This window comes from Gastrolobium bilobum, unplaced genomic scaffold (assembly GCF_033153095.1).
Source record: "Gastrolobium bilobum isolate Gb01-03AN ecotype WA unplaced genomic scaffold, APGP_CSIRO_Gbil_v1 utg2833, whole genome shotgun sequence".
Lineage (NCBI taxonomy): Eukaryota > Viridiplantae > Streptophyta > Magnoliopsida > Fabales > Fabaceae > Gastrolobium > Gastrolobium bilobum.
The window spans coordinates 165,958-286,828 of NW_026899149.1; the positions used below are offsets into that span (position 1 = coordinate 165,958).

General features: G+C 35.0%; 9 protein-coding genes across 12 annotated transcripts in view; 5 read left to right on the top strand and 4 right to left on the bottom strand.

Moving 5' to 3' along the window:
• Nucleotides 1–6,439: 6,439 nt before the first annotated feature.
• Nucleotides 6,440–6,964, bottom strand: LOC133287699 (uncharacterized). The gene has a single exon (XM_061485361.1). The coding sequence runs from the start codon at nt 6,848–6,850 to the stop codon at nt 6,440–6,442; it is 411 nt and encodes a 136-aa protein (XP_061341345.1). The 5' UTR covers nt 6,851–6,964.
• A 9,851-nt stretch (nt 6,965–16,815) lies between these two features.
• On the top strand, nt 16,816–21,136 carry LOC133287733 (elongation factor Tu, mitochondrial). Its single transcript, XM_061485400.1, has 12 exons — nt 16,816–17,060; nt 17,208–17,283; nt 17,443–17,535; nt 17,669–17,743; nt 18,625–18,729; nt 18,841–18,931; nt 19,070–19,275; nt 19,679–19,762; nt 19,990–20,055; nt 20,140–20,202; nt 20,355–20,595; nt 20,771–21,136. Exons 1-12 carry the CDS (start codon nt 16,879–16,881, stop codon nt 20,839–20,841), a joined length of 1,353 nt encoding a protein of 450 aa, XP_061341384.1. The 5' UTR covers nt 16,816–16,878; the 3' UTR covers nt 20,842–21,136.
• A 613-nt stretch (nt 21,137–21,749) lies between these two features.
• Nucleotides 21,750–27,336, bottom strand: LOC133287721 (uncharacterized). Of its 2 annotated transcripts, none has more exons than XM_061485385.1 (5): nt 27,151–27,336; nt 26,065–26,245; nt 25,008–25,422; nt 24,096–24,176; nt 21,750–22,502 (listed from the first exon to the last, which is right to left on the bottom strand). In XM_061485385.1, exons 1-5 carry the CDS (start codon nt 27,247–27,249, stop codon nt 22,007–22,009), a joined length of 1,272 nt encoding a protein of 423 aa, XP_061341369.1. In that variant the 5' UTR covers nt 27,250–27,336; the 3' UTR covers nt 21,750–22,006. The 2 variants fall into 2 exon arrangements, with proteins under 2 accessions (XP_061341369.1, XP_061341368.1); XM_061485384.1 differs by having other exon boundaries at nt 21,750–22,505.
• A 4,219-nt stretch (nt 27,337–31,555) lies between these two features.
• On the top strand, nt 31,556–39,688 carry LOC133287681 (BTB/POZ and MATH domain-containing protein 2-like). 2 transcript variants are annotated; one of them, XM_061485338.1, is made up of 4 exons: nt 31,556–32,207; nt 36,427–36,775; nt 38,229–38,505; nt 39,241–39,688. In XM_061485338.1, exons 1-4 carry the CDS (start codon nt 31,780–31,782, stop codon nt 39,417–39,419), a joined length of 1,233 nt encoding a protein of 410 aa, XP_061341322.1. In that variant the 5' UTR covers nt 31,556–31,779; the 3' UTR covers nt 39,420–39,688. The 2 variants fall into 2 exon arrangements, with proteins under 2 accessions (XP_061341322.1, XP_061341323.1); XM_061485339.1 differs by lacking the exon at nt 38,229–38,505 and having other exon boundaries at nt 36,427–36,745; nt 39,267–39,688.
• Nucleotides 39,689–41,283: 1,595 nt separating this feature from the next.
• On the top strand, nt 41,284–44,189 carry LOC133287683 (sm-like protein LSM2). Its single transcript, XM_061485340.1, has 3 exons — nt 41,284–41,399; nt 41,477–41,635; nt 43,787–44,189. The coding sequence occupies exons 1-3, from the start codon at nt 41,397–41,399 to the stop codon at nt 43,904–43,906; spliced, it is 282 nt and encodes a 93-aa protein (XP_061341324.1). The 5' UTR covers nt 41,284–41,396; the 3' UTR covers nt 43,907–44,189.
• Nucleotides 44,190–46,641: 2,452 nt separating this feature from the next.
• Nucleotides 46,642–86,464, top strand: LOC133287732 (mediator of RNA polymerase II transcription subunit 33A-like). The gene is made up of 12 exons (XM_061485399.1): nt 46,642–46,976; nt 47,461–47,571; nt 53,983–54,330; nt 54,447–54,766; nt 70,570–70,661; nt 70,960–71,320; nt 72,239–72,449; nt 73,849–73,963; nt 74,121–74,282; nt 74,538–75,204; nt 82,671–82,877; nt 85,233–86,464. The coding sequence occupies exons 1-12, from the start codon at nt 46,675–46,677 to the stop codon at nt 86,357–86,359; spliced, it is 4,023 nt and encodes a 1,340-aa protein (XP_061341383.1). The 5' UTR covers nt 46,642–46,674; the 3' UTR covers nt 86,360–86,464.
• A 799-nt stretch (nt 86,465–87,263) lies between these two features.
• LOC133287717 (isoamylase 2, chloroplastic) lies at nt 87,264–90,236 on the bottom strand. The gene has a single exon (XM_061485380.1). The coding sequence runs from the start codon at nt 90,035–90,037 to the stop codon at nt 87,473–87,475; it is 2,565 nt and encodes an 854-aa protein (XP_061341364.1). The 5' UTR covers nt 90,038–90,236; the 3' UTR covers nt 87,264–87,472.
• A 1,159-nt stretch (nt 90,237–91,395) lies between these two features.
• On the bottom strand, nt 91,396–101,777 carry LOC133287700 (CSC1-like protein At4g02900). The gene is made up of 11 exons (XM_061485362.1): nt 101,464–101,777; nt 101,173–101,328; nt 100,722–100,857; nt 98,937–99,038; nt 98,077–98,196; nt 97,842–97,922; nt 96,804–97,144; nt 94,837–95,082; nt 94,420–94,744; nt 91,794–92,027; nt 91,396–91,614 (listed from the first exon to the last, which is right to left on the bottom strand). Exons 1-11 carry the CDS (start codon nt 101,775–101,777, stop codon nt 91,396–91,398), a joined length of 2,274 nt encoding a protein of 757 aa, XP_061341346.1.
• A 7,563-nt stretch (nt 101,778–109,340) lies between these two features.
• LOC133287690 (protein HUA2-LIKE 2-like) overlaps nt 109,341–120,871 on the top strand; it is a 15,868-nt gene continuing 4,337 nt past the window's right edge. For both annotated transcript variants that reach the window (XM_061485347.1, XM_061485348.1), the window contains exons 1-4: nt 109,341–109,803; nt 110,352–110,428; nt 116,190–118,262; nt 119,277–119,727. In XM_061485347.1, coding sequence (XP_061341331.1) covers nt 109,687–109,803; nt 110,352–110,428; nt 116,190–118,262; nt 119,277–119,727 — 2,718 coding nt within the window. In that variant the 5' untranslated portion in view covers nt 109,341–109,686. The remainder of the gene's footprint in view (nt 109,804–110,351; nt 110,429–116,189; nt 118,263–119,276; nt 119,728–120,871) is intronic.

Genomic DNA, 120,871 nt, shown 5'->3' on the forward strand with positions numbered 1-120,871 from the left:
TTCCATTCCCTGTGGTTGTAGTTGTAGGGGTTGAGTAATCAAAGTTGATGGGGATTGCTCCTCCTTCTTCTGTATTAACCTTGATACGTTGAGGAAGGTGAGTGAGAGGTGGAAATGATGGAGAATTTGAACTAGTGATGGCAGGCCTAGGTTCTTGGATGTAATAGTGTTGCTTGATGCGATGAATGGCTCGAAAAGCAGGATTGCTTGCAAGTGTTTGACGAATTTTCCTGCATATAGAGAACCTTGAGGTGTTGTTTTTTTCCATAGAAAGTGGAGGGTATGGTACACAAACGAGTTTAAACTGAGAAGATTATTGGTTAAGTGCGACTTGCAAGAGCTGCCAGAGGCTTGTTTTATAGTACAATTTATCCGAGTGGGAAAAGGATAGTTGTAAAAAGACTTGGATAATTAAAAAAGAAATAGAAACATCTTTTGAATTGTGATCTTTGTAGAAGCCATCTGGGTAAGATTCCTATCAGCGACTAATGATAGAGTTTTTTTTTTTTTTTTTTCCAAATTTTCTTCGGTATGTGATGGCAAAGGATCAATTCTTTCTTGTCCCCTACTACTCTTGAAACTAATAAGTCACGTTTTGGCTTTTGTATCTCGTCATCTTGTTGCCACATTATGCTGATTAAAGGATATAATATATATATATATATATATTTATATATATATATATTTATATATATAGGCTTTAAAGTTTCTAAAGTGAACGTAGATAAGGTATTTACATTCGCTCCCAAAACGACATCGTTTTGGGTTGAAAAATTAAAAATTTATAATGAAAAAGACTATTATAACCCTGAAATAAATTATAATTACAAAAATATCTTGATTTTTGCCTCAAAACAACGTCGTTTTGGGCTCATTGTAGATAAGTTATCTACATTGACTGTAGAAAAAGCGAACACATATATATATATATGGCTTTAATATTTCTACGGTGAATGTAGATAAGTTATCTATATTCGCTCCCAAAACGACGTCGTTTTGCTTTGAAAATTAAAAAATTATAACAATCCTGAAATAAATTATAATTACAAAATACCTTGATTTCCGCCTCAAAACGACGTCATTTTGGGCTCAATATATATATATATATATATATATATATATATATATATATATATATATATATATATATAGGGTCAGTATCATTTTACATCAGTGTAAGTTACACTCTCGATCTCGTTATCTGATAGTCGTTAGATCAAAAAAGATCAATGGTGTCACATGCTTACAAATCAGAGTCGTTGACCTTTTTTGATCTAACGGCTATCGGATGAGGTGTCAAAAGATCCTACCTCACACACACACACACACACACACACATATATATATATATATATATATATATATATATATTTAGGATCATGATCATTTTACACCAGTGTAAGTTACACTCTTAATCTAAGGGCTCAAATTTTTTAGTAATGTGAGACTTGCATACAAGTGGATCAATGGTCAAGATTAAGTGTAAGATTTCTAACTCTTACACCGGTGTAAAAATATCTTGCCCCACATATATATATAGGATATTGTGACACCCAAGTTATGTTACACTCATGTGACACCCAGTCAATCTCACCGTTAGCTCGCTTATGTTGATCCAACGGCTATATTTATTTTCATCTTTGTATGGTCATGATTTCTCAAATTTAATATTTTATATTTATTTCTACCTTTGTATGGTTATGATTTCCCATATTTAATGCTTTCACTTTAAATTTGGGAAATCATGACCATACAAAGATGGAAATAAATATAACCGTTGGATCAACATAAGCTATCTAACGGTGAGATTGACTGGGTGTCACATGTGTGTAACATAACTTGGGTGTCACAATATCCTGTCTCATATATATATATATATATATATATATATATGAGATATGTTATTCTTGCCCCACATCCCGTTTTGCCTACCTTTGCCTACTCCTCTCAACATCGTTGGATTACAATCTCATCTAACTATTCATACTCAAAAGATAAATAAAACCTTTTTACTCTTTTCTCTTCCTGACTCACTCCACCCTTTCTCTCTCTTAGACTCCACCCTATTCTCTCCTCCCTAGGACGAAGACGACGTATCTTCGAAGTGCAGTAAACAAACCGGATTCAAAGATATACTTTGTGTTCATAAGCATGGAAAAAAATTAATAAATTGAAATTGGTTCAGCGATTTTTTTTTTTTGGGAGTAGGCAAATAGGTACAACGATTTTATTTTTTTTGGATCTTATCAGGATTGCAAGGGCATATAGATTCTTCGAAGTGCAGTAAACAAACTGGATTCAAAGATATACTTTGTGTTCATAAGCGTGGAAAGAAATTGAAATTGGGAATATATGTAATCAACCAAAAAAAATCGAAAAACCTCATAAGGATCGTTAGATTAGTTCCGCGAAGAAACCTGATAAGTTCCAAAAAACAAAAAAAAACTACACTGCGGTGCGTTCATTTGGCGGAAGACATCAGCGATACAGGTGGTGAAAAAAAATAGAAAGAAAGGGTGTGATAGGAATTGAGTAGAAAGAAAGAAGGAACAAAGTTTATTTTATTTCGCAAATATGGATCGTTGGATTATAGGTAGGATTCTTTGACACTAGTGTCAAATTTAAAGTTTGACACCTCATTTGAAAGCCATTGGATAAAAAAATTAATGGTGTTACATGCTTACAAATCAGAGTCGTTAATCTTTTTTGATCCAATGGCTCTCAGATGAGGTATCAAACTTTAAATTTGACACCAGTGTCAAAGGATCCTACCTCATATATATATATATATATATATATATATATATATATAGAATAAATATTCTTTTTGGTCTTCAGCAAATTTCACGATACCCGTTTTAGTCCCTAGCAAATAAAAAGGATCATCGTGGTCCTTAAGAAATTTAAAATAGACTTATTTTAGTCCTTTTAGGGACTAATATGGTTCTTTATTAAATTTGCAAGGGACCACGATTTTAACTAAATGGGTCCAATTTTGAATTTCTTAGGGACACGATGAGCCTTTTTATTTGCTAGGGACTAAAGCGAGTATCGTGAAATTTGTTGAGGACCAAAAAAGGTATTTACTCATATATATATATAGGAATAAGAAGAATAATGTTGTAGGAAAATTTTATGGTTATGTTATAGAGATAGGAAATGTGGGGCTCACATGTGTTTTCAAAAATAAAAAATCAAAACAAGTGTGAGTCCCACAATCTTTATCTCTATAACATAACCTAACAACTTTCCTACAACATTATACTTCTATTTCTATATATATATATATATATATATATATATATATATATATATATATATATATAGATGGTATCGGATTCAATGAAGACTTGGAGAAATAAACAAAGCTCAGTTGCAACGCAAGAATCAGATTTATGCAAGTTTCCCACTTACCTAACGTGGTTCCGCTGGTTATGCGAAGGTAATAATAACGGCCTTTTGGTGGAAAACAACTCATAGGGTTGAAACTAAGCCCAAAATGTTAGTGTCCCGCACAACAACAAAAAAAACAATAGAAAGAACACATAATTCAATATTCCTGGATTTTTTTTTTTTGGGCTCTTAAATTGTTGTGCCTAAAAACCAACCCGAATCCGAATTTGTCTATATAAAAAATGTGAGAGGCCACGAAAAGGCGGATTTTTTTTGTAATTTTAACTCAAAAGCTAGTTTATAATTTATAGTTTTCATCAGTGTCACGTTTAAAGTACGTTAGAGTTTAGACTTTGCGTTTGCGTGCATGTCTAGGCTAATTTAAAAAGTGGATGCCTTCACTTCATCAAATGAGAGGCAGTTATGCTGGAAGACATTTAGTGCGTAAAATTCATATAAGCTATCGTCTAATCATATGATGGTATATTATTTTAAAAAAGACCAAATCACGTTTTCAAAAAAAAAAAAAAAAATGTCCACTGAATATCAGTTTGTCCATAATGATAATGAAGATTTGATAACCCACTATAACATACCACCCCGAAATTGATATGTAGGCAATTCAGATGCATACCTAAAAGTTAACGCTATATTTTACAGGAACAAAAGTATAAACACTTTTTCTGAGGAATATATACTAACCCGTAATAATAATGAGTTTAAAGACTACAATCCAATGCTAAGCATAGCAGCAAATTAGGACCAATTTTTTTTATAATGGGGACAAAAATAAAATATCAAAATTATAAGTATTATTAAAAATAATAGGATGAGTTAATTATTATAAATATTTTTTAGGAAAGGATTAATTATTAACATTAATAATTTATCATTATTAGATTAATATTATTTTATACATATAATAATAAAAAAATTAAAATTTAAGAAGAAATGACCGTCCATGCTTGGTACTCCCTTCGTCTGCCACGAAGGACAGCTGATTGACGAGTGACGACCTTTTAACTTAGGGCATGCTTCCTTGGGTTGAAAAAAAAGAGAGGTAGTATTTTGTTTTTATTTCATTAATTTTTATTTTTATTCTTTTTCGTTTATGTATTTTTTTTTATATATCTTAAATTTTATTTTATTTTATTTTTTATTTGAAATTGTTAATATTTTTTTAATTTCTAGTATTATTACTTTTTCATGTGAATTCATTTGAAATTCATAAGTTACCGATCAAAAGTAATTTGGGATGAATATAGGAAAAAAAGTATCTAATATTACTTTAGATAATTTTATTTGATAATCGAAACAATGTCATTTTGTGATTGAAAAATTAAAAAATTAGTATCTAATGTTATTTTAGATAATTTTATCTAATGTTAACCGAAACGATGTCATTTTGTGGTTGAAAAGTTAAAAAATTAGAATGATAAAGACTATTATAATCCTGAAATAAATTAAAATTACAAATATATTATGATTTTCGTCTTATAATGACATCATTTCGAGAAACATTAAATAAAATAGTCTAAAATAACTTTAGAAAGAATGAACACATAGATATATATCAGGAAAATGTTTCTGCAGTTATTACAGATAAGTTATCTGCATTTACTCCCAAAACGATGTCGTTTTGGTATTGAAATATTAAAAAATTATAATTATAAGACTATTATAACTCTGAAATAAATTAAAATTATAAAAATACCTTGATTTCTGTCTCAAAATAATGTCATTCTGAATTCAATACAGATAACTTATCTGCATTTATTCCAGAAAAAATGAATCCATATATATTATCGATGTTGATTAATTTTGATCTTATTTCTAAAAAAAAAAAAGCTGAACGAAACATCTGCATGTACCGGGAGCTTTGAATTATAATGTGATTGTGTGAAACTTAATAGACAACTTTAGAGGGTGTTTGGTTTAGGGATTTTGAAGAGTTTGATAGGCAAGTGATATGTGGGTTTCTAAGATCATCATGTTTGGGAGGGAGGGGTTTCTGAAGTTGGCTATGTAAATGTGATTGCTGGGAAGTTGTGTTTTGATGTCTATCTCATACAATAGCTAGCTATCCTTTTCCCATGTGATATATGGTATTGTTTATTAGCTATCAAAATCACTTTATGTATAATCAGTAAAATTACTACTTTATCGTCTATCAAGAAGGGTCCCACACGTGATTCGCAATTTTGTAGGAAATAGGGTTATTTACGTAATTGTGACTTTTTTTCCTATCTATATTTTATCTATACCCAAACATAGACTTTCTAAAAGTTAACAAATTTTCCGGTCTAAATTATTTCCAACCAAACAATTTTTTTTACATTTTTCCTACCTAACATAGTCCTTCAACCATTTGCCTATCTATAATATTTTCCTATTATTTATAAAATTTCTCCCTCCTTTACAGGGTTGTAAAGTCTGAACATCTCAGTTTCGGTGATTGTCCAAACTCCAAAGTTATGTTGTTTAAGGAAAAATATAGCGCATAGTCGTGACTCTTGAAAGGGGCGCGTCTTACCAAATTAGTCCGCCTACTGTTTTGTTTTGTTTTTTATGTTTCTTTCTTTTGAAGGGGTTGTTGTTGAGTGAAGTAACTCTTATTTTTTCCTTTCAGTAAAAGTAAGATTCATTTTTAAAATTTTACATCAAATGTTAAAAACTTTGTTGATTAAATCAATTGAGATCTTCGATTCCATGCAAACACCAAAAGCAAATGTGTAATAACAGTCTGGTAAATTCAAATGAAAGAAAGAAATCGGGCGAATTAAGCGGAAATATAAATCAATGTTAAAACCTCAACATTTATATCCTACAAATATGGAATAATCATAATCTTTTACACCCAAAATATTTAAATTATTCGCCGTAACTAAATATTTCAAATCATGCTTCAAATTAAAAAAATAAAATAAAAAATAAATAGAAGAAATGATCTGCTTCCATGCCGCAGGAGGGCCTTATTTTCATGCACTCCACTCAACAACAAAGATTAGACTCACAACACGTAACCAACACCAAATTACCAACATTACTACCCTCTATTGAAGGAACTATTCTTTCCAATTCTTGATGTAGTTCTCAACTTCTTTTTAGCAAGCTGAATAAAATCTGAAAACTGGTCTCTTTGGTTTGCCTTATTTTTTGTACCATTAGCTCCATCTAGTACAGGTGCAGGTGCACGTACAGAGTTACTCTGCTTGCGATTAATGTTGGACACGGTTCTGATTTTAGACTTAGCACTTCGAATGTAATCGGTGAAAGTATCATCATCATCAAGTGGGGTCTCATATTGTTGCTCTGAGTACACCCCATGAACATGTTGTCCCCTCAAAATGCTTGGGGTCTCTGCCTTGGGTTTGCCCATAAATTCTTCACCTCTGAATGAAGCACCTTTGATCCCATAGCCACGTACCTTTGAATTTGATGAGCTTCTATTCCCCATGGATGCAGGCAGGGGTTTGGTTTGGATAATTGGATAATTGGATAGCAGTGCCTTTTGTGAGATGGTAGAGTTTGATGTAGGGTATATGGTTCTCAAAATGGTTTAAGCTCAGAAGATTATGGGTTATGTGTAACTCTCAAGAGGTGCATAAGGTTGTTTTATAGCGTTTGTCTAGGGTGTAAATGTAAAGACAGAGAACTTAAAAAAGAAAGAAGAAAAGAAATAACAATTGTATTTGCACAAGTTACCTTCTTAATTAAGATTCCTAACATAGTATAGTCAAGAGTGTTTTGCGTAAATTGTCCAAAGTTGTGATGGTATTAGACTCGAAACTAACAAGTACAATATTATCATGTTATTGCTTTTGTATATGGAATTGTTGTAGCCAAATTTGACGGCTTAGTCCTTAAGGAAAAAAAAAAATACAGACATGATGGGTTTTCAAAGGAGCAGCTAGATTAGATAGCATCCGATTCCAAAATAGCTTCTAGAATTAGATGTCAAAGAATGTTATATTTGTGAGTGATCAATGACCAATAATTTTCATGAGTGATTTCGTGGATTTTTTTTTTTTTTTTTTTTTTTTTTTGAAGTAGTCAGCATTTCTCAAAAATTAAATCTGTCAGGGATGAAAATAAGGATTCCTGCCAGCTTATGGAATATGCTGTGGCTCTAATATGATCCTACGATTGGGATGGGTCAAGGAAGCTTAATGATAACAGAGATTTGATAACCCACTATAACATACCACCCCTATAATCAATGACATGTAGCCAATTCAGATACATAGCTAAAAGTTAACACTATATTTTACAAGAACAAAAATACAAACACTTTTTTCTGAGGAATATATACTAATTAATCCGTAATAATAATGAGTTTAAAGACTATAATCCAATGCTAACGACAGCAGGACAAATGGGACAGGCTCTTGGAGTTAGGGTATGAGCGTGAGAAATTAAGGATATGTTTGATTGTGTGCTCATTTTTTTTATTTTAAAATTATTTTGTAAAATAATTAATGAAATATGTATTTTTCAAAAAAAATTAATTTTGAAAATTAAAAGTCAAAACACAAAATAAAATTAACTCAGATATGTTTTCTAAATTTAATTTTAAAAACAAAAAAAAAATTATAATTTTTTTTTTCAGAAAATTAAATAATGAAAACAGATTTCAGTAAAGTGCTTTCGCTAGTTGAATAATTCTAACTTCTGATAAAGAAATTCAAAAGGTCAAGTGATAGTCTGGATTCTGGAGAGCGATAGTCCACAAAAGGTACAAAACGTCTTATAGGAAAAACGGCATTTTACAACAGTACATATGCCAACTCCTGATAACAACGACCATATAACTTAGCGTATGCTTCCGCTTACTTATTTTGGGTTGAAAAAATAGAAAAGATAGTTCTTTTTATTTCTTTCTTTTTATGTATTTTTCTTTCTTGTTATTTTATTTTATTTTATTTTATTTATATATTTTTTCATATTTTTTATTTAGGTTGATCGGCTACCGATCTTAATTAATTTAGAAAAAATATATTATTGATGCTGATGTGATCTTATTTCTAAACAAATAAAGCTGAACGAAACATCTCCATAGACCGGGAGCTTTGAATTGTACTGTGATTCTGTGAAACTTAATAGACAACTTTAAAGGCTTTGAACATCTCAGTTTGGGTGATTGTACAAAGTGATATTGTTAAAGGAAAAATATAGCGCACAGTCGTGACTCTTGAAAGGGGCATGTATACCAAATCAGTCTGCATGCTGCTTTATTTAGAGTTTAGGATTTAGGATTTATTTTGGAGGGGTTGTTAGTGAGTGAAATAACTCTTATTTTTCTCTTTTAATAAAAATAAGATTCAGTTTTAAAATTTTACATCAAATGTTAAAAACTTTATTGATTAAATCAATTGACATCTTCGATTCCATACAAACACCAAAAGCATATGAGTAATAACAGTTTGGTAAATTCAAATGAAAGAAAGAAATAGGGCGAATTAAGCGGAAATATACAGGGTTTTATATTTCTCATATCACATAAGATGAGTCTTCTTATGCGATAGAGACAAAAAAACATGTGGAGCATATATGTTAGAAAAAGTCATGTGCGGAACCCATATCAGCTTGAAAATCATAGAGTGTGTAGGAAAATTTCTCTTGAAAAATATAAAACTCAAATATAAATCAATGTTAAAACCTCGATATACTTACAAATATGAAATAATCATAATCTTTTACACCCAAAATATTCAAATTATTCCCCTTAACTAAATATTTCAAATCATGCTTCAAATTAAAAAATAAATAAAAAAATAAATGGAAGAAATTATCTGCTTCCATGCCCCATGAGGGCCTTATTTTCATGCACTCCACCCAACAACAAAGATTAGACTCAACACGTTCCCAACACCAAATCACCAACATTATTACTACCCTCTGTTAAAGGAACTATTCTCCCCAATTCTTGATGTAGTTCTCATCTTCTTCTTAGCAAGCTGAATAAAATCTGAAAACTGGTCTCTTTGGTTTTCCTTATTGTTTGTACCATTAGCTCCATCTAGTACAGGTGCAGGTACAGAGTTACTCTGCTTGCGAGACACGGTTCTGATTTTAGACTTAGCATTTCGAATGTAATCGGTGAAAGCATCATCATTATCAAGTGGGGTCTCATATTGTTGCTCTGAGTACACCCCATGAACATGTTGTCCCCTCAAAGTGCTTGGGGTCTCTGCCTTGGTTTTGCCCATAAATTCTTCACCTCTGAATGAAGCACCTTTGATCCCATGGCCATGTACCTTTGAATTTGATGAGTTTCTATTCCCCATGGATATATGCAGGCAGGGGTTTGGTTTGGATAACAGTGCTTTTTTTGTGAGATGGTAGTTTTTGATGGAGGATATATGGTTCTTAAAAAGGTTTAAGTTCAGAAGATTATGGGTTAAGTGTAACTAGCAAGAAGTGCATAAGCTTGTTTTATAGTGTTTGTCTACGGTGTAAATGTAAAGACAAATAAAGTACTTAAAAAAGAGAGAGAAATATAGACACGTTTTGAATTGTGATCCTTGTGGGAACCAATTGTATTTGCATAAGTTACCTGCTTAAAATTCCTAAGACCATATAAGAAAATGTCACTGTTTATCAACTTTTTTACTTAAATGTCACGCGAATAGTATTATTTCTCAATCTGCCACGAGGGCAAGTTCGCTACCTGGTGTAACGAACTCAGTTTGCTGACGTGTCACGTTTCTAGTGGACATCGGGTTCGCTACACGGGGAAGCGAACTTGTTTTTAACTAAGTTCGCTACCCATGTAGGCGAACTTCATTTTTAAAAAAAAAAAAAAAAATTTGATACTTGTTATCCACTAAAAATGTGATACGTCAGCAAATCGAGTTTGCTACACCGGGTAGCGAACTTGCCCCGTGACAAATTGAAAAATAACACTATTCGCGTGACATTTAGGTAAAAAAATTGATGAAGAGTGATATTTTGATCGGTGTTCCCGTCTAGTGAGAGTGCTATGTCTAAATTGTCCAAGGATGTGATGGTATTAGACTCGAAACTAACAAGTACTACAATATTATTAATTACGTTGTTGCCTTTGTATGTGGAACTGTTGTAGCCAAATTTGACGGCTTAAAGGAAAAAAATACAGACATGATGGGTTTTCAAAGGAGCAGCTAGATGGCATCCGATTCCAAAATAACTTCTAGAAATTTTAGAGTAATAAACAAAGCCCAGTTGGAACTTGCAAGACACGTTGGAAGCATGGTTCCACTATGAGGTAATATTATTGTCTTTCTGGTGGAAATCAACTCGCATAACAAAAAAATAAAAAGAATCCATATTGTAGGGTATTGCTAGAAATTTAATTTTGCTCGTAGATTGTTGCATGTGCTTGAATACCATTATACCAACGACCAACCCGAATCTTAATTCCTATATATATATATATATATATATATATATATATATGTAAGTATCTATTATCCATAATGTAATATAAAAAAGTTGTTTCACTAAAATTGTCACATTACAATTTGAATTACAATTTCATTTTGTTTCCTTTTTTTGACTTTTCATATTTTCTATTTTTTCTAATTTTTTTAACTTTTCCATTGTTATTTCTCTAAAATTTTTAAACAAATAGCACTAAAAAAAATGTCGTTTTGAGTCATAGAAGTTATTTCTTATCTCCAGTGATATCTTATGTGAGCATTTGCAAATATATTTTGATGAGTGATCTTAATTTTATAAAACCGATTTCGGTTAAAAGTAAATTTGAAGTTAAGTAATTACCTTTGAAAACTTTCATCTCAAAAGTGAATTAATAATATAATTTAATATAAAATTCTTAACTCAATGCAAAAAAATTACATTTTTCCACTTTGATTCAAACATATTTTTAGGAGCAAGTTTGATTTTACTTAAAAGTAACCAAACATTTTTTTTTCTGCCAAAATCATGTTTGTCAAACATGAGTGTGGGTTCCTCCTAGTTGTACAAAATCGGATTGTTCAAGAAAAAAAATAAAGTGCCTAGTCTAGGAGCAAATATGTAATGCTCCGGACCAATGCACCGCCACAAAGAGAGAGGAGAGAAGGGGATCAGAGAATTAATTTTCCTAGTCTAGAGTCTTGAAAGGGGCATGCAAACCAAATTAGTTTAGGAATTGCTCTGTTTTTTGTTATTATTATTAGGAGAAAATATTTGTCATTTTAAAGTACAAAGAATTGTTCCATTTTAAGTAAGAGAAAGATATAATCTAGTATTTTTTATTTAAAATTTAAATTTAAAAAAATCACCTATTTTCTCTTTCATAATTTTCATTGTTTGTGTCTTTCTCTCACTTAAAATAAAATAACTCTTTGTACTAAAAAAAATAAAAATATAACTCTTATCCTTTAAAATGACAAACCCTAAACCCTTATTGTTATTATTATTATTATTAATTTTGGGTTTGTGAGTGAAGTAACTTTTTTTTAATAAAAATAAGAATCGCTTTTAAATGTTTACGTCAAATGTTAAAAACTTTTTTGATTAAATCAATTGACAACTTTGATTGAACACAAACACCAATTACATGTATAATTACAGTTTTCATAAATTATATATTATATTTCTTTAACACTCTTTCACGTAAGAACTTGAGGGGTATCGATATTTTTTTGCTCTACCTTGTGTTGTCTAGACCCCTTTTTTTTGTTTTACTTCGTAAAAGTGCGAGATGTTAGAATCAAATTCACGACTCCTTGATTACATAAGCTCTCATCTTGTCTAAAAATTAAGCTATTAAGTGAAAATTCTTCAAAGCGGGAATATAAATCAATGTTTAAAACCTTAACGTATAAATCATACAAATATGAAATAACCCCAATCTTTTACACCCATGAAATACAAAACTAAGCATTTCATACATGTCATGCTTCAAATAAATAAAATAAAATAGCAAAGAATAGTATAGGAAAGTATCCGCTAGCTAGTATGCCATAGTAAGGCCTTATTTTCATGCACTCCAATCAACAACGAAGATTAGACTCACAACAATTTACCAAGTCCCCAACATTACTACCCTCTATTGAAGGAACTATTCTCTTCAATTCTTGATGTAGTTCTCAACTTCTTCTTGGCAAGCTGAATAAAATCTGAAAACTGGTCCCTTTGGTTTTCCTTATTGTTTGTACCATTAGCCCCATCCGGTGCTGGTGCTGGTGCAGGTACAGGGTTGCTCTGCTCCCCACCAATGTTGGACGCAGTTCTGATTTTATACTTAGCATGTCGAATGTAATTGGTGAAAGTGTCATCATTGTCAAGTGGGGTCTTACATTGTTGCTCTGAATATACCCCAATATCATGCTGTCCCCTCAAAGTGCCTTGGGTCTGTGCCTTTGTTTTGCCTATGTATTCTTCACCTCTGAATGCAGCACCTTTGGTACCATGCCCTTCTTCTATTGAGAAACCCACCACTTGTCCCTTTGTTGAGGGTTTCCCTTGCCTTGGAACATATTGTGGTTCTGTTGAAGCAACCTTTGCTGTATGGCCATGTACCTTTGAATTTGATGAGTTTCTATTCCCCATGGATGCAGCAGGCAGGGGTTTGGTTTGAACTTTGAATAGCAGTGCTTTTTGTTAGATGGTTGTGTTTGATGGAGGGTGTATGGTTTCTCAAACAGGTTTAAGCTCATAAGATTATGGGTTAAGTGTAACTTGCAAGAGGTGCATTAGCTTGTTTTATAGTGTTTATTTGGGGTGTCAATGTAAAGACAAATAAAGTACTTAAAAAGAAAAATAAATAAATAAAGACATGTACAACTATTAATTTGGTGGCCAAACCTTAATTAAGGGGAAATCACGCAGACTCGAGGGCTTTCAAAGGATCTAGATATGGAATAGGATTCCAAAAAGACTAGTGAAGTTAGAGAAATAAACAAAGCTCGGGTGAAACTTCAAGAATCACATGATGTAAACCTCCCACGTAGGCAGGAATGGCAAGGTAATATTAATGTCTCTCTGGTGGAAAACAACTCAGTTTTAGAACTTTTAATTTACACCGACCAGAATGCAAATGACGGTAGCATAAAAAAGAAAGAAAAAAGAAAAAGAAAGAACTTTTAATTTGCACCGATCCATATTGTAACGTATTGCTAGAATTTTATTTTTGCTTGTAGATCGTTGTGCGTAAATACCAACCCGAATTGGAAAGAATCATTTCTAACTCAAAATTTTAAGGCGTGAATATTGTACAAGTCTAAATTTTTTTTGATTTTATCTTATATTTATTTTTATTTTATTTTTTTTGGTAAACATCTTATATTTATTTAATTTCACATGAAAGTGGAGATGGTTACGATTAAACTTGTGACTTCGTGATCACTGAAGCTCTGATACGTACCATGTAAAAAATTATTTCAACCCAAAATATTAAAGTGTTGGATGATGACTTTTTAATAGTTGATATTATTCTCTAACACGAATCTTAATTATTAATTGTAGATCGTTTGTCTCGAGTGCTTCTTAAGTGATTTTATCAAAATTATAGTTAATTTTTTTCCTTGTTTTGTCAATATAGACATGGCAATTCCAGTTGAGTTTATTTTGCATAATTTTACCTTTAGAATAAGTAAGTGACTCAGTCAAATTATAAATACAGCAAAGATTCAAAAGTAAGGATTGTCATCTAGAATAAGCTGTAGCTCTAATATGCTCCTAATATTGGGTTGGTCAAGGCAACTTAGATAATATAATTTCAAATTGTCATGTGCCGTCAAAGAAAAAAGAAAGAAAATAGAAAAGTCGCGAGTCATTACATAATGGAGCAGTGAGTCAAAAGTGACAGTTTTTCCCCCCTTGGTTCTCACGCCATAAGATTCCCGTTTTACCACCTACACTCTTCCAAGTTCCACCGCTTAAAAATGTTGATTACCATCTTTTAGAAAAGAAAATATATATTCCAACCTCGTAGACAATTCTGCAAGTTTTTTTAAAGTCAAATTTAAAAGACTGGAGTTCTAGACTGCGCTTAAAAACGAAAATTATCGAAGTGGGTATATTTTTTTTTTCAAAAGAAGAAAATTTTCTTACATTTTAATTCATATCTATTTAGGTATTTTCTATCGAATCCTTGAATTTTTCCAATACTAATGTTGGTACATCGAATATATCAAAAAAAAGCGCTCAAAATCTTAAAAACCATTGGAACAGTAAAAATTTTCGAAATGCGACGCGTCATAATTCATTATACTGTGTAGCAAATTAAGATTGCTGACATGACACGTTTCAATTGGAGGAATAATTCGTTACATAATGTAGCAAAATACGTGGTCAAAATGTCAGAGTACACCGTCAGCAACAGAACACATGTCAATAGAGTAAATAACTTCAAATATCGACCAGTATCATATTATTTATTTTATTTAAAATAAATAATAATATTATTTTAATAATTTTAAATAATAAAATAATATTATTTTAGTTATTTTTTAATAATTAAAAGTTAAATAAGCTAACATGTCTAGGTTAAGACTTTTATTTTTTAAATATAGATTAGACCAGACTTGTAATTTAGAGTTACACAAAGCTGATAGGCCAGGCCAGGCCTAAATGTTTTACACAAGCTTAATTTATTTAAATCAAAATCTAAGTTAGCCTAACTTATTTACACCGTTTGATGCGGCTATGTAATTTACATCTGTTCATAATGGTATTGGAGCCCTGAATTTGTGAACCCATCTTTGAGTATCTCAAAAATATCATCTTATCATTATTTTATCATAAAATATGTTATGGCATTATTTTTTAAACAACATTTTAAGATTCATATTTTCTTATATGTTAAGGAATTCTAAAAAAAATACCATATTACTTTTATTTGAAATTATAAAATAACTAATAAAAATAATAAATTGAATAATAAAAGTACGTAAATTTGATAAATTAATATTTATACTGACAGCTCATTTATGCAAGGGAGTTGAGTAGATAAGAAAGAACCTCAATTCAATTCTCGCCAATACTATCTTGGAAAGGGCATGAAACCTTAATTCTTGACCTGCACCACATTTGAAATTAGTCTCGTCAAAGATTGTGAGATACACAAAAGAGCTTACTCGCCTCAAATAGATAATTAAAGTTGGTATAAAAAAAATATTATTTAATATATAATTTTATAAGTAACTTTTATTACTTGATTTGTTAGGTTGATATGTGGTGTTTTCTTTTGAAAGATTTAATATAACCTTAGTTAGTAGTGTGTCTATTAGATTCACCCATTATCAAAGATAACAATACCTATATTATGCTAATCAACTAGGTTCAATATTAATATATGCCAAAAGATTTATAAAAATATGAGACAACATAGTAAATAAATATTTTGGGTAGTATATAATATTTGTAAGGTTAATTAGTGGATTCATGATGCATCTTCAATGGATGAAGAAGAAGAAGAAGTATTTATAGGTGAAAAATATTCACAAGAGCTATAATTGTTTTGTCCAATGAACCTCACTATATACGTGAGCAAATACACCCACTGTACATGATATGTACATGATATGAGATACGCTGGTGGAAGAGAGTGAGATTCTTTATTATGAGGTTCTAACAATATCACTTTACGAATGGAAAAAAATGACCCCTTAAATATGTCTTATGGTTGACCCATTGGACCGAGTTAGAGTGACCGATCCAGAACAGGTTTCACTTAGGGGCCGTTTGGTACGTGGCTTTTGGCAGGATTCTCAGAAAACTGATTTTTTCTAAATTCTAAATTTTCGGATATTATCGTAAACTGAATGTAAAAATCATATTTTTGAAAATCTAGATTCTCGGACAAAAAAAAAATTTCTCTTCTACCGAACGCAAGATTAGAGTCATTTTAGTTTCAACAACTGTAGGCTCAAAGTACTCAAACTTAATGAATCTTCTAGTAACAAATTTATATTTTCAATAAGGGGATTTTAATTTAACTAATTCATAAGCATTTTAAGAAAGACATATCTTTGCATTTCTTATTGCATCAAGGGTTACGTCGAACCAGAATTATTTCCATTAAGCCAAAATAAATTTTTCATAATTTAATTTATCTTTCTTTCCAAATAATCATATTTATCTTTTGTAAGTAAAACAACTTTTTAAATGTTTATAATAATTTACACAAAGAACTTAAAGTAACCATTTTTAAATGAATATATAATGGGATTACATTTTCACTATTCCTTATATATAACCAGACTTCCGGCCCTTAATCTTTTTTTTTTTTTTAAATTTTGTTAATTTAAATAAAATTGATGATAACTCGAACTTAAATTATTTGTCTTTATAAAATTCTTTTTCGTCCTCCGAAATAAACTGGTGGTTGCAAAATTTGGGCCGGACGAATGTTACGGGTTGGTGTCGGAAGCCCATTCTAAAACCCCGAACCTTTAGTGAGTCACTCACCTGTGTCGCGTCGTGTGCTAAAACCCTCGCCTCTGCAACTTCAACTCCAACCTGCTAAAGCCTAGGGCTTCGTTCTTCTCTTCAATGGCTACCATTGCTCTCAGAAATTCTTCTTCTACTTCCAAGCGTCTCTTCCCCTACTCCTCTCAAATCTACTCTTCCTTCTCTCGTCCCTCCAATTCCCCTCTCTCTAATCCCGCTTTTCCAAATGACACTACCTCTTCTTCCAATCCATGGTGGAGATCCATGGCCACTTTCACTAGAACGTGAGTCTTTCTCCTTCAATCACTTCGAAGCCTTATTTACTCTATATTGTTTCAAGAGAATCAAATTTTGGAAGTTATTTTGAACTTTGAAGATAAGTTCTCGGATTTGTTACATTTTCCCTTTCCTCTTATTGTTTTTGCTGACAGAAAACCTCACGTTAATGTCGGAACTATTGGACATGTTGATCACGGGAAGACTACGCTCACTGCAGCAATTACCAAGGTTTCAGCTTCTTCATCTCTCTCTACATTTCAATATTTGTTCAATCCATGTTACTCCAGTAACTATAATATGGCCTGTGGTGTGGATGAAGCAAAAAGAGGATTTAGTATTTTTACTCAATTAGCTTATGAAGTTGTCTATATTATGAGGTTTGATCAGGTGCTAGCAGATGAAGGGAAAGCTAAGGCTATTGCCTTTGATGAAATTGACAAGGCTCCTGAAGAGAAGAAGAGAGGAATCACAATTGCAACGGTTGGGACTTACGATGCTTATTCATTCAGGCAGGCCTTTTTGGCCATGCAATGAATTAACATTATTTTCTATCTCACTACTTCGAGAGTTCCTTTCCTTTAGATTTAAACTTGCTCAATTCTTCAATTTTCAGGCACATGTTGAGTATGAGACCACGAAAAGACACTATGCACATGTAGACTGCCCTGGACATGCAGATTATGTTAAAGTAAGCTCAAAAATTTGGTCTATTCTCTCCAAGAAAGAAATTTGTTATCATAAGTACTAATTACCTAGCTACAGCTGGGTGGCTAAATTGTGAAAGAGAAGATTGAACTCTTATACCTAGGATTGTTAATATAATAAAATTAAGTAATTTGAACAGATAATTCTCTTTTTTGAACGTATATTACTTATTGTTAAATGTGGAATTTAACATATTTTGGTGCTATTAGAGCTTGATCTTCTATTCAAATTTCAAAATGGGATGGAAAATTTAAGGTTGGAAGAGGATTTGTTTCGAACCAAAACATTTTATATTAAAAAAAAGAAAAAATCTTGCAAAAATTTGTCATGGCTTAGGTTGTAAAGTGTCAATTCAACCCAAAACCTTAAGCAATTAATTGAAGAGCACATTAATGGGTTTATATTTCTCTAATATGTCCTCTTACATAAGAGCCTATTGAGCTTGAAGGGTGGACAATACACGTGCCCATCTACCTGAGCTTAGAAACTCTACAATATTAATTATTTATTAATGAAACGAGTGGCGATGAAGATTGAACTAGTGATCCTTTGATCACAGAAAGGCTTTGATACTATGTAAAGAACCAATTCGACCCAAAAATTTAAGCTATTAGTTGAAGGCCATATTAATGTTTTTATATTTCTCTAACATAGGTGCATCTCAGATTACTGCAATCTTATGAACATTAGTGGCTTTAGCATTCCAGCATGCCTTAATGCACCTACCGTGTTCATCTGATGGTTTTCTTTAGCGTAAATCACAAAATAATTCTTATTCAGTCATTACACTATTGCATAAGTTATGTTTCTTCAATTTTGTCCTTGTTAAATTGTGCACATATTTAAAAATTGTATGTTTTGCAGAATATGATAACAGGAGCTGCCCAAATGGATGGTGGTATACTTGTTGTATCTGCACCTGATGGACCTATGCCTCAAACCAAGGAGCACATTCTCCTTGCTCGTCAAGTAGGTATTTTATGAAAGTGGTTAGTAAATAGACAAAGCATACTTTTAAGGCTACAGTTTCCTCCTTGTTTCTATATTAACGTACACATTATCTTTCAATGCATTGTATAGGTTGGTGTGCCATCTCTTGTGTGCTTTTTAAATAAAGTTGATGCTGTTGATGATCCAGAGTTGTTAGAGCTTGTTGAAATGGAGCTCCGTGGTAGGGTGTTTCACTAAGACTTTCCCTTCCCTCCCTAGTCCCTACTCATATAAAGAATACACCCGCATAACTTTCTCTAGTTCTCCTCGTGTTTGTTTAAACTGTAAAATATATTCATGTTAATTACGTATTTGGCAGAGCTTCTGAGCTTCTACAAGTTCCCCGGGGATGATATTCCCATCATTAGAGGTTCAGCATTGTCTGCTTTACAGGGTACAAATGAAGAGATTGGAAAAAAGGCCATTCTAAAATTAATGGATGCTGTAGATGAATACATTCCCGACCCTGTTCGCCAGCTTGACAAGCCTTTCCTAATGCCCATTGAAGATGTGTTCTCAATTCAGGTAAAAGGACACGGACTTCTTTTCTGTTAGCTTTTCATATTTGAAGAATGCCAATGCATTGAAGTAAAGAGAGCTTGGTTACAATATTCTTAAGATATTTGTTTGTTAGTATTGTGGTATTTCTAATCATGTATTATAGTGCCCTACTGTTGGCAGTGACACGGCACACTGTGGTGTTTATCTAATTTTCAACTGGATATGATTCTTTGAAAGACAAAGTGTTGCCTCATTTTTTTTCTTTTTTTTTAATGATAGAATATCGATATTTCTATTCTTCAATGCTGTTAAGTGCTCACAAAATCGGCATTGATTTCCTCTTGTATATTGGAAAGGAACATCGTAATTATAACAATGATTTCCAGAATGTCACTTCAGATGCTTAATATGTTTAATTTTGTTGAAGGGTCGAGGAACAGTAGCCACTGGCCGTGTTGAACAAGGGATCGTGAAAGTGGGTGATGAAGTTGAGGTCTTGGGTCTAATGCAGGTGTGTTCGTTGAATCATTTCCTGGATTTAAGGCTGCCCTCTTATTGTCGTCATTCCTTTTTACTAATCTGCCATTTGCTGCTTTCTTTTGCTTCTATTTTTTTTGTTTGAGATTAGTGATGATTAATAGTTCTAAGATGGGCGCTCATTTTTTGTTGTATATCAGAGGTTTTGGTAAATTCCTTGTATCACAATGGTGGTTCCTAAAACTGAGTTTTCCTTTGTAGGGTGGTCCTTTGAAAACAACAGTAACTGGAGTTGAGATGTTCAAGAAGATTTTGGATCAAGGGCAAGTGAGTGACTGCTAGATTCATCTACAAGGGCTATTTACATAGCATACATATATTAAGCTAATATGGATTTTTACATTTTCTTAGGCAGGTGATAATGTTGGTCTTCTTCTCCGTGGACTGAAACGTGAAGACATTCAACGTGGTCAGGTTAGTTGCAATGATCAAGATCTTTCTTTTGGTTAGACCTTAGACCTTGTAGCAACATGCAAGAGAACTGTATATTATCTGTATTTTTTTCAGTAGAATCTGTATAGTTTTGAATTCAAAATACTTTCCTAATGCTGCCTTATATTGAAAAGGTTATTGCCAAGCCTGGTTCTGTTAAAACATACAAGAAATTTGAGGCAGAGATATATGTACTCACAAAGGATGAGGGTGGGCGACACACTGCTTTCTTCTCTAACTATAGACCTCAGTTTTACTTGAGGACTGCTGATATCACTGGAAAAGTAGAGTTACCTGAAAATGTTAAAATGGTTATGCCTGGAGACAACGTCACTGCTGTGTTTGAATTGATTTCAGCTGTTCCACTTGAAGCAGGTCAGTATGACTTGATTTAATGAAAAAAGACTCTCATTTCAGCATGTTACTCAACCACAATACATACATTTTCCATTTGCTGCAATATTATCCTTACCATATGCTGAATATTAATTGTACATTTTATGCTGTAAGTGTGGAAACTTTGCCTTACTGCTTGCTGTTGATTTTACAGGACAGAGATTTGCCTTGAGAGAAGGAGGCAGAACAGTTGGTGCAGGTGTGGTGTCAAAAGTGCTGAGCTAATGTGCGCGATATGTGATTCATCTTTTAGTCTACACATTTGCAAAAGGGGATGGAAGTCCCGAAACCAGACTATTATATTGAAAATCAAACCATATGGCAATCAATTCATATTTAGCGGTTGTGTTGGATGAAATTGATTAAATTGAGTAAATTTTAGAGAAGCTCATCTTCATTGTTCAATTTTGTAGTGCATAATTTGTCAACATACTATTGACCGCGATCCTGTTTTATTAAAAATAATTTGTGAATCATCTTTACATGTGTTTGAAGTCCAGCCCGTTGATGTTGGGTTTTGCAAATGTTTGATTACATCTAGTGCTTTCAGATATAAAGAGACAAATTTGTAAGCTGTGTTTATAATTTATTACTTGATGTACTGGACCTGATGAGGTACTGCATTGCCCCCTAGCATGAAAATAAATTAAAACTGAATTCTTGGGATATATATATTTGAAGGATTGTGGTTGTAAATGTAATTAAGGAGTTAAAATCAACTATAATTGAGGAATAAACATCACCAGTTTTCCTCATTAAGCTGCGAGATTAATTAAGTTAAATAAATCGGAATGACTTGAGATGGCCTCTTCATAATCAATGCTCGTAGTTTTGCTTATTATACAATTAAGTGCATATTTCTCACATAGGGTGAGCTGGACAATTTCCATTAACCTTCATAGCTCCCTGCTTTCGACTGGATAGTGGAGATCCGTTCGCAATGAAAAATGTGAGGAATGTGAGATTGTTATACACCATTTTATAAACCTAGGGTGCTAAATATTCGCTCATGATTTGTAGGCCCATTTTATAGGATCTTTGTTCATTCCTTGGTGGACTGCACAAGTGTGGTGAGAACTTAAAAGTTTTTAGGTGAGTATAAGGGCAATTTTGACATTCTATTTTTTTGGCGTAACTACTAATTTCTACAGTATATTAACTTTAACAGTCAAGTAACAAAGAAAGTCAGCTGATTGATTCCATTGCAAAGTTCTATAGTACAAACTACAATCCCAAGCTGGGTTAATAGAAACTAGGACATTGACTACAGGAGCTGATTGTTGACCAACTTCTTGCCTTGAAGATCTCATAGTGGAACCAGATATAATTGAACATTACCAGTTAGGTATGGCATTTACAGTTCTTCAAACTTCATCTTTGGAGATGTTACTCAAGCAAGCCTTAGCACTGCCACCACTAGCAATGCTGCAGCTCTAAAGTAAATATCTCCTATGTTCTTATCCAGTTTCTGAATAATTTCCTCTTCTTTCAAACCCAACTTTTCTGCATTCTTGCTGATATTGACAACTGTGGCCCTTAGCTTATTTACTGCCCAAGAAAGCCAAACCAATCCAAATCCGAACCCAGTGTTGAACAAGTTAGAGGCACAAAGGGGAACCCTTCCACAAGCTAGCTTACAGAATACAGATAGCAGGACAGCAAGGCCAGTCCCAGCAATGCCAGCAGAAAATTGTGTCAGGAGCTCAGGAAGCTCAGTGCCAGATTTCTTCAATGTAAGAATTGCTGTTTTCCGACGTTGCTTCTTGTCAACCATCAAGGACAGAAGGCTCTCACATGCATGTACATAGTTCTTCTTGTAGAGATCCCTTTCCCTGCCTAGTTTCTTGTTCTTTTTTGGTGATGGCTTGAGTTTGACTTTCTCAGGACTGCTAAGCAAAGAGAAAAGCATTACTTTTATAATATTTCTTGAGCATGAAATCACTAGTCATTATAGATTCAGTAGATGAGACCATCCACAACTGGGTAGATACATTCAACTAAATGAAAGTAATAAAGCAGCCCAACAATTCAACATGATACCTCTATATCATCATGTCATAAAAATTTATCCATACTCATGTACACTGTCAGTATTAAAAGAAAGATTTAATGTTTCTCTTACAAGTTGGAATAATATTACCTCCTATAGACATAAGGGAGGGGTGGGCCCTATAAGGAGAAGAGAGTGAGAAAAAAAGGAGCCCATCCACTCCTCTGTATCTGTAGGAGATAACTTTATCTCCAACTCGTAGGAGAAACATTAAACCCTTAAAAGAAACTCTTCTTTCTCATCGGCGAGTATTCAAGAGATCAGTTCAGATGGACTACATCATAATCTCAAGTGTGGATGAACCGATGAAATAAATTGCAAAAAAGTGATTTTAATCCCTCATTAGATGAAAAGCCCCTTCAAAAAAGCTCCATTTGTTTTACAACTTTGAATAAAAAGTAGCTTCCTAGAGAAACATTTATAATTAAGATCAGTTACCCAGAAAATAATTCTAATTAAAAACATTTCCTTAGAAAATAATATATCATAGTATTTGTGTTCGATTTGTTCTTGGAAATGAATTCTCATTCTTCACAAATCTGTTTCCGTTAAAATGTAATATAAAATCATTCACGTGTCTTCACTTAACAGGCTTTGGGGAGAGTTGGTTCATGATATGGTATTAGAGCTTCTAAAAACCAAGTAATCTAGAGTTGATCTTTGTTGCCTCGACTCTTCAAATAAAAAGTTGAATTTTAATACAAAGTAGGTGGGAATGTGCATGCTTCAAGCCTAAAGGGATCTTGCATGAAGGGGCATAGATGTTCGCAATGAAGCAGCTTAATAATGTCTCAAAGGTTTCAAGAAGCGCCTAAAATAAGATTTACTACTGCAACCTGTTAGGACCTCAATTAATACGAATGAAAGGTATACATGAGAAAGAAATTCCATTGGACCCAAGGTAGTTGGAGGAGAGAGAATTTGTTATGAGGAGGCAGCAGTATGTGTAAGTTTTAGGTAGTGGGCTGTGAGGTAGGCATTCTGTTTTGTATTGTTGAGAATTATAGCTGAGGCTTGGGGCTGGAGAATAGTTTCTCTCAGCAAGGGGCAATAGTTCTGGGGAGGCCAGACCTTCTGGTTCTCTTTGTCTTAATGTAATTACCTATTTTCAGCAATGATAATCCCACTGAGTTGTTCTTTTCACTTATTCTCTATCACACACAACCCACATTCTCCTAGATGTTTTTGGAGGGGGGTTGCAGTAAAAAAAAAATACTTAGTCTTGAACCTTTTGTGGCATATACATGAGTTTGTTTTCTTAAATTAACTTTTAAAATTCAAACTATAGAAACAGGCAAATGCTCAGCAATTTAAATGCTAAATAAGAGTGAAGGCAGAAGATAAAAATATTTAATTTTTCCTGACCAATATCAGAGCATATCCCAGTCAGAAAACAGATCAACAGTCAGGGTTAGTATATTCTGCTTACCTCCTTAAAGGAGCAGTTAAGGTAGATTGAATATTCAATATGGAGGATTGACTTCTGCCCTCTGCTTCATTGATATTCACCCTGTCCATACAGAATCTCAGCAAAAATCAGTTCCTTGATACAAAACTAACAATAATAGACTGTCAAATCTGGAGATTAGAAAGTGATAGTTGATATTTATTACTGAAGAACATAATGATAATATCAAAATTTTATTGAAATTTCAATTGAAGCAAGGAATCAACATGAATACCCAAGTTAATCAATTGATTTAAACTGATTTATGTTAATTACCGTACATGCATTCATATTTTTATGGTCTTTGACCAGGTTATCCCCACATGCATTGCTGTGAGACTAATCTATTGGGTATTGTTCCAGCTGGCTACTAAGGTCCTCCCAACAATTGTATTCTCCAGGATTTGAACTTTAACCCTCCCAATAATTAGTATAAAGTATACATGCATTTATATTACCTCTGTTTCCTCAGTGCTACAGATTTAACCTAAGTTTCTTTACTCTACATCAGTGATCCATTCTCGATTATGCATGAATGTGGATACAATATTTAAACTGGTTGTTATGAATATAATACATTGCAGTCAACAATTTCAAGGCTTTATCATGCAAAGACTCTGGTATCTATACAACCTCTAAAAGGATAATATTTTGTGAATATAATAGAGAAGAGGCATATCATTTGCAAACATATTTTGGCAAATCTTTTAATTTGATGTTGAAAATCTAAATAACGCATAACGGTTAATGCTAATCCAAAGATCAACATAGTTTACAAAGAAAATTGTTCCGTTCTAATATGAAAAATTAAATTATCAAATAGTCCTTTCGATGCCAGGATAGTCAGAATTTCATTTAATTGGTTGAAGTTTAAACAGGTCAACATATTTATACCTACTGAAGTGTGGAACAAGCATAGAGTGCTTTTCACCCTTATGTGTGTTTTTTGATAAGTATGACTCAGCAACCACAAAAAGAAGATCTTTCAGCTCAATCTCAGTACCCATATATGTGATTTGACCATCTGGATGAACTGTAATCTTTGAAGTAAGGCCTGAAACTTGAACAAAATCCAGCAAAGGCTTCTGGATGTAGAATTTGCTATTCGGGTATATAAGAGATGACACTGGTTGTTGAGTTTCATCAATGCCTGACAACTGCAAATTCATCAAGTCCGATAACAAGGATAAATTTGCTCCATCTATCCCTCTTTCAGCAGTACCGGACATTAAGAACTTTGAAATTTTATCATGCTTAGAACACTGTTCAACAATGCCAAAGCTGAAAAGTACTGCATTTGAGCAGGTTGCTGCAACCAAAGAAAAATAATGTTACTCAAAAGTCAGAAACTCAGGATAAGATACATAACATAAAAACACACAGGATTTAGCAGCATAATTCATCTTAAGCATTCGTCGCAACAGTAAATACATCCAAAATAAAAGTTATCAACCATATTTTTTGTCATTTGCTCCCCAGTCTTTTACATTAATGAAGCAAATTAGTAATACATTAACACCTAAGAGAACAAGCCAGTCTTCACTAACTACTCTAATCTATTGGTTATCAGATTTGACATCTTGCCACTAAATTAACATATGGAAGAAAGATGCACAATCAATAAACAGAGACAGACACAATCCATCCCCAATGGTACCATACCACATTCAATGAAATTTTGGAAGTCAACAAGAAACAGGAAGCAATCAGAGAATGTTAAAATATGAAATGTATTCCTATTTCTTTAATTAGAAGATACTATTCAACAAGAACTTAAGTGTGGTAGCTAGCCAAACGTGCAATATTTCCACATGACTAGTCAGCGGGTATAGTGAGTACTGTTACTTGAACTTTTCACATGTTCTACACCTTTACTAATGCATGGAAACAATCAAACAATAATCTAACATTATAGAAAAAGTTAACCATAGAATGGTTGGATTAAACATGCCTTGGACATCACTAAGCATGGGCCTTTGAGCTGAAAAGTCAACATTGACAAACTGATTGTACCCGAACCATTCACTTTGGGATTTCCTTGACTCATCACATGGATTTGGCTTAAGACAAGGAGACTGATATCTGATCATATCCGGTTTTGCTACAGTAGAAGGCAAGAATGTTTGATAGCCCTGTCTTGAAAAAATGTCAAAAAAGGAATCAGCAATAAAAAATTATGCATACACAATTGTCCAGTCTACTCAGTCAAACTGCATAAGTAACCAATTAACCATACAGACAATATAAGTAGCAGAACCATGTAAACTATATCGAGTTCGGAATTTTAATAAAGCATTATAATGATTTATGACTTCATGGCAGATGCAAACCTTTTGACACTATCAAAACCAAGGCTATATTTGGATGGAGGAAGAGTTCTGAAGGAAAATTTTTTGTTCTAGGTAAACATTCCCTTATTTGAGAATTCATTAAAATAGGGGAATGAAACGAGAGATTATCTTGTAACCTTCAAATCATCCCTTATTCATTTTTATTTTTCTCTAAAATTTTAAATGAAAAATTAGCCTTTCTCTCCCTTCCCTTCCAAGCTACTCCCACGTAAGGTGTAGTGTTTTAGAGAAAAAGGGGAGGATAAATTTTTCATTTTTGAATTGAGAGAATTATAAAGTATTTATAAAATTGACAAAGAGATAATTGAAAGGTTACATAATAATCTCTCGTTCCATTCCTTCAATTTAAGAAGAAGAAAAAAATCTTAAATTAGAGAATATTTAATTAAAATTAAAAATTTATACTCTTTTTCCTTTTCCTTCATGACCCTCCTTTCCAGCACTCATAATCTAGCAATCTCAAAACTATATCATTCGGGGAAATTAACGAAGGATGTTTTAGTAAAATTTATATAAGAAAGAAACCATAAAAAATAATTTTCCATAATAACATTAATTAATATTAATATTAATAATGTTCAAACATAATATAATATCCCTATATGACAATCCAATAACAAGCAATTAAAACCAGCAAAATGTCAAAACATGCAGAGATTTTGATATGATAAAGGAGATGTTGTTACCTTCATATTGGTGGTGGGCAAGCCCAGTTCTTGGTGTAAAAGAAGCCCTGGACCTGGAGGGTAACCATGAGAAGCCATCAAACACAGTCTCTGCAGCATGTTTCAAACAAGTTAGTTGGAGGTTCTGTAACCAACAGTTGCCTCCTTTCCTGCCTCGGTCACACCCCAATCCTCTTATCCCTCCCTCAGTTCACACCTTATATACCAAAGTCCAAAGATTTTCCAAAGTTTAGGTTTTATATGTCCTATTTGTTCTGTTCAAAAAAAAATAAAAAATTAAAATAAAATACAAGATCTACACTTGTTTAACCTAATAGGAGAGCTAAAAAATTTTTTGTGATTGAACAAAATTAAATGATTTTAAAAAATTTAAATAATAATAATAACAAATATATAATTAAATAAAATTATTCACACTCTATAAATCTCACTACATAATTAATAATGTAATATAACATAAACATAAAAAATACTCAAATTAATTGGATAGATTACAAAAAAAGAAAAAGAAATTGATCTTATCATGTTTAAATTTATTTTGTATATAATTTTCAATTTATAATTTTATTTTTCTTATCATGTTTATTTATTATATATTCCTATTTGGATAGATATTAAATTTATTTGAGATTGGTTGAAAACAAATTCTAGTATTATAATATTTAAATTTTTTACCTATTTTTAAAATCTTAATTTAATTATTCTTAATTTATTTATTTATTTATTATATATTGATATCTAAATTTATATTAAATATGTTTAAAATTAACTAAAAACAAAATTAACTTTATTATGTTTAAATCTATCTTTTATATATTTATTAAATTAATTTAAATATTACCTTTCACAAAATTAAAGACAACATAACCAGTAGAGCCCGCAAAACGGGCTCGGCTCGGCAGGCCAACTTGCCCAATCTGCTAAATCGGACGGGGCGGGCCGAGTTTTTCAACCCATGTCAAAAGTGGGGCGGGGCAGACTCATTTTATGGCGGATTGATGGTGGGCATAGACGGACCGAGACGAGTCAATGTAAAATAGGCTCGGACTGGTGGGCCAACCCGCCAAACGGGACGGGGCGGGCTAGCTCGTTTTTTGACGGGTTGATGGCGGTAAGGTGGGGCGAGGCGGGATGGGCCACCCATTTTGCCACCTCTAATAACCAGCAACATTTAACATGATAGGTGGTGTCGAACATGACAAATCAACAATAATATTAATAGGGGAATGGTTTATGCTTCAAAGCAACAACAACAAAAAATTGTCTGTCTTTAAGAAAAATGACACATTTATGATTTCTCTCTCACCTTTTTTCTCTCCGCGATAGATAAATTTTTTTTTGCCTTTGAAATAGAAATCATTTCCTCGTTACAATTGATTCAATAAATGAGTGAAGTCCATAAAAAAAATCAAGTTAAGATGCATTTATTGATTATGTGTGTAGGAATGACTAATTTTCTCCTTGAAAAGAGAAAATCATTTCCCATTATATTAGTTTTGAAAAGTGAAAATGGGTGATCTCAATTCAGGTTTTAAACTGCACTACTTATTTGAATTCAGGATCCCATCCTTTTTCTCACATTTTCTTTTTCATTGCTTTCCAATTTTCAATTCATCTTTCTTTCCTCTTTGAACTCATTTGAGGACTATTCTTTTCTTTTCCTTCTTCAATTGCTTAACTTCTAGTGGACTTACCTCAATTTGAGTCACATATTACCCCATACACAATTTGTGCAAAAGTCAGCGTACCTGCCACGTGGCATGCATGCAAGATGTACATGAGAATCCATGACTTATATTCACATGAAAATGATACGCGTTGTGCAAAACGCAATACGTTACCAACATACTTTGATTTTTGTATAATTTCACACGTGAGATGATGGAGATCTTAAAAAAGAAAAAGAAAAAAAACACATACACTTCTCGGGAATGAATATTCTACATTTTCTGTTATTTACCGTAACATATATGATATATGAAGAAAAATGGAACCCTACATAAATGCGTGCACATTATTTTTATTCTCTAGGCACTTTCTTGGAGAGAGGCTCGATGAAATGGACATGTTTGCGAAGATACAGACTACCTCCACTCTGACAGAGAGACCCTATGAAACTTCACTGTTCCTTGGGATTGACTTTGGGCTTTTCCTGCGCAGCTTAGGTGGAAGGTTAAAGTTTTACATGATCTGGTCATTCAAAATTTTTGTGTCTATTTTTTTTTCATTAATAATAATTGAACCCTACTTATTTTAGGGGAAAATGTTTATCCTATTTTGAAGGACACTAGAGTATTACATATGGATTGCACGAAAAAAAAAAAAAGAAATCGGTTTGTTTGTCTCGTAAATGTTAACGCAAATCGTAAAAGTACATTGCTGTATTTTAGCTTGTCCTACAGTCATCAAAAAATTACAAAATTTGACTCGACTTTGTTTAGTATTTCTCAAAGATGGATTTTTATTTATTACAATAAGAATAAATAATTATTTTTTTGCAAGGAGTTGTGTCATTAGTATTTGGATTTTGACAAATTTTGTATTTACATAAATTAAAACCAGATTTAGGAATTTAATTATAAAGAGAAAAAAGGGTGAAATTTTAATTTAATTATAAAAATGTGTTGGTAGGTAGGGCGAGCTGGCCCTCCGGACCGAGCCAAATTTGTCACCTTTAACTGTCAGCATTTTATATTAGCATGTAATAAGTTTTTATATTTATCAACACAAAAAAGGTTCTTATAGTTGTATCTAGATTACTATCTATTTATGTTTTATATAGTTGCCTCTAAATTGATTCTCTAAGATGTGTGTATTTGTGACATATATATTAGATGAAGAGTTGACAAATATTCTAGTTAGTATGTTTAATATTCTAACAAATACTTCATAGTTGAAGTTGAATGTGGTAATATCAAAAGACTATTCATTAGCTTAATTGCATAAGTATAACTAATTATTCACAAAATTAACATATATATAGGCATATATTTAATGCATGGTATTTAATCTCAATAATACTTCAACTCTACCTCAATAATTTGGTGAAGAATATGAAAAGTCAACTACTCACTAGTTTGGAAATAGCTAGTCATAAATAACATTAAAATAATGATATACTGAAAAATATTGAATAGTCATTCCTTTTAATTGAATAATTTATTCAAATAATATAAAAACTATAAATGCACAAATAATTAATTAAATATACTATATTAATAAGGGAGGGGTTATATTGACAAATTTTTCTTCTTCCAAACTACAGTAAGTCTGACTAGTCAGACTTCAATCAAGAGTGTCTGACTAGTCAGACTTAGTGTAGTTTGTAAGAAAAAAAGTTTGTCAATATAACCTTTCCCTACTAATAATATATTGTTTTCAAAAATAATATAAACAATTCACACAATAAAGTATAAAATAATGAACATGGAATATCAACAAACATGATGTAGAAAACTATAAACGCACAAATAATGAGTAAGATTAAGCAAAATAACAGTTTGAAAAGATGAAGAAGATAAACAGACATATATAGAAGAGATATGTGCATAAAAGTTGATTATCAATGAAAAATTTGCGGTAATACATATCCTATATATATATATATATATATGAAATAAGGAGGTTTTTTGAACTTAACAATAATATTACTAATAGACTCAACATTTTTGATGCCAAAAGTATTCGTATTATTAATAGACTTATCAATTTTCGGTACAGAAAATAGTGGCATTATGAATGGACATAACAATTACCCATGCATGTGGTAGAGAGATATTATTACGGATGTTTGCCACTAATTAATACTGAACTCTTTTTCCACTTATATGGATTTTAAATTTCGAATTGAAAAAGTTACTAAGGGAGGAAATTTTTAAAGACATTTCAAATGTGAACACAAAGTGGATATTGAAGAAGAGAATGACACGTCAACAAAGTTTTTAAAGAGTGATTTTCCTCTTTATATATAGATAGATTTATGTCATTTTAAATGATAGTAAGACACAACGTAATATTTTTTATTTAAAATTTAAACTTAAAAAAAATCACTCATTTTTTTTCCATAATTTTCAATTTTCATTACTTGCGTCTTTATCTAATTTAAAATGATATAACTTTATATCTTTTAAAATCACAAACATTAAATCCCTTATTTAATGCAGAAAGAAATAAACAAAAATTGTACACTTCACGTAAAACTTCAACTCTCCACTCCCCGTACGTGTTTTACATTAACTTATTTATCTTTCACAGGACACGTGAGCGAGTGGGTCAAGAATGGTAGAAAAAAATCTATTAACTTATCTATAAAGCCATTTTATTGTTCAAGTGGCTTTACACGTGTTTTACATTTCTTATTTATGGTAAAATTTATTATTTTATCTAGAAAACTGAATCTGTCATTTCATATCTTAGTTTTCTGCTTCATTCTTTCTCCTTCTCTCTCTGAATCGAAACCCTAGAAATTCATCTTCCAGATTCTGACAAGTTTCCCTAACGGAACCCTAGATTTTCTAGTCAAACTCTCAATTATCCAAATCAGATAGTCCAATCCCCCCACCTCAATCCCAATTCCTTCTTCGTTTCGCAAATCCCTCGATCGGTCGTTTCAGTTACGGTGGCTCGCGGATGGGTAAGATTCTCCGAGAAACCGCGAAGCCATCTTCGAATTCGTCATGCCCGTCTCCGTCTTCCGTGCCGGCGACGACCTCGTCGACGTCGGTGACCGAGACCGTGAAAGGTTCGCACCATTTCAAGATCACGGGGTATTCGCTGTCGAAAGGGATTGGGATTGGGAAATACGTGGCGTCCGACATGTTTTCTGTGGGTGGGTACGATTGGGCCATCTATTTTTACCCTGATGGAAAGAGCGTCGAGGACAATGCTACCTACGTGTCCCTCTTCATCGCGCTTGCCAGTGATGGCACTGATGTTAGGGCTCTTTTTGAGTTGACCCTTTTGGATCAGAGCGGGAAGGAGAGGCATAAGGTGCATAGCCATTTCGAGAGGACTCTCGAAAGTGGGCCTTACACTTTAAAATACCGTGGTAGTATGTGGTAAGTTGATTTTTATTTTATTTTTTAATTTGAAAATTTAACTTTGATTTTCATTTCGTCCTGCCCCTTCTCTTTTTTTATTGATTTTATGCGTTTCATAGAATATTGTCTGAAAAAAATTATATTTTTAGCTTGTGGGGTACACGGCCATGTTTTGATCCTGGTATGTTAATTTGCGTGTAATGCGTGTGACTGGAAGCTGCTAATATTTAGAGTTGAATTTTAGTTTTTAGAGTTTTACAAGGTTTGGGGTGCTACAGTTTATATTTCCATTTGAATACCTACTACCCTGCATATAGTGTATTGCGCGATCATTTTCTTTTGATATATAAGGCAAGTCTTATAGGGTGCCTTGTGTTTGTACTGTCTGTCTGATGGAGTAGGTTTCATGGAATGATTCAATGGGTGAAATCTTTTGTTCCTTGTTCCCACTAATGTGGTCGTGTGTTTGGGATGCTGTGGAAAAAGGATGAAGGGATTAATAATTTGAGAGAGATGGGGTGGGGGAAGGGTTCATGTCATTTAATTATTATTTTTTGAGATATACTCTGGTCTTATTTTATTTTTTTGAAAGTTATTAATGCTGGAGCAGTAACCAATTGGCTAAACAGAAAGAAGAACGAAACAAGGATTGTGAGAAAATACTATTCTCTTTTCTTAATTTTCTTAACCAAAAAACAACTAAAAAACAATAGGGTTCTCCAAGTCTTAAATAGGCAAAAGCAAAATAACAAAAAAAAGTAAATAATTATAATCATGCGCAATCAAAGGAGATAACGCACACTCAAACATAATCTAAAATAACAAAAGGATGTTATCAAAAAAAAAAAAAAAAAAAAAAATAACAAAAGGAAATAACTAGTAATTATTAAAATTCCCTAAATAAAGAAATAAATTATGGAAATGTCCAATCCAAGCGAGTCAGCTCGGGTGCATCATTCTCTCTCACTTGAAAAAGATTCGCCCTCGAATCTGCTTCGTCTTCATTGATATGAACTTCTTCATGTGGTAACCCAGGTGGCAATTCTTCTGGTACAATATCACCAAATTCCCTAATTAAGATTAGGACTTGTGAATGTAATTCTTTCTTGATACGCTCGTCTCCATTCGTATTGAACTGCTTGGAAACTAGAAATATTGTGAGTTCTTCTAAGGGAGTAACTGGACAAAACCCATAAACTATTCCAAAAAGGAAATAACTAGTAATTATTAAAATTCCCTAAATAAAGAAATAAATTATGGAAATGCCCAATCCAAGCGAGTCAGCTCGGGTGCATCATTAATGATGCCGAAAGCGCATAGAAAAGTGGGTAAACAGAAAGTTAGGATTTCACAAAAGAGTAACCTTCCGGTTCTCAATTTCTAATTCTCAAATTACAAAATTGAACTCATAAAATAAGGGTCATAAGCACCCTTTTATAGACTAATTACAAATTGATTCAAAATTCAAAATTCAAAATTCTAAAATCCTAAAAATAAGGAAAATTCCTAAATTAAACATAACGACAATTAACCTCTAAAAATAAATAAATAATTACAATTAAATCATTCAAAATACTTCCCAAATCTTATATTTCAAATCATGCCAAATGTATTGCTTTCCTTTTCTTGTCAAACAAATCACAATCATATCTGATGCTTCATTTAGACTTGGGTTTGATTGTAATTTGTTATATTTCAAATTACTGCTTCTTTTAACAATTTGGCCATATTTATTGGGCCACAATTCTGGTTGACTCTGGGCTTCCTGAATTAATAGTTGGGCCATGTTCAATGGGCCAACTGTAAGTGCATCATTCTCTCCCACTTGGAAAAGATTCATCCTCGAATCTTGTTTATCTCCACTGATCTGAATTTCTTTAGACAAAAATTCAAATGATAAATCTTTTTCTATGAGATCTTCATAATCTGATTCACCATCAGATTTATTATAGACAAGATTATCATCATAAATTGAATCTTCATCATAAATTGAATCTTCATCATAAGATGGATAATCATCATAAATGGGATAACTATCAATAATAGGATAATCATCATAAATTAGATTATCATCATAGGTCGGCTCATCATCATAGATCGGATCATCAACACAAACTGGATTATGATCATAGACATCAAAGTCAGGAATGCTGACTTGCATCTCGATATCTTCAAAAGTGGACTGATTTCCAGGTCGTACTTCCCAATTTTGTCCCTGGTTTAGAATCCTCAAGGGATTGACGTCCTCTTCTTCGTCATCAGATGCGTCATCTAATTCCATTCCTTCTTCGGATTGAATGCCCAACTTTGTCCACGCAAGTCGCCGCTCCAAATATTGACTTTCCATGCTCTGCACCTCCATAAGAGTTTGCTTCAAAATTTGAATTTTCATGCATACCCGCACGAGTCGTCGTTCCAAATCTTGAATTCTCTTTCTCTGTGGCCGCACACATAGTTGCTTCAAAAATTGGATTTTCTTGTCCAACGCTTGCTCAAGTTGTTCCTTCAAATCCTGGATCCGCCTTTCGAGCTCTTCATTTTCTATGTCTCGTGGGTCAATCTGACGCAGTTGTCTATATTCTTCAGGAACAAATCCACGTTCCCTACCCTCGTGACTCCGCCGTCGTCGACCTCCACGATTCTGTTCAGTCATTGGTTGAAGGCAACCTAGTGCTCTGATACCAAATGATGCCGAAAGCGCATAGAAAAGTGGTTAGGATTTCACAAAAGAGTAACCCTCCGGTTCTCAATTTCTAATTATCAAATTACAAAATTCAACTCCTAAAATAAGGGTCATAAGCACCCTTTTATAGACTAATTACAAATTGATTCAAAATTCAAATTTCTAAAATCCTAAAAATAAGGAAAATTCCTAAATTAAACATAACGACAACTAACCTCTAAAAATAAATAAATAATTACAATTAAATCATTCAAAATACTTCCCAAATCTTATATCTCAAATCATGCTAAATGTGTTGCTTTCCTTTTCTTGTCAAACAAATCACAATCATATCTGATGCTTCTTTTAGACTTGGGTTTGATTGTAATTTTTTATATTTCAAATTATTGCTTCTTTTAACAATTTGGCCATGTTTATTGGGCCACAATTCTGGTTGACTCTGGGCTTCCTGAATCAATTGTTGGGCCATGTGTAATGGGCCAACTGTAAGTGCATCATTATTTCTAATAACTGATTTTCCACCGAAATCAATATAAGAGATTTCTTCTACCTCTGGATTCTCATCGTCTTGCTCCCAATCATACTTATCGTAGATAGGGAACTCGTCATAAATTGGAGCATGAGCATCCATAACAGGATTCTCACCTTCTTGCTCTTCATCATATTCATCATAGATCGGGACCTTCAAAGACCTTTTCGACGGTGTGTGACCCGTCGATAAACTCATCTGTATGAGTGGTGCCCTCGAATTTTGGGATCTCAATCTTCACCCCAATATTAGCAAAAAAGGATTGATTTCGAGGTTGACTTCGTCGTCGTCCCTCCTCATTCCAATTCCAGAATGAGTTTTTGCTCCTTTCCTCCTCATGAGATGATCTTTCAGATTCCCTTCCTTCATCTGACTCGTCCAACTGTGTTTGGGCAAATAGTTGTTCGAGCTCCTGAATTCGCCTACCATTTTCTGCCAATGTAGCAGCCATTGCTACAATTATGGTGTGTCGCACGTCAATGTGTGGTTGTTTGCCGTCGACGTCAAGGGTGTTAACATGCCCTCTATCGCCGCCGTCGCCTCGACCCCGTCGTCCACGACCTTGACCTCGACCGCCATTGTTCTGTTTAGCCATTTATGTGACAACCAGAGCTCTGATACCAAATAATGCTGGAGCAGTAACCAATTGGCTAAACAGAAAGAAGAACGAAACAAGGATTGTGAGAAAATACTATTCTCTTTTCTTAATTTTCTTTAACCAAAAAATAACTAAATAACAATAGGGTTCTCCAAGTCTTAAATAGGCAAAAACAAAATAACAAAAAAAGTAAATAACTATAATCATGCGCAATCAAAGCAGATAACGCACAATCAACGCACACTCAAACATAATCTAAAATAACAAAAGGAAATAACTAGTAATTATTAAAATTTCCTAAATAAAGAAATAAATTATGAAAATGTCCAATCCAAGCGAGTCAGCTCGGGTGCATCAGTTATTGTCTCCCTTGTACAACTTCTGAACATATTGGTAAATGCTAATTGTTTAATACCGAGTGTTTCAGGGGTTACAAGCGGTTTTTTAAGAGAACAGCTCTAGAGACGTCGGACTACCTAAAAGATGATTGCCTCTCAGTGAATTGTAGTGTTGGTGTTGTGAGGTCACGCACTGAAGGCCCTAAAATCTATTCCATAGCAATACCGTCTTCTAACATTGGTCAACAATTTGGGCAACTGCTGGAAAGTGGTAAAGGAAGTGATGTGAATTTTGAAGTGACAGGAGAAAGTTTTGCTGTGCATAAATTGGTACTAGCAGCTCGTTCCCCTGTTTTCAGAGCCCAGCTTTTTGGTCCTATGAAAGATCAGAATACCCAGTGTATAAAAGTTGAGGACATGGAGGCTCCAGTTTTTAAGGTTTGTTTAAATGCTCTTTGTGCTTCCTATTTTTTTTTTGGCTTGTAATTTTGTTGCCGAATATGGTTTTGGTTAATATTTTTTCTCTATATCGTAACCACATTGTGCTTCATGATTTTGTGCCTTTTTTCCTTGGATTTTCCTTAATATTTCTGTTTGTCAGACATATGTCTTAATACCCACTCCTGAGCTCTGGTTCATGCATTAGTTGGGTGTATTGTTCTGAAATGGGTTTTTAGAAAAGTGTTTTAATGATTATTTCAATTTACATCTCTTTTGTAGCTTCTCTCTAATGAGAAGGGGACACACATTTCATTGTAATATACATTCCATTCAGATGAACGGGTAATAGTTTGTTTTGAAAATTGAAAATTCCTCAGCATCCCTGCCCGGTTGGTAGTATCTTACTATCTTTGGCTGTTGGATGATCACTCAATTGATGGCATTCCGCTGAGAGCACATGAACCTTTGTGAAAGATAAAAAAAAAAAAAAAACTGAAACAAGTTTTCATATAAATTAACCATTATTATGAGCTTTTTTGTGGTTCCTTAGTTTCTAGGTTCCCCACTTGTAAGTTGTACCAGCTCGCTCTGACTATATAATTGGCAAATCCCGGTGCTCAAGGCTTCTCGACTTGCTAGGGTAGAGGTGAAGGTCGATTGTACGCAGCCTTATCCTTATATTTTTGCAAAAGGGTTCTTTCCCGGACTCGAACCCAGCCTTTTTGCAAAAATGTTAGTGTAAGACTGCGTATAATCGACCTTCATTCCTATCCTTGCAAGTCGGGAAGCCTTGTGCATTGGGGTTTACCCAACTATATAATCAGAACCAGCTGGTACTACGTAGTCTGACTATATAGATCCTAAAGCTATAATTCAATCCTGCTGAATATGAAACATGAATTCAGGTACTAAAAGAAAACTCATAATGTAGCAGTTTGCATTTTGGATTGGGAGATTCACATGGCTGTTTGGCCATGGGAAGAAGTTATTTGATGCTTTTGAAGAATATATGCTTTTGCTTGAAGTTTGATTCTTTCAGATCTATAAGAACTGGACTTGTTCAAATTTTCTACGTGCTGCATGATATCAATTTGATTTTGATCTCCGAGGTTAATGAACATGATTTGATGCTTCACATAAAATAAAAAATTATTTATTTAATATCTTAAATATGCAGAGACAATTGAGTTGAAATAACAATAGAAGGTGAAATATTTTTTTTTATTGATTTTTTTTGTTTTGGATATAGTTGTAATGAAAAGGAAATGTCGTGGTTATGTTTTTGTATATACAATATGGGAACACACGCTGACTCCATGTGGTTTTTCCATACAATTAGAACATGCAAGGCTTTTGTCTAATGAGAATGTGGCAGTATTTATCTTGATAAACTATGCTGGCAATATGCATGCAGAATACTTGTCATCTGTGCCTTTTCTCTATTGTGCAGGCATTGCTTCATTTTATATACTGGGACTCGCTACCTGACATGCAAGAGCTTACTGGGTTGAACTCAAAATGGGCAACAACCTTGATGGCTCAGCATCTTCTAGCAGCAGCTGATCGGTATGGGTTAGAGAGGCTTAGGCTGATGTGTGAAGCAAGTCTCTGTGAAGATGTTGCAATAAATACTGTGGCTACAACTTTAGCCTTGGCAGAGCAGCACCATTGTTTCCAGCTGAAAGCAGTCTGTCTCAAGTTTATTGCAACCTCTGAAAATCTCAGAGGTTTGTTTTTCTTCTCTAAACTTCTACTTTGTTGCTCACAATAAAAGGAGTGCACTATAAGGGGGTAATTGTCCCCAGAAGGTCTGAAAGTCGAAGTAAACTATGATCAAGAGTTAAATTTGTTACTGAATGTTGACAGTGATGCTTGTCATTTTTCAATTTGCCACTTTTATGCCTTCCACTTTGAACTTGAATGAGAAAATGCTAAGCTGTGAAAGAATCATATGGTGATGCTTTAATGTGATCTTTTTCTTTTTACTACTAATTTATATATGCAAATGCAGTTCAGTTATTGTCCCAAGTTGATGTCGAAGTCTTGTATGACCAGTTAATTTGTACTAGTAAACCTTACGAATCCTTTTTCTTTTTCCCTCTTAGGGAGAGTTGTGAATATTTAAATTTTGCTTTTGTGCTTCCCTATTCCTCTTCTAAAAAATTATTATTATAAAAAAAGAAGACAAAGGAGTGCATAGATTGTGGAACGATTAGTACATGTCTTCCAGGATTTTAGTTTTACTTAGGGGCGAATATTTGGTATTCATATTTTGAACACATTTTTTTTGGTTGACACATCTCATATGATAGTTATGGATGGCTGTTACCAAATATTCAGTTCTGGTAAATTTATCTGGACCAATTTGAAACAAGGTTGTTCATAACATTTTTATTCTTAATCCACTTCATCCAGAAATACTATTACTACTGAAGTATTTTTTCATCTTTTTGGTTCTTCAGCTGTGATGCAAACTGATGGATTTGAGTACTTGAAGGAAAGTTGCCCATCTGTTCTGACTGAACTATTGGAGTACGTGGCTAGATTTACAGAGCATTCGGACTTCATGTACAAGCATAGGAATGAAGTCATACTCGACGGAAGCGACATAAATGGGAGGCGGGTGAAGCAAAGGCTTTAGTGTGAACACTGAAGAGCTTTACGTACAGCCCTCTTCCAATCTCCTTTTTAAAAGATAGCGGGAGCCATTGTTGTTAAAGAGGGAGATGATAATCTTTTAATAGGGTTAGAAGCAATTTTTCATTTTCTTAGCTTATTCATGTGTAAGAGATGTAAATGTAATTTGTGTTGGTGTTATTACTGTGCTGTTTGATGTAGGTTTCTGTAATATCTTGTATTTCTTTTACTGGAAAAACATTTGTCTGAAAGTATTGATCACTGCTCCGTTTGTTGTATTATTCTTTTTTGCATTTGATAATCTGAATGTTTCTTCAATCCAGCAACGTAACTCATCTTAAAACATTTGAGACGCATCTCCTGATTGAACCACCTCTATTTCATACCATTATCTCTCTATGCCAATATTTGTTTAAGTAGTGTGAGGGTGGTTATACTTATTATTATTTTAAATTTATTATTTTTATTATTTGTTTAGTTATTATTAGATTAATTTAAAATTAAGTCCAATAATAACTAAATAAATAGTAAAAGTCATAATCCATTTGTGGTTGGACTTGTTTTGGATTCCTTACCAAGATCATGCCGTCGGTTGGGACGGGAACAAGTTTTATTTCTGATATTTCTTTTAGATTAAAAGTCTATTATGTTATTTGAGAGCTGTTTAAATTATATATTTTTTTCATTTTTTGTTGTTGCAAAATTACACCTTTTATGGAGAGATAAACGTATTGTCTTTTTTTGTTTGTTTGTGATTTTTAGGGGGCGTTTGGTATAAGAGAAATTTTTTTTTATCTGGGAATCACGATTTCCAGGAATATGATGAGAAAATGAGTTTTCTGGGAATGTTATCGAAAAGTTGTTTGGTAGACTAACATATTCCTGGGAATATTGGGTTAATTTGCTTGATACTATATTTAGTTGTATTAAATTTTCCCTTTCCATAGAAATCCTAGAATACCACCTTTTGAATGGTATTCCTGGATGGTTTTTTCAAAAAAATTTACACACAAAATAAAATCCCGGGAAAATCAGATTCCCGGGAAAATTTTAAAAAACTTGTACCAAACGTAGATAAATATGATTACCACTTTCAATTTCCCAGGAATCCTAACAAAATCCTTCTACCAAACGCCCCGTTAGTGTCATCGGTAATTTGTTTCGAATACTTTGTTATTGATTTTGACATTTTGGAGTATCAAATAAAATTTTGAATTTTCTTTTATTAACTTTGAGATTTTATCTTAAATACTATATTATTTTTTAAAATCTTAAAGTCAGTAGTAAAAGTTTAAAATTAATTATAGCTAGGATTATAGAAAGATAAAAACTGATTATAAAATGCTCGTTCATATTCCGATGTTTAAATACACCGAGAGATTATACTTATTATTTTTTTTTTTAATACCTCTTATTATCAAATTTTATCCGTTGATTTTCGTCAATCTAACGGTTATAATGTATTGGGTCACACACTTATTAATTAATTATTAAATTCTAATACATTATAATCATTAGATTGACGGAAATCAACTGTTAAGATTTGGTAGTAAGAGAAACTAAGAAAAAAAGATAATAAGTATAATATTTTCCTTAAATATAATATATAAATTTTGTTTTTAAAAATACAAAAAGTAGAACATAATTTAAACTTATCTAATTTAAACTTTTCTTAGAATTAATTATAACTCGGCTTAACCTTAATTACTATGCATGGTGCGGCAGGTGCGGCGCACGTGCGATAGCGCTGTGGCCGTGCGATTGCGCTTGGGAGGGAACAATTTGACGCGGGGGCAATTTCGTCCGAATGGTAAATTTTAATATTAATAATTTTTCTATTTATATTTTGGTTCAATAGAGCGCGAGCGAGCAAGGTTAAATTCTTGTACCCCTTTTTTTTCCCACGACCACACTCCTTTTGCTCTCGCCCTGCGTAGTGCAGTGTAGTGTAGTTTCATCTTTTCTTCTTCGCCATCTCAAAATGGTAAATATTCTTTTCTTTTTTTGTTTTGGTTTATTTCTCTGATTTTCGTTTCAGTGATGGTTTTGGTTTTGGTGTAGTTGTTCTTCTCTTACTTCAAGGATTTGGTGGGGAGAGAAGTAACGGTGGAGCTCAAGAACGATTTGGCCATCAGAGGAACATTGCACTCTGTTGATCAGTACCTCAACATCAAGCTCGAGAACACTCGCGTTGTCGACCAAGACAAGTACCCACACATGGTATCTCTCTCTCTCTCTCTCTCTCTAGGGTTTATTCTTTTATTATTTCTATTACACGTTCGGTTTGAAACTCAGTAGTTGCTTTATCATATGAATATTTGGGCGACGGATGTAGGGTTTATGGTGTTTTAAAATTTAATTTGCGATTAATACGTAGATATTGGTATTTGGGTCATTTTGTCAAAATTGTCTACTTGGTAAAAATAAGGATATTCTGACTAGCTTTTTTGCTCAATCGGAATCGGCTATAGTGTTTAAGACTCGGGTGTGATACCAAACTACCTTTCCCCCTTCCTCTATGCGGGTGCTCACACACCTCTAATGTGACCTAATACAAAAAAATTAAATAAGGATTTTTTTTTTTTTTATTCTTAAATTTAATCCGTGTTTCAGTGTTGCTTATTGTTTGATTAGGTATTTAAGCACTTGAGTGCCCATCTAGATTAAATAATAGGATTGTTCTGTTACCAGAATTCAAATTTTTATTGGGGTGCCTGAGTGCGGTTAATTTTGGAAGATGGATTTAGCTGTAGATCATGATTTTATTGAGCATTTGATTTGGAAATTGAGACAAATGACTTCATCTAAAGGTATGTAGTATTTGGTTAAAGAAAAGATACAATGGAGGGAAAGGGGATTTTTTTTTTTTTTTTTTTTTCTGTCAGAAATCTAAGGGGATTTTTAAATGATTCTTTGGCAAGAAGATGAGAATAAGTGGAACTATGTAGATATGTGCTCACAGTACCATGCAGATTGAAAATTCTGTTGTATAGTTTTTTTGCCTTGACCTGGCCATAGTGCTATATTCTTATTACCATTCCTCAACTTCTAACGCTTTATCCTAGTAATGGCTTTTAGGGAACATGTCCTTCATATGTGGCATATGCTCCACATTAGGTTTCTGTTTGTGTGTAATCGAAAGAGGAAGGAGTTGCCCGTTTCTCCTTTTAACTCATCATAGTTACTATCCTTGCACTGAGCAAAAGTGAAAATAATTAAAATAAAAAGAGAAAAATTATGCTTTCAATGTTTTGATTATAGTGGTTTTCTAGATTTTATTTGTGTAATCTGTATTTTAGAAATTAATCATAGCCCAAAGGATCTTGGAATTTGTCTATTGGGTTCTTAATAGAAACATTAAATGAGATTATATATTGTCAAGACTTTGTTGATTTTTTTTTTTTTTTTTTTTTTTGAGTTTTCTTTTTTTGGGCCAACATCAGGTTTCTCATTTTCATGGTTGGTCTGTCTTTTTGTCACTCTTCTTCTACTTGGCAATTCATGTGTTTATATGAAACGGATGTATATTGAAGGTGTGTGTGGGTATGTTTGCCTCCGGTAAACTGCTTTCATTACTTTAAGTTTATTCTAAATGTTAAGGCTCAAAGGACTTATTCATGGAGGTGATGATTTTTTTACTTGATCTACATTTAAACAGAGTAGGCAATCAACAAATTGGCACAATTCTAGCAATAGTAGGAGACATTTGGGAATTTGACTGGGGCTACTGATGCTCATCCTTCCTTTTAATGTCAAGTTAATTATTCATGAATATTGAAAGATTAAAATGGTTTTAACTTATATCTCGTAGACTGTTGGAAATTGGGAAGTATGTTGGGATATGAATAATAGCTTTGCATTTGAAGGGGATGCCTCATTATTTTAACTTCTATGGGCCTGAATTTCAGGTTAGTTTGGTATGCCATTAAGAAAAGATGTGAATATGTGAGTTTGTTGTGTTATATTCTTACACCGTAGAAGATAGGATATATACTAAGGTATGCTGCTATAATAGACTAGATAAATGAGGGATACTCACTTTAAGGATATCATTGCAAACGGATTACAGAATTTAGCTTTGGATACGAGGGAATTAAATAGTTAGAATTAATGGATGTTTATACAAGTTTCTCAAATCATCACACATCACCTGTTGCATGCAAAAAAAAGTAACCTCTGTTCTTTTGCCGTTAAATTTGTTATATAGCTTATATTCGGCTCCCTTAATTTGGTATATGACCCAACTAGTTTTAATGTTGATTGTATTTTGATTCTTCACGTTGTAGCCGGTTTTACTTTAATCTATCTATTCTGGTCACAACTTAATTGTGATTGACGGTTTACGAATAACATGTTACTATTTCGTGTCAGCTTTCTGTAAGGAACTGCTTTATTAGAGGGTCGGTGGTGAGATACGTGCAATTGCCTCCAGAAGGGGTGGACGTTGAACTATTGCATGATGCCACAAGGAGAGAAGCTCGGGGTGGTTAATTTGGTTATATGGCAATTCGGGAGGCTGGAATGTCATAGATGTTATCAGTTCCTACTAAAGAAAGAAACTTTTTACAAATGTCGAGGCTATGTAACTGCATTGCTTTTTCCTTTTATTTCTCGTCCAAGCATTGTCTAATTTTACTGTGAGAAAGTGATACTAGTGTATCTGCATTGCTTTATTCTGCCCTCTATGCCTCTGTTCAAAGAAATATCACAATAAATGGAAAGCAAGTATAATGCATAAATATATATACAAAGCCTAGTACGTCAGATGTCGGAGGTGATTATTGACATATTGTCTTTAAAAAATAACCATATTTTTTCAAATGGATGGCATTGTAAGAAACTTTTTTATTTTAAGAAAAAATTACTCTTATGTTATATGTGATAAATTTCTTTCTTACACACTCTTCGATAACTGTGTCATTTTTTTCTTTTTATTTTTGAAGTGGTGGAGCTCACAAGTTTGTCTCTATGACATGAGATTACTTATTTCTTTTAACATGAGATTAATAAAATATTTTATTTAATAATTGACTTGTGCAGAGAAGCCTCTTGACACGTCTTAAGTGAATGTTGGGTTTTTTAATTTGAACCCAGCAAAACAGACTTATTATAATATTTCAACTTTTTACTCATCTTTAAGTATCCTGCTCTAGAGCTTGATTTCGTGCCCTTGTATAATTTGGTTACACTTGTTTGCAAGTTAACTAGCGGAGACTGTCAAAATTCTTTTTTATGTTCTGCAACTTGGGGCTTGTGGGGCGAAGCTTGGTTATTTAGCTTCCCCCATTGAATCGTGCTGCATGAAGAGTAGTTCATTCTTTTTGTTCCCTTTTAGTCTGAATTAATTGTAATTAATACTCATTATCACCTGATACTTAATTGATCATCTCGGGATAATTGATGAGAGTGAAGTTGCATGAGAATACGAACTATAACTTTACATTGTAATTATGTTTTCATCTAATTATATAATTTTAATATTTTTGTTTTAATTTATATTTTAAAATTATAGGCGAATTTAAAAAAATTGTAAAATTCATGAAATACGCAGTAGTAATTATATAACAGCGATTACAGGGTGTCCAATTCAATACAATATAAGGGAAAAAGAAAAAGGATATTATTAACAGTTACTTAACATGATCATGTTATGTGAGAGGATTTTAATTTTAATCATATAAAAATGAATTAATAATAATAATTTTATAATTACATATCTTAATATTTTTCTTCTTCTCTCTTTCCTTGTATTGTGTAGTGAGTAATGCGTTTGTGAAATTTTATGGTTTGTTTTGCTGACTTGTTCACTTAGCGATAGATGCGGCCGTTATTTGCAGTCAGACAGGTAAGAGGTGGAGCGCGTTTCGAAGAATTCTGATGCAAAAACTTAGGAAAAAGAAGTCTCCATTAGACTGAGGAGTTCTCTCTTTTTTTTTTTCTTTTTTTTTTTGGGGATAACAAGTAGAGTGGACTTTACATGTTCAAAGCATGCAATAGCGTGGCAGAATAATACCCGCTGTTGCGCCCGTAAATCTGCATATTAGTTGATAAGGTGCCTTGTCAATTTGACGATTAGGACACACTAATAATGGTCCAGACTGGAATCAATTAAGATTATTTGCTAAAAAAAAGATTCTTATTATTCTTAAATATGTGTTTGATATGTAATAATTTGTAACAAATTTCTTTCTAACATTACACGGATAATAATTCAAAAATATATGATCAGATCAAATACGATATGGGCTGATCAATATGTATCAAACTTAATCACATACGGTTGAGATGTGGATTATTGTTCTTGGTCTTAGGTCTCGAATCGGAGTTGGATCTTACTATGTCTCCGTCCTTTGTTGTAGTGCGATGAATCCGAATGGGGTACTTGCGAAAACACTTCGATGCTTAAGTCAGTATCAGATGCAGAAGTTTGTATGTTATTAGTGTAAAAGATGAATGTACCTGGGTGTTGTACCCTCTGCTTATATAGTGGTTATGATGCCGCCTTTAGTAATGCGGCATGACCTCTGAGTGGCCAGGCTTAGGCTGCAGGTCAGTGCTAGAATTGGAGTAGCCTTATCTTCTTAATGTCAAGCCGTAGAGTCGCGGCAAGCTGGAGCTGTCTTCTGTTTATAGGTATAAAGGCGCGGTGGAATTGTCTTGGGTCTTAAGTTAGCTTCCTTAAAGGCAGTTTTATCCGCGATATGGCCATCGCGTCTTGTCTTGCGCGATGAGAGCATTGCGTCTCGTGCGCGATGTTGTCCATCGCGCTTTGCTCTGAATCCTTAATGAGATTGAGTTTCTTTGTATGACATTGGACTCCTAATAGGCCTATAATTTATCCGGATCAATATACAAAACAAAATATTACTTCTATATAATTTGAATTTTATAATGGCACCCCGTATGAAAATATGATGTCAACAATTATATTTTTTTATGAACTTAGTTTTAATGTATGTTCAATAGAAAAACATAAATAAAGTTGACTATCTCAAATTATAATATAACATCAACATCAAACTATTTTTAAATTAAAAATTAAAAAAATCCATAATAGAATACTTATTATTAATATTATATTATATACCAAAAAAAAAAAAAAAATGCCATAGTGAAGCATCCCATCCCATGCATTGTGCTCTGCTCTCTCAAATCAGCGATACTGATAGAAACCATTCACTCTCAGCTTACCAAAAAAAAAAAAGGAAACCTTTCACTCTCTCATTTCTTTCGTTCAGTGAATGTGAATCTCTTGTTTCATGGTCATGGCGGTTCCCGCGCAAATCACCGATTGCGATGAGCAGAGCTTGTGGGACGATCTCGTGCGGCAAACGAAGGAGGCTCTGGAGACGAACACTGATCCTAACCTGTTGGCTTTGGAGCTGACGACGAAGCTTCACTCCTCCCCCGGCGTTACTCTCCCTTCCGTCGAACTCGCTCACCGCTTCGTCGCTCACTTCTTTTGGGACAACCACAGCCCCGCCGCTTGGAAGTTTCTCCATACAGCTTCCTCTCTCAACCTCATCCCTCCATTGCTCCTCATCGCACTTCTCTCCACCAGGTCCTTTCCACTTTCTTTCTTTCTTTCTTTCTTTCCTCTTTTTCATTCTTATTTTTCCCTGTTTTATCGTCTACCTGTAAGGTGCTCCTCTGTGTATAACGCATTTCGAATCACTTTTTTTTTTTTTTTTTTTTTTCTTGATTCTTGAATGTGCATTTTTTATTATATGGAAGTCTTGCATGGATGAATTCATACTATGACCTTCGTTTTGTTCAATTTTTGTATTCTTTATGCAATTTTTGGCAATTAGAGTAGTTTTTCAGTGAGGTAGATGGTTAAGATGAAAGAAAAAAAGGTTAACTAGTCTTAGTTTACAAGGAAATGAAAGGGTGGAAACTATAACTTCTGTGTAGCTGTCTTCTGTAACCTCTTCATCTTTTAATGGAGGCTTTGCCTGACATCTATCTCGTTTGGCTGATTTACTTTATTATTATTATTATTTTTACTGGTTAAATTATGTTCGCTGTTTTTTTTATGACTGCAGGGTTGTTCCAAGCAGAAAACTCTATCCTGCGGCTTACAGACTCTATATGGAACTTCTCAAGCGAAATGCCTTTATGCTTGAATCTCATATCAATTCTCCGAACTATGAAAAGTAAGCTCCAAATCCAACTAAATTTGTAGCAGAAGAATGTTGTTGTATAAGCTCTTGAATATTTTTAGCATTTTGGATATTGTTTCTATTTTAACTTTTTTTTTTTGTGTGTGCATAAAAGAAGAGTTTGTTAATAAAAACTTACAAGAAGGAGCATAAGAAATCCTCCTGTAACTACCCAGCTCTCCGGAGCTCTTTAGCCCCCTCTAAATCTATAAAAGATAACCCCTGAAAATGTATTGGTAAGTAAAACTGCCAGAGAAGCCAAAAAATTTACATTATCCCATAAAAAGGTTTAAAGGAAGAAAAGAATAAAACCTTGGAGCTAGTGGAGTTACCATTAGGGGAACAAATTTGTGGGTTGTAAATAAATGTGTAAATAGGACAGGCAAATATGCTATTTTTGAAGGCTTGATAGGGCCCGGCCAAGTCTTTTATTTTTTAAAAACAAGTCAGACCAAGCTTATAATTCAACTTATATCAGGTTAACGAGCCAAACTAGATTTGAAATATTTTACATAGGTCTAGCCCATTTAGGCTAACGTCAGGCTTGGCCTGACTAATTTACACCCCTAGTTGTAAATGGGTGTATACAATGTAGTACAGAGCAGATGGATTGCTAGAGAGGTATAACCGTATAAGACATGATTGGTAGCCAAAAAGTGTACCCAAACTTATAGAAATAATTACCAAGAGACCTTCACACCAATGGCAAATATGAACACATTTATATTGTTGGCATTAGCAACTAATTATGGTTGGGATTGACAACAATTTGATGTCAAGAATGCTTTCTTCCATGAAAATCTAGAAAAAGAAATTTATATGGAGGTTTCACCATAATATGGGAAACTAATACTATGTGGAGGTTGAAAAGGGCCTTGTATGAGCTCAAGCGATAACAATGAGCATGGTTTGCAAGAACTATATTGACTATGGGATACAAACAAAGCCAAAGGGATCATGCGTGTTTTGTTAAACATTCTCCTTTAGGGGGAGTAACGGTACTCTTTGTGTATCAAGGATATAATAGAAACAAGAGATGATGCACAGGAGAAACATATTTTGAATCAACGTTTAGCTAAGGAGTTTGAGACTAAAGCCTTATGGAGGTTGAACTACTAGTATGGAATTGAGATTGCTCATTCTATGCAGGGCATTTCTATCTTTCAACAGAAGTATGTTATAGATCTCCTCAAAGAAACAGGCAAGACAGTATGCAAACCAGCAAGTAATTCTATGGAGTCTAATATAAGACTTGGATAAGTAGGGGAAGATCTTGTAGCAGACAAAGAAATGTATTACTGTCTAGTGGAAAGACTTATCACACACACTACCGGACATAGGATAGATCAGTAAGTGTGATTAACCAATTCATTCATAGCTCAAGAGAAGTTCATTTGCAAGCAACACAGTGAGCATTACAATACCTCAAGGGAATACCAAGAAAATACATTTAATTTAAGAGAATGGAGGTGTGGTACTTAATGCAGACATTGATGCTGATTATGTTGGGTCACCAAATGGATATTGCACTTTTTTGGGGGGATCTTGTGACTTGGAGGAGTGAAAAGTAGAATGTGGTAGCGTGATTTAGTGCAGAGGCAGAATTCAAAGTTACAGCTCAAGATGTGTGTGAACTGAACTATTTTGGTTAAAGATCATCCTTGAAGATTTGAAGATCAAGTGGGATGGACCAATGAGAATTTATAGCGACAAGTCTGCTATCAGCATAGCCCACAATCCGGTACAACATGGTCAAACAAAGCATATTGAGGTTGACAGATACTTGATGAAATAAAAACTGAAGAGGTCAACTTGCTGATTTACTTACCTAAGGGTTGAGCATTTTGGTCTTTCACAATATTGTATCTAGGCTAGGAATGGAGAATACCTATTTACCAGCTTGATGGGGAGTGTGGAAAACTGAGTTCATTGAGTTATTTGGAAATATTCTATAGCAAATTGTATCCCTAGAATTAGGCTTATTTAATTTTCTATTCTAATAGGAATCTTCACAAATTATACGACTTTGATATAACTGGTACTACAAATGGGGGGATTGATATTGCAAATGGAGGGAACAAGCCAGTTTGGAAAGTATATTACAGAAGGAAATAATTAAAATAACTGCAAATATATCGCAATTGGGATTAGTTAAAATGATCGGAATAATTGTAATTATCTTTGCAGTTAAGATAGGAGATTGGGTTGTTATTCAATAAATAGTTATTTTACATAAGGGAGTTATTATTATTTATATGGGTTATGTACGATTAAGCAAATGTCCTTTGGTGGAATTATTTGAAACTAATACTAGATTAATGTAAGGGATATTGGTTCCCTTGTAAGAGGATGAATCTTCTTGTATCTTTCTATCCTAGTTTTCTTAAATCTTTTCTGTGTTTCTCCATTTTCTCTGTTTCTTTTTCTTGTTGCTGTCATTTTATCTTTCATGGAATTTAGAGACGTATCAATTTGTCTGACCTGCCAAATCTATGCAAGAATGGACACCATTGAAGTACGAATTGAGGCTTTGGAGAATTCTGGAGCAAAGGATTACCAACATGATTTTGAGATTGAGTATAAGATGGGGGGCTTCTAATAAAGTTGCATATGCGCTTTGTAGAAGGGACAATGAGAAAAAGTTGCAAGTCATTTCTAGGCCGTTTTGGTAGGATGTGCATCTCATTGGTCATTTTCTTGCTAAAATGATTGCTGATTTGGATAGAAATTTAGATTCACACCCTTACTCTACACTGGAAAACATCAGGTTATATTATAAAGGGAGGCCTGTCATTTCAGCTACTTCCACTTGTACTCCTAAACTCCTGCAAGAATTTCACTATTTGCCTTTAGGAGGACATTCTGGAATATATCGTATTTTCAGAAGATTAGCCCAATCAACTTCGTGGATTGGTATGAAGGCTGTTGTCACAACTTTTTAGCACAGTGTCATATGTATCAACGTAACACATATCAAGCAACCTGACCAGCAGGCTTATTACAACCTGTGCCTATTCCCAATGCTATTTGGGAGGAGCTTAGTAAGGACTTTATTGTGGGATTGCCAAAATTTAAAGGATTTGACACATTTCTAGTTGTTTGTAAAAGAGAATATACGACTGCATAGTATTTCGGTATCAATTGTATGTGATCGTGATTCATTAGTAACATTTGGGAGAAAATTTTAAACTGTTAGGAACAAATTTGAAGCTCAGTACAACTTATTATCCAGAAATAGATGGCCAGACGGAGGTTCTTAATTGTACCCTAGAAACCAATCTCCGTTGTTTTTTTCCGAGCAACCTAAGATGTGGGGGGAGTTTCTTCCTTGGGCTGAATACTGGTACAATACTAGTTTTCAATCTGCAACACAATGCACCCCTTTTGAAGTGATCTATGGTGACCTCCACCCTCACTTTCCAAATATATTCCCAGATAGATCATGCTGGAAATTGTAGCACACAATCTTATGAATCGAGATGAAGGTCTCTGATAACTCATATTTCATTTGACAAGGGCATGAAATCACATGACAAGAAACTCAAATACTCATAGAAGAGCATCCATTATTAGTGTAGGTGATTGGGTCTACTTGAAAATTTGTCCTCACCGGCAACAATATGTGGCTGGACATTAAATCCCAAACTAGGAACTCAATATTATGGTTTTTTTTTTTTGGTCCTTAAGCACATTGGTGTTGTAGCTTTTGACTTGCAGTTACCTTTGGCCTCTAAAATTCATCCTGTTTTTCGTGCTTCATAGTTAAAGCAGGCAATTGAGCAGCATCCGGTTGAGGAGCATATTCTAGGTGAACTTCCAGTGGAATTGCCTTAATTATTTCCAGTGCAGGTACTAGGAAAACGCAGCATGGTACAACAAGGAAGCACAATGCAATAAGTGTTGATTCAATGGCAGAACTTGCCTCCAAAAGAAGCTTATTGGGAAGATGTTTCTGCCATCCAAGATCAATTTCGGAATTCAACCTTGAGACAATGTTGTTTCAATGGAGGGTGATATTGATAAGGCTGGTATTGCAAATGGAGGGAATAAACGAGTTTGGAAAATGTATTACAGAAGGAATACAGATAAGGGATAGTTACCAAGAAATGATTAGAATAACTACAAATGTCTTTGTAGTTGGGAATAATTAGAATGATTGGAATAATTGTCACTGTCTTTGCAGTAAAGATAGGAGACTGGGTAGTTATTCACTTAGTTATTTTACGTAAGGAAGTTATGATTATTTATATGAGTTATGTACGGTTAAGTAGGGGTCTTTTGGTGGGAATTATTGTAACTTATACTAGATCAGTGTAAGGGATATTGGTTCCCTTGTAAGAGGAAGATTCCTCTTGTATCTTTTTATCCTAGCAATAAAATCACAGTTCTCTTAAATCATTTCTTCATTTCTCCATTTCTTTGTTTCTTGTTCTTGTTACTGTCATTTATCCTTCATAGAATTTAGAGAAGTATCAAATTTGACTCTAGTTTCTTTCCTTTTCTGATAAGATAGTTGGTTTATATATCTAACCCATTTGTGTATCATCTAAATTATGAATAATATTCCATATTCTTCAATATATGAGACTGTGTATTATAGGAAAACACTAATTTCACCTTATGTATATATCTTGTAAAGTAAACACTAGGTTTGAACTAATACGCAGGACGATTTGACTTAATATTAAGGTTAGGACTTGAAATAAGAATTATTTAGGTTGGAATATGAACCATATCATTTTTTCGTGTAAGTACCATATCATAAGATAACTAATGATTAGTGGTGTTCAATTCTAATCAAACAAATCCAACGGATGCAATTACAGTGATTCTAGCAACTGATGTTGTATTGAGTCTTCATGTCATGGTAAATTCCGTAATATTTTTACTATATTATTTATACTTAATTGAGTATGTTTAGGTTTGAACTATTTGCAAGTCTAGAAAGGAAGTTGTTTCTTTGTAATGAATGTCTTGTTTCTACTGTCATGCTACTGACTCTCCCCAAAGCTTAAATTGTTGGGTGAAGACACTTGAATGGTTTTTATATTATATTTGTAATACACTTCCTCATGCAATAGCCCTTTCAACTTGAATGATTGACAATGTACATGCCCACCTACCCTGTGCTAAGAAATTTCACAATATTTATTAAAAGGATGAGGGTGGCAAGGATCGAACTCTAGATCACTTAGTCATAGAGCTTGTGATACCATGTCATGAACTAGGTTTAGATACAAAGATTTTTGTGAATGGCTCGAGAATTCCTCATGGCACATTCATTTATATATAGGATTTACACTTACTAATAACAAGGAAAATACAAATAATTTCTAATACCTAATTAATTACACAACATACAATCAGATAAATATGCGATCTATTTCCTTAATTACACTTTATTTAACATCTCCATTGTGCTAAAGTAAGCTATTTGGTTAAAAGAAATGAAGTAAATCTCGTAAGCTTTTTACCGTGGTAGAAAGCCTTGTTATGTAGGCTTTATGTTGTCGAGTGTCAACCTGAAGCTACATGTTGATGTTGCTGTTTTAAACATAGTGTTTGTCCTTCCTTCGAAGGCTCAAGCCACTCACCTCATGAAATGGGATAAGATTTTAGAGCTTGATATATTATATTTAGATTGAGTGGTATTTGTTTTCTATATAGATAGATAATGGATATGGATGTTTGGGAAATATCTAAAGGGTATATGCAAAAAATGCATCTAGTGCATTGTTGGCAAAAGTAGGTTTGGCTTTTCTTCAGATTTCAGTGTTATGTCCTCAGACTGCATTTTGTCGTTTTCTGTGAGATATTTATATTATAATCTTTTACTGCAGACTTGTTAACTTGTTGACAATTGCTTGCGTCGATGCTTGTAATTAAATCCTGTGCTTGTGGCAACCTAAAGGTACTATAAATCTAAAGGAACAGTAAATTGTCTATTCAATCCAAAAGCTTAAACTGTTAGGAGAAAGTCACATTAATGGTTTTGTATCGTACTTCTCTACTATGCCCCCTTACACAAGAGTTCATTGGGCTTGAAGGGTAGACAATGCACAGGTCCACCTACTTGTATTAAGAAACTTCACAATATTGAATTATAATTGATAAAATAGGAGATAGTGAGGATTGAACTCGTGACTTTGTTACAGAGATTGTAAAGCACTAATTCAACTCAAAAGTTTAAACCTTTAGGTAAAGGTCACATTAATTGTTTTATATCCTACTTCTCTAACAGGAACATTTTTTTTTTTTAATATAGAGAACATAAATCTGCTCTAATGGTTTCATTCCAATTTTTAGAGTGCATTTTTCTTTGTCTCCTTTTTCCAGGGGATGGGGGAAGGTTCGTTGTGTATTTCTTAATACTAATAATGACGTTTCATACCAATGGTATCACAGGATTATGAAATCTATTGATGGTGTTCTTCAGCTTTCCCAGGTATACAGCCTAAAGGTGTGTGAGCCAGGAGTTATTCTTGTTGAATTTGTCTTTTCAGCTGTATGGCAATTACTCGAAGCATTATTAGATGATGAAGGGTTACTAAATCACGCTCCAGAGAATAAGCCTAGATGGCTAAGCAGGTCACATGATATGAATATTGATGGACCTGACTGCTTCAGAGAAAATAAAACTGAGCAGAAGGAGGGGTTGCAGAGGGAAAATACAGCAATGGCTATCGAGATTATTGCAGAATTTTTGCAAAACAAGATGACTTCAAGGATCCTTTCCTTAGTTCATCGGAACATGTAAGAACTTAATTCTGACACACTTTGGATCGCCTAGGTGAACAGTCTAAATACTCATTTGACTGAATCTCAATTAAAATTTTGGAACCTTCATTGAAGGAAAGTTATCTCTGTAGGCCATCACATTGGGGATTTTTCATTCACCAAATGCAGCTGTTTGCATCAAACTCTTCAGTTTTGAGGAATCTGAAACATATTACTGCAGAGACCCTTTTGCTTTTGACAGAAAATGTTCAAGAGGTTTTATCCCATGAATGCAAAACAAAATCTAAGCTGGAGTCTAATGTAGTCATACCTGCTGGTCCTCAGATATCTTTTGCTTGTCAATCTTTTGGTGATAGTTGGTCTTCACACTGGCTTCCTATTGATCTCATCCTGGAAGATGCTTTGGCAGGAGGGCAAGTGGCAGCATTTAGTGCTATTGAAATTATTGCTGGTATGATTTTTTTTTAATTTTTTTTATCATAATATTGGGGAAATTTCCTCACAAAGCAGAAAATCAAATACAAAAAACCATTACCCATTAAATCCCGAATTCAAACCCATGATTTTTCAGTCACAAAGAGCAGCTTTTTCACTGCTCCAAGCTCACCCTCTTCAGAAAATCAAATAAAACCGAAGAAAAACACTAACAAAAAATAAACATTCAAGAAATCCAGCTTGGTTTGCTAAGTTGCCTACATCTACAGCTCCACAAATAGTAATCAATCAACTTCTCAAAAATCTCACACTAACCCAAATCCCAATATGCCCAAATCTCACTTCACATTGTCACACCTAAAATCTGTAGCATACCAGACCTGTGTTCTATCTACCTGATAACTTTCACATGCAAAACCACTCTCAATCATTTTTTCTCTTCAGTGGTAGAGGGCTCAAGCCCCACATGCGTGCTCAAAATCACTGATCAGCCTTTTTATTTTTATATTGTTAGCCACACAAACTTGAAGAACATATGCCCATGTCAGATCACCCCATTTCTTTTCGTTGACTTCATATTCTTTCCTATTTTCATTGCCTCAAAATGTATTTTCACACTAATTCCTTTTCATTCAGACATGACTTTTTGACTTCCACAAGTAAACTCCTTTTTAATATGTAAATTTAAGACATCGTTACTGAAAATGATTCCAGCTTTTACACTTTAATGCACCTGGAATAGGGACAATTTGTAATCCTATCATAGTTGTAGAAATTCAGAATTCAAATTCAAATATTTTTCCGTTTTTATTTATTAGGAATAATTAAGATTAATTAGGATTGATTGTTTTTTATTTCCTATTAGTTAGGATTAATTGTAATTAATTAGAATTAATTGTGATTAGGTTTAGTGAGTCATAGCTGAGTTATTCTTATGATTGTGATTAGGTTTGGTGAGTCATAGTTGAGTCATGCTTAGCTATTTTTTCTTGTATAAATACTCCTCATTCCTCATGTAATTATTTCAATATCGATATACTGAAAACCTTTTTCAATATGGTATCAGAGCAGGTTGGTCCTGAGAAAACTCAGCCATCACAACCACCTTCAAACCGGCGGCACAACACCGGAAAACTCAACCTTCAACCATTATTAAGGCTATTTTCCCTTCCTACAAAGTCCCAAGAGCAAAGTAAGGCTACCAATCACTGTAGAAGGCAAAATCCCAGCTTTCCACCGCCGTCAGCAGCCGTCGAAAAATTTTTCCGGCGACATTTCCGACCGAGATCCGCACCATTCGAAACAGAAGGAGCCGATCTACAAGTTTCAAGAAGGAGCATCGGATTCTGCTGAGCCACGCGCCCCCACGCGCTAGAGCAAGGACGGAGCGTCCGCCCTACGCGTTACCACACGCAGCCATGTTGATTGAAAGTAAATTTCCATCCAACAATGTTGCTCAACAAGGTATAGCGTTCCATGTTGATAATAGTAGTCGATGGATTCTTGATTCAGGGGCTTCAGATCATATGACAGGTAATGCAACCTTATTTTGTTCTTATACCCCTTACTATCAACAATCACGAATAAGAACAGCAGATGGCAGCTTCTCTACTATTGCTGGAAAAGGATCCATTAAACTTTCTGAACACATTACTTTGAACTCAGTTCTTCATGTTCCCTCTCTTACTTGTAACCTTATCTCTATCAGCAAACTTACGTCTGAGTTACATTGTGTTGCCAAGTTTTCTGTCAATGCTTGTGTTTTCCAGGAACAGGACTCGGGGCTGATGATTGGCAGTGCTAGAGAGGAAGAAGGACTTTATTATTTAGAAAAAGATTCTTGTGAAGGAAAAAAATTTGTGAACCACTCGGTATGTTTGTCTGATGATTGTAATGATGTTTTGTTGTGGCATCGTCGGTTAGGACACCCAAATTTCATTTATCTTCAGAAGTTGTTCCCAAGCTTATTTATCAATAAAAATCCCAGTTCTTTTTCTTGTGATATTTGTCAGCTTGCAAAACATTCTCGTGTTTCTTATCCTCCTAGAGTCCATCATGATTCTTCTCCATTTACCTTGATTCATAGTGATATATGGGGTCCAGCCCGTGAAAAAAATATCTCTGGTGCTCGTTGGTTTATAACTTTTATAGATGATCACTCTAGGGTATGTTGGGTATACCTTCTAAAGGATAAGTCTGACGCTGCATCCATTTTTAAAAACTTCATGCTATGGTTCAAACTTAGTTCCAGACCTCTATCCAAATTCTTCGAACTGACAATGGTACTAAATATTTTAATTCTGTTTTTGGAAACTATCTCAGCCAGCGTGGTATTCTTCATCAAAGTTCTTGTCCTAACACCCCTCAACAAAATGGGGTGGCTGAAAGAAAAAATAGACATCTCCTTGAAGTTGCTCGAGCTCTTATGTTTACCATGCATGTCCCTAAATATTTGTGGGGGGAAGCTGTCTTGACTGCAGCATACCTCATCAATCGGATGCCTTCTCGTGTCCTAAATTTTCAATCTCCTTTATCTTGTCTTACCCACACATTTCCTTCTTTCCGGGCTCATTCTTCCCTTCCTCCAAGTTGTTTGGCTGTGTGGCTTTTGTACATGTTCCTCCCCATCAAAGGTCCAAGATCGATCCTAAGTCCATTAAATGTGTCTTCATAGGATATCCTCCTAACCAAAAGGGCTACAAGTGTTACTCATCTTCACTTCGTAAGGTCTTTGTTTCTATGGATGTCACATCTGATGAGAGACAATCTTTTTTTCCTTCGACTTCTCTTCAGGGGGAGTCTATTGGAGTTGATGAAAATAAGTCTTGGAAACCAAATGATTCTGTTGTTTTGCCTTTGCCGTTGGAGACAGGGGGAGTCATTATGCAAAAGACAGGGGGAGTTAATGTGTCAGATAATGGAGATCCTCCCGGGAAATGGGGAAAGTTTTACAGCAGGCGAGAATCACCTCAGGAGCCTCTAGACTGCCAGGATTCTGACTCGAGTCTTAGTTCCAGCAACACTGATACAGCCAATCTAGATGTGCCTATTGCTCTCCGAAAAGGTACTAGATCTTGTACTGCTCATCCTATTTCTCATCATATCACATATGAAAAGTTGTCCCCAGGTTTTCGTGCTTTCAACACTATGTTAGACAGTACAAAAATACCAAAAAATATCCAAGAAGCACTTGATGATCCAAAATGGAGGAATGCAGTCTTTGAAGAAATGGATGCACTCAACAAAAATGGAACTTGGGAGTCTGTAGCATTACCCAGAGGAAAGAAAACAGTAGGTTGCAAGTGGGTGTTCACAATAAAGTTTAATGCAGATAATAGCATCAACAAGTATAAGGCCAGACTGGTTGCTAAGGGATTCACTCAAACTCATGGGATAGACTATCAAGAGACATTTGCCCCTGTTGCCAAGCTTAATACTATCCGAGTTCTTTTATCACTTGCTGCAAATCTTGGTTGGCCCTTGCAACAATTAGATGTAAAGAATGCTTTCTTGGATGGTGATCTACATGAAGAAGTTTATATGGATCCACCACCTGGTTTTGAAAAAGGAGACGATTCAGTATGCAAGTTGAAAAAGTCTCTCTATGGTCTTAAACAATCTCCTACAGAGTGGTTTGAGAAGTTTACTCAAGCTGTTAAGGGAAGAGGATTCCTCCAAGCTCAGACTGATCACACTTTATTTTTAAAACACTCTAATGGTGGTAAAATTGCTATTCTCATTGTTTATGTTGATGACATAATTGTCACAGGTAATGATTGTGAGGAGATAAGCTCTTTGAAGAAATGTTTAGCTAATCAGTTTGAACTGAAGGATCTTGGATCTCTCAAATATTTCCTAGGCATGGAAGTTGCTCGAAGTAAGGCAGGAATTTCTTTAACTCAGAAGAAATATATTCTAGACCTGTTACAAGAAACAGGAATGCTTGGGTGCAAGCCAGCAGAGACTCCAGTTGAACCCAATATTAAATTGGGAATCGAAGATGGGAAAGAAGTTGACAATGAGCAGTATCAGAGATTGGTGGGGAAGTTGATCTACTTATCTCACACTCGGCCTGATATTGCATTTGCAGTTAGCATGGTTAGTCAATTCATGCATTCTCCTAAGGAAAAACACCTAAGTGCAGTTTGTAGAATTCTGAAGTACATCAAAAACACCCCTGGTCGAGGATTGTTCTTTAAAAGGGGACACAAGAGGATGATTGAAATATATACAGATGCAGATTGGGCTGGCTCTGCATTGGACCGAAGATCCACTTCAGGATATTGCACCTATATTTGGAGAAATCTTGTGACCTGGAGAAGTAAGAAACAAACAGAATTTGCCCGGAGCAGTGCAGAAGCAGAATTTCGGGCTCTAGCCCATGGTATTTGTGAAGGAATTTGGTTAAGAAGACTCCTTGAGGAATTGAAGATCTCTTTTTCCCCACCTGTCAGAGTGTATTGTGATAATAAGGCTGCTGTCAGTATTGCTCAAAATCCAGTTCACCATGACAGAACAAAACATGTGGAGGTTGATCGCCACTTTATCAAAGAAAAAATAGATGATGGAAGTGTATGTATGGTGTATATTCCTACCAAAGAGCAGATTGCAGATATTCTCACTAAGGGCCTACACCGGCCAGCCTTTGAAGACTTGATTGGCAAGTTGGGAATGATCAACATTTACCTCCCAACTTGAGGGGGAGTGTAGAAAATCAGAATTCAAATTCAAATATTTTTCCGTTTTTATTTATTAGGAATAATTAAGATTAATTAGGATTGATTGTTTTTTATTTCCTATTAGTTAGGATTAATTGTAATTAATTAAAATTAATTGTGATTAGGTTTAGTGAGTCATAGCTGAGTCATTCTTATGATTGTGATTAGGTTTGGTGAGTCATAGCTGAGTCATGCTTAGCTATTTTTTCTTGTATAAATACTCCTCATTCCTCATGTAATTATTTCAATATCGATATACTGAAAACCTTTTTCAATAATAGTATTGATTAATCAATACCATTCCCACTCAAAAGATTATATTTCGATTATTTTCCACTCAGTATTTTTACAAGTCCGAACTTACTGCATCATCATTTTCTATTTTTATTTCTTCCACCAGAGATACAGTCCATTGGGTGTCATGGAGGGAGATGGTAGACTGTAAATTTTGAAATAGTTTGAACTTCAGCACTTGCCCTTGAGAATGGGGATTAGGATTGAGACTAACTTTTGAACTCAGCAGAAAGAACCTGGACATTAACTGCACTGAGTACATTCTGTTCTAGTCTTCTTTTTCTTCCAGTTTTGGTTTAATAATTGTTTTTGTTCTTTCTTCTGTTTCTATATACTCAAATAATTTGTGTTTATCCAGGATTCTTGTTTGGGTTCTGTTGTAAATAATTGTAATTAGTTATTTATTTATTCATTCTAGAATCTTCTTTGGGCTTAGCCTATTAGGTCGTTTAGTCTCTTTAAATAGAGAGTTATTGTATAGTTGTAATACACAATTCAATAATATATTTTCCTTCCCTTTTCAACTTGGTATCAGAGCTCTCGGTTCTGAGGGCTCTGCTTCCACAATTGTTGCCTTTAGAACGGAACCCGTTTTGTTTGCCTCTCGTCGCCACCAAACCGCCACTGGAATTTTTTTTTCGAGGACCTCTTGGACTGAGAGGACTATTGTTTGACTCCGTTTTCTCATATCTATCAGTCTACGGACATTTCCCAATCAACAGACGATCAGATCAGCCCTAAACAGTCCAAACCGCTATTGTTCATCACTGAAAAATACTATTCTAGTGACCTTTTGTGCTTCGATCAGCCACAGACAGGATCACAACCTCTGGACGACCCCACCGTGAAAAGCTCAGCTCTGGCCGACCATCGACTCGCTCTCAAGCACCGTCTTTCTCTCTGCGCGTAACACCCACACGCCGACAACTTACCGGCGTGTGACGACAAGTCTCCGCTTCAGACCACCGTTGTTCTGCTCGTCTCTTTCTACTCTGACTAGATATGTACTTGTCTCTTTGTTCAGACATCATTTGGATGTGCATTTGGTCGATTTTGTTGCTGTTTTTGACTTTCTTTGCGTTTTGGCCGATTTCGATGGTGATTCGATTGTTACACAGCCTCTGCAGCCTCCATATGTCTCTCCATATGTGAATATTCAGCAAGGGGAGTTGGAGCAGTTTAAGGCTGCTATTGATAATCTGTTTAAGCCATCTGACAGTTCTTTGATTTTGTTTGGCAAGAACACACGTTCTACATCTTCTCTTGGTTGTTGTACTGATTTTAAAACCTCGTGGATTTTGGATTCTGGTGCAACTGAGCATATGACTTGTCTTGCTAAGTCTTTTCTTTCTTATCATCCTACTGTTGGTAGTCATACTATAACCATAACCAATGGATCCCATAAATCAGTTATTGGTTCTGGTAACATTCACATTCAACCTTCCTTGTTTCTTAAAAATGTTCTTTATGTTCATCAGCTTTTCACTAATCTTATCTCCACTCGTGAGCTTACAACTAATTTGGATTGTTTTATCACCTTTTCCCCTTCTCATTGTGTTATTCAGGATCTCACCACGAAGAAGACAATTGGAGTTGCTGAGGAGTAGGGTGGGTTGTGTTATCTCCTTCCAGGATATGCTACAAATGATACCAAAAATCAACTATTGATGACACGTCATCCTTCTATTGCAGAATCTATGATTTGGCTCTATCACAAGTGTTTGAGGCACCCACCATTTAGTCTATTGAAGTCATTGTTTCATTCTCTGTTTCTAAATCAGTCAGTTGAGACCTTTCATTGCGATGTTTGTGAATTTGCAAAACACCATCGAGTGTCCTTTCCTTCCAGTGCTATCAAAAGTATTAAACCTTTTTCTCTTATTCATTCTGATGTTTGAGCCCTTCTAAAGCGCATAGTATTTCATATGCAAAGTGGTTTGTTTATTTCATTGATGATTGTACTCGAGTGACATGGATATTCTTGATTAAAGACAAGTTTGAAGTACCAGAGATATTTATCAATTTTATCACATGATCGAGACTCAGTTTGGTAAAATTATTCAAAGATTAAGATCTAATAATGGTACTGAGTACGTTAACCAACGTCTGGCGCAATTCCTTGTAGTTGCTAGAGCACTACTTTTTCAGATATCTGTTCCTAGTTCTTATTAGGGAGAAGTTGTGTTAACTGCAACTTTTTTGATCAACCGCTTACCTTCAAGGGTCCTTAACAATACTCGTCCTATTCATTCCATGTCTTCGTTCTTTCCTTCTATTCTTATTGTATGGAGTCTTCAGCCGTGAGTGTTTGGGTGTGTTGCCTTTGTCCATGTTCATAAACAACATCGCAGTAAGTTTGATCCTAGGGCTCTTAAGTGTGTCTTCCTTTACAAGTGTTATCATACTGTCAGTTGAAATTTTTTTGTTTCTATGGATGTTACCTTTCATGAATCTGAGTCCTTTTCCCCAGGTCTTCATCTTCAAGGGGAGAACAGTTCTTCAGCAGACTCTACACCTTCCTTCTTTGAGTTTGGATCTTCCGTGTCTACTCATACACCTCTTGCTCCTGCGTCTGATCCATCAAATACACCGGAGATACGGAATATTGTGACATCTGATTTGGTATATCATAGGAGGAACCAACCCACACTGCCTCACCAACAAATTCAATCATCTGAACCACTGGTAAGTCCCGAATCTATTGTTTATGAATCTAGTATTGATGAACCTCTTGTTTCTGAATGTAACACTGATGCTTCTGATGACTTACCCATTGCCCTAAGAAAAGGAAAAAAATCTTATATCCAATGATCTTGTCCCTCTTGTACCTCTTTTACACAACACTCTATCTTCGATTTCGTTTCTTCTACTAATCTTTATGTGTAGCATAAAAGCTTTGTTTCTGCACTAGATTCAATCTCAATTCCAAAATCAGTACATGAAGTATTAGATGATGAGAATTAGGCTCAAGCTATGCAAGAGGAGATGAATGTCTTGGAGAAAAATAAAACATGAGAGGTTGTTGATAGACCTGATGAAAAGAAAGCAATAGGGTACATATGGTTTTATGCCCTAAAATATAATTCTGATGGCACTCTTGAGAGATATAAGGCTTGGTTAGTCGCCAAGGATTACACTCAGACTTATGACATTGATTATGAAGAAACTTTTGCCCCAGTTGCAAAGATGAATACTGTGAGAGTCTTGCTGACCATTATAACTGAGATATAAATCAATTTGATGTGAAGAATGCTTTCCTTAATGGTGAGTTAGAAAAAGAGGTTTACATGAAAATCCCACTTGGTTTTGACTCCATGGATGGAGAAAATAAAGTTTATAGGTTAAAAAAGGCCTTGTATGGATTGAAGCAGTCTCCTCGTGCCTGGTTGGAGATATTTACTAAGATTATGATGACCTTAGGATACAAACAGAGCCAAGGAGATCACACACTTTTCTTTAAGCACTCCTAAGATGGGAAGTTCATTGTGCTCTTTGTGTATGTTGATGACATTATTATAATAGGCGATGATATTGCGGAGAGACATGTTGTAACACCCCAAATTTTCTAATTAAAATAACAAAATCTCTAAAATCATAAACTTCGTAATTTAAAATTAACCAAATTTGGAAAATGTTACCGTCGCACTTGTACTATAGACAAGTGCAAGGCTAACTTTATTACATTAAAATAAAACCAACAATTAAAGTTCAACTGAAAGAAGCATGTCTTATGCATAAATAAAAATAATAATTAAACTCTAGAGCTAGCTAGAAATCTCTGAGTCGTTATCCTCACTGCCCACTGCTAGCCTCATCATTTGCAACCTGACTTATTGAAAATCTGCTCCCCCGAAGGATCATTGAGCCAAATAAACACAAACAGTCAACAAAGGTGGTAATCCTAATCAAAACAAAATTTATATAACTCAAATATAATAATCACATAATAATGGAATCAAATGTCAATTTCAATATTCATTATATATATTCACATCGAATAAGATATTACACATTCTTTTTATTAAGTTTATTTAGTGGGAAGAGAACCTTGGTAGACTCGGGAAACTCTGTTGCCAGCCATGTATAATCAAAATTGGCAATATCAAAAATATCAAATCCTAGTGCGCACACCTCTTCCCAAAGTTGCTACTACTACCCCGAGAAACCCTGTTGCCAGATACCACTTTGGGAAGAACGGAAACATCATTGTCATATCATGTAATATCAAAGGCATAAAACCCAAAGGTTGTGTTCATCACTTTAGAAGGTACCATCTCAAAGCTATCCTCCCACTAATTAATTTAATCACACATAATTTCAAATCATAATTTCACATATTATCAAAATCATAAATCTCATGGTATCATAATTCTCATAGTATCATAAATCTCATATTGTCATAAATCATAAACCTCATATTATCATAATTCTCATAGTATCATAAATTTCATATTGTCATAAATCATAAACCTCATATTGTCACAATCATAATTCTCATATTGGGAAGCAATCATTTATTTCAAAATAAAATTATTTTATATATATATATATATATATATATATATATATATATCGAAAATAAATAAAAAAATTCATATGATATCCTAAAATATTTTCATACAAAATTAACCTAAGAGTACCTAGGGATTAGGATTACATCAAACCAAATATATAACTACCTAAAGATAAGGATTACATGCAACAAATTTCATTTAAAAGATAATCTACGATTTCCTAGGGATTAGGATTACCTGGTCTCCGTGTTTGTTAACTTTTAGAAGAAAAGCGATTTGGGAAGAGAAGCTCGGTTGATAGCCAAAGAAAAATTATAATAAAATAAAATAAAAAGAAATTTGAAAGAAGAAAGATGAGAAGAAGAGAAGAGGAGAAATGCTGAGGAATGGAAGTGATTCGGTTTGGTTAGGCTAGGCCTTTATTTATAGTTGAAGTTTCGGGCTTAGATATGGGCTTCGTACAATTATTTCCTTTTCTTCTTAATTTCTTATGGCTCAAAATATCGCTGACTCATGACTTACTCATCATATCTAATCAAATTAAGTTTGCTTACTCATCCTAATCAAATCACATTACTAATCAAATAATAACATTAATGCATAAATGACCAATCAATTAATAATTCAAACAATCGCAATTTATCATCTAATCCTAATAATATATATATTCATTATTATTATTACTACTAATTTATATATATTTTTTATTATTAATTTATTGTTTTAAAAGTTACTATTATTTTCCTGGGATATCACACATGTTCTACAATTACGACTAGCCTCTGAATTTGAAATTAAAGACCTTGAGAGATTGAAGTATTTCCTAGGGATAGAAGTAGCTCATCGAAAGAAAGGAATTTTTATCAGTCAGAGAAAATATGTCCATGATCTTCTTAAAGAAGCAGGGAGACTTGGGTATAAACCCTCTAATACTCCTATTGAGCATAATCACAAGATGAGTTATGAAGAGGAGAGTCCTCCAGTTGATAAAGGACAATATCAGCGGCTAGTTGGAAGACTGGTATATCTGGCGCATACTAGACCAGACCTAGCTTATGCTGTTAGAACTGTCAGTCAGTTCATGCATAATCCAAAAGAAAAACACATGCAGGCAGTGGAGAGAATTTTTCGGTATCTTAAAGCCACTCTTGGTAAATGACTGTTATTCTGGCGTGATGACAATCTCTCTTTAGAAGTTTATACTGACGCTATGCTGGATCCGTGACTGATCGTCGATCTACCATTGGTTATTGTATGTTTCTTTGTGGTAACCTAGTAACATGGAGGAGTAAGAAGCAAGATGTGGTTGCCAAGTCAAGTGCAGAGGCTGAATTTCGAGCTATGGCTCAAGGCATTTGTGAATTATTGTGGTTGAGAATTATACTTGAGGATCTCAAAATAAGATGTGAAGGACCTATGAAGCTGCTTTGTGATAATAAGTCTGCCATTTGTATAGCTCATAATCCAGTTCAACATGATCGAACTAAGTATATTGAGGTCGACCGCCATTTCATCAGAGAAAAGCTTGATAGCGGGTTGATCACCACCCTATATATTCCTTCTGGACGTCAATTAGTTGATATTTTGATGAAGGGACTTCCATCAGAAAGGTTTCAAGAGCTTACTAGCAAGCTGAGAATGATAAATATCTATTCCTCTGCTTGAGAGGGAGTGTTGCAAATAATTGTAATTAGTTATTTATTTATTCATTCTAGAATCTTCTTTGGGCTTAGCCCATTAGGTCGTTTAGTCTCTTTAAATAAAGAGCTTTTGTACAGTTGTAATACACAATTCAATAATATATTTTCCTTCCCTTTTCAACTGTTTCCTTTCAGAAATTAATGAGACAGATAGTTTCTAGATCTTCATTGTAAAAACATGGTTTATGTAACATCCCCGTCTCGAGCCGGTTAGTTAACATACATATGGTATTAAAGCTCCGCATAATTTAACATGTGAAAGCGTAGGACTTAGTCTAAAACCTCACGATTGCATATCGTAATCTTGCGAGTTAACTTTTTCAACCTTTCTTTGTCACTTGATGTATTACGCATAAACCTTTTACTAAGCTATTCAAATATACCGTACCGTCCATATCGATACAGAGTTTATGATACTATCTTACAAATTATGAAACCATAAGCAATGGTCAATGACCATCAGGGTACGACAACCAGTATCAACCCTGACGGAGTCAAACGGACAGCATAACAGCTGTAAATTGGACAATCCCGGGAATAAATCCCCCTCTTATACAATTCCTGCCAATCAGAAAAGTCCAGTACAGACCTAGAGTAGGAATCTATATCAAATATTCATTACATAGGTCAGTTGTCAAGTATTATCACAAGACATTCACACTTGAAAGATTCCCAAATTTTCACATATGACATACCAATTGGTTTAACGTCATTGTATCCTTATTATACTCTTATTTAACATATTCATTTGCCAATTACATGCCAATAATAAGTCATTATTAAATCTTTCAAAACTTTCATATATAGGACCATCAAGAGTGGTTACTTGTTGCACAAGCAACCACATGGTTCCACACATATATTTACCCAAGAAACGGTACATGAGTACCTCCTAGGTATCAATTAACAATTAACTAAGTCTCCAAATCCATTAAGGCCAATATGTACGAAGCCATAAACATAGGGCACACTAGGCCTTTCACACTTTATTTAATCAATGACTTAACTTAAGACCCAAGCCAACGTGCAATAGGTAAAACACTAATGCAAAACATCAAACTCATCATATCAACTTCATTCTTCCCTAGGGCATGGCCGAACCATACCCCTAGGTATTCCATAAATTTCACATGTCCTCATTTGATCACAACTAACTTATTTCTATCAACAAGATACACAAGGACCAATAGTTAGCCCCTATGCCAAGTTACCTCATTTCCTTTACTTGATCCACAAGTTGTTGTGAAATTAGTGCCCAAAAAGTTCATTTAGGGTTTATGTACTTCAATAGCTAGTTTTATTACTTCAATCTAGCACACTTGTCATAAGCATCATATAGTTGGTACTCAATTTTACCCTTGCACCACAATTTTCCCTTAGAAGGTCGAACCTATACCTAAAGAGCTCGTAAGGTTCTCATGGTTCAATTGATTAGGTAATTAGTCTAACCAACACAACTTAACTCACAAATCATCGGAAATCCTCAAATGAGAATTAAATACATTTTCACTTCATTTTCTCATTACACGGCCGAGGCATACCCAAAAGAAACCAAGGAAATTTCATGTTTTCATAAGTCATCATTCACACTATAGTGCATCTATTGTCAAGTGCTCATTAGCCATTTACATATTTAGGTTCATTAGACCTATTCTCAGATACAAAGGCCTAAGAAATGAATCAAAGGCACAATACATTCTAGGTGTTCCACAATCAAACAAAGCATAAATCCATTAATTCCTTAATCATAAGATACCTAGCATACAACATGATCACTTACAACAATTCAATTAAGCAAACTTCACAAAATGGCCATGAAGGCTGAGACCATGAAATTAGGGGCTCCAAAGGATTTTTCACCAATTGTCTAGTAACTCTCACCTCAGAGCCACAACGAATTATATGTTTCTTGTCCTCCAACCAATAAACAAAATAAACACAAGTCCCAGCCCCTCTTTCCTTATCGTATTAGTTCCATAATTTACTTGTCATCAATACTCTATAAATCACTTAATAGTGTGTGTTTTTGCAGAATTGTTGTAGGGGCTAATTACCCGCTGTAGCACATTCACATTCACTTAGTTTCTCGTACTATTGGCTTGTTATTACTTTCCTTGATGGTATGGGTTGTTATAGTTTACAATGCTGAATAAAATTAATATACAAAGTTTACTAATCCTTCTGGTTTAAGTCAAAGGGCGAGTAGAAATTGATATTCCCCTGCCTAATGACATCGTCACTTTCTAGCTTCGTCCAAATTTAGATTGTCCGAATCATGCCAAACTGCACCATCAGCAACAGTCTTCTCTGCTCTGGCAGATGAAAAGAAGAAAAATAAAGACCAGAAAATTAGTTAGAGAGAGCAAAATATAGAGACAGGAAGTGGGTATTACAGAATCAAATACCTGCCTTGTAACGACTAACGAATAGAATTTCTGTTATTAGTTTCTATTAAAAAATGTTAAAAATGGCGGGAAAGAAATGAATTGAATCTGAAATATATTGTATATTCAAGTGTGTAAGTCTGTACAAGGAGGCTATCTATTTATAGAGACTAAAAGGCCTAACAGAATGACCTAATGGGCCAAGCCCACAATCTAGACTATTCTAATAATAATAAATTAATATTATTTCTAACACTCCCCCTCAAGCTGGTGCGTATATATCAAAAGCTCCCAGCTTGTTACAAATATGATCTATTCGAGGACCTCTAAGAGCTTTAGTGAATACATCCGCAAGTTGATCATTGGAATTGACAAATGCTGTCTCGATCTCCCTTGACTGGATCTTTTCTCTAACAAAATGACAGTCAATTTCTATATGCTTGGTCCTCTCATGAAAGACTGGGTTAGAGGATATATGCAAAGCGGCATGGTTGTCACAAATGAGCTTCATAGGCCTTTGTTCACAGAGATGGAGTTCCTTCAGCAATTGACTCAGCCAGATGAGCTCACAGGTTGCATTTGCCATTGCCCGATATTCTGCCTCCGCACTGGATCTGGCGACCACAGTTTGCTTCTTACTCTTCCAAGAGATCAAATTTCCTCCGAAGAGAACACAATACCCTGAGGTGGATCGTCTATCTGGAGGAGAACCTGCCCAGTCAGCATCTGAATAACTAGAGATCTCTGAACTCCCTTTATTTGTATATAATAAACCTCTTCCTGGCGCCTTTTTAATATATCGGAGAATTATAATAACTGCATCCCAATGGGAGTCACAGGGAGAATCAAGAAATTGACTTACAACACTCATTGCGAAGGAGATATCTGGCCTTGTCACAGTAAGATAATTCAATTTTCCAACTAATCGGCGGTAGCGACTAGGATCTGGCAGTGGCTCCCCCTGTCCTGGTAATAACTTAACATTGGGGTCCATAGGTGTATCAATGGGTTTACAGCCTAACATGCCAGTCTCATCTAGGATATCCAGTGCATACTTCCTCTGACAGATGGAAATGCCTCGCCTAGACTGTGCAACTTCGATCCCCAAGAACTATCGAAGTCTGCCAAGATCTTTGGTCTGAAATTGATTGAATAAATGCTCTTTCAACTGATCAATCCCGGTCTGATCACTGCGTGTAATGATAATGTCATCAACATAGACCAGGAGATAAACACACTGGCCAGAAGAGCTATGCCGGTAAAAGACAGAATGATCGGCTTTGCTTCTGATTAAGCCAAAGGATTCAACAACTGAACTAAAGCGGCTAAACCAGGCCCGAGGAGATTGCTTCAGGCCATATAAAGATTTCCGAAGTTTACATATCATTCCAGAACTCTCCCCCTGAGCAACAAAACCTGGTGGTTGCTCCATATAAACTTCCTCCTGCAAGTCACCATGTAGAAAAGCATTCTTAATATCAAGTTGGAGAAGGGGCCAGTGATGAATGGCGGCAAGGGCAAGAAACAGGCGAACAGAAGCCATCTTAGCAACAGGAGAAAAGGTATCCCCATAATCAAGACCAAAGATCTGTGTGTATCCCTTGGCCACTAAGCGAGCTTTAAGGCGATCAACAGTGCCATCAGGACCAACTTTAACTGTGATACCAAATGTAACAGCCCCAAACCCTGTAGCATGATATTGTCCGCTTTGCCCTCGGGCTCACGGTTTTGTTTCTTGGGACACTCCACAAAAGGCCTCACCCTAGAAGAGGTATCTACACCCTTATAAGGCATGCTTCGTTCCCCTCTCCAACTGATGTGGGACATTACATCCTCCCCCACTGGGAATACAGCGTCCCCGCTGTACACACCGGTCCAGGGCCAGGCTCTGATACCAAATTGAATCTGAAATATATTGTATATTCAAGTGTGTAAGTCTGTACAAGGAGGCTATCTATTTATAGAGACTAAAAGACCTAACGGAATGACCTAATGGGTCAAGCCCACAATCTAGACTATTCTAATAATAATAAATTAATATTATTTCTAACAAAATGTGAATAGTTATCTAAGCCTTTCCATAAGATACTGACATGGAAAAAAAAATCCAAATGGCATCTTTTTAGAGGGAGTAGTACTGAACACTTCAAATGAATAACTTTTTTTTTTTTTTTGAATCAATATTATTTATTTGTGTCTGTTATTACAGGTTTGGTGAAGACTTTACATGCAGTTAATGGCACTACATGGAACAATACATTTTTGGGTTTATGGGTTGCAGCACTGCGGTTGGTTCAAAGGGTAGGAATTGTTCCAACAAAAAGGGTGGGGGAGCTGATGAGTTCTCTAGGAAAAATTGCTTGATGAATTTATTCTTGTGTATGATTTGGTGATCTAAATAATATAGTCAATCATCAATAAGAAAAGACCGTGCTGCATGTCATTTACAGTCTACTTTTTTTGTGTTGGCACCTAGCATTTTTATATTTAACCGATTAACTGGTTCTCTATGTAAAAAAATCTGGTGACGCTGGAAAATTGCATGCAAATACATAATCTTCACATAACAACACTTGTATTATTCCTTCTGTTATTGTAGGAGAGGGATTCAAAGGAAAGTCCTATACCTCGTTTTGATACTTGCATGTGTATGTTATTGAGCATCACAACCCTTGTGGTCACTCAGATTATTGAGGAAGAGGAAGGTGAACTGATTGAAGAAGCTGAACACAGACCTACATATCAAGGGAAAGATAATCAGGCTCTGGGGAAGCGTCGTGAGGAATTGATTACCAGCTTACAGCTATTGGGTGATTATGAGTTCTTACTGACTCCACCTCAACCTGTTCTTATGGAAGCCAATCAAGCTGCTGCCAAGGCTATTATGTTGTTATCAGGAAACCCTGTTGGTAGTGGGGACTTAGAACATATGAGCATGAATGACTTGCCCATGAAATGTTGTGAGTAATTTCTTTTATAGTGGTAATCTGAATCTGTAAAGATTTCGTGTTGGTTACAGAATTTGCACTTCTAATTGATATGTATCTAATTTTTTGGTACGTGTAAACTGAGGCAGAGCTAGGACTAAATTATTGGAGGGGACCAAACTTAAAATAATCCAAGGGATCTAATGGAAAGATAGAAAATCTGGAGGGGTTGATAAACTGTTTATAAAATATGGGAGCTTAGGGTAGGTCTTGAATTTTGGTATGTTGCCCTTCTTGCCTTTCCCAAATGGAAAAGTAGGTCTCCCCAAGCACAAACGGTCAATGTTTGCTTATTTTCAGTTAATTCTGTTAATTTTTCTCACTGTGTGTCATCACAATTCTAGTTGTCAATAGTTTTGTTGGTTGCACCTTTACCTTGGTTCTATGGAATTTAATGCCCTCATTCGCTTTCGTAAATGCTATCGTAAAAGACTGTTCATATGTTTGTTTATGGCCCCCGTTTTTATGTATACTAGTGATACTGATGTGCCCTTAATTAAAAAGGTGTACACCAAAAGAACAAGGCTGGGAGCAGAGGATCAGGTTCAAGTGGATCACATGGCCTAAAATTTGTATGGGATGAGTAGAGAGAACATTCTAGTATCATCTCTATTAGGACTGAGTGCTTTATATAGGAAAAAAGAGGTAATCATTAGGTAGGAAATTGGTGATTGGATTGGTACACCTTAGGGTGTAGTGGGAGAGTACTGGTTTCTCTAATTATCGGTGTAATCTTTTATTTTCTTTTTATCCCTTATTAACTTTTCTGCCATTGTTGTAAGAATTTCTCAGAAACTCAATATCAATTTTTCCTTTTCCTTCAATATGTCTTCTCATTATTATCTGATACCTATTACATACTATGTCATTTTATTTTGTTTTTCCTTGCAGCTGGCAACTTACGGCATCTAATTGTTGAGGCTTGTATTGCAAGAAATCTACTTGATACATCAGCTTATTTTTGGCCTGGCTATGTGAATGCATGCAGCAATCAAATTCCAAGTAGCGTTTCTAACCAGGAGGCTGGCTGGTCTTCGTTGATGAAGGGATCGCAACTAACTCCTACATTGGTTAACGTCTTAGTTGCAACTCCAGCTTCCAGGTATGCTAATGACTCGTATCATTCCAGTGTTGTGTCCCCCTCACTCCCTCTTAAAATTGGTTTCAGAAGGGCAAGATTTGGGGGTGGTGGTTGGTTCAACCAACTATCTTAGTTGGAAGGGCTTTTTTCAAATGAAGAATTTTTTTTTACCTTCCCGAATGTTGCGTTTTTCACAAGGCAAAGCCGCACTGACTTAGGATATTAGCTCATCTAGTTATTTTGCCATCCTTTGTTTTTTGGGTCTTATTACTGACTACATTCATGCTCCCTGGTTATCTTTCTCCTTGAAATGTTTGTCTGGTACTTCTCTATAAAGCTAATCAATGCCTTTGAATCATTGACTGTGTGTTTATTTATTCCATCAGCATGAAAAGCCTTGGTATCTGCCATTCATGCTACTGACCTAAAACACTGTTCATACTTCAGTAGTGTGACTATTTCGGCAGTTTTATTTGTAATTTTTCTCTAATGTTTTACGATTTAACAATTGACTTATGATTTTCATTCTATATAAAGGAATTGTTACTGGGAAATTATACTTAGTTTTCTGGAAAGAGTTTCTTCTCTTAATCTGAACGTTAAACATCTGAAGATAAGTCCCTATTTACATTTCATTACTGTGGGTTTAGGATAGGGTTGGATCATGGATGTATGCAACCTTTTCTGCATGAGCAGAGAGGGCTTTTTCTGAGACTATAACCCAGGATCACCAGGTCGCAGCAGCAACCTTACCTATGCACTAACACTTACCATCACCATTTTTTAATTTTTTTAAAAATTGTACAGAATACTTATAGTATGAAATATATTCATCCTTAAATCAATCTTCACTCCTCTTTACTTCTCACTCATGAACATGCACTCATTGGCAAGCATATGAATGTGTTTTATACTTTTAATGTAAATTAAATATGTAGTTATTATTGTAAGAAGTAAAAGAATCTTTAAAATATAATATATAAAAACGTCAGTGTAGTAAGTAAAATACATAAATATACAATAAATATGGAAATAACACACACACAAGCTAAATAGTATGAAAGTTTGTTATAGAATACCTTTCCTTAATACAGCTTGGCCAGGGTAGTACATAGCCTATGCCTTTATTGCTCCCTGACTTCCTGGATAAAAAGAATAAATTCATCTGAAAAAGACATGGAGATTCTTGTCTTTTAGACTAAATATAGATTTATAATTTATAGATACTAGATATGTACACACACTTATGGAGACTTATCATGTGTATGAAAGTGGCAGCTATCTGTTTTATAATAGTATTGCCCAATACCTGCACTACAGATACACCCTTATTTTCCTGAAGCCAGGTATATTAGATGCTCTTTTTTGAAAATTTACGAGGTAAGGAAACTGAATTTAAGCTCTTGGATTTTGATGGAAGCTTAGCAGAGACTGAAAAAATATATGAAATTGCAATCAATGGTTCAGAAGAAGAAAAGATATCTGCTGCTACCATTCTGTGTGGGGCATCTCTAGTACGTGGATGGAATGTACAGGTAATCCTAATACTGTTTTCAGCTTTCCAATTTCACCAGAAAGACTACTACTTTTTCTTGCTTAGTTCTTTTGCAGTTAAGCTTTTTTTATGTGTCTCCTGACCCTTCTAATTTGTCTATTATTTTCTTAGGTTTACAACATTGTCTTTGTTTGCAGGAGCACATAATTCTTTTTATCATAAAATTACTCGCACCTGATGTTCCTCCTAATTACTCGGGGGCTGAAAGCCATTTGATCAGCCAAGCTCCAATAGTAAACGTCCTTCTTATTGGAATTTCATCAGTAGATTGTGTTCAAATTTTCTCCCTACATGGTTTGGTATGTTCTGTTTTAATAATCCTTGTATTCTGAGTCACACATGTAATTGTCAACTACCCTTTTTCTTTTTAGATACAAGTTTTTCTAAGGTATTTGTTTTGCAGTCTAGGAAGGCTCTATCATCAATTAAGTTCTTAGTTTTAAAATAATATAGTTTCAAAACCAATGGTGGAAGGGGTGTTGTAGTAGAGAACTAGCAGATGTTGCATGTACTTGTTTGCTGATATATGTTGTGGTCTTGCCATTTATTTTCAGCTTCCGTTACTTTCAGCAGGCCTAATGCTAATATGTGAGGTTTTTGGATCATGTGTTCCTGATTACTCATTGACTCTTGCTACCGGAGAAAAACTCTCTCATCATGAGGTGTTCTCTAATGCATTTACCCTTATGCTGAGGTTCTGGCGGTTTGATCTTGTACCTCTCAAACATGTGACGAGGGACGTAGCCACTCCACCATTTGGATCACCATTTAGTCCTGAATGCCTTTTATTGATTCGGAACTGCAAGTTGGCTTCGTTTGGAAGATCAGCAAAGGATCGACAAAAGCTCAAAAGACATTCAAAAAATTTATATCTTTCTCCAGAACCTGTATTTATGGATTCCTTTCCAAAATTAAACTTTTGGTATCAGCAACATCAAGAATGCATTGCTTCAATCTGCTCTGGTTTTGTGCCTGGAGGGTCTGTTCATCAGATTGTTGATGCTCTAATAAGCATGATGTTTAGGAAGCTAACTAATGGTGCTGAAACTTCGACACCTACGACTTCTGGAAGCAGCATTTCGTCAGTGTCTACATTGGATGATTCTTCAATGAAACTAAAAGTTCCTGCATGGGATATCCTGGAAGCTATTCCCTTTGTGCTGGATGCTGCTCTGACAGCTTGTGCTTATGGAAGACTCTCTACCCGTGAACTGGCCACAGGTTTTTCTAGTTCTCTATTTGGCTACATAATTTTTAACTTGAACTTATTATATATTATATTGAGTCAGGATTATAATGAGGGATTGATGCCTTGAAATATAAGGATGTCACAAAATGTAAAATGAGGATGATGTAGAAAGAAAAAAAATTGAGAAACCAAAGTACTCCTGTAACTTGGATTATAGATACTCTCTTAAAGAAACGAAAATCTCAATATTATCAATTATGCAGAAGTGTATCAAATGGTTAACCAACTATCTGTATTGGAATAAAATAATCGGAAACAGAGTAAAATAAGATAACCTTATTCTGTATTGGAATAAAATAGTCGGAAACAGAAGAAAATCCCTAAATAACAAATAATCAATTGAAAGTAAAGAGTTGTATAGTATTTATTGAATTGTATAATATCTGTACAAGGGTTCTCTATTTAAAGAGATTAAAAAACCTAATGGGTTAAGTCCAAAGACACTTCTAGAGTATTCTAGCTAATACAAATAATAAGTAAATAATTACACATTAATTATAATATTTACAATACTCCCTCTCAAGCTGAGAAATAGATATTTATCATTCCCAGCTTGCTAGTAAGCTCTTGAAACTATCATTAGGAAGACCCTTAGTCAAGACATCAGCCAATTGACAACTAGACGGAATATATGGAGTAGTGATCAGTTCTCTATCTAGTTTCTCTTTGATGAAGTGGCAATCAATCTCAATATGTTTGGTTCGGTCGTGTTGAACTAGATTGTGGGCTATACAGATAGCTGACTTGTTATCACAGGGTAACTTAATAGACCCTTCATATCTCACCTTGAGATCATTGAGAATGATTTTCAGCCATAATAACTCACATATACCTTGAGCCATGGCCCAGAATTCTGCTTCTAACTCGACCTAGCAACCACATTTTGCTTTTTACTTCTCCGTGTTATGAGATTTCCACAGAGAAACATACAATAGCTCGAGGTAGACCGTCGGTCAGTCAAAGATCCAGCATAATCGACGTCTGTATACACTTCTAAGGATAAGTTTCCTCCTCTATGGAATGATAGTCCTCTGCCCGGTGTGCCTTTTAGATATTGGAGAATCCTATCCACAATTTGCAGGTGTTTTTCCCTCGTATCATGCATGAATTGACTAACAATACTAACTGCATAAGCTAGATCAGGTCTAGTATGAGCCAGGTATATCCATCTTTCCACTATTCGTTGATACTGTCCTTTGTCAACTTGAGGACTCTCATTTTCACTTCCTAGTTTGTGATTCTGCTCAATTGGAGTACTGGAAGGTTTACACCCAATTTTTCCTGCTTCCTTAAGGAGATCAAGGACATACTTCCGTTGGCAAATAAAGATCCTTTGCTTTGAATGAGCAACTTCTATCCCAAGAAAATATCTCAGTTTTCAAGGTCTTTAACTTCAAATGTAGCAGTCAGTCTTTCTTGCAGAGCATGCTTCTTATGTATATCATCCCGTGTTATAATAATGTCATCAATATAAACTAGAAGGATAGTGAGCTTACCTTTTTGAGAATGTTTAAAGAAAAATGTATGATCCCTTTGACTTTGCTTGTATCCCCAATGAAAGCATAACTTTTGTAAATCTTCCAAACCAAGCACGTGGGAGTTGCTTCAAGTCATACAATGCCTTCTTTAACCTGCAAACTTTGTTTTCTCCATTTGTAGAGTTAAATCGTCGTGGGGTCTCCATGTAAACCTCTTCTTCTGATTCGCCATTGAGGAAGACATTTTTCACATCAATTTGTCTCAAATCCCAATTAAAATGAGCAGCAAGGGACAATAGAACTCTTACAGTGGTAATTTTGGCCACTGGCGCAAACGTTTCTTCATTATCAATGTCATAGGTTTGTGTGTCCTTGGCAATCAGTCGAGCTTTATTCCTTTCAAGAGTCCCATCAGAATTATACTTCGGAGTATATACCCATCTGCACCCTACTGCCCTTTTTTCATTTGGCCTGTGAACGACTTCCCATGTATTATTCTTCTCCAATACATTCATCTCGTCATGCATGGCTTGAACGCAATTGTCATCCTTTAATGCTTCATATACTGATTTCGGGATTGGAATGGAGTCAAGTGCTATAATAAAACTTCTATGCTGCATAGAGATTCTTAGAGGAGACAAAATGAGAAATAAGGTGTTGGGTACAAGACTTTTTCCCTTTTCTTACAGCAATGGATAAGTCAACAGAATTAATATTAGGCTCAGGAATAAAAGAAATAGTGTATTCAGTACTTACCAGCGGTTCAGGCATTTGCAGTTGCTGGTGGGGAAGTGTGAGTTGTTTCTTCCTTTGGTACAATAGTTCAGGTGTCCTAGCTTTGCGTACTTTCTGTCAATCAATTAGAGGCATGTAACAAGAGAAATCAGATGAATTTTCAGCCTCATCAACTAAGTCTTCCTTTTTCTTGTCATGTAGTGTAATTACTGGGGTAGGAGATGATGTAGGTAACGGAAGAGGAGACTCAGACTCAAAGAAAATGGAAAAAGCTTCAATATTGTTCTCCCCCTGAAGTTGAGGAGGTAGAAAGTAGGACTCAGATTCATGGAAGCTAACATTCATAGACACAAAGAATTTAAGACTCAGAGGGTGATAATATTTGTATCATTTCTTATTGGGAGCGTAACCAAAGAAGACACACTTAAGGGCTCAAGGCTCTAACTCTGCATAATTAGAACAAAAGGAAAAAAGGAAGTCATGAGATCAACAGGACTTACATGGCCAAGGATTCTGGAAGGTAAGCAGTTGATCAAATGGGCTGCAGTTAATACAGCTTCTCCCCAGTAAGAGTTGGGTACATATGTCTGAAACAATAATGCTCTGGTGACTTCAAGAAAATGTCGATTTTTTTCTTTTATCAACCATATTTTGTTGATGGGTATCCACGCATGTGAGTTCATGAACTATTCCTTTGTCTTTAATAAACTGGGAAAGATGTTGATTAACATATTCTGTACCATTATCTGGTCTCAAGCATTTGATATGTTTACCAAACTGGGTTTCAATCATATAATAAAACTGGATAACAACTGTGTTACTTCTGCCTTATCTTTCTTCAAGAAGATCCATTTAGTCCAAGTATAATCATCAATAAAAGAGACAAACCACTTAGCACCAGAAACATTAGGTACCTTGGAAGGCCCCTAAACATCAGAATGAATAATGGTAAAAGGTTCAACACTTTTTATTTCACTAGAAGGAAAGGATACACAATGATGTTTTGTAAATTGACAGACATCACAATTAAAAGACTCAACAGACTGCGATACAAATAAAGACGGAAACATAGACTTAAGTGTTGCGACTTCGGCAAGTGCACTGGTCGTAAAAGTAATAATAGTGTACGTGAGTACAAGATCGTTCCCATGAGGATTGGATTTCAAGCACTAGTTCGCTAACAACAATTTAGTTGGACAATCGAATTTGAGATGAAAAGAAAGAAAATCAAGAACAAGCAAGAAAATGCAATTTCAGAATTTAAAAGCAATTAAAAAAAAAGTATTGGTTTTGTCAATTAATAAATCACGTAATTAAGGGTTCGACTTCCCCCAATCTCTTCTTTATGTTATGAGTTAAACAGTCAAGAACTACTCTTAATATAATGTCAATCAATTCTTCCTAGATTAATTAAGACTCAATCACTTGTTACCCTAATTCTATCTGATCTTGAAAGAATCCTAGTTCCCCGGTTGTTCCTCAAAAAAACATGAATTAAGATCAAGAATTCAAAGATTGCATAATTGCCCTATGTCTATTCCTAGATCACAAGGATTACGATGAATTTATCAACTCAGGGTTCATGCACCAACATCCCAATTGTCATACAATTTCCCTAAATCAATCTACAAGGAACAAACTCATAGAAAGCATAAAAACAGATAAATTCATTTAAATATAAAAAGAGAAGAATCTCAGAGACAACTTAACTCAATCACATAAATAATCAAATGGGGTCCATCTGCCCCTAACTACAAAAAAGATCTAGCCTAGCATAGCGACATCAAAGACAAGAAAAAGTAAAGAGAATCCCCTAAACTCCATTGGTGTGATGGCGTAAAGAATCCTCAAAACTCTCAGCTTATTCTTGAATTCAACCCGCTTCCAAAGCTCCAAAGCATGAAAATTGTTTCTCTCTCCTCAATTTAGGATTCTCTATCTTCAATTTTTCTAAGGTTCCTCTCTTTCTGAATGTGCCAGCTTTTTATAGTGATAAAACCATATCTTTTAATTTTCTATTATATCTTCAATGGAATCTTCACTAGAATCTCCAATCATATCATTAATCAAATCCTTAAAACTTTCTCTTTTATATTTAAAGAAAAAAATTTCCTTGAAAATATTTAAGAGCATCTTCAATAAGATCTTCAATCAATTATATGATTTAAAAATCCAAAACAAATCCACTTGAGCTCTTCAATTTATGTTTTTATTGAGCTGAAAATTACTGCCATATATATGAATTTTTATGAGAATATTACTGAGAATAAAATAACACTTTAATTATAATTCTCATACCTTTTAATTATTTTTAAATCAATTTCATGCTCATATAAACCCTTAATACATAATAAATTGGAGACTCGTTATCTAAGCACTTGTGATGAAGCCAAATAAGAGAATCTGAAGTAGACTGACAAGTCATCAAAGTCTGATCCTTGGTATCTTTTGCAGCAAAGTCTGGAACCAGATAATACAACCCACCCTGCTCCTTAGCAACTCCAATCGTCCTCCTCGTGGTGAGATCCTGAAAAACACAATGAGTAGGGAAAAAGGTTACAGTACAATTCAAATCTGTAGTAAGATTATGAGTAGAAAGGTGATTGGTAGAAAGTTGGGAAATATGGAGAGCATTCTTGAGACACAAGAAGTTTTGGATTTTAATGTTACCAGAATTTGCAACTGATGTGTGTGATCCATCAGCTATGGTTATAGTACGAATACCAACAATAGGATTATAAGAAAGAAAAAGGTCATTGCAGCAAGTCATATGATCAGTAGCTCCAGAATCCACAATTCATGAAGTTTTGAAATCAGTACAAGAAGCAATAAAAGAATGAGTGCACGAGTTCTTACCAGTCACAGCCAAAGTACCAGTACCAGAAGGCTTATTGAGAGATTCAAATATGGACCTAAGCCGTTTTAATTCCTCACGACGAATACTAGTAAACTCACTAGTCACCAGGCATCTATAAGCTCTCATTCACAGGAGGAATGTCTGAGGGAGCAAAGAAGGATTGACCACGTGAGGTTGACTTATCAAGCTTCTCCAGAACCTGTTGCCTTCCATGAAGACAATAACAAACATCTTTTGTGACACCTGGTCTTTTACAATAGTTTCACCAATGTCCCTCTTTGTTGGGCTTAAAAGAAAAAAATCTTGTAGGTGGCTTAGCCGAAATCATAGCAGACATGTCAGTGGGCTCAGAATCAGAAGGAGCTGGAGTAGTGGCTTTAGATGAGAGCATGACAGATCCTTCGAACAACTTGGTATCCATCATGACAGTCCTGCGACTTTCTTCACCCCTGACAGTGAGAAAAACTTCAGAAAGTGTAAGTAATTTTTCCTTACCAAGAATTTGAACCCGAATATGGTCATATTCTGAGTTGAGGCCACAAAGAAAATCAAAAATCCGATTTCTTTCAATAAAGGTGGCCAGAGTGGCTGCATTGTTGCTACACTCCATCTTCAAACTCAGGTATTGATCAAGCTTAATCCATAATGCATTCAGAATGCCATAATACTCTGTTACAGAGAAACAACCTTGCTTGGTAGAAAAAATCGTATTCCGAAGATCGTAGCAGGTGGCGGCATCTTGTTTCATTGAATAGGTTTGCTTAAGAACATCCCAGATCTCAAAAGCAGTAGGTAAGAACATGCAATGTTGACTAACCTCAGGAGTCATAGAGTTCCATAGCCACGTCATAATAAGAGAATCTTCATAATCCCAATCAGTAAATTTTGATCTGTTTTGGCAGGAATAGGTCCTTCAAAACGAGCAATCTTACGACGCCCTTTGAGAATGGTACGAACAAGCTGAGACCATTGCAAATAATTTTTTCCATTAAGATGATAATTCTGATGGAGAGCAGGTGGATCTTTTGGAATAGAAAAGCCATAGAAGGTGTAGCATATGGTTGATTGATCGGAGTATCTTCAACGTCTGACATAAAGTTCAAGACGACAAAGAAAATGAAATTTTTTTGCCGGAACAGTAACAAAATCACTCTAGGAATGAAAATCGTCGCTGGAACAGTATCAAAACCACTGTGGGACCATTGTTTGACTTCGTGACCGAGGCAAAATACCACGGTAAGCACAGATCCAGACTCGCAATGAGGAGGCGAGTTGGTCTGTCCAAGTCGCGCGTGCAGAAGATGTCACACGCGCCGCTGCAAGTTCTGGAAAGGCGCGTCTGTTTCACGCGTGTGAGGGAGTGTGAGGGACAGTCTCGAGATGGGTCATGGACAGAGAAGATCGCCTCGTCGTGGCGATCACTATCGTGGGTAGATCGCCGAAAAACTCGCCGGAGACAGTGGACAATGGTGACTCTGATTTGAACAAATAATGGTCCTTTTGATCCAAAAAGTCCTCGAAAAAAAAAATTCGGTGGCGGCGAGAGGCAAAAATAAGGGTTTTGCTTTAAAACGGTAGTTATGGAAGCAGAGCCCTCTGGATCGAGAGCTCTGATACCAAATTGAAAGTAAAGAGTTGTATATTATTGAATTGTATAATATCTTTACGGGGGTTCTCTATTTAAAGAGATTAAAAAACCTAATGGGCTAAGTCCAAAGACACTTCTAGAGTATTCTTGCTAATACAAATAATAAGTAAATAATTACACATTAATTCTAATATTTACAATATAATCCCAAAAGAAAAACCCTAAATTCAAAATTAAAATCTTAAAACTAACTACCCAATCTACATCAGACGATGTCTAGATTGAATATGAGATATGATTCTTGGAATAACTTAATTGGCAAAAAGGTTGACTATAAATATATAGCTCCAATTGTATTTAGAGATTGAAAAGTGGGGTATGTTTGGTTCTGTTCTCTCTCTCACGCACATAGATTTATAAAACCAAAAAGTTATAGACCAATGATTAACGGGAGCCTTTCGGGGCTGCAATTATAAACGTCAAGCCATTGAAGCTACGAAAATGCTGATGTAATAAACTTGAATTTTGAGTACAATTTACATAATTAAAAGCTTGGTCCTAGACCACCACCTGTTTTTAAAAGAATTTGCATTCTCGAGTAGCCCTTGCTGCTTCTTTAAGATAACATATGATAGTTTTTTCCGATTAGACATATCTTGATATTGGAACCATATGTTTGGGAATTTAATACTGCGTTTCTACTTGCTAATGCTGATTCTTCTAATCTTTTGTTTTGGTTGTTTGATGTGTAATTTGATTTCTATATGCTTTCTATCTCAGGCCTCAAAGATCTAGCCGATTTTCTTCCAGCATCTTTGGTTACCATTACAAGCTACTTTTCAGCTGAAGTTACTCGGGGCATATGGAAGCCAGCTTTTATGAATGGAATTGATTGGCCTAGCCCTGCCGCAAATTTGTCCTTTGTTGAGCAACAGATAACACAAATTCTAGCAGCCACGGGTGTTGATGTTCCAAGCCTTGCTGTAGGTAATTCATCTTAGTCTCTGCTTACTGTATTTTTAATATTTTAATTATTTAGTTTTGGGTTCTGTTGAACCATTATTTAATTGCGACAGGAAATCCATTAAAGGACATTGTTACAAAGATCTATTATACAAATTAATCAACTAACTGTATGGTTGATCAATTAATATCCATGCTAGGCAAGAATGACTTTTACACCTCAAGAGGAGGAGAGAGAAGAGGGAGGGGGGTGACTTGAGTTTAGTTTCTTCTTAAGAAATCTAATCCTCAAGGTCTGCCTAGAAACTTTGTTTTTTAATCAAGAAACCAAAAACACACTGAATTAATCAAACACAATTCAGAAACGGGAATGAAAACGCAACAACAACAAAAAAATCAAATCAAGAATGTGGAATTTGAAAAGCAAGGGATAAGAAGATCAAACACAAGATTTATCCTGTTTCATTCTCAAACCACTAGAGAGCTGCGTTCAGACTAAAGAAGAATCAATCCTCTAATATCTCAAAACTTCAATTAGTGCTTGAGAATCATTGTACAATGGAGTTTTACTAGAATCTTGATCAACCTGTCAACCTATACATCTATAGGATCACTCCCTTCAATCAAAATCTTGTTCCAATCACTAAATGATTACAACAATAATCAAGAACTCCTTCTTGGAGCAAATACAACGAAAATCTCAGAAGAAATCACAAAGAACATAGATATAATAAGCTTTCTCTCAAAATATGCAAAATGGGCTCGCAATAATCAAAATCTGATTACATGTGTAATTCTATGTTTTTTGTGTGTTGTTCTGTGTTCAGATGATCAAATTAGTTCCTTATATATGCAATATTAGTTCCAACCACTTTTAAGTGATTTCTAACAAGTTCTAACACATAAGTATATTTAGCATCTGTTGAACTATTTTTTGTAAAGAACCTTGGGATAACCCCAAAAGCTAGCTCAAAGGGTGAGAGTGCCCAAGGCCTTATAAAGGCCACATTAGTTGCACATACAACCAATGTGGGACTATATATCTCAACACGCCTCCTCACACGAGAGCCCATTGGGCTTGAAGAGTGGACAATGCAACAATCCCAGCCTACCTGTGCTAAGAAACGCCACAAGAGAAAGTGGGGGGGCGGCAAGGCTCTGATACCATGTTAAGAACCTTGATACCACTGTCAAGCGGGTCCAGGGGAAGCCCGTGGTGGGGGGCCACCACCAATGGGCCAAGCTACTCCAAGTTCACCAAGTGGGTCCGACACCACATCTCCACCCAAAACCTTAAGGCATTAGGTGCATGGATCCTTCCACTTATATACTCTTCACATAGCCCATTACCAACCAATGTGGGACTCATCACACTTGAATATCCCAACAATCTTCCCCTCAAGTGTGAAACCCACCATTGGTATGCTCCCCCTCAACCGAGTACCCCAAGCACAAAGTACTCGACCCGCCTCCTAGCCAATCACCAGGCTAGCTCGAGCCCAACCCGGCTCTGATACCATGTAAAGAACCTTGGGATACACCACCCCAAAAGCTAGCTCAAAGGGTGGGAGTGCCCAAGACCTTATAAACTCCACATTAGTTGCACATACAACCAATGTGGGACTGTATATCTCAATACGCCCCCTCACACGAGAGCCCATTGGGCTTGAAGAGTGGACAATGCAACAGGCCCAGTCTACCTGTGCTAAGAAACGCCACAAGAGAAAGTGGGGGGCAGCGAGGCTTTGATACCATGTAAAGAACCTTGGGATACACCACCCCAAAAGCTAGCTCAAAGGGTGGGAGTGCCCAAGGCCACATTAGTTGCACATACAACCAATGTGGGACTATATATCTCAACATTTTTCATGTGTATGCAACCTCGCATGCATGATTTGAATATATGAGTTACTTTTATGTATGTTTTAGCCTTAAATGCATTCCTTTGATGTGTGAGAGCTCATTCCTTCATCATTCTCTAGATTTCTTCATTCAAGCCTATGTATTCTAACTATATAGATCTTCATCTTGACCTGGTTTTCTTTTTTATTCTTTAAACTTTGACTTTGTGGTTGACTTTATCTTTTTGACTTTTGCCTGGTCTTTTGCATGTTGCCTTGATCTTGTATCATCATTTGAGACTTGTTGTAGCATATTGTACATTAGTTTCATGTTTTCCATGTCTAGCTGGCTGGTTGAGTCATGCGTTGTGCTTTGTTATCATTAAAAACTCAATACTTTACTTTTCATATATCCTTGGGGTTCAACAATCCACTCGTGCATGCATTTATTTTTGTGGGGGATAAAGTTTTTAATTTTAATATATGTTGAAACAGAAGGTTCATTATGTTGACAATATTTTAAATTCCATGTACGCAGATGGGGACTCTCCGGCTACACTTCCTTTGCCCTTGGCAGCTTTTCTAAGCCTCTCAATAACATATAGACTTGACAAAGCCAGTCAGCGAATCCTTGCCCTGATTGCCCCTGCTATTAATGCCCTTGCTTCTGGTTGTCCCTGGCCCTGTATGCCTATTGTAGCTTCTTTGTGGATCCAGAAAGTGAAGCGTTGGAGTGAATTCCTTGTATTCTCTGCTTCCGGAACTATATTCCACAACAACAGGGATGCTGTAGTTCAACTACTAAAAAGTTGCTTCACATCCACCCTTGGGATTGGCTCTGCCTGTATTTACAATAATGGTGGAGTTAGTTCCCTCCTTGGTCATGGCTTTGTTTCCCAAATATCCGGTGACATATCTCCAGTTGCTCCAGGGATTCTTTACTTACGAGTGTACCGGTCTATTGGAGATATCACATTCTTGACTGAAGAAATTTTGTCTATTCTAATGCTTTCTGTTAAAGACATAGCAAGTAGTGAGCTTCCCAAGGGAGATGTAAAGAAACTAAAGAAAACCAAGCATGGAATAAAATTTGGACAAGTTTCTCTTGCCAGATCCATGTCACGTGTCAAGCGTGCCGCTCTACTCGGGGCTTCATTGGTTTGGATATCAGGTGGACCAAAGTTGGTTCATTCTTTTATAAGAGAGACTCTACCTTCCTGGTTTTTATCAGCTAATATGTTGGAGCAGGATGGTGGAGAATCTGGAACTGTTGTTGCTATGCTTAGAGGTTATGCACTGGCATTTTTTGTTATGCTTAGCGGGGCATTTTCCTGGGGTATTGACCATTCTTCAATTACATCTAAACGAGGAACAAAGGTTCTTCGGTTGCATTTGGAATTTCTTACAAGCGCCCTAGACAGAAATTCATCACTACGTTGCCATTGCGCTACTTGGCAAGCCTATGTGTCAGGATTTGTGAGTTTGATGGTGGGTTGCACTCCATTGTGGGTCCAGGATGTCGATGTGGATTTGTTGAAGAGATTGAGCAGAGGATTAAGACGGTTGAATGAACACGAGTTGGCTCTTCGACTTTTGGAAATTGGAGGGTTAGGCGTCATGGGGGCAGCAGCTGAAATGATTATTAACTTTGAACATAGATTTTAAATCTGTCAGAACTGGAAAATACTATCCCAATTCATTAGTTCATGATTTGTTAACCTTTTTGGCTTCAAGTGTAAAGGATGTTGGTATTCTGATTCAGTCATAGATGTTGGAAAAAAGTTACAACGTTTGGTATTCCTTTTTGTGGGTAGACTAGAAAGATTGGTCAATAGAACAATGAAAACAAGATCCACCTTGCAATGAATTTCTAGTTCGTCACTATGCTGACTTACATTGACCAATTATAGGTGGCAACGCAAGAAAATTATTTTTCAAGTTGACACGATTGAATACTTTTTTGCACATTGCAATTCACCTATGGTCAATTAGTTTTCACACTTACTGTATTTGTCTTCTTTTTTTAAGTTGTCTCTCTATCAATATCTTTTAATTATTATGAGCTTGATTTTTTTTGGTGGATGATACATTTAAAAAAACTATCGAAGTGAATATTGTATTCCCTAAATGCATGTAACTAAATGGTTGAATCCCTCTATTAGTTTTCTCTTCAATCTTATACGGTATCAGCATCAAGGACCATTGCAAGCACCACGTGAAGTTGATGACACTCTCTGTTAAGGATGAACTTTGCAAGGGAAGTAAATTTTGATACAAGAGACTCGTTCAGAAACAAAATGGAATACAGAATGATCCAAGGAAATGCTGGACTGGTCTAGTATTTCATGCCTTAAAAGTTTAATAAAACAGACTATAATAAAGAAAAAGATCAAGTAAGAATATATCTATTCTTAAATCAATTCAAAGTGTTTCAGGATTTAACTCCACTTTAGACAAGCATTTTCTTAATAAAGACGACAATATCAGAATTGCCCCATTGACTTAGTGAGTTGGGGAATAATTATTGTACATGATACTACCAAGTAGGCTAGGATAAATGAATCCTCCATCAATGAGCATAAGAAACAATTACAATGAAAATATTGAGTATTTACACAGGATTCCAGCAGACATTGCCTGGTACATATTCTCACCAATTTATTCTTATATCATATTAATTCATCTATAAACCTACAATTGAGAGGCCAATTGCTTGTAATGACAATTTACAAAGTATGAGGATTGGGGAGGGAAGTCCTGCCCGGGGAAAGTATTTGTTTAACTGCTACGGTTGCTTGACTCAAACAAAGTGCAGCTGTAAGACTTCATTTGGTAAGTAAACAACCCAGGTGTCTTCTCAGAGACAAATTCACCACTGGTTGAGAAAAAGCCAGGAAATGGAAGAGCTGTATCAACTAAACGAAACCATGACATCCCTTCAGGAGGTAGGGGTAAAACTACAGTTTCTGGATGATCAGTTGCATTGATAGCAATAAATAAATCCCCTGATATATCAGAGGATACAGAGCTCTCTGGGAACTCCAATTTTTCAGCCTTCAAAGTCATGGCCAGGAACTTGCATGATGGATCTTCCCATCTTGGTGGAGCCTGGTCACTTCCTTGCCATTCAATGTTTTCTTCTTTTAAGAAGCTCCTACTTTGAAGAAGATCACTCCGCCTATTTCTCAATGAACTTAAAAAGAAAATGAACTGGGTGGTTTGTTTACCAAAGCCTGTTTTCAAAGCACCCCAGTTGAAAGGCTTTATGTCACCATATGCAGGAGAACCACCAGAAGACTGACCACACTCATCTCCCATGTTCAGAACAGGTACTCCTAATGACACAAACAAGATGAAGAGGAAATTGCGGATTTGTTTGAGCCTTCTTTCAAGGACAGTGGTGTTATTAGTAGGTCCTTCTTCTCCACAATTCCAACTTAGTTCTGCTGCTAGCTCAACCCCGCTGAAGCTGACTACGTCAACAAGAGAAAGTCCAAAGTTCTTGGCAATGTAATTAAAAGAGAATGCAGGACCTCGTCCATCAGAAAACATGTCCCCACTACCACAAAGTCTTGTTGCAAGATTGCTAAGAAGATTTTCACCCCTTAAAAAGTTTCTCACATCATTACAAAAATTTGTATTTATTTCAGCCCACCTCATCCAATGTGGAAAACGAGTTTCCTTTTTTGTTACCATGTCATGGGGATCCCAGCAATCTGCAATGAATTTTGTCTTCGAGAGTACTGGGTCAAAAGCAATTGCTTCAACCAGTGGAGGTCGAGACAAGTATTCTCCATGAAACCCCCTCAATAGATATGAGGCATTTATGAAAGAGAAGCCATCAATGTGAAACTCAGTTACCCAATGCCGAAGGCTATCCAGAATCAAATTTTGCACTATGGGATAGTTACAATTCAAAGAACTCTGTATCTTCAAATCACCAACTCCATTTGCATAATAGTAGGATAAGTCATCAATTCCATGCAGAGCACCAATCTCAGCAGTATTGGAGAAAACAACTTCCATGAGAACTTCTATCCCATTGGCATGCATAGTTTTAACCATCTCTTTCATAGACGTGATAGGAGATAAAGGATCCCCAGAGGGTCCATAAGTGTGCATTGGAGAGAAAAAATGACAAGGAAAATATGGTCCTTTTTTATCATCAAATGTGAAAACCGGCTCCAAAAGAACAGCATTCACACCCAGATCTTTGAAATGCTGCACCTTTTTAGCCAAACCAGAAAAGGTCCCAGCTAAATCACTTGGAAGTTGGCTGGACTCGTGCTGCGTAAAGCGCTTGACATTCAACCTATACCCCACTAGTTTTTCCATGGACAAATTCGGATGATAATCATCACCCCATTCAAAAGAAGGTTCCTTCCCCAAACGTCCAAGGTTGATCACTGACCCCTTACCTTTAGGATGAGAATTGCCAATAATCTTAGCATAGGGATCCAAAAGAATATGCTCAGCATAACTATTATCATGAAGAAGAGGTCCTCTGCAACGATAACCATAGCTCACAAAACTCCAGGCACTCTCAAATGAAATATGCCAGATATCACCTGACCTATTGACATAAGGATCCAGATCAAGCTCCAAAGCAGGTTTCTCCACACCACTGTCATCATACAAGCACAAAACCACACTCTCAGCATGTCTTGAGAAAATGGCAAAATTCACAGAACCATCAGGACTAAAAGAGAGCCCCAGTGGAGCAGGGTATCCCCGGAGAGAACCAACCGGCACACAAAAATTCCTTTTCATATGGCTTCTGATTTCCAAGCCATTCGACCCACCATCTCTCAAGAAAAATGACAAGTACAAGGGAACTTGTTTAGCATCAAATTCCAACTCAACTGCAAACTTGTCAGCAGAAATCTGCACCAAGGGGCTCAGATTCATCACTGAAGAACCCAGATGCAAGAAACACGACGAATCAGCTCTATACACACCCCAACACAACACAAGTTTTTCCCTTTCCCTTTCACCATCACCTAACTCAAAGGAAGAAACCTCAATATAGACAAAATACCTAACTTCTTTCTTTGTAACATAAACTTTCACCAAACCGTCACCAATTTCTGTCCTAAACAAATAAGACAATGCCCTTTTGAGGTCTTGGTCTTTGATAAAGGCAGTGAGTTGCTGCTGAGTTTCCTCAACAGACAACCTTGATGTGGCGCATAATTTTGAAGTGGGGTTCTGGGAAAAGGGGCTAATGAGATTTTGCTGTTTCCTTTGGATACAGGATTTGTGAAAGAAACAACATTTGGTTCCGTATTTATGCTGATTCCGAGGAATCACTGAGAATGAGAATGAGGGAACGAGATTTGCCATTGAATATCAGAGTAAGGAGATATTCGTTATGGATTTAATTGAAGACTTGTGTTGTGTTCGGAATAAGAGTGATAGATAATTAGAGCATTGCATTTGGACAAAGATACATTCGAGTGATGGAAACTTACGTTATCGGATTGAAGAGGAAGAATGAGGGAAGAGATGGTGTGTTGTTGTGACCTCACTCACTTGTCTTGTGGTTCACTGATTCTCTCTCCTAGTCCTTGTCTTACTCTTTGGGCTTTGAGGGCAATTATGGAGAAGTTCACTATTTTGCTCTCAACTCTCGTTCCTGACCGTTCTTGTGGACGATATATACGTGATTTATCAATAATAATTTGGTTGAATTATTTTCCCAAGAAAGAAAAAAATCTCCTAATAATTTTTCAATGTTTGATTTATTCTGAAAGCAACTTGATATTTGTAAATTGTTTTAATTATTGTGCCGAAATTGGCCGATTTTCTATCTATAAAAGAGTTTTGTCGTGTGTGGATTGTGTACAAGCACTGCAACCTGTCACTTGTGCAACGAATTGATATCAAAGGTGGTGTAAAAATAACAAATGATGATAATTTAATTGATTCGTGAGAGTTGTTGAGTATGTGAGCTGAGAATATGATTTCAATTCTTCTCATTATCGTTTCTGATAGAAGTTTAAAGCTTTGATACTAGATTTGTCCTGAACCATTGAGATTAAAAAAAAAAAAATTTGTGTAAATTTTTTTTCAGAAATATTTCTTTCTGAAGTTTATATAAATCTCAAGTCTCCGTTTATTAAAAAAAAAATACCTTTGTTATAATTGATAAAAGAGAAAAATATTTATGCAGTTATTGCAGATAAGTTATCTGCATTTATTCTCAAAACGACGTCGTTTTTGTATTGAAATCTTAAAAAGTTATAAATATAAAGACTATTATAATCCTGAAATAAATTAAAATTTTAAAAATACCATAATTTCTGCTCGAAAACGATATAGTATTGAGCTTGCTGCATATAACTTATCTGCTAAAGCGAACCTTGGTAAAAAAATAAGTTAATTTTCATCCCGGGAGGGTTGTTTCTGTTACGTTGGGGAATCAAACGTATATATATTTTCCCTGATTGTCTATATTGAACACAGAATTCTCTACATTAATTACAAGAACAAATGTATATATAACAACATTTTTCGAAAGCATTAGAGCGCAACATAATGCTACCTAGGCCTGGAAATATATCTAAAGGTATGAATCATGCGATTGGTTTTCAGCATGCTGCTTTCTGCATCTTAAAATTTCTACTAAAAATGGCTGATTCTCGTTTAGAAGAGTAATTACTCCACGGTCGTTCCTTGGAATCTCAAATGGCAACTGTATCTTAGCAACTGCCGGCTTCATTATCAGATTCTGGCTTGCTACTCCGACGAGAAGTTCTCTTTGTCTGAATAAGTGGATTTTCCTCTTCATCATCAATGATCACTGGTTTTTCAAACTCATCGCCCTTAAAAACTGGGTGTAAGTAAGCATCCTGAAGATAAACTCTCAGGTTCAGGTTTGGTTCAACAGCCCGTTCAAGTGTATCCTTCACCATGGCATCCTGTCATCAAATCTCACATATGTCATGCTAATATGGCTAATTAACTAATAATATAATATCTCTCAAACCACATACCAGCTTGTTTCTTTGCATTTGTGATTGTGATTACTCTCAGATTAACATACACAATAATTAACGAAAATAGATGTATGTGTGTGCTTAATTATTGCTTAACCAACCTCTAGGGGGAACTTTACGAATGCAGATTCGAAGCGGCCTTTGCAATATATGTAGAACCAGATTGTCAAGACTGGTTGTGCAATAAGACATAGCGTGGACTTATCTGCACCTCTTGTACTTAGCAATCCCATCAAGAGAATTTGAGATATAATCAAGCCGATAATTACTCGACGGTGGATATCTGGCCAAAACGATGCTCCACTCTCGTATTGCTGGTTATACACATTGATAATCTTGCCATAAATTAAGCATAATCAGAAACAGAATGATATTTACTCTGTAATATGCTTATGTAGGGGAAAAAGGGGGTAATGAAATGTTGGTACGTGAAGCAATCAAACAATAAACTAAGTTCAATTTTACGATTCATCTTTATTATTTGTTTCGCTTGTTTATAGATGCATTGATTCAACATCAACATCAACGACATCTTTATCCCAAATTAATTGGGGTCGGTGGTAGATGAACCCACATGAAAAATACAAAACTGTTGAAAAAAAAGTAAAAAAATAAAAAAAAATAAAAAATAAATAAATAAAAAATAAAAAATAAATAAATAAAAATACACAAATAAAATAAAATAAAATAAAATAAAAATATATGTATATATAAATAAATAAAAGTAAAAAAGAAAGGGACAAGAAGAAGTGGGGGAAATGAAGGGGAAAAGGACTAAAAAAGGACCATCTGGAACATAGGAATAACAGCGGGTTTAACCCTCCACCATACTTATAGCTTTTCTCCATTCCTTTCTAAGACATACTGTCCGCCAATCTATATCCCACTCCATTAAATCTTGTTTTACTACTTTCTCCCAAGTAAGCTTCGGCCTACCTCTACCTCTTTTTGTGTTTAGCTTTTGGTAACAAACTTCTGTTCTTACAGGAGCATCCATGGGTCTTCTCATCACGTGCCCAAACCACCTCAATCTATGTTCTCTCATCTTCTCGGCTACCGGTACTACTCCGACCTTTTGTCGAATATCTTCATTTCTTATCTTATCCATCCTTGTGTAACCACACATCCACCTTAACATCCTCATCTCTGCTACTCTTATCTTATGCTCATGTTGCCTATGTGCTGGCCAGCATTCCGCTCCATATAGCATTGCCGGTCGTACTGCCGTTTTATAGAATTTTCCTTTTAACTTCAGGGGAATTTTGCGGTCACACAAAAATGCAGATGCACTACGTCATTTCATCCACCCTGCTCTGATTCTATGATTTACATCCTCATCAATCTCTCCACCATTTTGTAAAATGGAGCCCAAGTATTTAAAAGCATTTTTTTTGGGTACCTCTTGACCATTTAGATGCACAGGTCCTTGGTCCTCATCTTGTACCAGAGAAAACTCACACTTCAGATACTCGGTCTTGCTTCGACTTAATGTGAATCCTCTGGATTCCAATGTGCTTCTCCACAATTAAAGTTTTCTATTAACACCCTCCTTGCTCTCATCAATAAGCACAATATTGTCTGCAAAAAGCATACACCATGGCACTTCCTCTTGAATATCTTTTGTTAGTTCATCCATAACTAAGGCAAAGAGGTAAGGACTTAGAGCCGACCCTTAGTGTACACCTACCGTGATAGGAAAATAACTTGATGATCTGTTACAAGCTTTTACACATGTAGTAGCCCCATCATACATATCCTTGATTGCCTTTACATACTTTAATGGAACCTTTTTCTTCTCCAGGACCCACCATAAAACTTTCCTTGGAACCCTATCGTATGCTTTCTCAAGGTCTATGAACACCATATGCAAGTCCTTCTTCTTTTCTCGGTATCTTTCCATTAGTTGTCGCATCAAGAAAATGGCTTCCATGGTACATCTTCCTGGCATAAATCCAAATTGATTTACAGAAACCTTGGTATCTCTCCTCAAGCGATGTTCAATAACCCTCTCCCACAACTTCATAGTATGACTCATTAGCTTAATGCCTCTATAGTTTGAACAATTCTGTATATCTCCCTTGTTTTTGTAGATAGGCACAATCATACTTTTCCTCCATACATCAGGCATCTTATTCGTCTGGAGAATCTTATTAAAAAGATTGGTCAACCATTTTATTGCCACATCCCCCAGGCCTCTCCACACTTCAATAGGGACACCATCAGGCCCCAAGGCTTTATTAGTCTTCATCCTCTTTAAAGCCTCCTTAACTTCATGTGTATTAATTCTGCGTACAAATCTTCTATTCATATCATCATACGCGCCCTCTAAGTCCACCTCGCTTGTATCTCCATCCCCATTAAGCAGCTTGTTGAAGTATTTCAACCATCTTTCATTTACATCTTCATCTCTCACCAGAAGTTTTTGATTTTCATCCTTGATGCATCTAACTTGAGTGAGGTCTTTACTTTTCTTATCCCTTATCCTTGCAAGTTTATAAATACCTCTTTCACCATCCTTGCTCCCAAGATTTTTATACAACTCGTCGAAAACCTTGCCTCTCGCTTCTCGCACTGCTTTTTTTGCATTTTTTCTCGCCAATCTAAACTTTTGCAGGTTCTCTTCACTGGGACTTTTATGCAAAGATCTAAAGCACTCCTTCTTATGTTTTATAGATGCATTGATTATATATAACAAAATAAGGAAGGAAAACTATATCCAGAGCTCACCTGATGCCGAAAGACCATATAGGAAAAAGCAAAGAAGACTACAATGAAGGGGAGAAGAAAAGGTGTGACAGGAGAATACACATGCCCCAACATGAAATATAACTGGATGCGAGGTTCAGATGTAGCAAATTCCAAGCTACCAGGATCCATAGCATTCTGTCTGTCTTGCTCCGTCTTCACCAAGAATGTGTTTTTCAGGTGGAACATAATTAACGGAGATAACCTAAGGATCTCTGCAGCTACTCCAGCCCAACCGTCGATCATTATGTATGTGATGAAGAATGTGGCTTTCATGGGGATTGTACTGCCAACAGTTTTTGTGAACCTGCAAATATTAATAGAAGCACAATGTCAGTTGTTCGCCAACCTCGATGCCCAAATAAAGAAAGGCTATCTAAACTCAAGCTCAGAGCCTACTCTGTAGAGGGTTGATCAATAAACTGCTGAAGTTGCTGAAATGCTGTTCCTGTTATAACACTCCCAAGGAACACATTGACGAGAACAAACAAGTAATATTTGGAAGCTGACCTCCGTTCCAAAGCTGAAAGCGATGAAAAACCTTCTATTTTGGACATCGTCATGAGAATTTTTGGAAGCATTATAAGAAAAATCTTTAATGCTAGCCCTGGCAGAAATCCTTGAATAACAGACTTGGCAGATGGCCTGCAACGAGTTACTCGGGGTATGAAACCAAAGCCATTAATTACTGAATGAGGCAGGAAGACATTAATTCCATTGTAGTACTGTAAATGAATGGCTGTATTCTTGTAATACATTTCTTTTCATAATCTAAAAAAACACTAAATTATCAAATATTTACCAAAAAAAAAATCATCAAATACAAAAATTCATCTATTTAATATCTTAAAATATAAAAAATTATTAAGAGAACTAATTAAGAAGATATAGAATTATTTTATGAAAAGTTTTCCGTATTTTCTTAATAATCCTCTAAATATTTAATATAAACAAATATTAAATGAAAATATATGTGTACTGAGTGTCTTCAAAATAATAAAAAATAACATTTAATACCTTGTTTGTTAGAGACAGAGGAGGACAAGAACGTAAGAATAGCAGATCAAAGGATTCCCTTCATGGGCCGTGGATCATGCTAAATAGTTGTACAATTCATGGGCCTTGATCCACGGCCCATGAAAGAAATTCTTTGAGTCTGCTACTCCTACATTGTTGTCCTCTTCTGTCTCTAGCATTATTCACTATGATGATTAGTAAAAGAATCGGGAGTATTATTTACCAAAAAAGAAAAAAGAATTAGGAGAATTTATGTTATTCTCCGGATAAATCTTTCTAAGATTATTTTGAATTTTTTACATGTTTAATGTCTCTCATATTATAGAAGATAAACACATAAAAGTATATAGTACTTATGTGGGGCCATAAAAGAGAAGAGAGAAAAAAAAAATATAAGAGACATCAAACCTATTTTTTATTCATTAAAATGAAAAGTCTTAGATGAAAGAATAAAAACATTGCACCACTAGGGATAGCCTAGTGGTGTTGGGTGTGTTTAGTGTGTATTAGGAGTGCGGTTCGATTTCCTGTAATGTCCAAAAAAAAAAAAAAAAAACATTTAATGCGTAGAGAATTTAAAAAATGAATAATACTTTTTCTCTGATTAATTAAAAAGATTATATGGAGAATCCGAAAATATAACACTATTCTACTATTAGATAGCAAATATAATTAAATCGAATTCTACTTAAATTGCAATGTCCTTGGGTATCAAATTGCTGCATTTATCTCTCTCAAAAGAATTACTATATAAAATATAGAATAAATTATATTTATAAATTTTTTATTTACAAACTATATTATGTATTTAAAAAAAATACATTTTTAAGTGAATATATTTTTCTAAATACATAACATAATTCTTAAGAATTTGTAAAAAATAAATTTGTAAATATGTTTCTGCTAACTTGTTTACAGTGCTCAATTTTACTGATAGTTCAGACTTCAGACACGTATCTACCTCATTTACTGGATTAAAAATTAGGAAAAGTGTTTGTCATTTTAAATGTCACAAGGTTATGTCATTTTAAGAGAGAGACACATAAAAAAATTTATTTAAATTTTAAATTAAAAAAAAATCATCCACTTTCTCTCTCTTATGATTTTTATTTTTCTGTGTCTATCTCTTTTCTAAAATGACATGTCATTTAAAATAATAGACAACAAACCCTTAAAAATTAGTTTTTTTTTTTTTTTTTTTTTTTACTTTCTTCACATTAGATTTCAAAGGGGAAAAGATTCCTAACTATTCAGAGAATAAGCATTGGGGAATCAAGGACGACTCATATAGCAATTTAGCGTTCAAAATTAGTATACTAAATAACTGGTATAAGACTGAAAGCACTTACTTTTCAATTATTGGCTTCAAGAAAGGAAGGACCTTCTCAATCGCCTCAATGTTGGCTAGAGATTGAACCAATGCTATTGGTATCATAAAGAAGAAAGTAAGGAAAAATAAAGAAACAGTCATGAGCAATTTTCGAATATTGAGGTCAAAATATGGAATCGCAAGATTTTCCCAATAGACATCCCGAGGTTCAGGAGCCCATTCTGTCAGCCAAATGGTAGGATCACTAGTTTGTTGAGTTTGAGCGCACACAGCAGCCCCCCATCGGGTTTTGAATGAAACAAATGCTGCAGGAATAACAGCTTTGGGATCCTTTGTAACAATTTCTCTTTCTTCCGCTTCCTGCTTGAAATGAACACGATGGAATTGATCCCCATATGAAGAGATTTTAAGTGGACATACACAAATAAAAGCAAATGGGAAAATTTAACCACAGGTAACAGTTGCCTCTCATCCGTTCTGATTGACAATTAATATCATGACTGACTATCCTTTTATTCTTTTCCTTCACTTATTTTCCTCTTGTAGCCTTACATATAGTTTCCTACTGGTGTATGATGAATCTTTGATATTTACATTCAGACCATGACAACTAGAAGATTATAATAATTTGATAGACTAGCCATGTGTTCAGTTTATGAGTTACTGCAAGAGAGAACTGAAACCATACATGCCATTTACAAATAGTACACGTTGAACTAGGAATTGGCCAACCTAATTAGCGAGAAAAACCTAATAATAATGATCAATAGCGAGATAGGCTAAGATTAGCATGCGAAATGAGAGCATAGAATGAAGTGAAAAACCCAAAATGTTTTGAACTCCCCTGACTGAACTCTCAAAAGCACAGCCCACTATATCCAGTGAAATAACAATCATAACCAATTACCATAATTTGATTACATCACAATATTATAAATAAGTAATAATAGTTGTGTAAAGGATTCGATAATAAAATCTGTACAAAAAAAAGTATATACAAAAAACACTAAGGAAGCTAACACTGACATAACCATCGTACACTTTAATCAGTACTTACCTGCTCGCTCAACTGATCAATTGCTGCAATATAATAATCAATAGCATCAACTTTACTCCCCAAGAGACCCATAAAACCTGTCTATATAGGTAAGAAATCAAATTGTGAAACATAAAAGGTTATCAGCTGATATCACCTTATGATTGTTTTAAGGAAAAAGCAAAAAGCTAAAAGAGGGTCTCTTCTGCAGAAATTAGAAACAGTTATTAGTAGTAAATCATGGAGAGAAAGCTACCCGAGTAGTTGGCCTCTTTGAAGGATCTCTTTCATATTTGTTTTGGTAGTAAACATACCAGTTTAGCAATTTCTTCTTCTTTGCAACTATTGATGCAAGCTTGTTCGCATTATAAACAACCTATCAACAATTCAGAAGAAATTAATCTTTGGTTACACCAGAGAAAATCACAAAAATAATATAAATTTCAGATTCATAACAGAAAGTCCTCAATCAGTTAAAGAAATCCTCGGTGAATTACAATTCTTAATTCCTAGATGAAGACCAAAGAATCAAAATATTTGGTTTAACCCAAATTATTATCTAGATAACTATTGTTGGTTTCCAATATTTGAGTTGTAATTATCAAGATTAGTGAGGTATTTGTTTCTTTAATAGGAATCTAATAATAGGATGTTCTTATCTTGATACCGAAAGTGTATTGATGAATTGATAGGATTATAAGAATGAGGGAAAATAAATTGCGAGTAATGTTGGAGGAGGGTTTGCAACTTTGACCATAAAAATTGCATTATAGAAGGTTTGTAGCTTTGTCCACAAAATTGTAATAGTAGTCGGTGAGGTTTGTAACTTTTTCCATGCAAAAGTTGTAGTATTAGTGGAAAAGTGTTTGCAGCTTGTCTGTTTAAAAGTTGTTCTGTGATGTTGTTTCAAAGTTGATTTGATCTCTTCTCATTTGAGGATGTAGGCATATTGGACCAAACCATGTTAAACTTTGTGCTTGATGTGTTTATGATATATTCCTAATTATGAGCATTTATGTAAGCACGTGAAGAAGGGGATGTGGTTATTCCCAACACAAAACGACTAAAAACAATATACATCTTTGCCAGACTATTTGTAGTTGTTAATTAACACACCTCATGCATCAGATAGTGATCAGGATGATTGACGCAAAAAAAATGTTCAATATGCTCACTGACTGATTCATCGGGATCTGGGGGAACATTTCTCACCAGGACCTGTGAAAAAGTCAAAGTGGTTATTAAGAAAAAAAACATTCAGGTTGCTTCAGGACAGGTGGAAATTGACTACAGCCATTAGCTCAGTTCCTACAATAACTCGAAGGAAAGCATGCAAATATACCAAAGAGAAATGCAATCCGCAAGACTAAACTCTCTTGGAAAGTACCCCAAGAAAAAGTATACAATATACAACTTAAAAGACAAGCATCTGGAAAGTATGTTTCACAAGCAAGTCTGCTATAAATACTAAGATATTGATACTAACTTGCTGCATTGTCAATGTCTCATTAACAAATACAATCTGAAAGACTTTGTGTCACATTTAGTTGTAGAATGCATGAAATAAAAACAGAAAGACAAGAAATTCCAATTAGTTATGTATCCCCATGCACACACATGGGAAGCAGGTATGCGCGCGCTCGTACCAACACACCCCATCATAGTCGTATGATTAGATTCCATGTCTTGAGTTATTTTATTTTATTTTTTTATGATTTTTACTGGGATGCAGTGGAATCAATATTTAACTAAATTCCCTTCCTTAAATTACAAGATCAAAAATATCCAGCCAGATGTTGAATCAACTGATCCATCGGCATGTGACGGAAATCATTACAGGTCAAAGAAATACAATGGCAAGTCAGCCATAAAATATTAACATATAGAATCACATTATGTTCAGATAAGGTCAACTCCAGTAAATATAAATAGTGATTCTCTCCATATCAGCAAGAAAGTGCATTTGTAGGGACTAGAGCAGCACATAGTGATCCTCCTTTAATACATAAAGAATAAAACAAAAATATAAGCCGCAGCAAAAAAGAACAAAAAGATTTCAATTAGAAGAGAACTGATGTCTCAGGTTAGCACAGTTTGATCATGAGGGTTTGTGTTTCTACAGATTCCGAATAGCATTTCTGAAAGGTTTTGCAAAAGCTTATAGCTTAGTTAATCATAATCTAAGTCCAATTTTTCTTTCTCTTTCCCCTCATGTAAGAAAATCTAACTGCAAGTAGTGGTGAAGAGAGAGAGAGGGAATAGGGGCGATTGCCCCTTTAAGTTTATACAAGCCTTTAGATTCGAATACTATTTCTGTTTTTTTGTCATATAATTAGTGATGGTGCCCGTAAAACTTATAAAAGCCATTAGTTATGCTCATCATTTCTATTTTCTTTTATCATATAAATAATTATAACATCAAAGAAAAAATATACGTAACAATTTTGCCGCTCCAATGCTGGCAATTTATCTGACCCATTCCATTTAGGCTTTATTAACTACTATTTACACTGAACATGTATATTTATGGATGCTTATGTGCATGGCATTAGCTAGTCTGACTGGTCTCGTCATTGTCATGAGTACGGGAGAGTGAACAACGACTTCTATTTCTACCATTTGCCCTGCATACGAATGCATATACGCACATATGCATAGATGCATGCCATAAATCTTTTATTTCCTTTTTCGTATGGATGATTGAATACAGTTGATCTAGCCTAGAGTTTCAAATGCATTTCTTGTTCTGTGGTATAGGCATCACCGAATCAGTTTTTCAAAGCTATCGAACATATTAAACTCCAAAGCAGTCTAATTTTAACATTAATTGACAGTCTGTTTATCTATGAAAGGCGGTGAAGAGGCAAAGGGTACAGCTCAGTGAAAATGAGACCAACTTACAGTAAATTGATCTGCCCGACGACGTTCAGATGCCAAAAATCGCAATCTCATTCCTGCTATATTCTTGTATTCCTTATAAAGACTATAGCATGTCCAAGATGAGAAGACATATGACATAACAATATGCGCCCAAAACCTGCAATAAAATGACATGAAATTTCGTAACACAAAGTATGAAGCAGCCAGATTACATAACATGAAATTCATGATCCAAAGTAAGAGTCTGCAACCCCGTAATAACAAAAGAATAAGAAGCAGGCAATTCAATTAATATTGAGACTCTTAGTGGCACTCTTATTTGGTTTGCTTAAGAGACAAAGATCAAAGTTGCAATATTTTATGCTCCTAATTAACGCTATTAACTTCTTCAATTCGTTAAGAATCCTTAGCGTGTGAGAGAAAAAGAGAGAAACTTAAAGCTAGGACAACACTGTCAAAAGAATCATCTCACCTATTTGATCCAAATGGGATGTTTGATATTGAAAGCTTGTCAATGTTGCTAAATGTCAAATCCTTGGCTCCCGGTGCTTCCAATGTTTTTCCGGTCCAGTTAACGGGAACCAAAACCATAAAAGAAAGTATGGTAATTGGGGCAAATATCTTCATGCTGAAAAGAATAAATTATTAAAAAGGAAAATAAGATTAAATATTTAAATAGAAAAAAATAGATCAGATAGTGCTGTGTCTTCTCATGTATGTCCTTGTGGGTAGAGTTTAACGAGAAAATTGGTGTACAACTCACCCAAGACTATAAATCCGAATATACACGGCTGAGTCAAGCCCTGCATGATCAATAAGCTCAGGTTCTGGCATATGCAATGCTGCAGGCATCCAGTTCAGAAACCTGATGTAGGTTCCACAGTCCAGGTTAACAAATTTCTTTACAAATGATCTGGAACTTGTTGGGCTGCTTCTTATTCCCTTCAGATACCATTTTGGGAAGTAGACTCGATCGTTAAGGGGCTGAAGTCGCAATATTGCAAATGCCACCAGGAACGCCAACGCAGACAATAGATTGATGGCTGCCGAAACACAAATATCCGCTACAGTGGCCATTTTCTTCTTCCTTTGAAGCACTTAATCTGCTTCATATAGAAACAAGTGAAATTGGCTTTCCAATTTCGAACTAGCATGCCTTACTATTTTCAGTAATATTCTAACGTTGTATTTATCCGCATTGAATTGAATTAATAAAAATGGTTCTCTAACTAGTTTCCACACCAAAATGATCCAAACTCCAAAGCTTATTCGTCACAGTTCAAAATTTGACATGCTCTATAGGTCACAGGCATCAATGTTCAGTCACCTCATATATTCAAGCATTCAAATGATGAACCAGAGCAAGATCCAGATAAAAGAACGAAAGCAAAAAAAAAAAAAAAAACCTATTAATCATTGCCTTAGCATGCACGCAGTCGCTAAAAACCAGAGTGATCTTTCCATAGTCATTTCCAAAACTTTGAAATAAAGATCTAAATCTAAACACATAGGATTGAGAGACGTACGTTTCATAGCACAAGCCTCCATCCGCAAATGAATCCCAAATGTGTTGCCATTTTTGGTTGCCGAGAAAATAAAAATTTGAGCCAATGCGGTAGTTTCCGTGATATCGATCGAGGAGAGCAGAGGCTTTCGATAACAGTGGGAGTTGATTGTCAACAGTCCTAATCAACCTAGCTAGATCGTTGTAGGAGGACACAGAGCAGATTTTCTTTTGGTTTCTCGCGTTTTCTCGGTGTCCAAACAGCGAGAGCTTGTTCCGGATGAAACGGTAACTGAGTTTTGGTTTTTTCAGAGAGAGAATGAATTAGCGCTCTTTGAGCGTGCGTACGGTGCACAGAGAAAAAGAGATAGGGCGATAGAGTTGGCGCCAAAAGGTTCGGAGCCATGTCTCATTGTTACCACCCTTCTTTTACGTTTCCACTTTGGAATTTTTTTATTTTTTATTTTTATGTTCCACTATGGATTTACCACTTCTTTTTTCCTTTTGATAAACCATGTTATACGGAAATCAATCCTTAGGCAGGTCTAGTATTAAAATTTTAAATTTTTTCAAAAAATGATACCGAAGACAATTGAATCTATTCCCCTTCTTTCCATTTGCACAATTTTATTAGCCAACTGAGCTATTATTTACTGGTGCTACTATGGCACAAATTTTATTTGCTTTTATAATTGGTTTTTTTTTTCACCCAACATGAGACTTTTTTTTTCTCTCCGTAAACACAAGATATGATAAGTCTCACTATTTATTAAAAAAAATTATTGCACATAATTCAATTTTTCACTGGGAGAATTCTACGACATGATAATTCTTTTTTCCTTTTATAATTTTGTAAAACTTTGTAACCGGAAGCTATCGTGGGAACACCGAATTTTTTTCTCCATCCATTCTTCGAACTCATTTTTTTTTTCTTCTTCTTTTGGTCAACGTCGAACTCGTATATTTTTTATACTTTATTACATTTTTCCTTACTAAAATTCGAAGTATATATGAAACTCATATGACATTAAAAATATAGAAGTGCGTGGATGGAATAAGAGTGATAAATGACAATGATGATGTCATGATGAGAACGGCAGTAAGCTTGACTGCATGGGAACGATGGCAACTATCAAAAAGCCGTCATTGGAAAGATGGTGGTGATGGAGAGAATTTTTGTTGGACCGGGACCATTGCCTTTGAGTGCTCTTTTTATTAATTGTGCAAAAAATTTAGGGACATAAATGAAAATATAAAAAGAAAAAAAAAGGAGTAGAATAAAAAAAAAATTCACATTTAGACAAGAACCGTGTGATCGAGGACCACCTTAACTTTTCTCATGGTGATGATAGTGTGACATGTGACAAATATTTTATGTATATATGACAAATGTATATAATTTAATAATTAAATTATGAGTAAAATGATTATGGATGATGTTATAAAATAAGACGTAAAATAATAGTTGGAAGATGTTATATTTATAAATTTTGTGTTTATAAACTATACTATATATTATGGATAATATGTATACATTTTCCAATTCCAACATAATTATTCCCCCCACTTCCTTTGAGTGCTCTTTTTATGTATACATGACATGTTGAATGCTACATATGTTATAGGTATGACCATTAAGCATCAAAAGGCTGAACTTATTTGAATAAGAAAAATGAAGAAAGTATTAACTTTGCTAAAAAAAAGAAGAAGAAAAAAAAAAAATTATGGTGTGCCATGTGAAAGAAGAAACTCAACAAAATTTGTGGTATCCAGACACTAATGGTAGCAATCACATGTGTGGAGTTAAGAAGGCGTTATGTAAGTTAGATGAATCTTTTTGCAACATGATCAAGTTTGGTGACAACTCCATAATATGTGTCATGGGAAATGATACTCGTTATACCAATGAAAACTCCAAACACACTTTTTCTCATTGATGATGAGATAAAAGAGAGAAAAATATATTGTTTTTAAATGAGTGATTGTGATCAAATAACATGATCATATAATCATTTTTTCACATTAGAGGATCTAAATCCATTGTTAACGAATTTGGATTCTCTAATGTGAAAAAATGATTATATGGTCATGTTATTTGATCACAACCGGTGATCAAATAACATGACCACATGATCACTTTTTCATATGAGATGATCCAAATTCATTGTTAACATTCTTTTTGTTCCAGATTTAAAAACCAACTTGCTTTATATGGGATAGCTACAAGGGAAGGGAAGCGAGATTTCTATAAAAATAATGGAGTGTGTCAAATATAAGATGCAAAGTTAGGATTAATTTTCCATTCATGTTTTTCTTTGCAAGATTGAAGGATGTAACATGGCTATTGCCAGTGGCGGAGCCAGCATGACAAGTCAGCTAGTGCCAAAAAATTAAGCAAGTGTCCAAATAGCTACGGTTCTTTGGCTACGACCAAACGTGGCTAATTTTCAAAAAAAATTGAAACAGAATTTGTTATGTTCAAGTGTAGCTAAATGAACGTGGCTAATTAAGCCAGTGCTAAGGCAACTGCAGGTTACAACGTGACTCCGCCACTGGCTATTGCATTTTTGATATGGGCATATCCATTTTAGAGGATTGGGAACACTCTAACAAAAGAATATGGCAATAGATATTCCTCAAATTATTATGCCATCAGTAGTTTGTAAAAATTGTGTTGTTAGCAAATAACCAATTTCCACATGAAGAGCAAAGATCCATTCAAACATTTGTGGATCAATAAATCCATCTTCTAATGAGGCTAAAGATATATAATTGCCTTCATTAATTATTATAGAAAAAAAAAATGGGTTTATTTTTTATAGGAAAAATTTGAAACTTTCAGACTTTAAAATTTTTGAAGCACTTGCTGAAAAAAGAAGTTAGCAATCAAATAAAAGTTTTTCATATTGATCGTGGTAGAGAATGAAACTTGCTTGAATTTGCAAATTTTTGTGAAATATATGGGATCAAAAGACAACTTACAGCCTCCTATGCGCCACAACAAATTAAATGGAGTCCACAAAAGAAAAAAATTGAACAATTCTAAATGTAGTAAGAAACCATATTCTTACAAAAAAAAGAAACAACCATGTAAAAAATATATATATATATATATAGTGAGAAACCTTTTGACAAAAAGCAGAATTCCAAAAAGTTTCTAGCTTGAAATGGTCAATTGAAGCATTCATACAAAGAAGTCAGCTGGAGCATTCATATTTTGAATATAAATCTCAATCTTGTTGTTCAAAATATGACATCAAAAAAAGCATGGGGTGGTTAAAGACCAACTATAGACCACTTTAGAATTTGTTTATACGTTGCCTGTGTCCATATTCCAGACCAAACGAGGACAATGCTAGAAGGCAAAGGATAAAATTGCATTTTTCTTGGAATCAGTGATCAGTCAAAAGTCTATAAATTTTGTAACCCTGATATTAAGAAAATCATACCAATTATAATGTCATCTTTGATGAAGAGAAGTATTGGAAGTGAAGCAATGAAGCTGTTGGACAAATTCCTACTAATTTTGATGAAGAAGATAAAGATGAAAAGTAGCACCTCGAGGAGTGTTGAGATATATAGTCTTTACATTGGTTGTATGTGCAATTAATGTGGAGTTTATAAGGTCTTGGACACTCTCGTCCTTTAAGCTAGCTTTTGGGATAGTGTATCCCAAAGTTCTTTACAAGGTGAATAAATTCTAACTATTACACAACAAGAGAAGCGACGTTAACGTGTCCAAGAAGGTAATTGATGTTTACCAATTTGATCACCCACTTACTCATTTTACTTTGATACCACAGTTATACAATAAGATGGAGAATGATAGAACCCACAAAATCGGAAAAGATAATATTTTTCTTTATATCCATTACTCATCGTACATTCACAAGTCTATTATAAGCAAAAACTAAAACTAAAATATAGCAAAAAAAAGAGACATATTGCACCCAAATAAACACTAATTAAATGACTCATTATGTTACCAATAAGTGCACCACCAAACTACCAATAAGTGACTTATTATATCTAATAAAAGACCCATCAAACATCTTTAGTGCACCCACAAGACTAAGCAAAAATTAACTTTCTAACTAACACTGAGAAAATAAAAAAAAAACTCTTCAACAAAGTAATTTTTTTTTTAAAATTACAGATATGTAACGAAAAGAACCTCATCTTTTACATTGTTTGCCTATCAAAATTAGATTTCAAGCTTTTCATTAAGGATGAAATGCGAGAAAGTAAGGTCGAGACTATTATCTATTATTGTACCGTAAGTTCACCAAAACTGAATTATCGGTAACTCCCAAAATCAGTAAAATATGTTATACTGATCTTTGAATATTGCACATGAATTTTATATGAAACAAAAAGGAGGATTATATTGATAAATTTTTTCTCTACAAACTTACAAATTATAGTATGTCTTATTTGCAAGACCTTACTCAAGAGTGTCTTACCGGTAAGATATAGTATAGTTTGTAAACAAAAAATTTCCCTAAACAAATTGATAATTTACACTTGTATAGAAAAATTCATAATTTTTCGTCAATGTTGCATTCTTTTTTTTCTTTTTCTTTTTATACAATTGAAAATTGAACACATAACCTAATATAAACTACTCAAATTTCTCACCATTAAAATAAACCTAATGGCCTACTTTCTTTATTGATTCATAAATGTTACTTTTGTCATTGTTGTTCAACGTTTAAATTTTGAGAAATTAATATGTTAATTTTTCGGCTAAATGAATTAATAATTAACAGTAATTTAAATGAATAAATGAAAAAATAATGTATCTAATTAATAGTAAGAAAAAATAGCTTTTTTTTTTACCATTTTCATGGACAAGAAAAAACCATTGCTTCAAATTTTTAAAAGACAATTGGGCAAATTAAATGAATGCAATAAATACAATTGAATGGTTTATTCTCCTTTGCTTTAAGTGGCACGATTACAAATTTTGAATACGCCCTACTGAGGTGAAGTGTTAGTGCTACACTTATGATTTAGCTCCATTTACTCCGTTCATTTGAGCAACAGTGATTAAAATGTTAACTTTTTTATCTAAATGCCACATGAACAGTGTTATTTTTCAATCTGCCACGGGGACAAGTTCGCTACCCGATGTAGTGAATTTGATTTGCTGACATGTCACGTTTTTAGTAGACACCAAATTCGCTACATGGGGTAGCGAACTTCATATCTTTTTTTTACTTAGTACTTGTTAACCACTAGAAATGTGACACGTCAGCAAACCGAGTTCGCTACCCGCTGTAGCGAACTTGCCCCGTGACAGATTGAGAAATAATACTGTTCGCGTGGTATTTAGATAAAAAAATTGGTGAAAAGTAACATTTTGGTCGGTGTTCCTTCGTTTGATTTGACCACTTTTTGCAAATACCATTAATTTTATTTCAAATTGACTCAATATTATCAAATTTAATTTCCAGACAACTTGATAGCTCATAGCTGTAGAGAAAGACAGTAGCCCAGCAAATATAGACTACAGTTTGAAAGCAAAATAAATATAAAAAACAAACACTTTATATTCACTTTCGTAATGAAATCGCTTTGGATTGAATGGTTAAAAATTCATAATGAAAAAATTATTATAACTTTAAAATAAATTATAATTACAAAAATATCTTTATTTTCATCTTTAAATGATGTCATTTTAGATTTAATTTAAATAATTTATCGCAAAAAAAACAAACCCAAAAACAAAAGAAAAGAATTTGAGTAAATCCACTACGCTCTCATATACTTTATTCGTCTTAATTTTTCCACTAAATGGTCTTTTTTCTTTTAATAAATCAATACAATTTGATCACTTGAAAACATATGGAACAGTGACCAGGGTCACTGTTCCGATTCTTATTTCCTTAAATGTCACGTCAACAGTGTAATTTATCAGTCTGCCACGAAGGCAAGTTCGTCCAAAGTAGTAGCGAATTATGTATGATGATGTGTCACGTTTCTGATGAACACGTAGTTCGTTAATGACACAAGCGAACTCTGCAGCATTAAATGCTGACACGCAGGAGAAGTTCGCTTGAGGACAAAGCGAACTATGTGTGACAGTTTCATACAATTTGTTTGTTCCTTTTTATTGCACGAATTTCGAGGGAAGACAATGAGAAATTTGTTTGTTCTTTTTGTTGCACAGATTTCAAGGAAAAACAATGAGAAATATAATTGTTTTCAAGAGATAATATTACTGAATGTACTACTAGTACATTGAATCATGCCCATCAGCGAACAAAAAAGATATTATGTGAAAGGAAAAAAAAAGGAACAAGCAAAATGTTTTCTCTCAAAATTCGTGCCAAAAAAGGAACAAGCAAATAATCTGGAACACCCAGTTCGCTGAGGATAGCAGCGAACTCTGCACATGTGTCAGCATTAAATGCAACAAAGTTTGCCTGTGTCAGAAGCGAACTCTGACACCACCAGGAAGCTAACACATCAGCATACAAGTTCGCTACTGCTCTGAGCGAACTTACTCTCGTGGCAGTTTGGTAAAATTGTTTTTTGGCGTGGCATTTAGGTAAATTTGTCTTGGAACAGTGACACAATAGTCACTGTTCCAAAATATATCTTAAAATCCCATTCTGCAGGAACAATGACCAAAATGTCACTGTTCACCAACTTTTTTACCTAAATGCCCCGCGAACAGTGTTATTTCCCAATCTGCCACGGGGCAAGTTCGCTACCCGATGTAGCGAACTCGGTTTGCTGACGTGTCACATTTTTAGTGGATACCAAGTTCGCTACATGGGGTAGCGAACTTCATATCTTTTTTTTTTACTTGGTACTTGTTAATCATTAGAAATGTGACACGTCAGCAAACCGAGTTCCCTACTCGCTGTAGCGAACTTGCCTCCGTGACAGATTGAGGAATAACACTGTTTACGTGATATTTAGGTAAAAAAATTGATAAAAAGTGATATTTTGGCCAGTGTTTCCATTTTGCAATCATTTCCTTTTTTTATTTTTTTAAAAAACTTTTCCCTCGTTAAAATCAGCGATGCCAGTTTAACCTCTCTTTTTTATAATGCTGAAATTTAGGTTTACGTCAGCCACGTGACCGGAGTTAAGGAAAGCACGGGCGCACGTTAGTCCAGTTCACGGAGTATGACAACTATGACTTCATACTGTGTTGTGTGCGCACCCTAGGCAACGCAAGCAGCTTCCACCTCACCTACCCTGCTCATGTCTTTCTCTGTGAAACCATTTCTTCCACTTTCTCTAAAACTCTTCAACCTCTTCTATTAGGGTTTCTTCCCCACTTGCCTCCTCCATTTTATTTTATTTTATTTTATTTTATTGATTTTTATGTGAGTTTCAATGCCTGCAATTTTGTCAGCTAAATCAGTAGCGTGCCAAGCGTTTCCGATTATTGAGCGAGTTTGGCTGTTCGATTCAGCAGCACAAATCGCTCCCTATCATTTGAATTAGCTGCGTTGGGTTCCTTTCATGGCGCCTAGCCGCAGAAAGGGCGGTAGGAAAGCCGCCGCCGCGGCTTGCCGCCAATGGAAGGTCGGCGATCTTGTGCTTGCGAAAGTTAAGGGGTTTCCTGCTTGGCCTGCCACGGTAAGAGTTGCTTGCTAATTTCTAGTTAAAATTTGTGTGTTTTTTGGGTTGATTATGCTGTCTAGATTAACACCCTATTAATTGCATGTTATATTATTTGGTTTAGTCTAAAGGGTTTCCTGGTATTAATTGGGTTTGTTGATGTTGTTTTTTTTTTTTTAATTAAAAGTTATTGGGTTGGGTTTGACCTTGATTATCCAGTTTCCCTTACCTTAAGTTTGCGCTATCATAGTTTGTTATTACATGAATGTGGGCTTTAATTAAATGATAATCTTATAGAGATATTTAATGCATAACTGGAGGGGCCCCTACAGGCTACAGGCTTCCAAAATTTGAGTAGGAACAGCGATTAGAGACCATAGGCTTAAATAATTTGGAGCTGGGACTAGAGACCATGTTGGGATTTTAGGTGCCTTGCATTTTCTATGGTCATATATATACCTTATATGTTTGTTTTGGCCACTTTTTATTTTAATTTTATTTTTCTTTTTTTCGGTTGTATGTTATGGAGATTTTAGTTGGCTGATTAAGTTCTTTTGGTGGGGCAGGTAAGTGAGCCAGAGAAGTGGGGTTACTCTACTGATTGGAAGAAAGTGCTTGTTTACTTCTTTGGGACCCAACAAATGTACGCATTCAAATCCATGTCTCCTTTATTTGAACTGCTGCTAGTATGCCTACGGCAATAGTGTGTTGTATAACTTCAGGAGTCAAATGTTCATGTTAAATTTTCAAAACCAAGGGTACTTGAAGCCTAGTTATAGTAGATATATGATATCGTTAATCTGATGTTGTTTGGCCTAGGGATATCATGCTAGTAGTAAGGTTTGATTGTGGTATTCTCGTTGATATGTCAATGATTTGGTATTTTCTGGAAAGTTATTAGAGGTTGGGGTGTTAGTAAATAATTTTCCTTCTATAAGCCATTCTTTGTAGGAGACCTTGATTATGAAGTTATAAATATTATTGTATTCATAGGTCAAGGTGGCGTTCTTTTTGCGTGCGCAGTTGGATTATTTGAGAGTACATTGTCTATTTCAAATTTTCAATGTATTTTTAGCAAGGTAAAACTCGATGGTTTCGATCATCATAGTCCACTTGTGATGATAATGCTTGTTGATGACATGCTTATTTTCAGCTAGCTTGCCCTTAATGGCTTGCATATATTATGGTTGTAATGTAACCACATCTAGAAGATTTTTGTTCTGTGATAGGTTTTCTCAGTAGTTTTGGGTTGATGATAGTAGTTGTTAAGAACCAATTCAACCTAAAAGTTCAAGTTGTTGGTTGAATTGAAGCTATATTAATGATTTTATATTTCTTTAACACAGTCCCTTAACACGAGAGCCCATTGGGCTTGAAGGGTGGATGATGCATGAGCTCCAGCCTACCTGTGTTAAGAAACTCCCCAATATTTAATTATTTTATTAATAGAATGGGGGCTCAAGCTGTTGGGTGAGGCTATATTAATGATTTTATATTTCTCTAACAGTAGTTATGAATTTTGTGCTTATATGAGGTTTTACCTTTAGGGCATGGTTTTTGTTATGAGATTCGACCGTACATGTTTGATTATTTTAGTGTCTATTTTAGTGTCTATTTTAGGTGGTTAGTTTTTGGTTTATGTATGCAGAGAAGGGAGAAAAAAAGTGAATGCCGGCAGTTCTTATCTCAGTTATTGAATATTTTTTTGGATAGTGTTGGCATATTTTGCGTACTTGATTTTGGATAGTGTTGATAAAAAAATTACTTAGGCATATGTAATTATCAACACGTAATAAGTTTTACTTTTACTGTCCTAGTTTGACTGTTTTACCTATCTTTACTCTGTTACTGATTTACTGTATCTCTTCTCCTGTTACTGTTACTTAGTTACAAGTGCGATTATAGTTGTTGTAACTGACTTGTGGCTGTCACTTATCTTCTGACTCTATATAAAGAGCATACCCATGTATCTGATGGATAATGAAAATATACAATAGTTCAGAACCTTCTCTCTCTTCTCTTTCCCTCATTTCCCCTTACTTTCCATTATGTTCTTGATGGTATCAGAGCTCTCTCTAAGGGCCTGATACAAATCTCGCAAGTATGTCTTTCTCATTGTCCCAGTCCTTGCAATTGAAACGAGAAATGGTGACAAAGAACAAGACTCCATTGCTTTTCAACCATCAGATGTCTGTTAAACTCACAAAGAGAAACTATCTCCTATGGAATCAGATATTGGAGCCTGTCATTACTTCCCACCAACTTCATCCCTTTCTCGTTAACCCTAAAATCCCTCTACAGTATGAGTTTGAGCAGAACCGAATCGATGAGATCGTGAATCCAGCTTACATTGAATGGCTACGACAGGATTAGATGCTCCTTTTGTGGTTACTGTCCACAATCTCTGAAGATATATTGAATGCAATACTTGGAGTTCACCACGCATGTGAAGCCTGGGAGCAGATTCACAAACTCTTTCATAAAGGCACGACAACTGAGATTTGAGCTTTGCACCACCAAGAAAGGTGGCATATCGGTGGCGGAGTATCTTCGACACATCAAAACCTTGTGTGAGGAGCTTAGAGCCATCAAAAGTCCAGTTCCATCAGATGAACAAATAGAGTTGATTCTCGATGGACTTCCACCTGAATTTAATGCTTTCGTCTTGATGGACCCAATGCGATTTGTGTGCCAAATTTGCCAAACATATTGACATCAATTTCATGGCACATTTGATTCCTCAAACCTTTTTGATTCAAATGTGGAATCAAATATGCACTGTTAACATGCTCTCTGTATTCCACTTATAAGTACAATTCTGCATTGGTGATCTTTCAACTAGTCCAGTTTGATCTGTGTGTTCTCTCATGAAGCATGGTTTTATACTGTAAAGAAATTAAATGAAAATCACACTGTTGTTTTCTATTTAGGATTTCAGCTATAAGATTCAACCTTGTCCCTTGAGATTCACATAATAATTTTGTCTTCTATCTCATTGATACCATTGTCGTCATTGTCTTAAACCTACATGATTCCTCTTTGTCCATGGTGTCAAAGAATGGAATCCAGGAAAATAACCTGGAAGCTTACTTCTATTTTCCATCATGTGTGGCATTGCAGGGGAATGGTTATTTTTCATATGTGGAGAAAATATTAGCCTTGGTGGAATTCTAGTTGCAGAAGTGATTGTCTTTATAGTTTGAAATCTCAAAGTTTAGCCAAATGAACATTGTCAATATCCTGCAAAAAATTTGGTGCTTTTATTGGATAGAAATGCTTTGGATATTGGATCCCAAGTCAGGCTTTGTGATTCAAAATGCTTATGTCCCAAATGTTTTGGTTTCTGCTTGGTTCTTTATCTCCTTTTTGTCTGTAACAATTTTCCTGCTTGTTCTACAAGTTCGATCATAGATTTAGCTAATCTTTTGTTGTGTGTCCTATTCTCGGGTAGAGTGGAGTTCAATTTGATACCCCAAAAAGAATATGAATTTTACATTTTTTTTTTATAATTTTTAGAACATGGCACCCGCAAATAATTTTTTCTCACTATGGCCCCCCTCATCCTTCCTCTACCTCTGTCCCTGCCTATTCTTAAGCTTATAAAAACTAATTTGGTACTTCTCTGATTCATTATTGGTTGATGTCCCAGGAAGTTATAAACTGGTTGAACATGCACTGAGAATATACTAATATAGCCATCTTGGTGTTTGTGCAGCTCTGATACGAGAATATTGACATGTTTCCATTGTTAGTTTTGCTTTCTTCAGCTGAAGTGCTAGATTATTAAGTGGGTTTTAATTCATATGTTGGTTGAGATCCTCATAACCTATTGTGTCTTGTATTTTGAAGTGGAGGATTGTTTATGTAATTTGGGAATTGCTAGTTCTTTTTTAATTATTTTAAATAAATAAGAGGTTGAGTTTTGAAACAGTGGTAAGGTTGCTTCTTTGTGATCGGAAGGTAACGGGTTTGAGTTTAAGAAACAGTCTCTTTGCGAAAATGCAGGGTTAAGACTACATGTAATTGACCCTCACCCCTAGTCCCTACCCTTGCAGAGTCAGGGAGCCTTTGTGCACTGGGTTTTCCCTTTAAATATCAAATAAGATTTGGATGATGAATGTTCTGGAATAATTTTCCTATTTTTGATGAGGGGCAAACGATCTATATATATGTAAACGAGATTAACATCAGACATTCTCCTATAATGAAGGAGAACATATAAAGGTGACAGATTTCTACCTAATTAATGATAGTTGTCAAATATAAATAAGGAGAGATTATACAGATGATAATTAAGGAAACAAATGCAGATTATATGTCTACAAATCAGACAAGATATCGCAACACTCCCCCTCAAGCTGATGAGTGAATGTTCTTTAGTCGCAGCTTGCTAATTAGCTCCTGAAACTTCTGAGTGGGAAGGCCTTTAGTATGTACATGTGCTATTGGATCTTCTGGTCGAATATATAGGAGATTAAATATGCCATATACTAACTTCTCTTTTATAAAATCCCTATCAATCTCCACATGCTTTGTATGATCATACTGAACCGTATTATGTCCAATGTTGATTGCTTACTTGTTATCACAACACAAATTCATTGACTTTCTTCTCTTAATTCCCAAATCATCCAGAATTATCTTTAACCACAGTAACTCACAAATTACAAGAGCTATAGTTTTGAACTCTGCCTTTGCATTTGATGAGGGGCAAACGATCTATATATATGTAAACGAGATTAACATCAGACATTCTCCTATAATGAAGAAGAACATATAAAGGTGACAGATTTCTACCTAATTAATGATAGTTGTCAAATATAAATAAGGAGAGATTATACAGATGATAATTAAGGAAACAAATGCAGATTATATGTCTTCAAATCAGACAAGATATCGCAACACTCCCCCTCAAGCTGATGAGTGAATGTTCTTTAGTCGCAGCTTGCTAATTAGCTCCTGAAACTTCTGAGTGGGAAGGCCTTTAGTATGTACATGTGCTATTGGATCTTCTGGTCGAATATATAGGAGATTAAATATGCCATATACTAACTTCTCTTTTATAAAATCCCTATCAATCTCCACATGCTTTGTATGATCATACTGAACCGGATTATGTCCAATGTTGATTGCTTACTTGTTATCACAACACAAATTCATTGACTTTCTTCTCTTAATTCCCAAATCATCCAGAATTATCTTTAACCACAGTAACTCACAAATTACAAGAGCTATAGTTTTGAACTCTGCCTTTGCATTTGATCTTGTCTTCTGTAAATAATTTTTGCCATCCAGCCATTCAGAAACTCCCAAATTTCGCAACTCTGAAGTTGGAGTATTTGTTTTGGAAGGCTCTGAGAGAGTGGGCTGTGGTGGGGAGGTATTTTCCAAGATTTGAGACATGTTATGTGATAATGGGTGGTGATGAAGGCCTTGGGTTTTGACAAAAGGAAGGACAATTGCGCCAGAGCCCCTATAAGAGCTCTCATAATGTGAACGATATAGGTTCTTCTGAAATAATTTTCTTATATTTGATTCAGGGCAAACTTCTTATAACAACAGACATTCTTCTATAATTAAGGAGAATTGATAACTACAGTTAAGGTGACAGTTTTCTACTTAATGATAGTCGATAAATAGAAATAAGGAAAGAATATTCAGATAATATTAAGGAAATAAATATGAAACAAATGCAGACAATATCTCTTCAAATCAGAGAAGATATTGCAACATGATTGGCTATGATTGAACAAAGTGTGATGTGATTGAATGTTGATTGAATACTACATTCATACTTGATAAGTGGAGGAAGTGATTTACACCAACTTGAAGGGAAAGGAAGGATATTAACTAGAGGTGTTGAATTTTGAATTTCTATTCCTGTTTGGATGATTTGATTGAACGAATATGCATGGTTTGAATAAGTTTTATTTTTAAGCTTGTAAAGGGCTAATTCAATACAAAAGTTTAAGCTGTTAGGTGAAGGCACATTAATGGTTTTTATATTACATTTATCTAACAAGCTCCCACACACAAGAGCTCATTGGATTTGAATGGTAGGTAATGCACTGGCCAACCTACCTGTGCTAAGAAAGTCCACAATATTTAATTATTTAGTAATAGAATGGGGACTGTGAGAATCGAACTTGTGAGGCTTTGATACCATGTAAAGTGTCATTTTAATCCAAAAACTTAAGCTTATTGGTAAAGACACATTAATGATTTTTATATTTTATATATTATTCCTCTAACAAGCTAACTGCATTTGCCTTACCTAAGACTTTTTACAACTGTATAGCAATGTCGAAACTCCCTCTTAGCATTTAGTTGTTTACCCATGTACAAGTCTGAAATTTATTCAGCTCGCAAGTTATCTTTGTTTGAAATGGTATTTTGTTCTGCAGAGCTTTCTGCAATCCTGCCGATATTGAAGCATTTACTGAAGAGAAGAAACAGTCTCTTGTCAAACGTCAAGGAAGGGGTGCTGATTTTGTTCGTGCAGTAAAGGAGATTATTGAAAGTTATGAAAAATTAAAGAGAGAGACCCAAGTTGATGAAACTTGCTCTAGTGGTGAAGTTGCTAATGCAAATGTCTCAAAGCCACTTGATCCATCTGCCAACTTAGGGTTAAAGGATCAGTTGGATGCTCCTTTGACGCATAAATCTTCAAATTCTGTGACTGACAGACCTGAGCTAGTTTGTGCAGCTGAGGATGACTCAGCTGTTGCACTGAGGGACAAATCTTATAAAAACGAGGCATCATTGGAGGAACCTACTGATATTACTGTTGTGTCTGCAACTGTAAAATCACCCTTACCAGCAAATTCCTCTTCTCTGAAAAGATCTACAGACTTACACCTGGAGGAGGTCTATGTAACACACATAAATGTACCAGTTCAAAGTTCTAGATGCTCATCACAGGTCCAAAACTCTGTTGCACCTTATAGTGATGGTGGAAATACTGGTGGCAATATTGCTGGCAACATATCTGCTGATGCAGTTCAAAATGTGTCTATAAGAAGGAATAAACGTATCAGGATATCACCTGATCTTTTTGGCTGTGATGATACTGATTCATCTGCATTTACCTCAAATGTTAGCATGGAGGACAATGGTTCTTCTGAAATTGTTACAATCGACTCTGATGCCATTAGCCTAAATGAAGGAAGTACAATAGATTCTAATTTTAAACTTGAACACCCTGAGACTATTGAGTGCCCCAAAGGTGAAGTTGAGTTAAACAAGGGCCTTGATCTTGAAATAAAGGCTGTCATCAATAAGAAGAAAAGAAAACTAATCAGGAAGAAGGTAAATAATGATGCTGCAAAGCCAACCATTAGACAAGAGGAGGAGGCTGGTGTTCAGAATGGCAGTCAAAGTTCGCAGAATATGTATGCAAATTCAAAAGAGCGATTCTCTGACCAAGATGGAGATGAACACTTGCCTCTGTTGAAGCGAGCCAGAGTTAGAATGGGTAAATCATCTTCCATAGAGGCAGAACTCAATAGCATTGTACAAGTTCAAGAGAAGAGCTGTAAGGAAGATATTATTGACTCACCACAACAGATAATCACATCCTCAAATTGTGAAAATGGTACCCTTGCTGATGGAGACATATCAACGTTGAATGGAGCTTTGGTTGACATTTGTCCTGTTAAGTTATTAGCTCCATGTTCTGAAAATGGGTCTCTGATTTGTAAAATTAAGAAAGACCAAATGTTTGGCTGCCCTCTGGATGGTGAAGCTGCTTTACCTCCATCTAAACGCCTCCACCGTGCTTTAGAAGCTATGTCTGCAAATGCTGCAGAAGAAGGTCAAGATTGCATGGACTCATCATCCTTTATAATGACATCAAGTGGTAAAGGCTGTGTGTCTGCCATCAAGAGATATCCTGGTAAGGCCATTAATGATCCAGGGGGTAATGATTTAGAACTGCAAGGGTTGGATTCTTGGGGCATTGATTGTTCTCATTTCAGGGTGTATAGTTTCTCAACCCATTCAAATCTAATGATTTCAACAGAAAATAATTTATCTACAGAAGTGGATAAACAGTTGACCAAGTTCCAACAACATGAAACTGGCAAGGATGTCATTCCAGGTGCTAGACAGCAAGTTGGTAAGGATCTTAGTGATTCTTTGTTTTGTGAGCCTGCTAAAATAGATTCCCAAATTCAGTTACAGGAAAAAAATTCTCCTAATCTTGATGTGAAATGTTGTGAAGTTGGAAGCAATCAAGATTCACCTGGTCCATTATTGCAACCAAATGATGATGACAATATTAAACCTGCAAACCATTCAAATGCATTTGATACATTAGACCATGATGGAGTAACTCTTGATCCCGTGGCAGGAGCCAATGAAAGTGGTAAATTGTCACCTCAAAATATTATTAACATGCCTCAGAATGTTGTTGTTGTTTGTGAGGATACTCCAAGCTTGAAGCGAACAGTTGGTGACAGCAGCAAAATTAATGACAAGTAAGCTTATTCTTTTGCTTGCTACAGTTACTAGTTTCTGACAGCCCAATTACTAGGAGCAAAAGAGAAAAAATAAAGAAAAAATGAACTGTTTTTACTGCCAGTTTTTTTTTTTTTTAAAGTACTTTTTTTTGTCATTTTTTTAAAGAAAGAAGTTAGTCTTGGGAAACTAAAAATTCAGCTTGAGAAAAGCTCTAGAGAAGCTGTTTTCAGCCTATTCTAAAAGCTTAGATTTTTGGTTTCACAAAATTGCTCATCTTAATGTGCAATATGTTATAGTGTTAGGCCTTCAAAAAATTCTTGCCTTCCCCTCTTGTTATGATTAACATTGTTCAGTTTAGAATTTTACCGGATGACCATATGCTTTCCTAATTTGGACCATACCGGTGAAAGTAGTTGTGTTTTCCAACCTAAACACTGATAGTTACAGGCGCTGATTAAGGAAAAAGAAAAAGAAATGTGGAATGGAGGTAAAGACCTCCTGACTGCCCTGAAACTAAGAACAGGAATGGAGGTTGACCTCCTTACACAGGAAAAACAAAAAAAGAAACAGAGAAGAGAATAGTGCCCTCTCAGAAAGAATTTGACCCCTAAGGTATACTACAATCCAAAAGATTTTCATGCCTTATTAGTTTTCCTCTCCTTTATGTCACTCTTTATTGTCTTCCCTCATCAATTTCCACACGTGCCCAGAATACTCCACATCCCCCTCTCCATTCGTTGGTTACCACCTGTCCAGTTTGTTCTTTTCTCTGTTTCTACTTGGCTGCTTGCTCATTTGGCATAACTCTCTTAGTTAAATTCATCACCCCTTCTGTTATACCCACATTTTATTGGGGTTTATTGTTCAATTAGTGGGGGTCAGTTTGGTGGAATTGTACAGGATAAACATATATTTAAATCAATATTTTGAAGATAATTTACACGAAAAGAGAACTATTGTTCAATGAACGTGATCTGCTGCATTTCTTTGTATTCAAGAAAGCTCATTAGTAAGTATTCTTTCTTTTTCAGGCATGAGGTTGTGAAAGAGGTAAACATTAAAGGACTAGAGGAGGATATGAATTCTATTTCAATATCCAATGATTGTTCAGGTGAGAAGGGTACTTTGGGCATTCTGTCAAGCCCATCCTTGACTGATGGGGGAGTTTGCCGTCCACAAGGTTCACCTCCAAATACATCAGTTTGCAATGTTTCTACATCAGACAGTAGTAATATCCTTCAAAATGGAAGTTGTAGCCCTGATGTACACCAAAAGAACACTTTATCCGGTCCTATTGATGGATGGAAAGATGGGACTGTGGAAAATCAACAATCAAGATCTATGGGCAAGTCAACAGAAGCAGGACATGCTGCTTTGTTGTACTTTGAAGCAATGCTTGGGACATTGACTAGGACAAAGGAAAGTATTGGTCGAGCAACACGTATAGCTATAGACTGTGTGAAGTTTGGCATTGCTACTAAGGTATTATGATGGTCATTTTTTAATTTTTATTTTCTTCCCCCTACCTCTGTTGAAAATGTATAATCATTGAGTTGTGAATACTTAATTACTTTTGAGCTGGCACATGCATCTGTTTAGGATATATTTACTTTTTAAAAATTTGGGACCAATATGTTATTTGTGGAATAAAATTAGGGAATTATATTGTAGTATTGTACTAGCTTTCATAGTCAAGGGATATATCCAATCTATGCTTCTTGAGATCACATAGTTTTGTCTTTCAAATTTGTTAGCTTTCTTGATTTTGATTTACAAATTTATATTGATCAATGACCTGATGCACCTTTTCTTCGTCGCTACTTATGGTATTAAGTGGAGTGAGCTCATGCATTTTAAATTTGCCATCTGCATTTATTATTACCAATAAATAAAAGGAAATTGCAGAATCTCAGTGAGGTAAATGGGAAAAAAAATTTAGTTTTTTCTGTATAAAACATAGGTCTGTTTGATTGTGTTTTGGTTTTTTTGTTCTTAAAACTGTTTTGTAGAATAGTTATGTAAACAAGTGTTTTCTGTGTTTTTTTTGTTTTGAAAGTTAAAAGTCAAAACACAAAATAAAAACAACTCAAACATGTTCTCTAAATTTGATTCTAAAAAAACAAAAGTTACATTTTTTTATTTTTTTTTACAAAACAGGCCTTATCAAACGGGTTTTTTTTTTTGTTCTGAAAACCAAAAAACTGTGTTTAGACCAAAACCAAAACACAATCAAACAGACCTATGTTTTATACAGAAAAAACTTAATGGGGCTTCAACTATGATGGAATGATGGGTTACTGGTATGAGTATTGAGCATGGGAACAAGTTTGATGTCTCATTTGCCCTTGTTCTTCAGGATGACATGCATTATAATTTAGAATTTGGAAACTTTTGTCAGTTTGTGTGATATTAACTATAGTGTCTAGGTAGAATTTGGATTTCTTTTGGAGGGAACATTTGGTTTTTGTTAGAAATATAATATAAATATAAAAACTATTCATCTGTCTTCACCTAACAATTTAAGCTTTCGGGTAGAATGGGTTGCTTTATATGGTATTGGAGCCTTTATGACCATGTGGTCTAGAGTTCAATCCTTGTCGTCCCCATTCTTCTAATAAATATTTTA

Excerpts from the sequence above, each read along its gene's own strand:
- LOC133287699 (XM_061485361.1), bottom strand. The coding sequence starts at position 6,850 with ATGGGGAATAGAAGCTCATCAAATTCAAAGGTACGTGGCTATGGGATC.
- LOC133287733 (XM_061485400.1), top strand. The coding sequence starts at position 16,879 with ATGGCTACCATTGCTCTCAGAAATTCTTCTTCTACTTCCAAGCGTCTC. Across the intron at positions 19,763-19,989 it reads AGGTCTTGGGTCTAATGCAG|GGTGGTCCTTTGAAAACAAC; the intron begins GTGTGTTCGTTG and ends TTTCCTTTGTAG. Across the intron at positions 20,056-20,139 it reads AGATTTTGGATCAAGGGCAA|GCAGGTGATAATGTTGGTCT; the intron begins GTGAGTGACTGC and ends ACATTTTCTTAG.
- LOC133287721 (XM_061485384.1), bottom strand. The coding sequence starts at position 27,249 with ATGCTGCAGAGACTGTGTTTGATGGCTTCTCATGGTTACCCTCCAGGT. Across the intron at positions 26,246-27,150 it reads TGCCCACCACCAATATGAAG|GGCTATCAAACATTCTTGCC; the intron begins GTAACAACATCT and ends TTTTCAAGACAG. Across the intron at positions 25,423-26,064 it reads CATGCTTAGTGATGTCCAAG|CAACCTGCTCAAATGCAGTA; the intron begins GCATGTTTAATC and ends CTTTGGTTGCAG.
- LOC133287681 (XM_061485338.1), top strand. The coding sequence starts at position 31,780 with ATGGGTAAGATTCTCCGAGAAACCGCGAAGCCATCTTCGAATTCGTCA. Across the intron at positions 36,776-38,228 it reads TGGAGGCTCCAGTTTTTAAG|GCATTGCTTCATTTTATATA; the intron begins GTTTGTTTAAAT and ends TCTATTGTGCAG. Across the intron at positions 38,506-39,240 it reads AACCTCTGAAAATCTCAGAG|CTGTGATGCAAACTGATGGA; the intron begins GTTTGTTTTTCT and ends TTGGTTCTTCAG.
- LOC133287683 (XM_061485340.1), top strand. Across the intron at positions 41,636-43,786 it reads AAGACAAGTACCCACACATG|CTTTCTGTAAGGAACTGCTT; the intron begins GTATCTCTCTCT and ends ATTTCGTGTCAG.
- LOC133287732 (XM_061485399.1), top strand. The coding sequence starts at position 46,675 with ATGGTCATGGCGGTTCCCGCGCAAATCACCGATTGCGATGAGCAGAGC. Across the intron at positions 70,662-70,959 it reads CACTGCGGTTGGTTCAAAGG|GAGAGGGATTCAAAGGAAAG; the intron begins GTAGGAATTGTT and ends CTGTTATTGTAG. Across the intron at positions 75,205-82,670 it reads TACCCGTGAACTGGCCACAG|GCCTCAAAGATCTAGCCGAT; the intron begins GTTTTTCTAGTT and ends TTTCTATCTCAG.
- LOC133287717 (XM_061485380.1), bottom strand. The coding sequence starts at position 90,037 with ATGGCAAATCTCGTTCCCTCATTCTCATTCTCAGTGATTCCTCGGAAT.
- LOC133287700 (XM_061485362.1), bottom strand. The coding sequence starts at position 101,777 with ATGGCCACTGTAGCGGATATTTGTGTTTCGGCAGCCATCAATCTATTG. Across the intron at positions 99,039-100,721 it reads GTCGGGCAGATCAATTTACT|GTCCTGGTGAGAAATGTTCC; the intron begins GTAAGTTGGTCT and ends ACTTTTTCACAG. Across the intron at positions 98,197-98,936 it reads ATCACTATCTGATGCATGAG|GTTGTTTATAATGCGAACAA; the intron begins GTGTGTTAATTA and ends AATTGTTGATAG.